Raw genomic sequence first — 144,179 nt, 5'->3', positions numbered from 1 at the left:
GGAACATACAGCAGTTAAAGTGCAGCTATTCAGCATGCTTCATTCTTTCTAATGCCAGTATCTGGCTGCCTAATTCAGGTATCTGAATGAGACATGAGTATTGAATTTAACCTTCTAATCTTAATGTACTGGGTCATTAGTCCCTCTGGGTCTTAGTATGTAAACTGTACCCTGGATTACTTTTGTCCTTTTTGAGTGTATTTCTTTGGCAACAGGCCTTACTGTCTTCATTTATCTTTGGATGATACTCTCTGGTGTAACACCTTGTGGCTGGAGATGTGTGGCAGTCCTCCCTTTCCCAGCTGTGATAAGTCTGTTGACTGATTGGGCCTTCCACTGTTTCCCACAGTGAATCTAACCAAAATCAGTGTTTTTGAAGCAAAATGTTTTAGTCTTTCTTATGCTTACACTGTGAGAGTGTTGCAGAATCACAGTCACAGAATGGTTGAGGTTGTAAGGGACCTCTGGAGGTCATCTTGTCCAATGCCCCTGCTCAAGCAGAGCCACCTAGAGCCTGTTGCTCAAGATGTTGTCCAGACGGCTTTTGAATATCTCCAAGGACGGCAAATCCACAACCTCACTGGGCAACCTGTGCCAGTGCTCCGTCACCTTCACAGTGAGAAAGTGTTTCCTGATGTTCACAGGGAACCTCCTGTGTTTCACTTTGTGTCCATTACCTCTGGTCCTGTCACAGGGCACCACTGAAAAGAGCCTGGCTCTGTCTTCTACATACCCTCCCTTCAGGTATATCTACGCATTAATAAGATGCCCCCTGAGCCTTTTCTAGGCTAAACAGTGCAGCGTGCTCAGACTTTCCTCATATGAGAGATGCTCCAGTCCCTTTGTTGTTTTTATGGCTCTTCTCAAGAATCTCTCCAGTATGTCCATGTCTCTCTTGTACTGGGGAGCCCAGAATTGGTCACAGAACTCAGGTGTGGCCTCACCAGTGCTGAGTAGAGGGGCAGGATCACCTCCTTCAACCTGCTGGCAATGCTCCTCCTAATGCAGCCCAGGATACTGTTAGCCTTTCCTGCCACAAGGACACATTGCTGGCTCATTTTCAACTTGGTTAGTCTTCCTTTACATGCATGCTACATTTTGTGTTGCTCTGCTTTCTCTGTCTCTTGGCTGGGAAAGTAGGCTGTTGGTAACAGTTATTTCAGCCTTGCTGGCATGGCAGTTCTCACTAACAGGCCTTGGACAGCTGTGTCCTTGTTTTCCTTCAGGAGGCTACCAGCTGAGGTGCAAAATCCCTCTTAATCCAGTTCTTCTAGGCTTGAGAGGACTAACCTATAGCTTTGGTTCAACCCAGGAAGAATAGTCCCTTGTGAACAAGACTAGTGTAAGGCAAATCAGTATTTTTATTTGTCTTTACTGTTGTGGCTTCTATAAGAGTGCTCTTAGTTTTTTTGGTTTGTTTGTTTTGTTTGTTTGTTTTTTTCCCTCTGGAGGTTCAGGCTGGAGGATATCACATCTGACCTGACAGCTATTGCTATCAGACATGATATAAGCAAAGCTGTTTGTATGTCACTGTTCTCTTTTGCCTCATCTATGTTTTGCCAGTTGAGAAAATGAAACCCAAGGGAAGATCCAGATCCTTCTGGCTCCTTCTCTTTGTTTTGTGTATAATTATATTAATCAACTCAGATTACTGGAAAAAATACTGTTCAAATCTGCATTTATTGTTCTGCAAGGAGAACTGTTAGAGAGCCCATGGCTGTTTCCAGGATGTCATTATTAGGAGTAGAGGTTATTTATTGTCATTAACGCTAACTGTAGGTAGATGAACTGCATGAAGTCTGCAATTTTACAAACCTCCCCTTAGGAGGTTTGCAGAAATATTGAAAATCAATATAGCTTCCTTTTTACTGTATTTTAAAAATGCACATTTTTCCTCTTCCTTCAGTGTAATTCATCCTTGTTTTCCAGCTCAGAGAAAATCTTCGTGTAGTGGAACTCTCTCATACAAGCGAGCGCTGTAACTACCTCATCTGCTGTATCTTTATTGGATGCCTCATATGAACTCCTGTGTGTGCGCTTCAAAATTGCTACAAGTTTAATTCCTCTAGTGTAAAGAAGTTCTTAAACAGTTGCAGATTCACAGTCTAAATTTTACTTGTATATCTAACTCAGGGAGAATGAATGAAACACACTAGACAAAGGAAATGGTGCAGCTGTTGCCAAAATATCTGGCTAGCCATAAATGGGAACATCTGGGTACTCTCACTCATCACAATGGACAGTACAAACAGCCAGTGCTATATTTAAATCTTAGAGATTTTACTTGTTCCTTTCACTTTCACTACACTGTGCTGAAGATGGTAGAATTCATTCAGTTCACTGTTTTGCCCAAGTCTGGATTTTCAGATGACTGATCACATTATTAATCTACTCATCTATGTCCTTAGGGAAGAGCTGAATGGGAATGACTGAGGATTCCATGCTTTTGAATTTTGAAGAGTGATTCTGATTTACATTTAATTAAAACTTTCCAGCTGCTTGCAGGTGCTTGGACAATTTGCCGATGTCTAAATTTCCTAGTAAGCATAAGTGAAGTCTAAAAAAAATTAGTTAATATAAATGTGCTCTTCCTATCAACATGACAGCAACATAACACTGCTGCGCTTCCAGCATTATTGCTGTATGACTTAACTTGAAGATAAGAAACTTTGAATTGTATGTAATTATAACATTTTTTTGGTACTGCATCTTGATTCTACTTCTAATCACAGAATGGTTGAGGTTGTAAGGGACCTCTAGAGGTCATCTTGTCCAATGCTCCTGCTCAAGCAGGGCTACGTAGATCGAGTTGCCCAGGACCATGTCCAGATGATTTTTGAATATCTCCAAGGAGGGAGACTCCACAACCTCCCTGGGCAACCTGTGCCAGTGCTCAGTCACCCTCACAGTGAAAAAGTGTTTCCTGATGTTCATCTGGAGCCTTCTGTGTTTCAGTCGGTGTCCATTGCCTCTTGTTCTGTTACTGAGCACCACTGAAAAGAGCCTGGCTCCATCCTCTTTGCATCCTCTTTTCAGGTATATCTGTACATAAATAAGATGTCCCCTGAGCCTTCTCTGCTCTAGACTAAACAGTGCAGCTCCCTGACTTTCCTCGTGCTCCGGTCTCTTCATTTTAATGGCTCTTTGCAAGAATCATTCCAGTATTTCCATGTGTCTCCTGCACTGGGGAACCCAGAACTGGACACAGCACTCCAAGTTTGGGCTTACTAGTGGTGGCAAGACTCATCGTAACACAGCCCATGATACTGTTAACCTTCTTTGCAGCAAGGACACATTCCTGATTCATGTTCAACTCGGTGTCCACCGGGACCCCTAGGTCCTTTTCTTTTGAGCTGCTTTCCAGCTGGTCAGTCCTCAGTGAGTACTGGGGAACTGGGATTGTTCCTCCCCAGGTGCAGGACTTGGAACTTCCCTTTTTTTTGAATTTCTTGAGTTTCCTGTCAGCCTATTTTTCCAGCCTGTTAAGGTCTCTGAATGGTGGCATGACCCTCTGATGTATTATCAACTCCCCCCAGTTTTGTGTCATTGGTAAATTTGTTGAGGGTAACTCTACCCCGTCATTCAGGTTGTTAATGAAGATGTTGAACAGTATTGGACCCAGTATTGACCCCTGGGGTACATTGACAGTTACTGGCCTCCCACTAGACTTCATACAGTTGATCGCCATCCTCTGGGACCAGCTGTTCAGCCAGTTTTCAGTCCACTTCACTGTCTGCTTATCCAGCCCATACTTCATCAGCTTCTCTATGAGGACCTTATGGAAACAGGGTCAAAAGCCTTACTGAAGTCAAGGTAGACAATGTCCAGTAGGGGAGAGGAGCCTCATCTAACAAGCCAGTCATTTTATCATAGAAGGTTATCAAGTTGATCAAGCATGACTTCCCCTTTGTGAATCCATGTTGACTAGTTTTACTAACCTTCTTGTCATTCATGTGCCTGGAAATGGTTCCCAGGATTAGCTTCTCCACCACCTTCCCAGGTATTGATGTGAGGGTGACAGGCCTGCAGTCCTTTGGGTCCTCCTTGAAGACAGGAGTGACATTTGCTTCCCTCTAGTCCTGAGACACCTCTCAATTTCTGTGATTATTCAGGGATTATTGAGAGTGGTCTTACAATGACATCAGCTAGCTCCCTCAGGACTTGTGGGTATGTCACATCAGTGCCATTCATTTGACTTATGAATGTCCAGTTTGCATAAGTATTCTCTAATCTGATCCTCTTCCACCAAGGGTAAGTGTTCCTTGCTCCAGACTCTCCCTGTGGTCTCTAGGGCCTGGGATTTCTGAAGGCCAGTCATGCCTTCTGAGACTGAGGAGGAGGTGGCGTTCAGTACCTCAGCCTTCCCCATGTCCTGTGTCACCATGGTCCCTGGTGTACTTATGCACTTATAGAAGTCCTTCTTGTTGCCTCTGACATCCCTTGCCAGAGTCAACTTCAAGTGGACTTTCATTTCATTCAGAGTCTATGAACTTCTGATCCTCTTAAATGAGGGACCTGTCCTGCTTATATCCCTTGTAAGAAAACATCTCTAATAAAACATGTCTATTACTTCCTTGTACTAATACTAAAGCTAACACTTGCTTTATTGCTCCCTGTAGGCATAAGAGCTGTGATTATGAAGAAAAAATGTATTATGAAGAGCTTTTAGTCAAATGAACCCCTTTGACAGATATTGATTTAACGTAATGCATTTATAAATTCTATAGGCTATTAAGAGGATGTCTGTCTTCAAGGAGGGGAGAGAAAAAAAAACAAAACAAAAAAAGATGAAAACTTGTAGAGATGTCATTCATGAAGCTGAAAAAAATCATAATGATTTGCTAGTCAGCAGCATTAAATAATGTAAGTTGCCAAATAAGAAGTTGTGGTTGACAGCCATTTCTGTTACTGTTCTCATAATCTGATTCCCAAAATTTGGAAATAAATGTACTCTTCAGTGATTTAAAGCATGTACTGTTGTTCCCTGGAAACGGAGATGTATTTATCAGCAGCAGTCATATCAGGAACCGCTGTCTACAATAATGAAAGTCTGTTTTAGTGTTCATTATATTCACACTCTGCAAAGCATGTTCTTCCACATAAGAAGCATATGCATGTTCTTGCACATTTTCCTCTCTGGAAAAAACATGTGAAGATATCCTCAGGTAGAAGGTCAGAACTTATCCATGTACTTTTCCCAGTGAATCAAGAAAGGATTTTGGGGGGAAAAAAACGTTGTAGCTGAATGTAACTTTAGACAGAACTGATGATCTTTTAATGCAAACACAAGAGAAGCAAAACCCAATGCATTTCCTCTAAACCACCATTTACAATGTCTCCCAGTCTACTTGTTGGACAGAAAAGTGTAATGTTATGTTTGAGAAATCATTGTCCCCAGAATTAACGTACCACCTCTGCCTCTTGAGATTAAACTTTTGGGAGGTTGCTGATCAGATGCCAAGAGTGATAAAGAGGGAAGAAAACGATCATCTCCTCTGTTGGCTACATATGACAGTTGTTGCAGGTTTCTCTTTTGGTATTGAAGTGTGGTGGCTATTGTGATGAAGTGCAGAATATGGTATTTGGATTTTTAATGACTCTTGACTTTTATCCCATCTGCAAAAGAAAGAATGTCCAGAAAACAATGGTTTTCTAGATTAAAAACCCCACAACATAAGGTTCAAGAGACTTAATACATAATTCTATAATTAAATGAAACATTTAATGGTGCTGAACTTTCTCTTCTTCCCACACTTCTACAAACTACTCAGTCTGGTATTTGGAACTTTCCTATTTTCATTTCTTTAACAGGGCTTTATACAAGAAATGTACTTTTCTTCTGTATTGAAGAATTGCTTGCATAACCTGTAATGTCAGTGTTGTCTCTGTGTAAAATTATATTCCTCAGACTTTTTTACATTAGTTGAGGTGCTAGGATTAATCAATTTATGCTCAGTGATGGATCCATCCCCATGGCAACGTGTAAAATGAGTACGTGTTCATTTAGAGCTCTGACATATAAGCTTGAAGAGAAAAGAAAGGTATGAGTTAGAAAAAGGTTAAATCCAAGAAGGGTCAAAATGCTACAACTGAGCATGTGCACAAACTGAATACAGTGGAAATTTTCAGTGTCATGTATACATATGTTTCTATATATGAAATTGAACGATTCACTCCAGCAGATGCTTGCTGCATCATAAACTTTGTAATATACAGGGCAATTTAGTGCCATTCTGAAGAGGGAGAAGAGTGGAAAATGTGAGGAATAACCATCATAAATTCCAGAAGCTGATCTATAAGGAAGAGTGGTCTTTTTCCTAATGAAAGTGAAACCAGAACAAACCTGGTTATTAGCACTGTTAGTGTGACTACACCTAGAGCAGTAAGAACAGCAGAAAACATACAATAAACACAGATACAAAAAAGAAAAGATAGAGAGAATGTCAGGCCAAGCTACCCTGTGTGTAACTTGTGTTTTCCAGAGCTAAACCACTTTACTGTCCTTTTTCAGATACTAAGCCATTTGCATCTACAGATCAGTAAATTACATATTTTAAGTAAATAAAAACAACTGGCTGACTTACTATGGTGAAACATTAGACTTTCTTTGTGGTGGAAGAGTAGTTTTTTTAATCTGAAATAAGCATGAGGGAGGGTATGTTCTGCTATCAGTGGAAATTCCTTGCAATGGTAAATTTGAATTTGATGGATTTTTTAACAGCCATCCCACATGTCCAGATAAAGAGTTTTTTGGTGATATTTGTTGTTTGAGCTAGATTTTTATATCTTTGAACACCTTAAGCTTTGTATATACATATATGGATAATCAAGGGAGATGTATACACCAAGATATAGAATCTGCAAAATGAATAGTAATTCCTGTCAAATTAGATTGTATTTTACAGTAGCTCAAGCAAAATGTTTTTGTTTATGATGATTGAAAGCATAAGCAGGATTTTAATAGACCCAGACAAGATAAACATTGCTGCACAACTGCTGGGTTTAAAGTTACTAATACTTTGAAAATCAGTATTATGACTAGTACTCCTGATCTAAAAATAACTAATAAGGATTCCCTGAGATTCAACACCGCCTTCCCCCATCATTGTCTAATGAAGATTTCAGTTACTGCAATAATAGTGTTGGGGTATCTTAGTATTTAACTCATTCTTGTTATTCCAATCCTAGAAATATTACCCACCTAGATCAGAATGCTTAGTCTCTTTGGGAAGTAAAACTGCAATTTTTTTCAGGATCAAAACAAACAAACAAACAAAACACCCACTGTGAAAATTTCTTTGAGTACCAGGAGTCTGTTATGATGTTTGCAGGCAGCCTAACACAAGAGCATACTGAGGATGCAATGCCTATATTAAGAATCTGGATGCATATCTAACATAAATACACGCTACTCCTTGCTTTGCACCCCTCACCACTGCTTTATGATCTGGTTTCTACATAAAGGAAGCAGATACATGTGAGGGGGTCATAGTGCACTCAAACGTTATCCCACTTTACCTGGGGAGTTTGAAACACTCCATGAAATGGCTATCCTGTTGGCAGTCCTAGAGCCCAAGTGACATTCAGAGGCCATTGAACTTTTATGCAGCACCCATGAACAGGATCCTTTTCACCGCAGTTTTCTGACAACTTGTATTGAGCCTGGTGTTTGTGCGCCAGAAAAGTGCCTGAAAGCAACGCTTTTGTTACATATGCTTGCTCTGCTTCTGTGCAAGTATAATGTATGTTAATGGGTATATGTGTATACGTGTACATATTTTCAAAAGCAAGCATTTCAAAATGTGTTTGTCTGAATTCCAAGTATTTAAGGAAAATAATGTAGATATGACATGAAAATATATTCTGCTGAGTAGCCATATTAGAGTAATGTAAAAGCAGTAAGCTTCCAGTTGCTAAATAACAGGACTGCCTGCAGTCATACGAAAAAAAGTAATAGCTCTGCTTAAGGCAGGCAATGTCAGATTATAGTGGAAGTGAGATCAGCAGGCACCAGGATGTTGCTAGTAATCGCAAGTGAGATTTCTGTTTCCAATATGATATAAAAACAAGACAAGTATGTACTTTCATAAATATTTCCTCTTACTGCTGTAATATTTCCATGATGTGACCAAGTGCTTTCATGGTGGAATAAGGTGATGTGTCTTGCTTGTGTTTTGACACATCTTCACAAGAGGGTGGGGTGCTTGGGTCAGAGCTCTCAAACTGACTTTGTCTATAGTCTGTAATGCGCTCTCTCTTGCTTTTTGGAGATTCAATTTTGATCATGTTTTGTTTAAATATAAGTTCCAAACTCTGTCTTTAGTGAAGATCACTGCTGGCAGTATGGAGTCACGTTACTTTGAGGCTAGGAAAGTCTCAGCTGAAGTATTTAACTGCTTTGCATAGTGGAAATCTAATGGATATCCATGAGTTCAAAATGGTATGCTAGTGTCCTTGAAAAAATAAATCAACCATTTCACTCTAAAGTATCTTCTGGAGATAAGATATATGCAAAGTTTATTTGGTTGAACCAGCTTAAGTAAATAGGGTGCAATTATTCTATTAGGTCCATGAACCCATCAGAATACAGTGAAGGAATAAATTCCTCCACTTGTATTTATGAAAAGAGATATTTTCTCCATGAGTTGATCTTTCAAAAATATCTGTTGCTGGTATCAAGCAAACTAACTGTGAACTGAAGAAATTACTGGCACTGCTCTTGGAGTAAGTCACTACTGATTATGAAAACATCTAGATTAAAAATGGGGCAATCACAGAGAGGTACTTATATCCCAAAGTAGTTTAAGAAGTACTCTTAATGTATAAGAGGTATTCCCAAGCTCTCATATTTCTGTATGTCATTTGGAAATGGGTGGAAAAAAAAAAATAGCTGAGTACTCACAATTCTAACAGAATTAGAAAAAGAATACAGAGTTCTGGATTTTTTTTTTTTCCCCTGACTGCTAACCCTATGGTAATATCCTAATTACTCTTTGGATTGATATCAAGAATGTTCTGCCACTGAGTGTCTGAAAATGTCCACTTTAACTTGGCCACATGGATGGTTTTCAAGGCCTTTAGGTAATGATGCATACAGTTGAAACTGATGCTTGCTGAACCAGCACTAACACTTCCAGAAATGCTTGTTCTGTCCATGCCCTGAACTGTCTAGAAACAAGTCGGGAAGCCAAAGGGAAATCTGCTATAACAGTGATCCTCAGATAAAAAGCACTCTTTTTCATGATCAGTACCTTGATAATACAGACACAGCTCCAGTATACAAAATGCATCCAGTCAGTTGAAAGTGGGGGGAGCATGGACATGAGAGCCCACACAGGTACACACCTTCCTGCTGTCGTATCAGGATTGCCCTCCTGTGGTGAATATTCAAACACTACCAGTGCATTATAACTGCATTGTGGCCATAACCCCTTTTTTCAGGTTAAGAATTAGCTTGTAAATTAAGCTTGTTGGGTCATTGTGCAAGTCAGATGTTATAATGTAGATGAACATTTTCAAGCTATGAGTAAATGCAATGAACGAGAACAGACCCATTCTCTCAGGGCTAAAGAATTCTGGATGCTTTTCTGTTGTGTACGCTTGCAATGTCTTACATGTGTGTGCAGATTTGTGCAATATATGTATATATATTCTAAAAACAGATTTTACTTCCAGATTGATTCAAAGTAGATTTTCCCAAAGAATCAAAGTGCCGTTCTGACTGTTAAGGTTAAAGTTCATGATACAGGATCATTTATGTAAGAGTTTATTTGTATGACAAAGTTGTGCGTCAATTGTATGGTGTCCTGGAAACCTTAATTAGCTCATTTTGGAGGCTTGGTTTTGAAAGCTAGACGAACAACTGCTGAGCCCACTAGCTTAATGCATCTTTTCATGTTGTTATAGTAAATCTATTGTTCTGCATGTGATTTACGATACCATGGTTTCTTCTTTCATAATCTCTCTCCTACTGTCATTTCCCCCACCTTTCTCCCAACATAAAAATATGTTCATATTAGGGATTGTAATCTGTTTTGTTGTGTTGAAAGGACTTCAGCAAATGTGAATGAGAGCTAAAGGAAAAAAACATACTGAGCCGCAAAATAATGATCATGTTACTATTGCTGTCTATATCACTGTCAAAATAATGATATTACCATATTACCTGATTTGGCATTGAGGAATTAAATGGCCACTAGTTAGAGTTGAACAGAGTGAAGAGGTGGATAATTTTTTAGTCATTTCTATGTGTATTAAAAAAAGTCTAAAAAAAGTCCAAATATTTTGTATTAAAACATTGTGATATTGGCTTTAAGACCCAGAAGGCAGACCCTTGCCTATAGTTCTAGTTGTACTGCTTTAAATTAATGGCCGACTGTGTTGTTGCATATGTGTGTACTTGTGTGCCCACAAACCACTCCCAGAAATTGTTTTAGAAGTAGTGACAGTGAGATATGCAGATAAAATAACAGGTGGTAAGACTTCCAAAATGTGAGAGTAAGAATTTAATGTTGTAGTTGCTTGTACATTGTAATGTCGTATCTTGTTTTAGTGGATCACTAGACCAAATGATTTTTTTCTGTCAATCTCTTCAGCATATTAGTAATTTCTGTTGAATAGTGTGACTCTTACTGTCTAGTTCAGCTGCAAGCAAATCCAGTGCAGTATATAATTGCTTGATGGGCATCTCAGCATTTGTCTTTTTTGTTGGTGGTATTATGAAATGTGGAAAGTAAATGCCCAGGGTTCTGTAGGACCAATGTTGGTATGGTAAGCTGACAGTCAATCTGCAGAAAGTAGATGCTGGAACAGTTATGAACTTCATCTTGTCTTAGATTGAATGAACAGTCTGAATTCTTAAAATCCCAGACAGTCTTGAATTTTTCTGTATCAGCAATGTATTTTGCCTTTAAGCTCCGACATTAATCTTTTAAATAGATAACAGAGTTTTAACCTTACATTTTTATTTTGTTTTTAGTATTTGAATTGAATTTTTTTTAAAGCCATGAGTGATCAGCTACTGATAAATACTGCCTTCACAATCATGTTTATCTGCAAGTGGTTTTGAGCTCTGAAAACTGGAAAACATTCACACTCAATCATCCTGCCTGATGTTTCACAGTCTTTCTTATATCATCACAACCTCACCTAAGTCATAACACAGACATACTAGGGAAGACTGAGGAAGGCTGTGGATCTTCCTGTATTCATTGTTGCTCCTTACCTTCTCATGGTTTTCTTCCTTTCCTTGGCAAATTTCTCTTCAGCAGAGCTGAGTAGTAGGGATATTGCAGAGGTCCAGACATACAATTATTTTCTATGAAGGTTGCACATCTTCCTTGAGCTTGGCAAACTGGAAACTTTTTCTGAAGTTTGCCTAGCTACCACTTCTAGATGTGGTAGAGAGAATGTCCATGGTGAGAGAAAATATATACCCACATTTAAGAATACAGGGTAATAGGAGAACCACATGGTGGAGTTTAAGACACTAGAAAATTTCACTAAGAAATTTCAAGTGAAGAACTACTGAGAAAATACCCCTGCCTTGAAAATAATACAAATGCAAGCCCCTCAGTTCCAAGTTCTCAGTTACTAAAAAAAAAAAAAAAAAAAAAGTAACACTTTAGTTTATCTTCACTTTATGGCAGAAAGCTGAGTTAGAAGGGTCTTAAAGTAGAACAAAAATTCTACAGAAAATCTACCTCGAGTTACAAAAACAAGCTAGTAATAGATGTTCTTTCAATTACTATTTCCAGATTTTTTGCTAAAGTGTAGCACACTTATGATGGCATGCTTTCGAAGATGTTTATTTCAAAGTTGCTTACAATCTATGTCTTGGGGGCATCGGGGTAGAAAATGAATGAGTTCTGTATCTCCAGCATGGGGCAAAAGGTTTAGAATATTAAAGATATTCTTTTTTCCCCAGGGTTTTCTGAGATGTGAGCAGATGGGACTTTGATTTCAAGCATAAGCCCAATGATAAAAGATTGGAAAGCACACCATTAAAAAATTATAAGCAGTAGGTTATAAATTTTTATCACTCGCTATTGTTAATTAACCTTTAAAAGCTGATCATGTAGAGAAAGCCTGGGGTTTGGTTTCTGTGGGAACACTTTTTAGTAGTAATGAGCACCTGAGGATTCTTTTCTCTCCCAGAGTGAACATGACATTTCAGTTCTCAAAGATGTGTGTGTGATGCCAGCACCTTTCAGTGTTTTAAGCATAGCAAGAAAGCTTGGTATTTACCACATAGATGCAGAAAGGGCAGTGATTTTCTTCTGCTCAGGCTGGACGTGGTTCCAGATTTTCCACTCTCACATTCAAGAATTGGTCCCATGAATAGCCCTCATTTTCAGAATTGTTGCTGGGAACCTTTTGCCGACATTTTGCCGTCAGCAGGAGCGAAAATGAAGGCTTGTAATAACTTCTTCACCTTTGCTTATATTTATCCAACTGGATACGCTTGCATTTTTGAAGCCATTTTAAAATACTTTTTTCTTTCAAACAGATTAAATTGCACTAAAATAGACATTAAAAATAATGGCAAAAGAATACTATTTTAGGATCTTGAATCAAGTTGCTTCAGATGGTGCAGAAAGATCATTGGACTATTCCAGTTGTACATGTAGCATGACCTGGATCCTGCAAATGCTTTGCATGAGCTTGACTTTTTTTTTTAAAAAAAAAAAGTCTTCAGAATGAAAGGGACCAGGGGACAATGCCTGTAACTTGTTTATGTACATAGACTTCTCTGTGCAGGTGAGAAGACCCTATGCTAATCTCCTACTGCCACTCACAGCCACAAATCTCGGTTTGACAGTGGGACCAGCTGTTCCAAGGAACACAGATGCTTTAAGTATTTAGCGAATATCTGATGTTGACTGCAAATGTTAAACACGTGAAAATGGAGAGCCATCTTGTGTGTCTATATACATATATATATAAACGCATACCTTGGCTTCTGTTTTTTCCCTTGTTGCTTATTTTTTCTTTTCTAGGCTTATTCATCTTTCATCTAGAACCCCAAGGGTAGACAACACAGGGATTAAAATGTTTGAAAATGATTTTGAAATACATTTTAGTGTAAGAAAGTTGTGGATTTCTGTGTGTGTGTGTGTGTATGAACATAGTGCTCAACAGAAAAGTATAAGGAAAAGGTTGCAAATACCTTCATTAGTGAGAGGGATAAAGTTCTGTATCGTGAACATACAGGTGTTTGGTATTTTTTCATTATGATTAAAATATGTATTTTTTCTTTTCCATGGAAAAACACAATCTAGTATAGGTAATGTATTAAGAATTAGGAGTTGTCTGGAGGTAACTTTAATATCTTCTGAATCTATATGGCTACTCTGTGGTGTCTTTCCTTCTCTTAAACCTCATTTTAGACTGGAGAGAGTTTTCTGACATTTCCAGAGATGTGAATTAAATTTAAAAAAAATCACTATATATATAAGAATTGGAACAATTTTCTGACTTTCTTTTTTTTATTAGCTCTGGCAAATACTGTAGTGTTGCTGTTTGGTTTTAAAAATTTATTATTTCTACCTATTTCAGAATGAAATTAGCTGGAAATAATGGCCTGGCCACTTGTTTCCAGTCCTTCCTTTCTATTAAAAAATCTCATTGGCTTTGGTTTCCTGTATTTGTATGGACAAATGCAAATGGCTGAATATGTATGGCTGTCTATATGGTATAGACATGGGTTTGAGTCTGTCTGGAACATCTGACCTTTTTACAAATATATTAGCAGCATGAGGAAAAGATCTTCCTCAGGCAGGCAATAATCCACTAGTATATGGCCAGCAGTATATATCCCATGTAGGGCAGATGAATGAAATCTGTAATGTCAAACTTGTGGGAAATTCTGATTTTCTACTGTTTGATTTTCATGCCAATTCACAACAAGAGTCTGAAACTTTTTGATTTTTACAGAACGGAATTTCTGGCAGTTTGAGTAGAAAAACTCAAAATATTTTGACTTGAAACTTCTTGGAAGGTAAGCAGAAACTGAAGTGACCCCCTCACAGGGAGGGTCTCAAGAGATGTGATGCCACTAGAAAGGTAGGACAGCAAAACTTAGCAGTAATGTGTGGTGAAAACCAAACTGGATACACAGAATGCTTTTTAGGGAAAAATGAAAGGCTCTGCTAGTCCAGCTGGCCAAGTTTTGCCTCAGCCTTAATGAGGTACTTCAGAGGAAGTGACAAGAAAAAAAGTATAGAAGTGTATTGCATAAGTCTGTAAGAGAACCTTGTCCTTACATGCTATTAATAAAGATTGACCAAAAAAACTTTATCCTGTAAACAAAATCTTAAATAGCTGAATCTGGTTATTAGAGGAAGACATTAAAAGGAAAAGACTTTTTCTTTATTTCTTCTGCCTATGCATTTCCCTATCAAGCTTTGCTTTGCAAATCAGAGCTCTCATTAACTGCTATTTGTATGAAGTAGCTCACAAGATAAAACTTCTGACCCCATCAACAAACAACCACTTCTCATAGACTTCATAACAGAAAAAAAACCCCAAGAGCCTTAGTTTCTGTTTCTGACTTTGAGAGAATAAAAATTGTACCTGAGAAATAGGGAAGAAAAAAATATTAGTGCCTAATTCTATTAGTAGGTTTTTAAACAAAAATACAAATGCTCTCTCTTCAGTGTTTAATATCCTCTTTCATTTTTTTTCTAGGTACTTGCAATTGTGTGCTTCAAAATAAGACAGTGAGGGTTTATATTTTATTTTGTAGATATGGAGGCTTGATACAGCATTTACGTGTAATTCACAAACATCATGTTGTGATTTACGTTCGTATAAATTGTAAGAAATGTGATCCAGAAAAAAAGATAGGTAAACTTAATTTGATTCTATACTAATTTCATCTGGGCTGCTGCCAATATCAATAGCCTTGTCATTAGCTCAGCTCTTGTGGCACTAGCAATGACATTTGCAGAGCATGGCAAGTCTGTTACAATGCCCTGCCAGCTCTCTGTGCCTATTGCAGCTACCCAAGGCACATCTAGTAGTCACCCTCTCCTATTCTTTTATCAGATAGCATTTACAGAAGTAAAGTGAGAAGAGAGGTTTACACCCTCCATCATCATTAACATATATTTTATTTGCTTTTTACTTCAAAATAAATTTGTCTGAGGGACATTCCTCCGTGATTTACCACAAGGTTTCCCTCTTTCAACACTTCTTATAGGAAGTTATCAGAAAACAGATGTAGTTGACAACATTAGAGATGCTTTTTCAGACACCAGAAGCGCTCCAGCCTCTCAGACTCCTTCAGGTTCAGCTTTTGCTGCTGTTAATTTAAAAGCTGAGAAAGAGTAGGTGTTTTTAAACAGTGAAGAAGCCTGGTGCATCAAAAACCTCCTCTGCAGAGAATATTTTGGCTGCTACTCAGAAGCTCCTACCAAAATTTAATTCTTTCAGCTCCCGCTAGGCTTCAGCATTTTGAAAGAAAGCCTGGCACAGTGGGCAGAAGCATGAAGTGCTAGAATCTCAAAACTCAGATCCAAATTACAGAAGGAGAATAAGTCTCCAATAAAATAAAAAGGAGTTTCAGAGCTAATTTCAATAAAGCAAGGTTTTTACAACTCAAACTCTTGCCCTACTTGAAAATTTTTCCAATACCTAAGCCTTTAGAATCTAATAGATCATAGAACAGAGTTAACTTCTGGTTTATACATTCCTTGAGGTTCTGAATTATAATTTCACTTTCATGTTCTGAATTGGGGCCCAGTCAGCATGGGTTTATGAAAGGCAGGTCCTGCTTGACTAACCTGATCTCATTCTATGATGAGATGACCTGCTTAGTGGATGAGGGAAAGGCTGTGGATGTTGTCTACCTGAACTTTAGTAAAGCCTTTGACACTGTTTCCCCCAGCATTCTCCTAGAGAAACTGGCTGCTCATGGCTTAGGCAGGAGCACTCTTTGCTGGGTAAAAAACTGGCTGAATGGCTGGGCCCAAAGAGTTGTGGTGAACACATTTAAGTCCAGTTGGTGGCTGGTGACAAGTGGTGTTCCCCACGGCTCAGTATTGGGGCCAATTCTGTTTAATATCTGTATCAATTATCTGGATGAGGGGATTGAGTGCACCCTCAGTAAGTTTGCAGATGACACCAAGTTGGGTGGAAGTGTTGATCTGCTGGAGGGTAGGAAGGCCCTAGAGAGGGACCTGGACAGGCTGGATCGATGGGCCAGTGCCAACTGTATTAGGTTCAACAAGGCCAAGTGCCGGGTCCTGCACTTCAGTCACAACAACCCCATCCAACGCTACAGGCTTGGGGAAGAGTGGCTGGAGAGCTGCCCACCGGAAATGACCTGGGGGTGCTGGTTGACAGCTGGCTGAATATGAGCCAGCAGCATGCCCAGGAGGCCAAGAAGGCCAGTAGCCTCCTGGCTTGCATCCAGCACGACTAGGGAGGTGATCGTCCCCCTGTATTTGGCACTGGTGAGGCTGCACCTCAAATACTGTGTTCAGTTTTGGGCCCCTCACTACAAGAAGGACATCGAGGTGCTGGAGTGTGTCCAGAGAAGGGCAATGAAGCTGGTGAAGGGTCTAGAGCACAAGTCTTATGGAGGAGTGGTTGAGGGAACTGGGGTGGTTTAGTCTGGAGAAGAGGAGGCTGAGGGGAGACCTTATTGCTCTCTACAACTACCTGAAAGGAGGCTGTAGCGAAGTGGGGGTCAGTCTCTTCTGCCAAGTAACAAGGGATGAGAGGAAATGGCCTCAAGTTGTGCCAGGGGACGTCTAGATTGGATAGTAAGAAAAATTTCTTCACCAAGAGGGTTGTCAGGTACTGGAACAGGCTGCCCAGGGAAGTGGTTGAATCCCCGTCCCTGGAGGTATTTAAAAGACTGGTAGATGTGATGCTTAGGGACATGGTTTAGTGGTGGACTTGGCATTACTAGGTTAATGGTTGGACTCAATGATCTTAAGGGTCTTTTCCAACCTAAATGATTCTATGGTTCTGTGATTCTATCTCAAGAATTGCTGCCTTCTGCTCCAGTGATCCTGTAATAATACTCATACTTATTTTTAGATTGGTCATCATAAGGATTTTTCACAATCTGGAACATTTAATCAACTGAGTAGAAAGAAACAGAGGAAGTATGAATAGATAAATCCTCTAGCTTTTTCTGGCTTAGCTTTATTTCTTATGTATACACTGCACTTCGAAAGCTTTGCTTTTCACAGGATATGTACAATTACTGTAGTCTGAAGATACCTGTAAGAGGCCCTTTTGGTCATGAAAGCAGCTTTTTGTGCAGCATCTCTCTCAGCAATATATGTGTCTGTGCAGCAGCTTATTTAGTATGTTGGCAGGAATGACTTTTTGCATTTGGGGAATTGGGTCACGTGATATAGATGACTTCTGAAGTTTACGTAAAGCAAAGTGTGTGTCTTCTCAGGTCTGTTGTTGTCGTCTTGTGCTGTTTGCATACTGAATCACTTCCTTCAGGTTTCCAAGGGAATTTCTACTTCTAAACGCAAGGCTGTTTTCTCAGGTTAATAAATGCAGAAGACAATCAATTTATCTGACAAACTTTTTGGGCAGCTCATAAGTGAAAAAGTCCAGAAAAGAAACACACCAGACAAGGAACAAAGATTTTTCTTCAGAAACCCTTGAAGACCTTTACAGCACCAAGGAACATCATCATTTGTAACCTTTCTGATGTTGACTTTATCAGTTACTGATTGACAAATGACAGGGGGCCAATAAAAACACTCATTAGTTTTCCATCTGTATGTCTGTGCACCACCCATGACTTGCAGAGTATGCATTTTCTCCACTTAATGCATTTCCATGTCAGAATCTATTTTATACTGTATTTCAGATCCTGCTTAAGTAAGAAGCTGTTGCCTGAAGTTGCCTTGTATATGTTATGGGAAAAGATGATGGTGATGAAGTGATGTACTTTTTCCCTTGTGCTCTATTATATTAATATATCACCTGTAATTATATAGCTGTTTATAGTAGTAGAGCATGCTTGCAAAATTACTGAAGTAAAATACCTGAAAGGAGGTTGTAGCGAGGTGGGGGTTGGTCTCTTCTCCCTAGTAACAAGTGATAGGATGAGAGGAAATGGCCTCAAGCTGCGCCAGGGGAAGTTTAGGTTGGATATTAAGAAAAGCTTCTTCACCGAAAGGGTAGTCAGGGATTGGAACAGGCTGCCCAGGGAAGTGGTTGAGTCTCCATCCCTGGAGATATTTAAAAGACAGATAGATGTGGTGCTTGAGGACATGGTTTAGTGGTGAACTTGGCAGTGCTAGGTTGACGGTTGGACTTGATGATCTTAAGGGTCTTTTCCAACCTTAACGATTCTATGATTCTAATTTTGTGGTCCCCCCCGCAGTTGCAGGGCCATACCTCACTGGTGTTGAAAATGGTACTTTACTTGCGCTCTAGTGTAGACAATAATCTTTCCTTGTCTCTAACTTACAGCAGCCTTGGGTTATACATTTTCTGTTACTGAACTGTCGCTTTCAGTTGGGGGTTGGAAATAGGTAGAAAACCAGAGATACTACAAGTCCTGTTATTGCTTCAAGGTTGTGTCAGGGTGAGTTTCCTGCTTGCTGCCTCAGAAGTGATTAGCTAGGTAGGATTTTTTTTTTTAACCTTATTCTGTTCTAGGGTTTGGTTTTGTTTGATTTCCCCCCCCCCCCAGATTTCCAGGCAATCTTTCTATGTACAGAACAAGATGGAAAGACTGTCCTCCTAAATTGAACAAGACAGTTGTATTTGATCCAGTATGGTGTATTCTCCTATCCACAATATATATACAATATCTTGGAGACTTTTTGTTTCTTTATCCTATTATGCCTGAGTTGGCATATACTTCTGGAAACAGCAGAGGGGAATGAGCTAAAGTTCTGCTCCAGGATATGTAGGTAGCGCCTGCTTTGGGGTGTGTATAAAGTTGCATGAACAATGATGGAAGAAGGTGATCTCCAGCCACCACCCTCTTTTCTGCTTCATGCAGAAAGTGAAATACAAGGGGAGGGATTCTTTTTGTGGCTTGCTGAGATTTGTGTTTCCCTAATTGTAAAGGTATCAAGGATGTTTTTCACTCTTTTCCCTTGGTCTGTCTGGAAACAAAAGGGAAAAGGAGGACTCGGTTCATTCTTCTTTGAATGAGAAGGGAAGGAAAAATCTCATATTACTTCTCTCAGAGTAAGAAAGAGGTTATGTTTTCTTCCAAGTATGCTTCTTGTCTGTCAACTAGTATTTTGTCAGGATGGTACAAGGTTTGTTGGTTTTGAGCTTCTTCTCAATGGTCTTGTGTGATTTTAATTGCGATGCTTGTGTTTTTTTTCAGGTCTTAGCTCTTTACATGTAGCACAGTATTCATTGAAAAAATATTTTTGTGAAAGATGGACTTTACTTTCCAAAAATCTTCTTTTTCCATAACTCAAGGCTTCTGTAATAGGTACAGTAAGAGTTTTAAAATAGTTATATGACACTATCCTTGTTTCTTAAAACTTCATCTTAGTGCATCTGTGGGAGGTGCGCTTGCTTCACACTAACCTTTATTTTCATTCAGCTGGAAAACAGAACTATGTTTAAAAACAGTTTTAGTTAAATATCATTTTCCTTCTTTTAAATACCATTTTCCTTCTTTTAATTAGAGACTGTAGACATCTGAGTTTGGCTTTTATTGTACTGCCAGCTGTAGGAACATAAACAGTCTTGGGCTCCATGACGAATGTTTTACTACAGTGGATAGAGGAGGCGAGGAGAAAAACAAAAAAAAATATGCCAAAACAGTCCCTCCCAAACTGTGCACTCTTGAGTTGGGTAGGTATAACATGACAAATATCAACATGGCTACCTAAAAGTCAGTAAAATTAGTCTGATTATTTGCTGTTTCATGAATAGTTTGAGTGTGAAAAGGGTAGTGTTTGTATTTTGTTCCAGAACACACAATGCATGTATGTACGACACCCAAGTGCAAATGAGCTCTAGGTACATAATCTCCTCTGGGGTTTGGCATTATTTAACAAATTAGCAGGAAGCAGTTCTAGTGAAACTTAATTTTTCATCTTAGAGTTGCAACTAAGGCTGCTCAGGTTCTGCCTTAGGAATACAGAAGTGTCTTTCATCAAGGTGTTCAGGTAAATCATCCATACTGTAATACTCAGTAACATCTTCCTGAAGAGATCTGAGAGCTGCTGAAAGAACTGACTTTCAGTTGCTCTGTAATATTTCAAGACCATTTTTAGAACAAATTTCCACAGAGCTTGGAATTTCTCTCAGTTACATCAAAGAGGTGCAGCTCAAGTCAACTGAATTGCAACAGTACTCAAAAATGAATGAGAGAGAACTGAGCTTTGTGCTCATAAATCCATATTCTGGATTTTTAGGGTTATGCTTGAATTGTGTAGAGCTAGCCATTTCTACTCTAAACACACCCCATTCAGAAGATGATGACACTGATTTAATCAACTTAATAGCAGAAATATTCTGATATTCAATCTGAAAGAAATTGAAGTTCATCAACATCTTACTAGACTGATTATCTTAATAGTTATAAAATGGGTTTAGATATTGAATATTTTTGATTAGCTTGCAATAGTTTCAAACAGTGACATTAATCTGACATAACTACTAGTTTTCATTCTTTACAGTTTGTTAGTCTCAGTAGATTAATGTAGCAAGGAGAAGGTAGAAAATCTGTTTCTTGAATATTTGTATGGTTTCAACAGTAGTGCCAGGGAATTTACTGTATCTGAATAAGGTAGGAGTCACCCCTGAACATATCCCAGGATATATTGACTCCGGATAAATTTTGTTCTTTAACTTTTCATAAAATAATGCATAAGAAAGATTGCTGAAGGTCAGAAGACAAAAGAAATAGAAATCAAGTGACCTAAAAATAAAGATGATGCAAAGGTTTCACTCTCCTCTCTTAAATAAGCAAGCATAGTAGCTGGGCTCAGGTTTTCTCTCTGAAGGTTCACCTTGCATTTCTATCTGTTTTATGTGAGCAGCTTATAAGACTCTTAAATAAAGACATCTTTCATCCCCGTGTCAATGGAAATGGAGAAGATGGGTTCTGTGTTACATTAGGAAAGGAAGAGAATAATTGCAACTGATTCGAGGAAGGCTTAAGGGATCCTGGAGATCCAATTAGCCTTCACGTGATCATCTGGCTTGAGGAGTAGGCCCCCTTTGTCAAGAAGAGTATCAGTCCATCTGACGACAATAAAGGAACGTGAAGCAAGTGCTGAAAGATCCAGCTGGATCTATATTTTGTTCAAGGTGGGTAAAACTGAGGATGGTGAAATTATAGCTATATAGCCAGGGACATTGGAGAAGAAAACCTGTTGTTTGATTTTGTCTTAGTTTTCCTCAGAACATCCAAACAATTGTTCTTCATCAAATGAGCCCTGAATAAAAGAAGCTGTTACATTCTTAACCACTTGATTTTTACAGTGGTCGTTCAACACTCAAAACACAGATGTACTCAACTGTTCTACGGCAGCAAAATTTTGAAATATTTCTGCTTGAGAAAGACGGTAGAGTGCAATACCTTAAGTTGCCTGGTGGAGTTATTTTTTATGTACATTGAGTATTACACATTTAAAACAAATCTCTGAAAGACTTCTTTTTTGAAGTTTCATTGCTTATAATTTTCGTTTAATCACCCCTGGGTCAGCTCAGAGAATTTTTACCCTTTTAATCATGCTGAAGGTGGAAATACACTGAAGAGGTATGTTTTATGTGTATTCACATCACCTGTTTCAGTATTACAGCCTCTTTATTAGCCAAGTCCATTAAATGCTCTTTTCCCAATGGCAATAAGCAGACTTTCCAATAAACCTGTGTAACCTAGTTTACTTCATAGCTCAGAGTGTGATGCTGAGATCTCATGAGGAGAGATGTGCCACTTTCTTGCTATTTTGGGAAGAGTAACTGGAGCATTTACCAGTTTGTAACACAAACATGCTAACATTTATGCTTCTCCTTAAAATTATTCACTTATCCACATTAACAGTGTGGGTGGCCTACTTAGATGGGCTTTTGCCTTTGGTTCTCTAGTCTTAATACATCTTCTTCCATTCTACTTCTTTGCCCTCTGTTATGCTTGCTTTTAATTTTCTCTCTCTTAGGAAATGCGTTTGGATCGCATTGTCTGTTGTATGTCTCTGATCATGTAGGGAATCAAATGAACAGCAGAGAAAGCCTATGTGGGTGAAAAGCCTGCATTAATAGGTCCCAGGGGATTACTAGGATTTATGACTACTTCTATCAACACTAGAATAAGTATTAAATATTAAGCAGTCAAGTAAATGAGAATTCTGTGACTTATCTAGGATGATTCATTTTTTTGACTATAGTCTAAACCTATTTTTTCTGAAGATAAGTACAAATTTTCTCAGTCTTCACACGGTGCCTTTGCACATATGTAAACAGAGGGTTTTCAGATGTATAGCACTGAGTATATAACAAAAGCATTGACAGTTTTGAGCGCTCTTCTCAAAATGTGCTGATATGTTATACTTCAGAGTATAGGCCATTATAAATAGAACACCACAAGAGGCTTACTTGTCCAACTTGCTGGAGCTGCAAAATTATTTCAATTCATTGATAGAGAGATGATTCAAGTACAAGTGTTATAAATCTACTAAATGAACTGGTAGGACCGTGCAACTGAGTACAAAAGGGACTACTGATAAAGTATATAGGGATGTCGTTAATCCTTTATTAGTCTGATGTCAAGTGACTTTTCAGTGACCTTTTTCTGAGTATTCAGAGTTGGGCACATTGTGATGTTGACCTAGTCAGAACACTGCTTGGTGTTGCTATATTATAACAAGACTCTTTGCCATTTGAACATAATGCTTGGGTCAGAGCCAAGAGCAGTGAGTCAGAACATAAACAATGATCAGTCATTTAAACTATTAAAAGGTACTTCCCTAGCTTTTAATAAGTATTTTAATATAGTATTAATATAGTTAATAAATACATTTAATATAGTATAGTATTTTAATAAGTATTCTGAATATTGTTTTTTACCCCCACAATATTGGTGCAAATCAACGCTTTCAGGAGAGCTGGATTCTAGATATTGGGCCAGTTTTCTTCTCCCCAATTTTTAAATGTTGATAAAGCTTTGTTTGAGATTTATCCCAGCAAATTTAAGCTGCCTACAAGCTGAGTGTCTAGTGTAGCTAGATTAGAGACAAGTATTTCCCCTGGAGCCAAGGGGATGAATCTCTTTACTGATACTCTTGTCCAAAATTCTTATTGTACTGCTGTGTTGTGATAACAGCCTCCTTGAGAATGTTGGTTGTGGGGTTTTTTGTTTGCTTTTATTCTTTCTTTCAAACATATGCCCAGGAAATATTGAATGTTCCTGAAAGAGACTGGTATCCTCATAAATCTGAGGCTATTTCAAAAAACTGATACACAGTGGTTAGGGTCATTAGTCTTCCAAGCAGAAGCATCTTCAGAAGAATGCATATTAAATGGATGTAAGAGAAAACAATGAGTGAAGGAGAGGAATTGATAGATAAGTGGCAGACTACTTGAGTGTACTGGGGGGGAGGGCAGGGAGAGAAAAGAAATTAAGAGATGATCTAGTTATGTTCAAATGCAACAGGACTAAGACAGAAATGCAACATGTTACTCCCTGTAGCCAGACTTTTAAATAGGTTGGATGCCCTCCAATAATTTAAATGAATCTTTAGCATGACTCATGACCAGGCTGAGCTTTGCTAGTTTCACTGCAGGGAATTCCTCCTATGTGAAGGTGACACTTTGTGGCCTGTATATTTTTTGATGTTGTGTGTCTTCTTGCCAACTAATCATTTTAATAGAAAGATGTTAGTACTTTAATATCAGTTCTTATGCCTTATGGAAGATTATAGCAATCAACAAAATGATTATGGGATAAAATGGAAAAGTACTGAATTAGTGAAGTTTTTCTGTTGTTATTGTTAAATCATGGTGCAGTATACAGGGGAAAAAGTGAAATGTGAGCTTCTACAATTCAGAAGAAAAATTCCCAATTACAGTTATTCCAGTTTTTGCTATTATTTATTCCTTTTGTGCACTTTTTTGCCTTCATTAGCTATAAGAATTTTGAGACAAGAATTACGTCTCCATTTTTATTCTGTTGCAAATTATATCTCAATCTAGAGTGCCATGTTTTATAACTCCATAATAACAAATAGATGGCTGCGTTTGGACCAACTCTAAGGAAAAACTTTGAATCGCTCTCCTCGGTTTGAAACGTGTTTATCTTTCAAAAAAACTGTTCCAAAAATAAAATTGTCTTAAAAAAAAAAAAAAGAGGGGGGAAAAAACCCAACCAACCAACCAACAAAACCAAACCTAAATAGTTTCCTGAATGTGCTTCTCCTTTTTCTATATGCTGAATATGTACTAGTTATCAGGGTGAATTAGGTTTTGTCTGGTGATACAGTGCGTAGCCAGAAACACACTTCCCTATCTCAAATATTGCCTAGCTTGCAAAGTGAGGGCACAGTTACAATGGCACCAGCTCCTGGTTAAGAAGAGCACAGGTCCACCTTTAACAGGGCCAGTGGGGGGATCAAACCCAGGAGTGCCTTGCAGCGAGTTCCGGGTGGTGGGCTCTCCATGGTGCTGCAAGTCTTTTCCAGATTACAAGGCCCAACAGAGAAAAAGTAGTTTCCAATTTCCCTTTCCTGCCTGTTTGAATCAGGTTAAATAGAACTTCAATAAATTAAAGACTGTAACTTTAATTTGATTTTTTTTTTATAGGTCTAAACTTGTGTAGTTCCCTTACTTTCAGGTATTACTAAAAAGGAAACATTATTGATTGATATGCATGCCCAATCGGAAGCTCTTTCCATGACCTAATCCAGTGGGAGACGCTGGCTAAAATCCACCAGCTATACTACATAATAAAGTGTTTCATTCCTTAGCTAATAAGATTCTCAAATAGTGACATCACCACTTTGTTAGTGGGGGCTGCAATACTTTCAATCTGTTTGGACAATGGGTAGAGTCATTTCATGAACAGCACAAGGATATATCCAGGGTGAGTTAACCTATGTTTCTGAAGCTACATATATACCCTTCTTTTGTAGACAGACTTAAATTTACAGCTGGTCATATTCAGTCAGGTCATCATGAGTCATCCCTCACTTTTGGTAAGAAATATCGTAGCTATGTTACAATAATATTTTGGCTGAGCCAATCAACACTTTTGACAGTGAGCTTATTCAGTCAAGTGAAATATCACAACCATGCAGTCACACAACTTCTATTTTGGAATTGGTTGCCAATGACAACATGGTTTGCAGTCAGGATGAGTATGGATATATCTGCAAAACGCTGTAAAGACAACTTAAGACTTAAAAATGGTAGCCTTTCTTGGTCTGTGGTTACCTCAGTTACTTCAGTTCCATGTACCGTAGGTCTACTTGCTTGGCTGTCAGGTTTTCATTCTGTACATTCAAGTAGGTTTGAATTGCTTGATGTTACATGATCACAATATGTTCTCTGTAGAGTTATGCTTGGTCATCATTCAGAAATTGATGCTAGCACTGAATTTTGTGAACTTCCTAGATTTAATCCCATAAAATGCAACCATTATTTTTAAATTTTGTGATTTTTCCATAGCTGTATGTTGATTTCTAGTTGAAGTTTAGAGCCTCTAGAAACAAGTAGAGGATTCTGGTCACTTACATATATACATAAAGGTATATATACTTTTATATTAGCAGTTGTGGTTACCTGAGCTGGATTTTTGTTACTTTGGGGTTTTTTAAGCATCAAGTTTGCATAAAGATAAATGAATTAGTACCTTGTCATGCTTGGTAATAAATCTTTTGTTCAAGAATTTGCTTAAATTTCTAAATCTAGCATTTAGTGGCATAAAAGATTACCTGAAAAATAAATTACCTGACATTTCATGGATCTTTTGGGTTGAGAAGATTTCATGATGGATGTGTTTTCTTTACACCATGAAATTCTTAAAACATCTGTTCTTTTCAAAGCATACTTTCATATTTTGTTTAAAATTCACACTTTCATGTCCATTATGTCCACTGAACTTTTGCTAATGATTAAAAAAAATCTAAATAAATAACAAATGCATAACAACTGTCTTTAAGATAAATCTAATGAGAGCTAAAAGCTATTATAACATGTCTGGATGAGTATCATTTGACTCACTGCACTAACTAAACTCTCTTCATCTTAGCTGCAGCAAGCAAAGTATAAGGAGCTACATAGAAGGCTTTTTGGAATTAAGCTAGCATTCTAATAGCAGAAGAGTGCCCAAAGTAAGCTTGCCAAAGAATGGGAGAATCAACCATACCCTTCCAGCACTGATGGCCCTAATGTAGCAAGATGTTGATATTAGATGTTTTTAGATCTGATGACTGTTTGACTATATTCTTTTGTAGTAAATTTATAAAATTTAAGAAAAGCATGAAAAGCTAGTTTTTAATTGGTAGATCAAACCAACAGTTGCAAATCAGTTAAAAACCAAAACAAACAACAGGCAATCTTCTGCTTTTGGCAGAATTCTGTAGATTTAGATGAGTATAATTTAATGCTGTATTTTTCCCTGTTAGTATTTGTTTGGGATGGAAGTGGCTTGTTTTGGTTACTTCACACAGCTAATATTACCTTTCTTTTTAGCTAGTTTCTAGGTATTTAGTGTTTAGGAAAACAGTCACAGGAAATTATTCCAAACACATCTTTACCAAGATGATACTATATAGATCTTGCTATGCCTAACTTAGATCAGGCTTGCACATAAGCTTGATCTTATTCTGAAACTGAGCTTGGTATAGTTTCTATACCAGTAACTTTGGTTACAGTTTTGTAACAAAGAAATTGATCTCTACAATTAAAATCCCAGATTTTTTTCCTGAGGTGGCTGGCTGTATTTCACAGTACATTTTATAGTCATCACATGCAGTATTTTGTAATTGCTCTTAGAACAGAAAATATTATATAGTTAGATAAGGGAGACCACTAGGATATCAGGGATTAGAACAACCTGAAATGGGATCAATTATCATACTGACATGACAAAAACTTGCCTTTATGGGTCTCATATGGGATCCTGAGGGTAGATTCATCTTACCTAAAAGTTGGATGAAAGCTATTTAAGCTTCTTCATAGTCATTTGAATCCCTATGTGAAATGATTGGCCTCTGGAGATTTCTTGTTTCAGACAGAATGGATTGATCTTAATACAGGTTTAAAATAAATATTTAGACAGGACAATAATCAGATTGTCCGCTAACTACAGATGAAACCTAGATGATTTGCATAACCTTGATGACTAGCTTCTAGACAGCTGAAGATATGAGTTGAATCCTAATCTTGGACTCTGGAAATCGGACTGGAGTCATAATACTAAGCTTCAGATGGCACTCATTCATCTGTATCCAGTAAAGGAAAAACAATTCTGTCAACATCATCAAAGCTGAACACTCTTCTAGTCCTGAGCAGAAAAGACCTCTCTAAAAGATGTAAGAATATATGCATCATAAGTTTTTATACTTGTTAGATAGTGCTCTGTTTTAAGACAGAAAAAAAATATAGTTTATCCTCTTCAGGTCACTTAAAATACCTTTAACATTCAACACTTCTCAATAAATCTGAGGTTCCTCACTATACAGACAGAAACAAGCAAATTAAGAAAGTAACCTTCTTTTAATAATCTTGCTCAAACATGCAGTCATTTCCTAGGTGAATGTAGAGCAGGCATTTCTACTTGACTATAATTTCTCAGCACTAAACTAATATATATCTTTGTGTCTAACCTGACATAAGGTTACTATCTGAAAGTGTTTAACATTAGATGAGGCACTGAGAGAATTTGTTTGACATATATACAGTACATTTATATCTATGAACTCAAGTGTTCATGCCAAAAGGAATAGACTGATATAGAAAGGTTAGATGGTGTACTTGCAGGAAAATGTAGACTTTCTATGAAAATATTTACATTTAAGTATACATTTAGGCTTAATATGATCTCTTTAAAAGGTCTTTCTAAATTTTATTGAGACCTGATTTAGAGACATACACAAGTCTGTTATTATTACTCAGTGTGTTAACCCAATGCATATGCTATTATTGAAAATACAGCAAGTATACCATGCATCATACTTGGTCCTTAATTCTTTTTACCGGGATGTGTGTTTCTTCCCATAGGCTAAACCAGCAAAATCTCTCAGTGACCACCCAGGCATTTATCAAGTCATCTTGAGACAATAACTTGCTCTTTGGAAAGACCTATGTATCTCTTGGTAGAAGGAAGCCAAAATATTACTTTGATTAATGATTCCCTTCAGCTGCTGAAAGAGGAGGGTTGATTCTTCTTTTAAAAGCTGGGAGATGTTGTCCTATCCTAAGGCATTTTGATATGTCACAGTAATATCCAACAGATGGAAAATGTAAATTATAGAGAAATAAACTACTGAGACTAAATTCCTGATTAACAAGTCCATAATTAAACTCCCACTGTCTTCCTTTGGGGGTGTAATTTTTAATATGCTATTAAAAATATATTCCAGTTACTCATAAAAATATTTGGTATATTTATGAATATTTTCAGTCAGGCTTTACACTAAGCATCTGTTTCTGAGACAAGCTGCTCAGAAGTTGTTTAATATTGCTAAAGAAAGAAAGTAAAATCCCTTTTTAGGTGGAAAATTATATTGAATACAATTTAAAACTCTCTTTTCTTATTGACTATTACATAAAAAGCAGGGTTTCTTAAATACTTCAGTTTTCACAGTGCACAATGTCTGTTTGTCTGTTATATTGACTGACATAATTTTAGACAACACATATAAGATCCATGACAGACCACCTGGAAGTGTCACTCACTATAAACAACAAAATCTTGTGGGCCACTAAAATTTTAAAAATATAGTGATGTATTTTGTTGTCTCAATATGGACTTCTGTGCCTAGTTTTTAGGGTCCACAGTTTGTAGCTATTGGCCTTTGGGCTGTGGAAAGTGCAGGTCTTGACTGCTTGAGGGAAGCCTTTCTCAGCATTCTGTTCAAGACGTCTGTATTTTTCTTCTCAGTTTGCTATAATATTTTTCTTCATTTTTCAAACTCTTCTGTATAAATGCCTACTATAAAACAGATGGCTGCACTTCGGTGGTGGATGAAGTGCTGCCTTATATATCTAATTTGTAACCTTAAATGAACAGAAGCTATTTTTTAAATTGCTGATTTTCATGAAAAACAGACCAAATCAGTTCGCTAACAGACTTTATGTAATGGTACCCTGGCTTGAACTAAAATGGAAAGTCCTTAGTTTTGAAAAAACCCTAATTAGTGTACCATTCATATAGCCTTCTGTTGTATCAAGGGTTGGAGCTATTTGTATCATCTCTCTTCTAAACTTTTGGCCTGATGTTTAGCCTCTACATTCTTCAGAAAGAAATCCCACAATTTCTCCCATTGCTAATGTGAAAAATCACATTATTACACAAATTGTTTAACAGCATAACCCCTGAAGAGAAGTTACCTAAGCATCTCCTACTTTCTAAGAATTGTTGTTCAAACTAGTCACGGCTTGTGTAGTACTGAAAAATCACGGGAGAGAAAAAGGTTAATTTTCTTTAACCTACCTGTCTATTTTTGATAACCCAGATAAGTTCAGTGTAGCCCAGCTTCTGTGGGCAGGGTAAAGTAGATTGCAATGCTGTGAGACTGCAGGTTGATTATAGAGCACCTGCAGCTTTAGGATTCCTGACACAACTAAATGATATAAAACTCTGATCTATTATAACTATATGCTGCCATTTCAGACACCTCCAAAAAATACCAACAGATCAAGTTTATACTGGTGGTCTTTTTGCTGGATGCGTGTTTGCTTATTACACTGCTATGAGCACAGATGATGTAAAAAGTTGAGGTGGTTGTAAGAGTGCTGTACACTCTCGATAACTAGAAATGCAATGTATATTTGTCTGACATGGGTCAAATTTATGCTATGGTGGTGCATGAATCTGGTGTCAAAGACTAAAATTGCAGCTTGAACAGTTCTGTATTTGTCTGTTCTGCTTAAGTAATGAGTAAATGATTAATTGCCACCTATTTATATTTAGAAGCTTAGCTGGATTCTGAAGCTGTTACTGGCTTACCTGCAGATCAGAATACAAATGGTATATGAACATGGTAAATTATTAACTTTTTTTTTTTGTGGTGAGAAATACTGACTACTGGATTTGACAGAAATATTGTGCATTCCCATTCTGTGGATGATTTGCTCCTCTCTCAGCAAGCGGAGGTTTTCTTGTAACTTTCTTGTATTCATAATCAAACAGCTTATAGTTTACATCGCAGTTTATATGTGTATGTACATATACACAGTGCTATATATGTGTATATGTTGCTCCTATATTCTTTTCTCCTCCTTAGAAGACGGGTATTTTTTTTAATATACTCTTGTGGTTTAACCCCAGCTGGCAACTAAGCCCCACATACCTGCTCGCTCGCTCCCCCCTGGTGGGATGGGGGAGAGAATGGGAAGAGTAAAAGTGAGAAAACTGGTGGGTTGAGATAAAGACAGTTTAATAGGTAAGGCAAAAGCTGCGTGCACACAAGCAAAGCAAACCAAGGAATTCATTCACTACTTCCCGTTGGCAGGCAGGTGTTCAGCCATCTCCAGGAAAGCAGGGCTCCATCAGGTGTAACGGTTACTTGGGAAGACAAACATCATAGCTCTGAACGTCCAGTCTTTTCCTTCTTCATCCCTCAGCTTTATATGCTGAGCATGACGTCATATCGTGTGGGATATCCCTTTGGTCAGCTGGGGTCAGCTGTCTCAGCCGTGTCCCCTCCCACCTTCTTGTGCACCCCCAGCCTACTCGCTGGTGGGGTGGGGTGAGGAGCAGAAAAGGCCTTGACCCTGTGTAAGCACTGCTCAGCAATAACAAAAGCATCCCTGTATTATCAACATTGTTTCCAGCACAAATCCAAAACATAGCCTGATATTAGCTACTATGAAGAAAGTTAACTCTATCCTAGCCAAAACCAGGGCATATACCCATTGCTAGTTAAAAAAAACAAAATTCCATCAACGAGAGCTAAGAAATTCTAGTAAAGGTAGTTAAGAAGAATCAAGCAAGGAAAAATAAACATGCCCCCTCAGCATGGCAGTCATGGGTCATGTGGTTATGTCAACAAGGAATTGAATTTAAAGTATGGGGTTACAGAAGTTCATGGCAAAAAATGGATCACAAAACCTCTTCATGTATATACTCCTAATGAATTCAAACTTGGATGCATACATCAGGAGTTAGGTAGAACTGAAGAAGTCAGTTCTCTCTCTTCTTGCTTGCTTTCTTATCCCATCTAAGCTTAAAGGATAATGCATTTGCCCTGGTTTAAGGAAGAGAAAGGGGTTTGCCTGTTTGACCTAAAAGTTGTCAGTATTTTGCATAAGGGTTTAGTCAAAGTGGATACTAATTGAAGTTTTTGGAGTGTGCTAAAACTTCTGTAGATTTTTGGATTCTGCAGAGACTACTGCCTTCTTGCTGTAAAGCCTTGAGAATGGCCTCGGGGGAGTCTACGTGGGTGCAAAATAGATAAGGGGAAACACTTTTATCCTCAGATCAAAATAAAAACAAAACAAAACAAAAAACCAAAAGCCCCTACCTAAAACTTTGGACGTGCTTACAGTCTTTTCTCTTGTTTCTTCTGTTGAATGAATTCTTAATCTGGTAGAGCAGGAAAATTTCCAACAGCCTCAGGGAAGAATTATAACTAGGTAATACCTCTGTTGCAGAAGACAGAAAAGCAGGTGCTTGCATTGCCCTCATAAGTCACTGTTTTTATATGATTTAAAAATAAAAAACAAAACAAAACACAAAAATATATTATAGCTTATTGCTTCATTTATCCCTGAGGAAAGGATACTTCTATTATAGTTACAGACAAAGGTTACAAAAACATGGTTACCACAGAACACTTGTCACTTTAATAACTTCCTAAGTCTCTGTACTGTGAAGAAAATAGTGTTACTTTATAAATAACTTGGCTCAGGTTTTGCATTGCTTCTAACAGTGTATCTCAAAATTACCGGAGTTCTCTAGAATCTCTGTAGAGTAGTGTTATCAGTGGGGTTAGGCTGAAATCTTGGGAACTAAAGATGAGTCTTAAATGTTTTGTATTGTATCATCCTGATAGCTTTCCATCTGCTGATCATAATAAAGCATGGAGTACAAATGAAAGGATTCTCTTGTTTCAACACGGATTATTGGATATGTTCCTTAAGTTCTCATTCTTTGTGTTCCCCACCCAGTAGGACCTCCCTACAGGGAATAAAAAGAGGATTTCAAAGGCTTATTTGCCAGAATGTAAATGAATTTGTTTTTATCTGTTGTTCTAAGGCATTTCTAAATGATACGGTTTAGTATAGCATGCAATTAACTTTTACGAAGTCTTTTTCCAGGAAATAGCTAAAACGGTGCTCTTTATTGTCATCTTCCCTTGCATGTTGGACTGTTCCAAATTTATTATTATTATAAATTTATTATTTATTATTATAAATTTATTATTATTATAAATTTAATGTTATTTATTATAACATTCTTCTTGGCAGGGAATGGAACACATTTGCTATTAATTGCTTATGTCAATGCAAATAGTATCAGAAGATACAGCTGATATGCATGCCTTTTAAAAGTCAAGATCTAATAACAATAAAGTTTTAAAAAAATAATTCTCTTTGGAGAAATATTAGCTTTTTACTGTTATGTGAGCTCCTTAAAATGACAGAAAATACACGCTATTGCTATAGGGATAATTCCTTTGGCAAATTTAAAATTGACTTCTTGAGCTGTTTTAATGTTCTATAAGCGTCTATTCTGATAAGCGTCAAAGAAGGTATGTTGGTAAAGGAAAGACTTTTTCTCTCCTCATGCGGCCTTTCACATGGTCTTTAAGCAGATGAAGGGCTTCCTCAATGAAACATTAGAGCAGAAAATGAGGTTTTGAAATCATTATGGAAAACAAAGAAAGAAAACGTTCTGAAAACTGAGGTTCTGTTGGCTGTAGAATGAATGAAGTGAGGAATTTAGATACATATATTAGGATGAGGGTTCCCTGAAATCACAACAAAACATCATATTAAATCCTGAGCTCCGAGAGACATTGTAAAGACTAATTAGACCAGACTTCAAGAGTATTTGAATTTTTCTTAGAAGTACAAAATAAATGCAGTACAGTCTTCCTGCGGGGAACACATCAATGCAGATGCATCATAGAGGGAACAGTTATCTTGGAAGTCTAGTTTTTGATCTGTCATGTTGTAGCTCTATCACAATCCAGAAACTTAAGCTGGTAGTTTATATCAAGGTAATATTGGAGGTTTACAGAGACAGAAGAATTTTCTGGATTTTTTGTTCATAACAGGAAAGCTGATGTGTGTATGTGTAGGAGACAATGAGGGGAGGAGGAATTCGTGTCCTTTGAGACCGAGGAAGTGAAAGGGGTAGAAGAAGGTGTATACGTTCAGGCAAGCTGGTACAGGCAGAATATTTTACACCTGCTTTTTGTTTGGATCTGGAACATGTGTTACTCCATCTTTGCAAACGCGCCATGTACGTGTTTTCTCCCAAAGCTGGTTGAACCATCTGACCTATAGGGAGACAAAAATGTTGCATAATAAAAATCTAATACATTATTTGTATAAATGATTCATGACAAAATGATGGATTTCATAATTTTACCATAATGCTTGAGGTTATTATTTAAATGTAAGACCTTGTAGACTTGTACTTATATTAAGTTGAACAGTTTCAGAAGCCATTTTGGCAAGCAAGGTGTCCTTACTGTTTAGCGTCCAGCCAGAAAAATAGGTGACTAGTACTTAAGCACAAGTATTAGATTTTTGAGAATGCGTCCTATGTTTTTAAGAAGTAAACAATATTCAGCCTAGACGCTATTTTAAGGGAATAATCAAATCATTAAGCAACTATGGGAAGTCTAGGATCATAAATTTGAAACTTCTATTATTACTAACTCAAATTCTGCTAGTGGTGTTTTCTAAAGGTCTTCTGCCTTTCACAGATGTGAATCTGTAAGGTTTTCTCCCTTCCATGTGTAAGTATTATTCTGCAGCGTCTGAAATAAGCAAGCTGCCAGTTATCCCCAGATATAGACTGAAAACTGTGTTTGAAATTTAAGTTATCTTTGTGTTTTTTTGTTTTCTTTTTTTCCTCAAATGCTTTAAAGGTCATGGCAAATTTGCCTTTTTTACAGAGTAGCTAACATATAGTGTGCTAACATTATCAAGGCTTTGAATGCCTGAGGGTTATTTGAATATGATTCATAACACCTTTCTTTCCTTTTCCTCTCAAGCTGATGCAGGAAGCAAAGGCATGTAGTAGGAACAGAAATATGGATGCAGCCAGAAACAAACAAGAGAGAGAGGGAAAATTCTACTTTCTGTGATTGTTTTGTACTCTCACTATAGCAAAGATGGAACTTAGACTTAAAAACCCTTTTATAATTTTTTTCCACTTGAAAGGATTATTAGCGTAGTATTTTCTTTTTAAAGTCCTGGAAAGATTCTGTGTGTGTATAACTGTGAAAAAGGTTGCACTGAGTTTTTCTTTTAGATATCGTACATTTATCATTATTTCCCAGTGGATCATTCCTTCTAAATGAGTTGTACTTGTTACATAGCAGTGTCAAAGCCAGCAGTGGCCAGGTCTCAAAAGTATATTTCATCTTTATAGCTGTGATCTTTTTATGCAACAGTAAAAGAGTCTGAAAGGATGTAAAACTGCACCAGAGAAAAGAATGGGCCTTGCACTGATTATCATGATTTGATAATCAAGGAACTGGCTGCCTGAAGTCAAGTGGCACATGATGTGTCATAGGGCAATTTCAATTATTCATGCTATTGTGGGAGGCATATTACAATGTCTACTGCTTCTGCTTGTACAGTGTCAAATCTTTGCTCCTGACATAAGGTTATACTTTGTTTCTTGGAAGTAACTTTGAAGATGAAAGTCAAGTCATAGCATACAAAACTAAAATAGTGTGTAACTAGAGGGGTATGTTAATTTTCAGAAAAATACAACAATCTTTGAGGTACCGCCGGAGGACTTCGTTTGAAATGACAGCTCATCACACCAGGGTGTCAGAATCCCATGCACAGTGAGCCAGTGAACAAGATCACTTACTCAGATTGTGCTGTAGCCTGGTAGTTAAAACAGAGCATGGTCATGTGTGGGTGGGCATCTCAAGTCTTGCATCCCCAAGACCACAGTCTCTGTAAGCTGTGCAGATCATCTGAGTAGTCAATCTGTCTTTGTAATAACTCCGCACTCTATCTTCAACAGCCAAGCTGCTGATCCTGCAAAACTTACCAGCAGGCATAAATTGGCAGATACAAATTAGGTGAGACCATTTAAATCTATAAAGGTAAAGCCCTGTTTGAATTTAGCACAGTGTGTATTAGGGAACCTAGGAGCTTGATTGTTCCAGGACAAGGTGTAGATGTCTACCCACCTCTCAGCAGTCTTATTCTCCTCTCCCCTTCACTCTTTCTATTCAAATATGGTGGGGGAAAAAGGGAGCCATGGCGTATTTTGGTAGGTCTCCCAGTTCAGGTAAGCAGGGGACAATGACTAAGAATCATGGTGTGCAGAAAAACTTCCATTCCTTCAAGTTTTGCCTATCTGTCTGTTCTCATTTAACAATGTTACAGTAGGTTTATTGAGTTTCGATGTTTCTCAGAGTTAAAGAAGTTGTCGCTGCCTTGTACATTCTTCCTTCTCTGTTTCATTTAATCTGATTTCTTGCTCTTATCCTCCCTTTAACAGCCCAGTCTCTTAACTTTCTAGTGAATACTCCTTCAGGCTCCCTTGCTTCTTCCCTTTTGTTTGCTTTTCTTCTCCTGCTGGGATGTGCTTTATTTCTGGCTTTTGTGAAATTCTCAGTGGTCTGTGCCAAGAGTTTAAAATACCAAATTTGATTAAATTCAAAATATGCATTTTAAGCTGTTTGGAAAACAGATTGTCTTTTGTGCACAGCTCTCATCCCTGTTTGGAGCTTCTAAATGCTACAGACAAACACATAATAATAGTAAATATTGCACAATAGATAACATGAGATTTTATGATATGTTTTCCTGCCTTAGTTTTAAAAGTAGGATTTTTAGTTGCCATAATCTGGAAGATCTTAGAAGAAATAGTGGTGTATGAAGGCAACTCACTTTAGTAAAAATTGAATGTGTCTTAGTTGTTCAGGTAAATCAGAATGCCAGATAGTAACTCAGTTTCCTCAAAGATCTAGACAAAAGAACTAACTCAGGTTCTATACAATTACAATAATGAAGAAAAAGAAAAATGCCACATCTTGCTACCTTAAAAGAAAAGGCCAGTAAAAACACTTAGCAATTAGAAGTTCCTTTGGGAGAGGAGAAATATTGTAATGTTGTAGGAAAATGGTACTTTGTAATCAAGTGGGTCAGGTAAGTCTAGATGCTTGTAAGCCTGATTACACTATAACCTTGCAGTTTACACTAGGTGATGGTAGGTACATAATTGCGTTGATCACAAGCTAGGGATGATGGCAGTTCTCAAACTTTAGTTTTTAAGAACAAATGCAGGAGTCATGTTTGCTTCTTTAAATTTGGAGAAAACTACAAAAGTAGAAAGCAGCTTGCAAGAGAACTAGTTTTGGTTATTGTTTGACATGCAAGGAGGTATTGGTATTAAAAGATAAAAAGTATAAAATAATTACCGTGGGGAAAAATAGCTGATTTTTTTTTTCTTAGCTTGATTGCTGTGATAATTTTTTAGTAATTTCTTTTATTATGTGGCCCTGATTATTGCATGCTCCATCAAATGAAACCTCTGAAAGCGGAGGATTGGTCCTTTACTATGAGCAAATAGGCACACTGTAATTGCAACTTGGAAAGAGAAACCCAGGGCCTGCTTGTAGCAAGGACAGCAGCAAATCTGACGCGAGATCTTTTGGTATTTTTGGATTGAAGAAGGAAATTATTTAAGGAAACTATGAATGAAGGTCCATCTCAGGATGTCATCAAACCTGTGCTTGCTCTTTTAAAAGTTGCTCTTTCACCCTGAAACATTATTTACCTGCCAGAAAAAAAAATTAGATTTTTCTACTACAGGCTTGCTATTCATTATTTTTAAATTTTATTGAAGATCAGTAAGACAAGGATGTCAGGAAATGAACACCTAGAGAGAAAAGAACAGGACTTCTAGAAGCCTTCAAGTTAGAATGGAAAATATTTATTGAAAAAAAAAAAAAAAGGAAACTGGAAAGAAAAGGCTAATGATTTGTACATGAGATTAGGAATAACCACAACTGCATACAGAAGTATAATTTGGCTTTTGTACTTTCCACATGCAAAATACAAACTTATTTTTAAATATGTTAGGCAGTGGTGAAAAAAACCCCAAAACCTCAAATGATTCAAATGATGCAAATCCAGTGAGAATAACCACTGAAAACTGCACTTTTACCTACGTATTCTGCTTTGCTTGGAACAGCTTCTCTCTCCTCCTAGCTTATGAAGGGGGTTTACTATTTTAAGAACTTGTAAGGATTGGTCTTTCAGAGAATATGGGGGAAAAAAGACAGGGATATTCATACATAGCACTCATGTATTTTTTTCTCATCTTTATTAATACTGTCATGTTCCATTTTGATCTGTTTCATCCTTATGATGTGTTGAAACTATTGTTGTTAGGAGTGTTTGATTTCAGAGCAGCTGAAATCAATACTGAGCATACAGAAGATGCAATTGTGTGAGACTTCTGGGAAAGTAAAGCTTTTCTGGATATTAATAGAAAGGAAGTGCTTTAGCACTGCACAGTAGCTGGTAATTACCTTTTAAAGAGTTGTGATTTTCTCTGTTTGAATCCGAGCTTTTCTTTGGCATAAGGCCTCTTGGCCATCACAATCATTCCTATCCTAGTATAGAAATGATTAATTGACTTAAATTTGGAGGAGCATTTGGAATCGTTTTCTACAAATTACACAAACATCTGGAAGGATTTTACTAGGTGGAGCTGGTTTGTGAACTTAGTTGTCTTTCTAAAATTGTATGTTATGGACTGCTGGCCATTGTAGGCTCTTGGATATGATCATATCTGGCACGTTGCTGTCTGCTGAAGGAAGATTATAAATCAGCAGAAGAGGGGAGTAATAAGAGCGTGCTCTTGTAAAACCAGCTCTTTTCTGGTACCAAGTGAAAATTATTGGAATGTAAATTAACTTTCAAAATCATTGTTCAGCTAAGGCGGAGTAACAGTAGATTGAATGTCCTCCAGATGCCTTTAAGCTTTTTTTCCCCTTGATGATTTTACAAAAAAAAAAAAAAAAAAATTTTTTTTACTAAGTGTCATAGTCTTTAAAAGTGATTTGGTAGACAGTGAAAACTTTTACCCTATTAAAGTCCCAAGTAGCTGAGGAAGTCCATGTACCTGGAACTCCACACATTTTTTAAACCCATGCTATTTTTTTTTAATTTCTTAGGATCGGTGTAATATTTTTCATAATTTTTCTTTCAAACTGACCAGTAAATCTTTTTGTCTTAATCTTTAGAAAGAACTTATACGTAAATCACCTATGATTGGGGAAAATTTTAGTTATCAATCCCATCTATTGTAGAACAGACAAAAATGGCAAAAATAGTGTCAAAAAGCTAATCACACAAAAGAACTAGTAACTGGCAGCTTATCAGTTCAGGTAGATATGAACTGGTATGTTAACATGTGAGCCAGTACTTTAAAATGATGTCAGTTCACTTGTTAGAGGCTGTAAATCAGCTCGTCCTAAATTAATTCATGTGATTAACAAGTATTCACAGAAAAGCAGTACTGTTTTCCTCTAGATAGAGAAGAATGCTCCATGTGTTTGACAGAAGCTGGTTTTTGATCATATAGAAGATGATGGCAGAAAATTGTTATGTCTCTTACAATTTAATAAGAAAAATGTTTCACAGTCAGGTGTTAATGAGAGCAACAGTGTGTTAGAAATTGGTATATTTTATGGAAACAACAGTGTAATTTTATCATAAATAGATAATGGATAAAATGCTTCTGAGATCTCATCTAAAACAGCCATGTATAAAATTTAGACAAATTTCATCTATCTGTTTTGAGAAAATGAGAGGTTGATTTGCATTTTTTAGCAGCTACGTTCTCTAGTAACCCAAATTCCTTTCAAGCTCTTGCATGGTAAATGCTGAACTACTATCTCTTTCTTACTTCTGCAAAAATGAGTGTGTTGGTTTTTCATTGCTTATCACATTAGTGCTGAATAGAAATTTTGCTGACAAATTTGTTTCCTGGTTTTAAAGATGTCTGACACTTTTTTCCTTGATTCATCAAAATAAACATAATTCAGTTACAATTCAGCAAGAAAACAGTGTTATAAAGAGTATTCTAACTGAAATAATATTGCAAGTTACCTCACCTTCCTTTCCATTCTGTTTGCTGGTTTAAAAACGTTATACTCTTTGGGTTTGGTTACTTTTGATTACTTTTGGGTTTTAGGGGGTTTTTTGGCTGCAGTTCTCATGTCTCTTGGGTCACAACAGGTGGAAAGTTAGGGAAATTGTTCTTAAGCTGGGTGTGTTTCTGATGAAATCTGTAATGATATTTGGAATGTGAGAGTATCTGCGTCATTAGGCTACCTGGTTAAAGGACTATAGAGTATAAAAGAAATAAAAAGTAACCAAGGAAGTGATAAACATACAGATACAGAAATCTAACAAACAGATGATAACAGAGAAAATAACAAAGACCAAAACTTTTCAGCTCCTAACTGATAAGCTCTTAAAAAAACTATTCAGATACCGGTGTTTTGTAAGACTGAATTTTGCAAGATGAATCCTACCTTCATGTCAAAGATGAGTACTGGAATCCTGAAAACTTCTTCAATATATTCAAGCAACTCACAAGGAAAATCTAAAGGGTATAAATCAGGACGAAGAGAAATGGAGGGGCAAAACATGCAACAGAATGGCACAAGTCAGTGATGCCATCAAATGCATGGCCACTGATGCCTCCCAAAGGACTATGTGTTCTCCATGCTGGTAACATGGTTAAACTGGATCAACAGGGACTTGTGGTAATATGGAATATTTTGGGTAACCAATACATTTTACAAGGGTGCAATTTTTTCCACCTGTTAACCACAGCTGTAAATGGTGGGGCAAAGAAGTATTGCTTGTCTGTGCAGGTGCTGGTCTGTAGTTTACTGTGAGGGTGACTAAGCACTGGCACAGGTTGCCCAGGGAGGTTGTGGAGTCTCCCTCCTTGGAGGTATTCAAAAGCTGTCTGGACATGGTCCTGGGCAACCGGCTGTAGGTGGCTCTGCTTGAGCAGGGGGGTTTCAACCAGATGACCCTCAGTTGTCTCTTCCAACCTCAGCCATTCACTGATGATTCTGTGGTCTGACTTCTAAATGCACTCGTCTTGAAATGCACTCGTTTTTGGCAAACAGCATTCCTTCTAGCTTAACAACACGCAGAGTTTGAAGCATTGCTGTGTAAATGTTGACAGCAAATGCTGTGTTCGATCCCAACCAAATACTGCCTTTATCACTAGTTATCCAGGCACATTTCAGAAATCTCTTGCTTACTCTTCCTTCTTAGGGGAAAAATGAGGTTTTTATTTAAACTTATTTTATGTTGTTGTTGGTTTATGATTATACTGGCTGTGGCATGTACTAGGCTTAAAGGTGAACCCAAAGGAATGTGTCTTTCATTTTGTCATGGAAAATATTAAGGTTTTTGAACTGAACAACTTTGCTCTAAAGTCAGTGGCTGTGGTTTCTCATCCTTTTTGTCATTCTCTTGAAGCCCTCTTTTCCTTTTCCCCAGTTGTAGGGACAATTTGGTTCCCCCACAAATGAGGTTCATGCTGAAAATTATTTGAGGGCTTACTTTTGAACCTTAACATGTTGCTTTAATTTTAATTTGCCTCCCCTCTTGAATATGGTCTAGTTAAAAAAGAGAAATTAATATGCAGCAGAAATAAATATTATAATTTCAATATAAATGCATTAAATATTCACCTTTTTATTTTTGATTTTTAAAAAATATTTGTTCATATTGTATCTTCATTGTTAACAATGGGATACATGACATTTCTAGATATTGGAAGGAGCGATATTTTGTATTAGCATTCAGAATGTACGAACAAGAGAATTATTTTAAAAAATATTTCTTACATTGAATAGTTTTCCCAGATGTGTTAAATTAAACTTCACTGTTTTCAAAAGACCTTTTTTTACTATTGTAATGCTCAAGTAGCTAATAAACAAAAAATTCCTCTTTTAAATATGCAATTCATAATTTAGAATGCCTTTTGCACATAATTTTCTTAACCTTTGAGTATCAATATATGAAAACGAAATGGAAGAGCTTTTCCAAAGTTTATTTTATAAAGACCAACTAGCTTCTATACACATACAACCACCTATACTTTGACAATCTTAAATTTAGGAAATTAAATGAAATTGTGAAATTAAATGGGTTTTGCTGTATTAAAATATTGCTTATGCAAGTTTTCTAATTAACAGTACTTTGGTAAGATTATGAACCCATACGTTCGCTTTCTCTCTTTACAAGGGTATCTGGTAGTCTTGTCAAGAAAACTTGTGCAGAGTTGGTTCTTCTTACCAGGGGAATTTTCCAAACGTTATTAAGGCTTGTTTCTGGAGCTGCTGACAATGAAATCAGGAGACACCATAAACAGAAAATGTTGTTCACAGGCTGTGGATCTAAGCTAGTTACTGACAGGAAGAAACTACTCAAGAACAAGAAATATGTTAGTGTGTGTCAATCTGAGAGCAGCAGTTATGTCTTTTTCACCTCTGCAGAATGAAAAAAGACAAACCAGGCAGCCAAAGGCTATGTTAACATGAGGGAAAGCCAGAGGTAAAAATAATGCACCTTGTTAAGAAGTAGGGCACGTTATCTTCACCTTAGTGCTGTGTTGGCATGGTTACGTAGCTTCTGGGTTAGAGCTGACTTGTATCTGATGGGCTCAAGGACTGGACAGAAACGATGTAAGTTCTTCTCCAAGTCACCCTGTGGATATGTCCTGTATCATTCAACTGACACTGAGGTTTAAGGATGGTAGAACTTGACAATATTCGACAGACAACTGAATAGTCACTATGGCTGCTGGGGACATTGTTTTTTCTAATCTCAGTCCTACACAGTCCCAGTTGTATATTTTATTGAAATAATTAATCTGTAGCTTGCTTGGATTTGTGTTAGACCTCCTTGTTTACTTAAAAAAAGGAGAGAGGGCTGTAAGAAGAGACTTGGGAGAAAACAAATTATGAATCCAAGTGTCATGGATTAGCATTTGCTGAAATTCTAATTTATATTATAAACAAGGGTTTAAGAAATAAAAACTACCCTCTCCTTTATGTCATTCACTTATGTGTATCATCCAGTTCTCCCAGTTCCTGCTGTTACCAGTTGTGGAAAATAGGAATTATTTTCTATATGGAGGGCAGTTGTTTGCTAACTTGCTTGCTTTTTTTAAACAGTGTGATTTAGAAGAGTATATCCTATTTACCCTAGTAACGTAAAACATGTAGGGGCAGATTAGTTCAGAAATAAGTTCTCAGGGACTCATGCATAAGCTCTGAGTTCAGGGCTCAGATAGCCAGTAGCAGAAGCCCATTTAGAAAGTGGTTTTCATACTTCTACAGGGATATTTTGCCCCCGATCTGTATCTTTTAATGTGACTTAGCATGGTGCATTTGTCTGACTATCTGGTACAACCACCTCTGCAACAGAGTGCTACACATGAGTAGTGTGACTGGACGATGAATCCAGCTGGTCTGGAACGTGGTTGGATCTGTTGTGAGTGCATGGGGTATGCAGGTGGTGGATTAGCACAGATGCACTGGGGTCATAGCATATAAGTAACAGCTTTTGCGCAGTAATCCAATGCATCTTGATTGTGTCAGGTTTCCAGAAATGAGTACGGAAAACTAAAGCAAGTATTCAGAATGGGGTTAGTTGTTCTTCCAGATTTTGTTGGGAAAGTTGGGGGTTGTAGGGCTGATAAGGAAAACTTTACACCTCATCCTTATTGAATGGAGAGATGAACAATTTTATTTTTATTTTTTTTTCTTCACTGCTGCAAAGAAGTTTCTGGTTGGAATTCCTGAAATAGCTTTAACTCTTAAAGTAAAGTGTCAATGGCTCTACTGTGCTCATTATGGAAAGCATTTTAACTCCCTGACAAACCACCTGCATTGTTCTGAGAAGGCAGACAGATATTGATTCGCACATTCAGTAACTCCTCTGAGCTATGCGGTATGTAAGGAGTGCTGTATGTTGCTATGGTCTGTCTTATTTTCTTTAATTAAAATGTGATGCTGGTCGAACGAATCTTTTAAAATGTATTCTGTTCTCTTGCATTTCTTCCTCGTGATGAGTTGGATATGGGATTCTTTTTCTCACAGCTGCTGGTTTCTGTAAAAGTCATTAACATACACGGCAGTAAGCCAGGCAGTGGTTCCTTTTTTGTTAGTTTTCTAGCTCTTTTGTTAATAGGTCCTAAAGCAAATGCTGTCTTTGAGGTAGGCTGAGCCATACCTGTTTCCATTGGCTATACTTGCAGCTATTGTAAGGACAGCAACATGACACTGAGCTTTTTTTGTACATATTTTTCAGTAATTTGCAATTCTTCCTTGTGAAGAGATTCCTACTGGAGGAGAGCATATGTTACCTTCCTGACATATAAGGACTTGCTCCAACCGTTTCTTTCTGTAAACATAGATAACCCTTTTTTCAGTGAACCCTTAGTGGAAAAATTAGAAATCAATACTCTCATCTGATTTAAACCTTTGTAAGTCTATATGCTAACTGAAGAAGTTTGCAGGTTTCACTTAATGGGATTAACACAGGTAACTGAGATTGGAATATTGTACAGGGGATACTGAGCAAGTTCATCGCCCTTCTTAGAAGAGATATGAACTAAAATCCAGTAATCAACACCATAACTCATATGACTTCATTGCTATGCTAGATTTTTGTGTGAATGGTGGTGAAATGTGAATTAAATTCTTACCTTAATTTAGTTGCAGTAGATACTTGCAATATTGTCTTACTCTAATTTAAATTATGTATGTGTAACACAAACACCCTCAGGTCAGAATACATAGAAGTAAAATGATGAAGTAACCTTTGCCACAGCATATTTAGAAGTTCATTTCTCTCATTGTTTTGTCTTTCAGTTTGTAATTGTTGTATTTACACTTCTTAAAAGGACAACCTGTTTATTATTGACAGATCTATTGCTATTCCCTAAGCTCCAGATAAAGATTCTTTTCCAAGCTCATAGTAGGTATAAGATAAGCCTCTTGCATCTCAGTTCTGCAAAGGCTTGCATGTATTTAAGTTCTTGAACTGCTCACATTCAAATACTTGAATGAGTAAAGTTACTTCCATGAGCATACCTAAAGAGATTGCAGTGTAATCTGCAATCACGTTTAGCTATCTGGAAATTTATAGACCTGTGCAATAATAGCGCTGTAATTATAATCTATAATTATTATGAAATTACATGTACCTGTTCTGCTCTACCTCAGCTGCTACCCTATAACCTGAGTTTTTAATATGAGAGCAGAAGGCCTCCACCACTGGCAGTCATTAATATTTCTACAAAAGCAGTTCATGGGGCAAGAGAGAAATTAATCCTACTGATTACCAAATTGATTAGAAGGTCTAATCATTCTCCAAGTGTATCAGTGAACAATAAAAGGAAATAATTAATGTCAGGGGGTGACCTGCTTCTGAGCAGCCATAATTTACAAAATGTTGGCCTTCAAAGTTCCTCAGAAGTTTTATTACGAGAGTTTTGTCATTGTTTACAGTACTTGCTCTTTCTTTCTCTCCTGGATGAAAATAAAAGAAACGGATACCTTAGAGCCGAGTTCAGTGTAATTAAAATTCCTCTCTCTTAGCACATTTTCCTTGTGTCTTTGCCTAATGGTCATGGCTAGTCACAGTGTTATGTACCACAGATCTTCACAGAGCAAAAAAGCTTCTCATACAATGAATGAAATTTTTTCTAAATGCTAACTTTTGATGAGCAACCCAGGTTGGCAACTGCTGTCTTTTCGAACTCTCACATCAATCAGGTCCCAAGCAGTTAATTTAATAAAAAGTAGAATATGTTGCCCAAATGAGCCAAAGCTATTTCTAGAAGAAAATGTAGCAACACTAAGCACTAAGTGTACAGTAAATTACCTTATATTACTTGATGGATTATGATTATAGACTTGGTGCAGCAGCTTAACAGCAGCTGCTAGCAGTGTGGTCTCATTGTTTCCTCCCCCCCCCCCCCCCCCAGTTCAGCTATAATAAACGTTGCAGTGTGGGAAACATAAGTATTAAGATTCTAGAAGTATCCCCTCAATTCCACCTACAGTTTTACATTTATTTTTGTTTTACGTTTTAAGATTTTCCTCTACCATTAGTTATCCAATTTCCCTTTTTCTCCTCTCAGGGTCACCTGCATTGTGAGTAACCAGAGAGATTTTGATGCCCTCGACTGCTCACCAGGCTGAGATACATGCCAACTTACTGGCCTTTTTTATGTCAAATGTGAGCTCTGGTAGTTCATAGTGATGAGATACAGCCCTGCACAAGTCACAGTAATGTTTTTTGGCAGGTTCTCTGAATTGTTTGTTTTTCTTAAGTTTTATTCTTGTCACTATTGCCTAAGGCACTGTGAGCAGAGTGACAAAACAGGCAGTGCAGCTCTGTTAATGAGCTACCTGGGCTGTTCATACAGGAGAGCAATCAGCCTTCTCTTATTCCCCCAGGACATTAAATTAAGGTTGACAATCCATGCATAACTGCTGCTGAGGCCTGATGACTAGGCTTAGTCCATAGTCCACTTAATTGCATCTATACCTGTAAGCTTATAAAATAGCCTGCTTGCACCTGCTGAAGGCATAGCCAGAGCAATTTGGAACCACACAGGTACAAAAGCAATGTTTAGTGTAACTTATATATTTTTCAGAACGTGAATACACAACCTGACACCAAGCTGAGTGGTGCAGTTGATACACTAGAGGGAAGGGATGCCATCCAGAGGGACCTTGACAGGCTGGACATGTGGGCCCATGAGAAAAAAATCATGAAGTTCAACAAGACCAAGTGCAAGGTCCTGCACCTTGGTTGGGGAAATTCCCAGTATCAGTACAGACTGGGTGATGAATGGATTGAGAGCAGCCTGGCAGAGAAGGACCTGGGGATGCTGGTAGATGAAAAATTGGACATGAGCAAGCAATGTGTGTTTGCAGCCCAGAAAACCAATTGTATCCTGGGCTGAATAAAAAGAAGTGTGGCCAGAAGGTCAAGGGAAGCGATTCTCCCTCTCTGCTCTTGTGAGATCCTACATGGAGTAGTGCATCCAGCTCTTGGGCCCCCAGTACAAGACATGGTTAGAGTGAGCTCAGAGGAGAGACACAAAAATGGTCAGAGGGCTGCAATAGCTCTCCTGTGAAGAAAGGCTGAGACAGCTGGGGTTTGTTCAGCCTGGAGAAGAGACCTTATTTCATCCTTTTAATATATAAAAGGGGCTTATAAGAAAGATGTAGCGAGACTTTTTACCAGGGCCTGTAGTGACAAGGACAAGGGGAGACTGGATATAAGGAAGAAATTTTTTACTATGAGGGCGGTGGGACACCGGAACAGGTTGCCCAGAGAAGTTGTGGATGCCCCATCCCTCGAAGTATTCAAGGTCAAGTTGGATGGGGCTTTGAGCAACCTGATCTAGTGGAAGGTGTCGCTGCCCGTGGCAGGGGGGTTTGGACTAGATAATCTTTAAATGTCTCTTCCAACCCAAGCGATTTTATGATTCTATAACGTCTTTCTCCACATTCAAAGAAAGTGTGTTTTTCTGTTCTGTTACTTTCTTTGACTGGGTGTCTTACATAGCTAGTTTTACTTAGCAACTTCCTTGCAGAGGCAGATTTAAGTATTCAGACCCATGAGACAAATTGAAGAAGTGAAGAGGAAGGCATTGGTAAGCTTAGATATGGTGTTCAGGGAAATGAGAGTATTTTGTCTGCATTAAATCAGTGTTTCAAAGAACCCCGTTGTATGAGGCTCTTTGCTTTCATGCAACAAGAAATCATTTGTTCTATGGAGCACATGGAGATAATGCACCGTGGCAAGCGTAGCTGCAGCTGCAGTTGTTCTGCCAGAACCTCCACACAGCAGGCACAGAGCTGCTGGAGGTACCTGGGTGCAAGCCAGTCTAGGTCCACATGCAGTCCACCTGTGTTCCCTGATCCTGCACCTGAGTTAACAAACCGTGATTAGTTATGACTCGTTAGCTGTGAGTTATAAAGCTGAATTAACATGATTAGCCTGTATCCAGAACTGAGCTTCAAATCTTGTGCCATGATGCATTCTGTGAACTCTCCGTTATCTTGCTTATCTCTGTGTTGCTCTCAGTTGGGCAGAGCACTGCACTTTGCAAATGGCTTACTGAGGTCTCTGTATGAAGTTATTAATTTTAAAAAGCCACCTTCCTCTGGAGATTTCTGCACCAATGGTGCATTTTAGTCTTTGAAAAACTTTTTTGTTCATGTGCTGTGTCCCCCTAATTTTTTTGAAAAGGGTTAACATCTTTTAGATGGTATTACATCCTGATGCTGCTGATATTAGAGGATTAGCTCAAGGGGGGAATTTTTCTTTAGGGATAGAAATGTTGGAAATACCATTTCTCAACAAAATCCACAATCTTACCACACTTCCTATTCGTGTGCCTGAAGATACAGATGTTCTCATCTAATCTTAGACTTCCACCTACAAAACTTTCTTTACTGTTTTAGCTTTTCAGTTTTGTGTGTTACCAATTTTGTTTAGTTATGGGATTTTTAGCCTCTCTTTTTTTTTTTTTTATCAGAAAGGTTTCAACCAGAATGGGACACATCTGTGCACATTTAACACATACAGAATGGTATCTGAAATATATATGAAAAAGAGCTTTGCTGGAAGGAGCTAAATTATGCACAGTAAAAACTGGTGTTACTGAATTAGCTGAAGGGCTTTCGTAAGCTCTTCTGTCGTCCCCCCCTTATGTTTCATAAGCTATTAAATTCCAATATTACGGCCTCTTTTTTTTTAATGGCTAAATCTAGATATAGAAATTGCACTTTCCACCCCCATTGTGGAATGTTTCTTTCCTTTGTAAGGAAACAGAAAGAAAATTAATTCAATCTCTGGCTGCGTGAGTCAGACTAAATATCTTCCCCCTTAACAATATATTTGCTTGTTGTAGCACAGAAATGAAAGAGCAAGAGTTATAACTGCAGCAGCAATGTGTAACATTCAGAGGTCTTAAACCTTATCTCAAGTTGACTGTGTGTTAGGGGGGAGGAACCCCAGGACAGAATGGTGAACCCTACTTCTTCTGTTCTCCTCTTGTTGCTTGCCGTCCGTTGTTGCCTGTAGTGGGTGAGGTGGACAGGGCATCTCGGACAGACAGCACAAGCAGTCATCTATGTCCTCTCAGTCCCAATGGAAATCGATTACTTCATGTTATCAGTGGCATCTTTGGAGCTTCTCGGTAGACAAAAAGGGGAAAAGAAGAGAGGATACTCACCATGATGTTTTGTGAAGGAATATTCTCATCTGAGTAGTTTAGCTACTGGCTCCTAGACGTATTTTTTTTCTCTTAGTATAGATGGGATACAAAGATATTTTTAGGAAGTGGTGTTGGTTGGTTGTTAAAGCACTAAGAAGAATAACAGCAACAAATTTTAACAAATTGGATAAAAATCATGATCCATTAAGGGTCCTTTGGGAAGTTGTAAGACTTGTGGTGGTGGGGAAGTAATACAGTCTCAGTCTGGGATTTTGTTTATTTGTTTTTCCCCTTCTGGCAAGAAGCTGGTAGGGCCTGTCTCTGAGAAATTGGTTTGCAGTAGATGTGATGGTGCAGTTCTGCAAATTTTACAGAAATGGGGGTGTGGGGGACATAAAGAGATATTACAATAATTTGTGGCATATTTAAATAAGCTTTCTGAAGAAAATCCACCTTTACCTGTGGAGGATGCTTTTTTGGGGGACTAAGGAGTTGTCTAGGGCAGTCTTAAAGTTGTGTAAGAACCTACATCTTGGGTACTGCCCAAAAAATATTATAATAGCAGAGTAAGAAGGATCTGTCTTTTTGAATATGAGTGGGCATTGCTAGCAGTTGCCACATGTGACGTCTTGAGAGGTGGTCATCCACCAAGAGCACGCTTGGCTTTGTGAAGGTGCCAATGTAACAGCAGTTGCAAATGTGACTGATCATCTGATCTTGGTGTTTTCTGTTTATTTCATTTAAAGTGATGTAGCAGGGAAGCTCAAAGAATTAAATAACAGACCTGCCCTAGCTACAGCTGTAGTGCCTGTTTTTACAGAGAAAACCTTGAGATGCACAGCTATTTGTGCTAGTTTCATCCTTCTTTGACCTCCTTCAAGCATGTACTGTTGCACATTTTCATATCTCTGAAGTAGACAAGGATATTGTGTGGTGGACAGTCTGCTTACTTCCCCACTGCCTCTCTGCAGAAAGCTATGGCTCTGCTTTATCTGCACTGATACTCCAGCACAAGGCAGGAGTGAATTTAAAAAAATGGATAAAATAAACTGTGTGTGTATGTGTAAATAAAAGGTAGTAAACTCACCTGATTGGCTTTTGAAGCATGGGAGTGAAATGTAGATAGACTTTATATTGTGTGGATATAACCTTATACTGTTATTACATTTGCTTATTTTTAGCCTAGCTACGCTGATTATATATTGGCAGAATCATTTACTACCTCTTGTGTAAAATGTAATATTACATTGTACCTAGGATTTACAATCTGACTTTGTACTCAGGTAAGTATAGAGGAAGTAATAGTGTCTAGGGTATAACTTGTATGCTGAACAGTTCTGGAAGAAGCTTTTGTTATTAATCAGCCTTTTCCTTGTCTCAGCTTTCAATGAAGAATATTTTTAGCTGCACACATCCACAGAATGACTCCTTGTAGCCATGGTTCTAGAAAGTACAATTCAAAGTTCGTAGAACTTTTCTTGCTCATAGAATTGTACAATGCATTAGTTTTATTTTGCACTTATATTCATACACTGAGAGAAGATCTGCAAGTTCTCTGTTGAAGAATCAAGCCTGTAGATCCATCTTCTTTGCTGATTATTGATTAAAACTAGGGTTTCCCTACTATAGGAATATTTAAATTATAATTATAATTCTTTCCCCATTATTTTCATACGTATTCAAAAGTCACTGCATCTTCTTTTCTTCTGTGGAAGTTATTACAAAAGCAGTATTCAAAGTAGTTGACTTATTTTAAGTAGCATTTAGAACTATTAGATCATGCTTCCTTAAGAATGTTCTAGCTTCATTAAAAAAAATTACAGTTACTTCTGTATATTTTGTTTTCCTAAAATATCTTTGAATAATTACTTAATAGTACTTCCTCAAAAATTACTAGTGCTCAGGAGAAAATTGCTTCTGTAAATCAGAGTGAACTCTGAGATTTATGAAAAATATGATAATCTGTTTTCCCCTTCCTTTTCACAACTTTGAGAAATTAGGCATATCTGCAGCCACCCAATTTGATGTTGATTGCCAGAGTTTAAAATGCCGTTCACCTGATTACTAATTTGTATTGTCAGGATTTTGGCCATTGGTCATTTTCCTTGGGCGCTTGTATGCTTTCATTAAATAAACTTGGAACAAAAATTGTGGTCAGACAGAACCCATTCACACCAGGAACAACATTAAGAAGTCTCTACAGTACTGTGTGGAAAATCCCCCTTCAGCTTTCCAGTAATTTTGAAGGTGACCTTCACAGAGATTTGACCAGGGACTTAGTAGAACAAAAAACCATACTTAGAAGGAAACTAAAAAACTGACTGAAAAGTGGAGCATGGCCCATCATCTGTAAGAAATACCCTGCTTTGCTTGTCAGAATTGTGCTCTGAGCACTTCTGCAAGAGTCTGATGAGACTTGACAAGTGTAATTCTGGAAGGAGCCTAGAATTTTACTCTTTTTTTTTTTTTTAGTCTGTAAAATATTTTGGATGTTTAAGAAAATTTTTATGAAATCTAGTAGCTAATTTAAATCCTTATGGTTATATGAACTGCCACAGAACTGTATTAATTTAAACCAGCTGAAAGTCAGGGCCTAAAAAGATCCAACACACCTTTTGTGCACTTGATTATTCTCTTGACTTTCATATTTCAGCACAGTGAAACAAAGCTAAGCACTGTACATGTGAGAAATATACTGAGAAAACGATATCACAACAGCTCTAATGTAGCAGAAAAGTCACTGAAAAAGAATAATGGTGTTACCTGATGGATTATGCTGTAGAAAAATAGTAACCAATGAATAGAGAGGAAATAATGGCAGCAATTTAATTAAACATTTTACAATAGAGGAGCTTTAGTTCCAAATATAAGCTGCAAGCATTTAATTCTTTCAACTTTTAAATGACACAAACCAATGCAAATCAAATTCCAGACACATTTTGTGGAGTCCCTTGTGTTGCATATCATGTAAAACACTTAAAATAGACTAAAAGCACCAAAGGCGTAAAATGGCAGTTGCAGCCAGGAATCTGAAGTTTAACTCTTTTTCACTATTACCAGTGGAAGAATTGTCAATAACCTTTATACAGCTGAAGCTTCAGTGCAATTTCCTATATGAAGGTTATGAGAGGCATAATTTCTGATTTTTATTTTTTTTTTCATCAACACAAGTTGGGCTTTATCAAGTTTTAATTCAGCCACGCTTATTTAGTGTCCTGGGCCAAAACCCAATTAGATATTGTCTTGTCTCAAGAAGCAGTTGATAATGCGGGGTGGGGGGGAGATTCTTAACATGTCTTCCCAGACATAAGCAGTTAGTATGTTGGAAATGTATTTATTAACTACTGCTGGACCTTGCGCTAATGCTTTCAGAGAATTATCACCAATGTTTTCTATGTCTCCTTTTTTAGAGATAATAATAGGTATAGTTAGACATATTTCTTTTCCTTGATGTAAGATTTTCTGTGTGCCTTTTCTTATGCAGGTACTCAGGATTGCCAGATGATATTGCAGTTCTTTCCAGGCATCATTATAAAATATATTTTATTATTTGCAAGGTTTTTTAAAATGTTACTCGCTGTCTTTCCCAGATTGTTTACAACTGCTAAAGATCAGATCCTGGAGGTACTTTGTCTAATAAAACAACTATGAGACAGTCAAAAGGCTGTAAGATATTAAGGAATAGTTGGAAGAAAATGGAATGCAAAGGGAAATGTAGTACTAGACACTGGACATATCTGTCTTGCTTCTACCTAGAGTGAACCAGAGGAACTGATTAGAGAAAGAGGCTTTCCTTTCATTGCTATTCAGTGAATCTTCTGTCTATAAAATGAAAGTATATGAATAAGAATTCAGCATATGAATAAGAATTCAGCCCCAAAAAACAGCTGAGGAAAGGCTGATCATCCGTAGTGGAGGTTCCCACTGATGTTTCCAAAATTATTAGACTTTTTTTTTCCTTCAGGAAATTTCAAGTTCTCTGCTTTTTCACCACAAGGTGGCTGACACCCAGTTCTACTGGCATTTGTACGGTGTACATGTTCCCTTATCAGGCAAACTAAAGAGTACATTGGGGCAACAATTTTGACCTTGCGCAGTAGACCCAAGGTACATAGTATTTTGATAGTTAGCAAATTAATTTATTTTCCCTTACTATAATTTTCTCTAATGTCTTTCCCTTCCTTTGTTTCTGTAACAATGGAAATAATGTGTAGAGAAAGCACTGCTTTGTCATCTAATGAGACTGAAGTTTATAATGATAGTGGGTTAAACAATGGAATAGGTTTCTCAGGTTGTGGGTTCTCCATCCTTGAAGGCTTTCAGACCTGAATCAAAAGGTACCTACCAACTTGTGTGTAGGTACAAAGGGCCTGTAGGCAAGGCCTAAACAACCTGATTTTGCTTTGAAGTTAGCCCTACTTTGAGCAGGAAGTTGAACAACTTGACCTCTAGAGCTGTTTTCCAACCTAAACTTTTTCTGTGATGGTGTGATTTGCAACACATTTTGCACCTGCGCTATAAATTTCCTTTGATGTCCAGCAGGAGCTGTTTCTGCTGCAACTGGCAGACAAGTGAAATATATAAAATCTTCTGACTTGTAAACCTCATGAAACTAATGTTACGGTTTTAACAATTAATACAATGAGAATCATTACAGGTCACAGCTGCCAGTTTCTTCATGTCAGTTCTCTGTTCTGTGTCAAAATCTAAAAATTCTCATGTCTTAGACTATGCATGGATATTTGCTAGAAAAAGAGATAAACATTATAGAAGAGGAAAGAGACTAAAATGACATGCTATATACTACCACCTCCCTTACTCCACTTCTTTTGTGTGCTACACCAAAGCAGCAAGAGTGAGAGACAACCTGTATGGGAGCCTCAGCGTTTTCTCCGTGGTGACTGGCTGCAAAAGCACAACGGCCTACTGACTTTGTACTTCTACTACAACACTCTGCTGATGATTTTGCAGTCTGTTAATTCCTTACCGCTTTAATGGTCCTTAGGAGCTATAATTAATGAAAGATGCAGTTAGGACAATTCTTGTTTCTCTAAGTCTTGGTAAAGAATTAAACTGATTCCCAGTAGCCCATGAAGAGATAAAATGAGCACTGTCTCTGTTTCAGTATTTAGCTGGTGCACAGGCCACGGGATGATGCTTCTGGAAATGGAAGATCATCTGTGAACCGCAAGATGAAGCACTATGTGAGAAGATTGCCTGTAGATGAAAAATCTGAAAAGTTATTCTCTTATGGACTGGTTTAAAGCAACACAGCTATGGATTAAGGGGAAAAAAAAGAACTTTGGCTAATGTATGATTTCCTTTGAGGCAGCATGCAAAATTAAGGAAAGTAAATTTAGTCCTCCTGTTTTCAGCTTGTCTCTTTGTGTTGCCTTGAATCCATTGCTTCTTTAACCAAAACTGTGAAAAGTCCATTGCAAAACAAGTTCTAAATATATTCCAAGAAGGTCAGGGATTTATTCCAAGGCAGAGCATGACCCAATGGAGAACACCACAGGAGAATCATTGCAATTTGCTGCCTTATCAAGAAATTGCTATCTGGCCTCTATGAAGCCTTTTAAATGTGCCTACAAATTGCTAAAAGAGACTCAGTTCAGTTTGGGTCATGAGTCCGAGGGACCCATATGCCCTCATCTTCCAGCATTATATATTATGGTAGCTCTGCCTCTAGTGTAAATCAGAGCAGAATCAGCTTTCTAGTGTTCTCATTTTTTTCATATTCCTTTTTACTAAAACTTTCAGAAACCCTGCTTGTCAGGAACAGCTAGAGCTTTTATACAGGTGTATTGAGGATAGGTAGCTACTGGCAACCAGGTCATAGCTGATCTTTTCTTTTTTCCCCACAAAGAATAGTGTAGCAAACTTGAAATAGCAATGAATAGAATAAATGATTTATTTTCATCGTAGATAAAACTCTCACCATCAGGTAGTATCTTTGATGTATTTGTATAAGGAAGGTCAGAAAAGAATGTTTGAATCACCCATCCTGAAGCATTCTAAAGCTAAAAAGTCGAAGGATTCTTACATCTGTCAGAAAACAATCTCCAAAGCTAGAAGGCGACTGCAGGAAACATGCTTAGCCAAACTTGATTTTGACCATTGGGAAGTGCTGAAAATGAGGCAGATAAGGTAAAAGAGAGCAGCCTTCAAATTTGAAGCAGTTGGACGTTTCTTAAGAAAGAGTCATTAAATGGTGACCCCCCAAAAATACAGCCCTGAAAAAACATGAATCCTAATAAGACTTAAATGCAGATAGAGGTAAAATATTCCTGCAGCCTGCATGTTGCCTTTTCTGTGTGCTTCATGAGATGAAAAAGTGATATTAATAAAAGAATGAGTCAAAGGGCTCTTGGGTGAGTCATGGTGACAATTCAGTGTGTCTTTCTGTATTACAACTTAAAATACGAGAGAAAGACGGTGATGGCAGATTTTACATAATAAGAAAGGCAGTCTAAGCTTGCTAGAGTATCTGGGGAAATTATCGTATTTGGAAACAGAAGGTATTTAAGTGATATTTTACTTCATAGCAAACTGTTCTGGAGAATTTTTGTTCCCTGCAAACATTTCTGCCACTGATTCTTTCTCCCTGTCCCCTGCATGTTTTTTACTTACATTTTGCTTCCATGTTCCATGGCATACATCCCTTGCCTTTTCTGAAGACAAAGTTCTCATTTATTTGTAGGGTAATATAATTTTTTTTGCTTTCGTTTCTATGCTGTTTTACTTGAACATGAAAAGTCTTGTGAAAAATATAGATTTTGTCTGTCTTTTCTAAAATGATATGTAAAAGCATCTGACTGAGAACAGGGAAGTTGCTGAGAGAGAAGAAAGAACAATTGTAAAATGAAACTAAGCAGCGAATTGTAGATTTGTGAAAGCCAGCTGCAATTACTGTGATTTAGATTTTCTCTCAAGGGGGGATGGAGTCCTGTTCCAGTGAGGGGTTGGGTAGAGGCACTGGTGCCACCTGGTTGTGTAGCAAAAGAAAGTATAAGCCATGATGGACAGTGATAATGAGCAGGCGGTGACAACTCAGTGGCCTCAGTTCCTTGGTTGCCTCGATATCTCCTCACAATAATACAATTTGTACTACTTATGCTTGCTGATCTGTTATGAACCTTACCCTTCAAGTTTGCTGCAACCTATGTTTCTGTAATTTAAGTTGTAATTTAAATGTACATTCTGAATACTTTGTCTAGGACTCCCCAAAATAGCTTGATTGTTTTATTAGGGGGGGACACATAGGCTGAAGTTTTGGCCATTTATGAAGCCTGAAATTAGGCCCTGAAAATTACTAGTTGCATTTTAAAGTATGGGTTGTTGGAAACGATGAAATCAATAAACTTACAAAAACAACATACTTTAATCCACTCACACATAGATATGTATGCAAAATAAATCTTTTTCCTGTCAAACCAACAGAGGTGCATTACATTCACCTATTTCTCTCTGCCTAGACTTTTAGCTCTACTGTAAGCAATTAATCATGTAGGTGAAATATCAAGTCAAATGGTAATGGTTTGTAATACAAATCTGAATTGGATAGGAAAAATAATAGGAGGTATGAAAAGCATGAAAAGACTTTCACGTAAAAAGAAACCAGGGAGAAAAGTTAGGACTGCTTTTTTTTTTTTTTTTTAGAGGACAGGTTGGATATAGATGAAATAAGATAGGAGTTAGCCATATTTCATGTATTATGAGCTCTAGAGAAAGTAATTAATTAAACTACTTAACGTAGCTGATCAGTCTGTGGGACTTTCTGCAGCTTATTCAAGATCTAAAGAAACAGCCATGCCCATCTTCATCTTTATTTGAATTTGGATGTTTGCAATGCAGACCTCTGCAACTGTATCAGTCGACCTTTTAGAAGCATTTTTACTTTTAGGGCATGATTTTAATCTGTTTCAGTTGTTGGCTTTAGGAAGAAGTTAGTACACGTTGTGGTTTAACCCCAGCTGGCAACTAAGCCCTACACAGCCACTCGCTCACTCCCCCCGCAGTGGGACGGAGCAGAGAATCAGAAAAGTAGAAGTGAGAAAACTCATGGGTTGAGATAAAGATGGTTTAATAAGTAAAGCAAAAGCTGTGCACGCAAGCAAAGGAAAACAAGGAATCCATTCACTGCTTCCCATTGGCAGGCAGGTGTTCAGCCATCTCCAGGAAAGCAGGGTTTCCCCCATGTGTAACGGTTACTTGGGAAGACAAACGCTGTCACGCCGAATGCCCCCCCCTTCCTTCTTTCTTCCCCCAGCTTTATATGCTGAGCATGACGTCATATCGTGTGGGATATCCCTTTGGTCAGTTGGGGTCAGCTGTCCCAGCTCTGTCCCCTCCCACCTTCTTGTGTACCCACAGCCTACTCGCTGGTGGGGTGGGGTGAGAAGCAGAAAAGGCCTTGACTCTGTAAGCACTGCTCAGCAATAATGAAAACACCCCTGTGCTGTCAACACTGTTTCCGGCACAAATCGAAAACATAGCCCACCACTACTACAAATAAGAAAATTAACTCTATCCTAGTGTCGTAGATGGAGTGAGAGAGAAGCAAAAAATATCCTTTATTGATATAAACCAATGAGTCAACAAGGTTCAATGGTAGATGTGACAGTGGTTTAACAAGATTCAATGGTAAGGTACACTTGATAATTTACTGCATAGAGGACAGGGTTAGACAAAACTGTCAGGGAGACCCTCCTGTTGAGTCACGAGCTTCAGAAAGGACCCCCTTGCTTTCTAAACTCCTTCCTCAGAGAGGAGCCTAGGTGCAGCTGGATCCAGTCCTAGTCCCAGACTTTGTCAACAGTTTATGTCTAAAGGATTATGTGTGTGCAATCAATCCTTTATATCACTGTTGAGAATATGATTTTTTACACAGCTTTGGTTTAGCGGCAATTTAGGATTTGTTAATATTTTAGAGATCACAAAATTAAGTTGGATAATTCTTAACAGCACTTAAGTATCAGCCAGTTTAACAGTGGAATTTGTTCAGTGGAGTTTGTTACAATCAAAATAGTGACTTAGTTAAAGATTTGAGAATGGCAAGGGTCACCTGAAACTTACAGCAAGGTTGTACACACAGATGGGGTTTAAATCAAATCACACAGACAAACAGTTCTGAATCAAACTGCACACGTGCACACAGAAGTTAACCTGTGATTAAAATTTCCCTTTCCGTGAGTTTCACGAATTACTTTCTTTTATGTGCTAGCATTAATCGATGGATGGTTGGTGAACCTCGCGAGATTGTTGATGGACGATCTCTCAATCCCTGCGAAATCCACTGTGAGAGGCGTCCCAGCTCAGGGAGAGGTACTGGGTCACACAGCTCGCTGTGGTCCTGGAGAGCTTGAAAGGTCTTACTTTTGCATCGCTATTTATAGAATCTTGAGACGATTGGCTTTGGTCAGTATTTTCTATTCTGGCCGTTCGTGCCGAGTCATTCTGGTATACAATTCAGGCAGCAGATGGCCTAGGTGTGGCCAGAGAGTGCCTTATGCCCAACCGCACTTGTGACCAAGACAACAGAACAATAGGGTTTATCCTGAGATCTCAGGGTGGTCCGGGGGGGGCTGCACCACCACATTCCACCCAGTGACCAAAGTCAATCTATCTCCCCACAAAGTGGTGGTGTGGTCACCTCTTGCCTCTGTGCCTATAAATGGACGATGCCCCACGTTCTAATTATGATTTGAGGAAATTTTTTTGCACGTTTTGTCAATCTTCATAACTATTAAAGCTTCATTAAATGTGGTTAGACAACATTATATATGGGGGGTGTGTCCTTGCAATAGTATAACTTGTTTAGCTGTTCTCCAAACTCTGATGTATAAAACGTTTAACATTAAGCATAATATAGCAAGAGTCAGTAAAATCACCATGGAGTGCAGCATCACGTTCAGTGCTCCAGTTGCCGTTGGAGACCATCTAGGACTTCCCACCATTGATATTTTCCATCCCTTTTAACTCTTTCCAATACTTGATGGATTTTTTCCCCATCATGATGGACTGTAACGAAGAGTTTTTTGTCCCATTTTCTGTGCTTGTTGCAGGAGGTTTATCAAATCAGGATGATGGAGGAGCTGCTTGACTAAAGTCCGTTTCATTCCAATAGATATTGGTTGCAGCTCATGATATAGCTCTGATTAACAGAAAAAGAGATGTTGCGGTACGGGTATATAGCTATTGCTGTCGATATTGACCCTAGCAGATTAATGCAAAGAAGGGGCAAAGGAGTATACACGATGATGTGAAGACACTGATGTCTAGTATAATAGTTGCTGCCATAGTGTCATTAGTGGGATTCAATGTTTTCTGTAAAGAAAAAAAGGAAGAGTGGGGAATGCTGAACAGGTTACCCCTTTTATGATACAGGATAAATCTCTCTAGCACTGATTTTATGTTCTGCTCTACTGTTGTCAATAGCTTCCCACACCATTGTTCCTCATGGTTTTGTCATTGGTACTGTTCTGATAGACGGTAGTTTTACCATGGTGGGTTGTCCTGGTTTCATTGAAGGCTAGATATGCTTGTTATCTGGAGGTTTATCTAAAGGAGACATCAAGAAAGCTTGAGTAACTGGGCTTCCATAGGGACCATATCTATTATTCAGCTGGTGTAGGGTTTTTGAGAGGCAGGCATCCCGTTGTCCTTCATGTGGCTAAAGATATCTTTTCAGTAGCCTATTGGCCTGTTCAGCTATACTATTAGATGGTTGATAGTATGGAGTGTTTATTCCTTCTTGTTTTGCCCATTCTTGTACTCCTTTGTTAGTAAAATGCTAGCCATTATCACTCTGAATAGAGTCAGGAACAGGGAAAATGGAGAACCATGAGGAAAGGCCTCAGATGGTGTTTTGCCCATCAGCCTTTCGGCGCTTTGTGGCCACGAAAACCTGAGAACACCACTTCTACGCCCGTCAAAATATACCTATACCCAGGGGATGATTTTAAAGAACCAATGTAATCGATTTGCCAGGTAGACCATAATGTTTTCCCTTTTTTAATGTGCAGAAGTGGTGCTTTATCAGCATGTTCAGTTTTGCAATCTGAGTTGGCATTGAGGCCACTCAGTAAGTATGGTTTCGCATGCTTTTCTGTCAATGGGCCAGCCTCGGCTTTGTGCCACAAAGTAAAGGGCTTCCTTTCTGCTACGTCCTAACTTGAGATGTAACCATTCTCCTAGCTGGTACCACTTGGGATCTATAGATCAGAGGTGTGTACAGTTCCAAGGGATTGGTATGTCCGCCGTTCATTCATTAAGGTTTTCATAGCTTCGTTATGCTTTTCAGTTCATTCTCGTACCTTTCCTTTCTGTAGAAGGGAGTAGAGGGGTCTGGCTATAATTGAGAATCCAGATATGTGTTTCCTCCAATATCCCAACGTTGCCAATATTTGTTAGAGTTCCTTTTTGGATCAGGGAGGCTGTAAAGCTTCTATCTTTTCCAAGGTATTGGGTGGAATTGAAGCACTACTAGCAATCCACCAGGTTCCTAGAAGCTTCACTTCTTGGGTGGGTCCCTGACACTTGTCTAGTGGTATGGCTACTCCAGCATTATTTAAGGTTTCCCACACAGAGGCAGCTGCTGTTCTTACTGCCTCTGGGGAATCGCCCCCAATTAGAACGTCATCCATGTATTGATAGAGACAGGTTTCTGGTGGAATTGATACTTGCTGTAAAAATTCCACTAGTGCTCCATAAGCAATAGTAGGGGAGAGTTTGTAACCTTGGGGGAGCCTGTTAAAGGTATACTGTACTCCTTCCTAAGTAAATGCAAAAAAGGGTTTATTCCGTTCTTGTAAGGGGATCATAAAGAATGTATCCTTGATATCTAAACCAGCTATCCATTTATGGGTAGCTGCTTGTAGAGTGCCAGTTAAGTTTGCAATATTAGGGACTGCTGCTGTTAAGGGTGCAGTGTTGGCATTAAGTCACCGATAATCAATTGTAAGGCACCATCTACCATCAGGTTTGCAAACAGGCCATACTGGAAAATTATATGGAAAACGCATCCTAAAAATAATTTGCCAAGGCTCCAAGTCCCCAGTAATGGCTGAAATTCCATCTTTGGCGGCAGCCAACACCGAATACTGGGGAACACTAGTGAGACTGGAGTCGGGGAGTGTAGGTGCCACACGCAGAAGGCAGATGTAAGCAGATTCCACCCTGAGACTTCCAGTTCCAAATGACCATATACTATCATTTGGTAGCTGCCAGGTTCATCCCATTAAAACATCAAACCCTAATATGTTTTTGTAGATCATTTACTGCAAAGAGATCTTAGGTTATTTGTTTTTCACCAGGAAGACAAATTTTTACTTTAACAGCGGGGCATAGTTTACTGCCACCATTAATGTCATTTAATTTAACTTTAGATCGGCCTGGTTGTAATCCTAAGGTGATCACATTGGTTTGGGTAAGCATAGATATTTGCGTTCCTGCGTCTATTAGAAATTTAGTTGTTTTTTGGTGAGGACCTACAGGAAGCAAAATATAAGGGCTATCATCTCTTATCCATTGATGAATGTCGATTTTCCAGACAGGCAGACCCAATAACTGTCCAGGGTTTATCTGCTTTTTGATTCCTGTTTCTGCGATTCCTTCAGCTCCCTTCCCAGAGGGGAGAAACGATTAGGAGGTCCCGCAGAAGCTGGTTGTGGGGGGTAGTAGCAGGTGACAGTGCTACGACTGGCTTTTAAAAAGCTTCTATCAAACTTAGAATAACTCTCGCCAGTTGTCTGTGAATAGCAGCTCTGGGAATACTCGGTGCCAGGGCTTGTTTCCGTAATTCATTTCTCTCTTCCTGGGCCCTCGATTGCTGATTAATGGGTCCCAGTTCTTGAGAGTCACTGCAAGGTGTTTGCTTAACCTGTCTAACCTTTTGACCTACGTTTTTTGTTCTACTGGATATACCATCCCATCCCATTCCTTGTCCATGATTTTTGATGTCATACATTAATCCTGTCCAAGTAGGGAGGTTTCTTTGGAGTAAGGTTGCTTCCTGGTCATCTTCATCACTAACAACATTCCTTATGGCTAACAGAACGTTAAAATCTATGTCTCTCTTGATTTCATCTCATTTTGCAATAAGATAAGCTTTGAGCGCGGCAGGGACTCCTTTTATTAACGGCTTTAGCATAGCGTGGTCTACAGTTTCCGAAATGGGAACATCAAGGCAACTATGCTCATGCATGGCCTGAATACAGGCAGCTTTTGTAATAGCTGTGGAGAGATCATCCAAAGATCTAATGGGTATCAACAAAGGCTCTCCTCTCTCCAGTATATCTATTCCACCAGCCTAGTATGCCACCCTACTTGTTATTGAATGGGGATCATTTGGGGGGTCAGGACCAGCATTTAGAAAGACACCAGGGCCCCAGTAGCCATTAGCCTCATCAGCATTCAGTAAAATTCTGTCTCCCCCAGTAAGACATGCTCTCCATGAGTTTTCACTTTCAGTTTTTCCTGGCTTATGGCTGTAATGTTCTTCAAATTAGCCATCTGAATTGAGTCGAACAGGATTGTTTTGCAAGTACTAGGACCTCGCCCTCCCTGTGGATCCATTTGCAGTTCAGTTTTTATAATGGGCCTGGCTGTAAACTGAGGAGGTTCAGGAAGATATAGGGGGTCATCCTCATCTGAGCTAGTATTATCAGAATTATTCCAAATACTACCATCTCAGTTCTCAGGGGATATTATCAGTTTTCTGATTTGAACTATGTCAGGAGGTTTCAGAGCTTGCATTAACATCATTTCAACATGTTCTCCTAATTTTTGTTCTTTCAACTGATCTTCCTTAAGTTGTTTTTGTAGTTCTATTTTTACTGATGGTAGCAGTTTGATAGTTTTACATTCCTCTATTTCATCCTGCAGACCTTGCATTTTACGGGTTGTTTCCCCTCTTTCTCTACATGCAGCTTCTAAGCACGTTGCCAACATTTTGTAGATCATGCTTTTATCTTTCCCATCTATAGTTGAACCCGTTGCATTTAACTGCTTCTCTACTGCTTCCCAATTATACCAATTATCATGGGTTCATTCTCTTGAGAAGCCGGGGTTCAGATTAATATCATGCTCTCTTAAGTAATTGGTGACACTACTTGCCACTTATCCAAAGACTGCAGTTCCTTAGGGGTGTACCTGCTCCAAGCAGAGCCTTATCTATGAGCCACAGTCTCTTCAGGGGTATACCTGCTGTGGCATAGGCTTATCCACAGCCACAGTCACTTTGAGGTGCACCTGTTCCAGTGTGGCCTTCTCCATGGGCCACAATGCCTTCAGAGATATACCTGCTCCAGCGTGGCCTTACCCTTAGCCACAGTCCCTTCAGAAACCTGCTCCAACGTGGCCTTACCCATGCCTGCAGTCCCTCCAGGGATGTACCTGCTGTGGCATGGGCTTATCCATGGCCACACACTTTGAGTTGCTCTAGCATGACCTCATTCACAGCCACTGATGCTTCAAGGTGTACCTGCTGCAGCATGGTCTTATTTACAACCACAGACGCTTTGAGGTGTACCTTCTCCAGCATGGACTTTCCTTGTCTGCAATCTTTTCAGAGTTATACCTGCTGCAGCACAGACATAACCACGACCACAGACGCTTTGAGATGTACCTGCTCTGGTGTGAGCTAATCCACGTCCACAGATGCTTTGTGTTGTCCTGCTCCTGCATGGACTCATCCACAGGTCACAGTCCCTTTGACTCTAGTTCACACTGGAGTTCCAGCCTGTCCAGTACAGCAGTACAGAAACAGCAGCGATGCCCTGGCCATCTGCCAGACCAGGCACATGGCCATTGCTGTTACCAAAATGTTTTAGGCATGGCAGAGTAAGATGATAAGCAGTACAGCAAGCAGCAAAAGCAAAAAGCAGCCACTAATGAGCAGTAGACTCTAATTCACAGTAAGGCAAGCAAGCACAGAGGCCTGCTGATTAATAGGAAACAGCAATAACAGTTATAAATTTGATCTAGCATATTCCAATCAAATTTGTCACTATTTCTAATGCTTTGAGCCAAAAAGGACTGTTGTGGTTTAACCCCAGCCAGCAACTAAACATCACACAGCCGCTCACTTACTGCCTCCCCAGTGGAATGGGGGAGAGAATTGGAAGAGTAAAAGTGAGAAAACTCTTTGATAAAGACAGTTTAATAGGTAAAGTAAAAGCCACATACGCAAGCAAAGCAAAACAAGAAATTCATTTGTTACTTCCCATCGGCAGGCAGGTGTTCAGCCATCTCCTGGAAAGCAGGGCTCCATCAGGTGCAACAGTTACTTGGGAAGACAAACATCATAGTTCTGAATGTCCCCCCCCCTTTCCTTCTTCATCCCCCAGCTTTATATGCTGAGCATGGTGTCATATGATATGGAATGTCCCTTTGGTCAGTTGGGGTCAGGTGTCCCAGCTGCATCCCCTCCCACCTTCTTGTGCATCCCCAGCCTACTTGCTGGTGGGGTGAGGAGCAGAAAAGGCCTTGACTCTGTGTAAGCACTGCTCACCAATAACTGAAACACCCCTGTATTATCAACACTGTTTCCAGCACAAATCCAAAACATAGCCCCATACTAGCTACAATGAAGAAAATTAACTCTACCCCAGCCAAACCCAGCACAGTATGTTACTATAATTACCCTTTTTCTCTGTTGACTATCAAAGAAGTGTAAGTTGATTATATCGGAGATGTGTATCTATTTCTAGCCAAAAAAATCCCACCAATTATTGCAAATATTCCTGCTCATTGTACCAGTGAAGGGAAAAACCCCTAAGGGCAATCGTGCTCGCTCTTTCACATATTCGAAAGGCATTTAGCACCTTACAACTAACAGAAATTTCCCTGTGGTGATCAGCACAGTAGATCTTTGTGAGGCTGGCATGCACCTTTGCAGACAAGTGTTTCCAAACAACGTTCGGCCTCATGTATTTTATCACGCTGACTTTGGCGCTCTGGGCAGACTTGTATTTTTTTCTGTGTTCTCTAAACTCTCAAGGTTTTTCTTACTAGAATGACCAAGACCCTTATCTCATTGGAGGGCAATATGAAAGCCCCTACGTGTTAAAATCACTCCTAAGAGTGGTACTGGCAATATTATTAACTGCAAATATCTGCTTTTTAGAGCACGATTATGAAACGCTGAATCCAGGACCATGCTTGTAAATTATTACAGGCTTGTTAAATTCATATGTTCATGCAAGCAAGACCTTGTTGCAGAAAGCACTAGCAATCTCAAATCAAAGTATTTTTTACTTTGTCTTCTGTTAAGGAAATGAGTTTTGATCAGACTGCTTGGACTTCTGTGGTTTCTTTAAAGTATGTAGTAAAATTAAGCCTTTCTGAAGTCTTGCTCAAGTATCCTAAGTAATACCTAACAGTAAACATGAAGTCATAAATACAAGTTCTTCTACCTTTATAGTTTTATATTTCAAATATATCAAATAAACAATGTTTCTATTGCAAAGTGATCATATAATGTATGTAAATGTGTATATATGTATATACATACACTTAAGAATATTTCTTCTTCCTTTTCCATATTATTAGTAGCATATTAGATTAGCACATTACTATACTTGGGTTCATATTTCTTTTTCTATTTTAGTCTATTTCTGTTTTTTTTAGACCTATTTCCAGACTTTTATTATGGTTTTCTTCTCATTTGTTCATGTTTTTCTTATTTCACTCTCAACTTCTGCATTTCTTTTTCATTCTTTCCTACACTGATAAATATTAACATGGGGAAGGCGGTCAGCTCTGACCTCTTATGTCACCTTACAGACTTTCCAGGGATTTGCCATTCTGTCTCCATCTTTGACGTCTACTTGCAAACCTTTCATGAGTGGTCTTTAGTTATGTGCAGATTCCTTTCATTTCCAGTAGGTTTTTTGCTGATCACTTTATGTATACACTATATGTGTATATCTATATAGATATGTATTATTCTAGTTCACTTCTCCATTGCTTAGGCTTTCTGATTTCATGCTTATTTCAGTTTTTCACTCCATTATTATCTTACCCCCCCCGCCCTTGTTAGCTCATATCTGTCTTTTTCCCCTTTGATTTTTTTCCTCACAGTTATATACATGTATGCATAGTATCTTGTGTTCTTGGAAAACTTATCCATTGCAATTTCCCTTGCTGATTTTTCTGTTTCCACTACTTGTTCTCGTAATGACAAACCATGACATTACCTACATCAGCCTCCGCCTCCTGTCTGTGCTGTACCTTAAAGATACTTAATTATTTAACACACAGTGATGACTTTATCTTTGGCTGCAGATGTTCTATGTAAATAGGCAGCCTTTCACCACATCTGCAAACTGCAGTGTTATGCCTAAATCCTGCACCATCCTGCACTTGAACTTTTGGGGACCCCTGACTTGCTCCTGTGCTGGACCCTGGAAACAGAATTAGATATCTGGCAGAAGCCTCGCTCTAGGGCTGTGGGACCAATGGCTAACTCAAAACAGAATATTAAACAAACTCTGTTTATTCACTCGGAGGTGTTACATCCCAGGGAAACAATGCCCAGTCTCTTCACCTGAGTCCCTTTTAGTCTCTCAAATGTTGGATATGTTTTGCTCGCCCAAATCTCACGGCCTTAGACTGCTCTTTGTGAAAAGTACTTTGAGGACTGAATCACTGTCTTCTCAGAAAATGGTTAGAATCTGTTCAGTCTAAAGCTTTTTTTCTTTTTCCTAAAGATTTAGGAAATCGCCCACAGACTTTCTGAGTGGTAATTACTATTTTAGCCATCATTGTGTTGACACACTTAATTTCTTATCTCTGGCTACTGTTGTGTTTCCTCATTTCTTTTTTCTATAGCTTCAGGCAGACTGAGATACGTGAGTTCTAAAAATGTAGATCCCTCTGCTTGACTGTATAGGAAAGAGCTTTACGTGCCTAGTTCTTGGCAACAGTAGCTCTCAGTAAATGTAATGAGATGGCTTGTGTGTGTTTTTCATAGCAAGAGCAAAGCATCTCAAAGAGCTCTAAATAGAAACGGAGTTACAGAATAATTAGGAAGTGGCTATTACAACTCAAATTGTGCGTGTATCTGGTGAGGAATGATTACAGAGAGCAGGGAGTACTATAATTTCTTTGGTGTGCATGTTCTCGTAAATGCAAAGTGTTTTCAGAAATGCCAGTTGATGCTGAATTCTGGCTGGCAAGTGACAAATGCTCAGTGTATTTTTCTTACTGCTAATGCTTTTTTTCTACCAGATGGAACTTAACCTTATGCAATGAATAAAACTTTAGCATGTTCTTAAGGACTTTTTTTGAATTAGGCTTAACTCGTAGTGTATGCTTCCTTGCAGGGGATAAGGATATTCTATTTCATGGTTTTGAGTTAGTATAGAAATTCGGGGGGGGGGGGAATATTTTTTAACTGATTTTTATTCATTAATTAAAATTCTGCAGAATTTTCAATGTATGTTTTTCTGAGATAAACCAAGAAGCAATTTCTGCTAGTGGGAAGAATTCTGTAAATCTTAAGTCTGCAGTAAAAGCAGCATTTAAACTGTGTCTAACTTAATCTGTAGGAATATGATCCCTGCACACGGATCCTTATACCTAAATCCATTTTTCTGTTTTCAAAAACTGGGCCTCATTTGGTGTCCTGAAATGTTTATCAATACCAATGTTTATTTTATTTTCCTCTCTGAATTTTTAGAAAAAGCATGGTAGTCAGATGCTTTTAGTCAGGTTGCCATACCTGTGGCATATTTGCCTTCTTTTTTGAATTTTGCAGAATAAAAGCACATATTTGTGCTTTGGATCCTTAACAGATGTTAACATTTTGAATCCCCCAGCCAGGATAGAGTTACTGGGTTAAATGAAGCAGGTACTGAAAGGTCATACCAGATAGCTGACATATCTACTGACTATTTGTGTAGCAAAACCTTTTTCTGTGAAGCATTTTTTAATAAATGCAAGCGAACACTTCAACATTTTGAGAAAGATATACAGAATATTTAGAGATTGTCAGAGCTAGAATACTATGACTGTCCTATCTGTAAGCGTAATAATTCATAAAGGACTTAAGAGAAAACACTAATGCATTTTGTGACAAGAATAGCAATTTCTAGTAATGAGAGTTTAATAAAAGTAAAGAGACTGTCAAAATGTACCCATTTACTACTCTAAACACACGAGTTTTACGGAAAGATATAGACACAAATTACAGATAACAAAAATATTTATTCTATTGGCAGCACAAAATTACTTATTATCTGACATATAGATTGCTCAAATTCTCCAAACTGGTTCATGCTGTGCCTCATACCATTGCATACTAACTATCAGGTATTGCTAGCTTCCAGTATATTTGCTCTTACTGCACAGTTTCTCTCCATACAAAATATTTAAAAGAACAAAGTTTTTATCTTGCAGATGGGTCAAAACTGCAAGAAAAAAAGTTATATTCTTCTTGTACTCATTTTTCTGAATAGTTGAAGTCTGCTTGCAGTCATTTTTGTCATATAACAAAGGCTTCTGAGACTGTGTCACTTAATTCTTAAGATTGTGTTAAATATTTCAGAGCTCTTTGTCATATGCAGTAGAAGCCACTCCCACGCAGCACTGCTGGAAATGATAAATCCATTTCTACTAGTGTTTCCATTATGATATTGTCTGAGAATTTTGACAGTCTGACTTAGTTGCAAAGATTTCTGAATAGCTGTTGATAAAAACATTGGTAGACAATACAGAAGGGTAAAACAGGAATCTAAAAAAAGGAAAGATGAGGAATTCTTTCCTCTGGATTTTTGCTGAAATTTGAATAGGAATAAACATTTTGCTGACTGCTATCCCTAGGCAAACAAACATTTATCCCAGTATAGAAGGTTTGTATTAAGCATATGGAATAGAGGTAGAGAACTTGGTTCCTGCATATTTGGTGCAGAATCGCTGACCTTTTAGGACTGCAATGTAGAAGTATGTAGCAACTAATCTGATACAATTTCAGCAAGAGGTAATACAGAAAAGGGAATGGTGTCCAAGATTACCACCATGCTGAGGCAGGGAGCTGAGACATTTGAGTGCAGTCGGCATCCAGTTAGCCTCTGCTCAGTCACCGGGCTGGAGTCATCAGGGTTTTATCAAGACTGTAAAAAGTGGAACCAGAAAATCTTGTGAAGGCAGGAGTGCATCTCTCTCCCCATCTCTTTTACCCCCAAAACAGCATGGATACTTTGAGATTTTTTTGGTTAAATAGTGTGAAAGAGGTGATTAAAAGAGTGAAGAAAGTGTCTTTTTACATGCAGTACAGGAGTGGCTGGAGCAGTTCCTTGGCCAGAGGGGATTTCTACTTCTTTCTTCCTGGCAGCTTTCTAAAGGCCAGGGCTGTATTTTACACTAGGCGGCTGTGTTATGGAGAGCTAGTGAAGGGAGGTAAGGTTCTCTACCTTTCCTCTCCCCTCCAGCTACTCTCCATTTCAGGTTATATGACAGGCAAGCATGGACTGTCTGCCCTGGCTGGGGGAAAGCATCAGCCGGCTATAAACAGCCCTGCAGGCAGTCATTTGAGCACTGTGCAGTGGAGAGAGGAAGCTGAACCCCCTCAGGCTGTGGAGGACAGGGAAGGGCCAAGTCCCAGAGCAGTAAATTTTGGACAGAATGAAGGGAATTTGCTATTGGGATCCACCTTTTACAAGAAATTCATCACCAGCAGTGCAATTTGCATGGTGTGGAGGTCCTCTGGAGCCAGAGATGGTGGAAAGCCCAGGTTTGTGGATATGAGAGGTGCTGTCGTGTAGGGGAGCCATACGCATGCAGTCACATCTGACTAGGGGACATCTGGCCTCGTCCATAACTGAAACTCTCTGTGCCTTTTGGATATCAAAGCAGTTCCTGAATTTAATTTCTTTATGGCCAGACAGTAACGGATTGGGGGTAGGAACAGGGATAATGTTCAGGATCTCACTCCTGGCCTTCAGCAGTTTGTCCTTCCCACTTGCAGATATAGCGCTGTGATTCTCTCTGGTGCCTCACCAAGGGCTGTGCTGGACCTAGGCCAAAATGGCTCTTCCTTGGGTAGCTTTTATTTCTTCAGGGTAAAACCTAGTTGAAGGGTTAGTTTCTTTCAACTGTAAAATAATATAAGTGGCTACTGTGTGAGAGTTATGTATATATTTGTGTTGGGTTTGCATGGCAAGGTTTTGGTAGCAGGGGGGCTTCTGTGAGAAGCTGCTAGAAGCTCCCCCTACGTGCGATAGAGCCAATGCCAGCCGACTCCAAGATGGACCTGCTGCTGGCCAAGGCTGAGCCAATCAGCAACAGTGGTACTGCCTCTGCGATAACATATTTAAGAAGGGGGAAAAAGTTACTGCGCAACAGCAACTGCAGCGGGAGAGAGGAGTGAGAATACGTGAGAGGAACAACTCTGCAGACACCAAGGTCACTGAAGACGGAAAGGGAGGAGGTGCTCCAGGCGCCAGAGCAGAGATTCCCCTGCAGCCCGTGATGAAGACCATGGTGAGGCAGGCTGTCCCCCTGCAGCCTGTGGAGGTTAACGCTGGAGCAGATATCCACCTGCAGCCTGTGGAGCTGGAGCAGGTGGATGCCCGAAGGAGGCTGTGACCCTGCGGGAAGCCCCTGCTGGAGCAGGCTCCTGGCAGGACCTGTCGACCCATGGAGAGAGGAGCCCACACTGGAGCAGGTTTGCTGTCAGCACTTGTGACCCTGTGGGGGACCCATGCTGGAGCAGTTCGTGAAGAACTGCAGCCAGTAGGAAGGACTCACGTTGCAGAAGTTCGTGGAGGACTGTCTCCTGTGGGAGGGACCCCACACTGGAACAGGAGAAGCGTGTGAGGAGTCCTCCCCCTGAGGAGGAAGGAGCGGCAGAGACAACGTGTGATGAACTGATCACACCCCCCATTCCCTGTCCCCCTGTGCTGCTGGCAGGGAGGAGGCAGAGAACTCGGGACTAAAGTTAAACCTGGGAAGAAGGGAAGGGTGGGGGCAAGGTGTTTTAAGATGTAGTTTTTATTTTCTCATTACCTTGCTCTGATTTGATTGACAATAAATTAAATTAATTTTCCCCAAGTTGTGTCTGGTTTTGCCCATGACAGTAATTGGTGAATGATCTCTCCCTGTCCTTATCTCGACCCATGAGCTTTTCGTTATATTTTCTCTCCCCTGTCCAGCTGAGGAGGGGAGTGATAGAGCAGCTTTGGGGATACCTGGTATCCAGCCAGCATCAAAGCACCACAGTATTCCAGTGTATCCTGTTCTACTTACTGACAGAGCATACTGCTGCTTTCTTTCACCAAAACATTTACTGAAGTAGGGCACTCCAGTAGTGTGAAACAGTGCTTGTGAGCTTTCAAGTTCAACTGCTAGCATCCAATCTGTACTCCAAAACTTCTTTTTTCTATTTCTGATGACTGCTGTTTTTCTGTTTAAGTCATATACTATTTCACTGAGACATTAAAAAAATGAGTGTGGTGGATGCACTGAGGCAATAGGCAAAAAATTTCTTAATCCACCTCATACCACTATAGTGGCTTTCCAGGAGGTCTATCTTGAACCTCTTGCACATGATCTTCCTCCACTGAGTCTAAGAAACCTCAGGGGGCATTCAGAAAGTCCGTGATAGGCTGATGAAAATTTTAAAATTAAAACACCAAACCATTCAAAGAATCCTTCAACTTAAATTTAACAAAGGTAAATTAGGTTATTTGTATGACACATACTTTATATTTGTGTCTCAGGTTGCTCCATGTCATATTGGACTATATATAGAACTGAGCATGCTTGTTCCATGTCTTCTACTGTGTGGATTTTCCGCAAAATCGAGGCTTCTGACTACATCTACTAAACTCAGACTTTTACTGTAAGTTCTTATTCTTCTACAGCTTTTAATATCAAAATAGTGGCATTAGTTACTCTTCAGCTAGGTGCCAAGAAAAGCAAACTCGTTTGCCATTTCCTCTTTTGGCAATCCACATGACTTATGTTTTACCAGGTATCTGCCATCGTAGCTATCTCAAACCTCTTGCCAGTAGTGGAAAATATTATGTAATAAAAATAAATTAAGATAAAGAGAGTTGATAATTTAAATGTTTAGAACTGGAAAGTAGTCCAGATTGTGGCACGAGTCTAAATAGCCTGATTGCTCTATAGGAAGTACAGAACTAAAAAACAACTCCCCGCCCCTGCCCCCCAAAAAACCCAACAATAAACAAATCCTGCAACAAATGGTCCTCCTGTCCTCAGAGGATGAAGTTTAAGGTTACTGAGCTAGCTTTACATCCTGTTGTGTTTCCATCTAGGGTGTAGAGAAGGGAGCGCTTTTAAGGACAGATGAAGCAGGAAGACCCAATCCAGTGCCACTTTGGCAAAGGTGACTAACTAGAATGTAACAGGAGTGTAACTAGCAGGGTAAGAAAGTGTTTCATCCCCTTGATTTCATCAGTTGTGAGGCTGCATCTGGAGTACTATCTCCAGTTTTGGATTCCCAGTGTAAGGAAGGTGTTAATGTAGCAGAACGAGTCTACCAGATGGCACCAAGATGAATGGAGTATATAATGTACAAGGGGAAACAGGGAGAGATGGGCTTGTTCAGTCACAAGAAAACTGAACAGGGATCTTGCTGCTGTTGTCAGGTACCTAATGGAAAGCTATAGAGAAGATGGAGCTGGACCCTTCCTGGAGGTGCACAATTAATAGAAAGAAGAGGACACAAGGTGAAACAGAAGAAAATCCAATTGGATATTAAATATTTTTTCACCATGACAGTGATCAAATGTGGGAATATGTTTCCCAGAGAGGCTTCACGTGGAATCTCTCTCCTTGGAGATACTTAAAACTCAAATAGACAAGTCTCTGAAGAAACTGATCTAACTGGAACTGATATGAATCAAGGATTGGAGTAGATGCTCCCCAGAGGCCCATTCTGAGACCCATCTGTGATTCTATGAACAGAGTTATTACAACTGTTGTCTAAGAAAAAGATGCAATAGCTGCTTTGACAGGATGATATTTGTGAATGTTTCTGAATAGTGCTAAGTAGATGTTACCTAAAATGAGTAAGGAAAAATCATCACAAGTGCTGAATCCTGGGGCTTTTCTCTGAAAACAACTGGATTTGCACCTTTTAGATGTTCCAGTGTTCTTTCTGTACGTACTCAAACATGTATGTGGTCATATAACCTTAGTGAGGCAACCAACAATTCTAGTGTTGTAAGTGATGAAGGCCCTGGCATATAAGTCAGGCTAGTTTTTGCAGTGCAGATTTTTCTGCCAGGGGAATCAGAACTACTTCAGAAGTTAGGGTTGCAAATGATTGCAATGATTATTGATTAAATGGGGAACTGCATAATTGCTTCACTACAGAATGTGATTAATTTGATGTTAGTGGTTGAATACAGCTACAGGAGCATAAAAAAGATGCATTTAATATGTGGGATATGACTTCTGGGTTGATTAACACTGGGAATTTTTTGGGGTACTGAAGCTATATACATACACATGCATAATTGTAAATAAAGTAATTTGTTTTAATTCCGTTGTACATATATATATTCATAAGGAGGCTTTTAAAAATTAGAACATAAAAAATAAGCATACAAAAGGTAGAAGCAGGGATAGGTGACCTGGGAAGAATATGGAGACACTGTCCAGGCATGCATGGGGGCAGGGTTAGGAAAGCCAAAGCCCACCTGGAGTCAAACCTAGCAAGGGATGGGAGGAGCAACAAGAAAGGCTTCTACAGGTTTATCAGCAGCAGAAGGAATATCAGGGAAAATGTGGGCCTCCTGTTGAATGTATCTGGGGGCATGGTGACAAAGGATATGGAAAGGGCTGAGGTACTCAATGTCTTCTTTGCCTCGGTCTTTTTCATAGGACTGGCCTTTGGGAATCCCAAGTCCCTGAGATCAGTGAGGAAGTCCAGAGCAAGAAAGACTTACCCTTGGTAGAGGGGGGGGATCAAGTTAGAGAACATTTAAACACATTGGTTGTATATAAGTCTGATGGACTCACTAGTGCTGAGGAAGCTGTCCAATGTCATCAAGAGGCCACTCTTGATTATAATTGAAAGGTTGCAGTTACTGGGAGGGGTTTGTGAGGGCTGGAAGAGAGCAAGTATCAGCCTTCTGTGATGAGAGGACTGGTTTGGTGGATGAAGGGAGTGTAGTGGATATTGTTTGCTTTGACCTTAGCAATGCTTTCCAATATGTTACATCCTCATAGACAAGCTGAAGAAATATGGATTAGATAAGTAGACACTGAGGTGGCTTGAAAAGTGGCTGAACTGCAGGGCTCAAGGGGTTGTGATCAGTGACAAGAAGTCCAGCTGAATGGTGGTATACCCCAGGGTTGATAGTGGGTCCTGTGCTGTTTAACATATTCATTAATGACTTGGATGATGGGTCAGAGCGCACCCTCAACAAGTCTGGAGATGATACAAAACTGGGACAAGCAGTTGATAGATCAGAGGGTCGTGGTGCTGTTTAGATGGATCTCAACAGGCTGGAAAAATGGGCCAATAGGTATTTCACGAAGTTCAGCAAAAGGAGATGCTAAGTCCTGCACCTGGGGAGGAATAACCCCAGGCACCAATACATGTTGAGGACCAAATGGATGGAAAGCACCTTCGCAGAAAAGGACCTGGGGGTCCCGGTCAACAAACTGAATGTGAACCATCAATGTGTTCCAGTGGCAAAGGCGGCCAACAGCCTCCTGGACTGTATTGGGAAGAGCATTGCCAGTGGGTTAAGGGAAATGATCCTTCCTTTCTGTGGTAACGAGCAAAGAAGAAAAGAATGCCATGAAAAAAATTATTTATTACCTAGAGGTCTGATTGTATACCTAAAAGGCAGCTTCTGTAGCATAGTCTTTTATAAATTAATTTATGCAATGCTAATGGAAGACCTTGTTCTGTTTCAGGAGGATTTGGGTTTGGGTAATTTAGGAATGCTGAGCTTTTAGGCACTTGGTTGCTGATGTCCAGATGCTGGAGTGAAGGTGCTGTGCTCAGGCTCCTAAGATAGTGCTTTGGGATGTATGATAAAGTGGTCCTAGAATTCAGTACTCTTGACTAAGAGGGCTGTATAGATTTGGATAAAGGCGAAATGCAGAACAGGATGTCACTAATGTTCCACCACTTTTGAGAGCTTAGGCACCTGCTTGCAGCCCTGAATGAAGCCCATCCAAAAACTGCAGTATGGTACCCCTCCAGTTCGGCTTTCAGGAGGTGATTAGAAGTTACCACTTTCTGTAAATGATGGCAGTACTTGCCTTTTATACAATAGTTCTAAGGTTAGAGCACATCCCTCAGGTTTGAGAAACTTTGTTTCAGCCTCCTCAGTGTATCTTATAAGATGTGATAAAAGCATTGGATAAACCGAAATACAAACACAAAACATTTTTAAAGACAAATTAAAAAAGATGATGTCAAATTCTTTAACTTTTATTTTTTGTTTTTATCACCCTTGAAGTGATTTTGAGGTCCTCTATGGTATGAACAATAATTTAAGTTATGCATTGCCCCTAATTCTTGTCCTCTTAATCTTAAATGTGCATCACCTTTCAAAAAAAGTCTCATTTTATGCTAGACTTGCTCAGATTACAACTCTAATTATGATACCTGTTAATCTATGGTAATTCAGTTGACACTGCATGCATGCTGAAGTATCCTTACAGCCTTAGACATCTTGTTACACAAACCAAATATATTATTAAACTTTGCCCTTTTAAACTCTATATTTAGTTATGAGTTACCAATTAAATATTTCTGTTGCATGATTATAATAGTGCCCTCATGAAATAAAGGGACTGAAATGTCATGCATAAAACACATGGATTAACAATGTTTATCCATAGTTACTTTGATTATAATAAATTTCTTGGCAGTCAACAAGTCTGAACTTGCTTGTTGGCATTTTGTTTCATGACACGACAGTTAAGGATAATTATGTATATGGTTTTCTAGTGTCTCAACTGTTGCAGAATTAAATGACTGTCTGAAAACTTAGCTGGAAGGAAGATTACTGTATTTATTCTTACTATGCTTTGTGTGGTTACTATAACACATGATATAAATATTTAGAAAACTGCTCTGCTGCTTTATACCTGGCTCTTTAGAGTGGCAGAAATCTCTCTTAATCAGGTGCTTTAGTTGTCATATGCCTCCATCATTTCTTATCTTTTGTTTGTTGTCTATCAGCTTCAAGGATGCTGTAAGTTTCTGCAGTTTATTTCAGTCTGCAAGGAAATAGTTAAAGTGTAAACATCATGATTCACATATATTTGACCTGATTTTGTATAAATGTGTTCAGAATATCATATTTGCATACAGTATTTGCAAGCTTCAGCAGCCGTTATAGCAGATAGCCTAGTGAGTACTTTGGGAATTAGTGGAGTTCAGGAATTTCTTTAGCTGAAAATCACCCAACTTCACATGATTCACAGTAAAGATTTCTTATAGGAACTGCTGAAAACTACTCTGCTTTTCTTTTATCTTTGGATAGTGATACTGGGAATCACCAGATAATTTTGCTAGAGATAGTCTAACAATATTGGCTACAACAAACGAACGTGCAGTTACACCTCAGAAGACCTTAGAGTATGTGATACAAGACAGATTTTTGATTCTGCCTCTGAGTTTATTCTAGTATACAGTCTAAAATAACTTACAGCTCTAGATATGTTTGACAATCTCTTTCAGTATACAAAACTACAAAAAGACAGCTTCTACATCTCTAGTATATGCATTATGTCACTGCAACAGAATAAATCCCAGTCATTTAAACTGTCTTGCTGTTATCTCAGAATTTTATTTATGAGAATGAAGCAAAACTGAGATTAACTGATAAAAGGAAAATAGCACATACTGTAGTGTCCCCAGGTGGAAACTATTTCAGGAACTGAAGTTTATTTGTGCAAAGTTGGATGTAATATTATTTTGGAATCTCAGACTCAGGTCTTTTGGACAGCATCAATCTGAAAACGATTAAGTTATGTTTATTTATGAGCATAACTGAACTTCCTAGCATTCTTTCAGTGTATTTCTTTTTGCAAGTGTCACTCTGTCATCAAGATTTTTGTTTCAGAAACATAAATTATGCAAATGGTAACTCCAGAGGTCAGCTTTAATCCATAGTGAGTATGACTTTCTAGAATGCATTTAAAGATTCCTGATAAAAATGTTTGTCTTTTGTGAATTGTGAGAATGTGATCCTACTATAAACAAAGCATTAAACTAAATGGATTTCAAAACCTAAAGGTAAGGCATTATGTTAAGTGTGAGGCAGTTATCAAATTGCAGCTGGGGCTTACAGAGCATGGATGTTGGAACAGAGAATTCTCAAGAAATTATAGTGATTGAAGGGTACGGCCTTTCATGCCGTGCAAGTGCTGGAACAAGTCATTGTGTATAACCCAAAGTTATACCCAATGCAAAATTGCTTTCATATACTGAAATTATTTGGTAGTCATGTAACTGCATGATGAGTTTGAATACTCGTTGCAGATTTTTTGGGGTCCTAGCTAAAACAAAGGGACTTTCGAACTGAACTAATCCTGTTAGTGACGTTTATTATGAATATTAAAAACTTGGAAGAGAAAAAAGAACAGTAATATGCAAAATTTAGTACTGTGCTTGTGAAGCTCAGACTGTACAGTAAACACAGTTTAGTATTTGATAACAGACCAGAGCCATGGATCTTTAAAACCGTCATGTGTGTCAGTAAGTATTTTGCAGCAGGAAGAACTACTGTGCCTATGTCCTGAGCCATCAGAGCCCTGTGACAACACTGAGTAGCACAGAACTGAGCACAGCCGATATGCAAGGCCAAAAAGAGAGGTCTCTGCTGCAGGGCAGTGCAGGAGACAAGGTTTTTCTCCTTTCCAAGGAGCTCAGATTAAGGTGCTGTTTTGAAAGGGTGGAAAATAGGCTCTGAATGTCTTGAGACTGAGCTCGAGTTTCTGTGAAGATCACTGTAGCTGCTGTGTTTTGTGCTGACCATGCTCTGCCCAGCATGATTAAAGAGACTCCCTCTCAGACTGGACCCCTCAGGAGATACAGGCTGGGCAATTGCTGGCTGTGGATAGTATCCTTTAGTCCTCAGCCTTAGATGGGAATCAAGTTTGGCTTTCCTTTGTGGCAGCAGTTGTGGACTTGCCCTGAAGTACAATTCAGATGGCAAAAAAGCGTGTGGTGACAAGCTTGGCAGCAGTTTGAGGACTGCGGTTTTTGGTTTAAGGTCTGGAATCTTTCCTGGGCCCTGGTTATTTGTGAGCATCTGAGCTTCAAATGCTGCAGTCAGATGCATTATTGGAAATCGTATCCGAAGGACAGATAGAATAACTAACTGTGATGTGAGGCAGCTGGAAGCTAGCTTCAGTGTTGGTGAAATTATTTTTTTTTTAAAATGCCATTTTGCTATAGCATATGCACTTGTATAAGCACTGAAGACATTTACTCTGTTACCTACCAGTCAGAAGTTCTGAAGTCAGAATAAAGTCCCCTGTCATTCACTTTGGTGACTTGAGAATTGTAGTATTACACTTTAAAATATTAAATATCCCTTGCTGAGGGTGGGTTAAACCCAGCCAGCAGCTAAGCCCCCATCCAGTTACTTGCTCACTCCCCGCAGTGGGATGCGGAGTCAGAATTGGAAGGGCACAAGCAAGAAATACTCATGGGTCAAGACTAGGACAGTTTAATAAGTAAAGAAAAAAAAACCCTCAAGTGGTGCAAAGGCAATCATTCTTCACCTCGCACCAGCAGACCAACTTATCACTTGTTGTGCGAGGGGAACACCCACCAGAAAAAACCCTCCAGGTGATAGCCTCATTGTGCTCGTGCGTCCTGACAGAACTGAGCCAATGGTTGAGTACCAAGCTGCTTGGTACTTGCAAGATGGAAGTGATTCTGGCCTGCCCATCAGTGAAATTGTAAGCACTGGTGGAAATTTTATGCTGAAATATTAAATGCCTATGGGGGTGGGATGCCTTTGGGGTTAGGAAACAACTGAGATAGTGGAGGACCGTAGTTTTTGTTTCAAGAGTGAGTTCAGCGAGATTTAGACTCCTAAATGTTTTTCTTGCTTTGTCCCCGAGTCCCTAACCCCATTATATACTATGTCTATTTGTGAAAAATGCAACTATTTAATGAATAGCTGTTACGCTGTAAGAAGGGAATTGAAAATCCTAAATTATTCACTGAAGAATTTTAGAACCTGACTAATTCTGAGGTTAAAATCCATTTCTGATCAGGCATGTTATTAAGTGTCTATTGTGGAGTACTGATAAGGTACAAAAGATTACCTTTTAAATTACTGCATCTTAACCTATGAATACAGTTAACACCTGGGGACATCTTCACTTTCTGTGAGAATAAAAAAGCCTTCCAATGAAATTATTGGTATTATGAGCTAAACTATACAGAACTAATGCTTTCAATATAATGAGGGTACGTATATAAAAAGAGTGTTTAAATCATTTCTTGCAGTGCGTGGTTCAAGCTGAAACAATGCTATGGTACTCCTGGAAGCTTTTCTGTTTCTCCTTTTTCTGCGAAAAGGCTGATGACCAGGGCTTGCATTTTTGGCCATTTGCCACTCAGCCTCTGATCCTGCAGGAGAATGTTCCCTGCTCCTAATGAAGCCAGCAGAGTAGCAGTTAGACTCCTTTACACCACACAAAATAGGTGTTAAGGCTGCGTAAGTCATCAGCTACTTCCTAAGGAAAGTCAGTTTCTTCCAAAGCCAGATCCAATCTCAGATATTTTTTTTAATCCTGATTTCAAAAAAAGGTATAGGAACTGTAAAGCTGTTCATCCTTCATACAGAAATTAGGCTTGATTCTTATTTGAGACTGCTGTAAGCACACGTAAGAAAAGGCTGTACTGTGCTATACGCACAGAAGGGGCCTGAACTTTGAATTTTGGCACTTTAATTGTAAAGATGAGTGAGTAAAAGCATTTTCCTAGTTCATGGGAATTTTTATTTTCTTTTAATGAAATCTTGGTTTCAATCCTAACTCGTTTATAGGTCATTTCTACCTACCCACTCACAGAAACTGAAAATTCTAAGTCTCATCAGGGGAATGTGAGGATTTACTCTTTCAAAATAAAATGTCCCACAAAATCCCACAGGTGCTTAGCTGAATTTCAACTTTGTGCTATTAGCACAATTAAAACAGAAAGCAAATCAATTTAACTGATCAGCTGCCTGTGAGTTTCTAGTCTGGTTGGAAAAGACCCTTAAGATTATCGAGTCCAACCGTTAACCTAGCACAGCCAAGTCCACCACTAAACCATGTTCTCAAGCACCATATCTACCTGTCTTTTAAATACCTCCAGGGATGGAGACTCAACCACAGGCAGCCTGTTCCAATGCCCGACTACTCTTTCAGTGAAGAAGTTTTTCCTACTATCCAACCTAAACCTCCACTGGCGCAGCTTGAGGCCGTTTCCTCTCGTCCTATCGCTTGTTACTTGGCAGAAGAGACCAACCCCCACCTCCCTACAACCTCCTTTCAGGTACTTGCAGAGAGCAATAAGGTCTCCCCTCAGCCTCCTTTTCTCCAGACTAAACAACCCCAGCTCCCTCAGACGCTCCTCATAAGACTTGTGCTCTAGACCCTTCACCAACTTTGTTGCCCTTCTTTGGACACGCTGCAGCACCTCAATGTCCTTCTTGTAGTGAAGGGTCCAAAACTGAACACAGCACTCGAGGTGCAGCCTCACCAGTGCCGAGTACAGGGGCACTATCACCTCCCTGCTCCTGCTGGCCACACTATTCCTGATACAAACCAGGATGCTCTCGGCCTTCTTGGCCACCTGAGCACATTGCTGGCTCATGTTCAGGCGGCTGTCAACCAACACCCCTAGGTCCTTTTCTGCCAGGCAGCTCTCCAGCCACTCCTCCCCAAGCCTGTAGCATTGCGTGGGGTTGTTGTGACTGAAGTGCAGGACCCGGCACTTGGCCTTGTTGAACCTCATACAGTTGGCCCTGGCCCAACGATCCAGCCTGTCCAGGTCCCTCTGTAGGGCCTTCCTACCCTCCAGCAGATCAACACTTCCACCCAACTTGGTGTCATCTGCAAACTTACTGAGGGTGCACTCAATTCCCTCATCCAGATCATCAATGAAGATATTGAACAGGACCAGCCCCAACACTGAGCCCTGGGAACACCACTTGTGACCGGTCGCCTACTGGATTTGACTTCATTCACCACCACTCTCTGGGCTCGGCTGTCCAGCCAGTTTTTAACCCAGCACAGAGTGCACCCATCCAAGACGTGAGCAGATGGCTTCTCCAGGAGAATGCTGTGGGAGACTGTGTCAAAGGCCTCACTAAAGTCCAGGCAGACAACATCCACAGCCTTCCCCTCATCCACTAAGCGGGTCCCCTTGTCATAGAAGGAGACCAGGTTAGTGAAACAGGACCTCCCTTTCATAAACCCATGCTGGCTGGGCCTGATCCCTGGGTTGTCCCGCACGTGCCATGTAATGGTACTCAAGATGACCTGCTCCATGACCTTTCCCAGCACTGAGGTCAGGCTGACAGGCCTGTAGTTCCCCGGATCCTCCTTCCGACCCTTCTTGTAGCTGGGTGTCACGTTAGCTAACTTCCAGTCAGCTGGGACCTCCCCAGTTGACCAGGACTGCTGATAAACAATGGAGAGTGGCTTGGCCAGCTCCTCTGCCAGCTCCCTCAGTATCCTCGGGTGGATCCCGTCTGGCCCCATGGACTTGTGAGCATTCAGGTGGAGGAGCAGGTCAGTGACTGCCACCTCTTCGACAACTGGGGCTTCATTCTGCATCCTATCTCCATCTTCCAGCTCAGGGGCCTGAAAACCTTGAGGATGACCAGTCTGACTATTAAAGATTGAGGCAAAGAAGGCATTAAGTACCTCAGCCTTCTCCTCATCCTTTGTGGCAATGTTTCCCTCTGCATCCAACAAAGGGTAGAGATTCTCCTTGGTCCTCCTTTTGTTGCTGATATATTTGTAAAAACTTTTTTTGTTATCTTTAAATGTAGTGGCCAGTTTAAGTTCTAGCTGGATCTTTGCCTTTCTGATTTTCTTCCTGCATAATCTCACAACATCCTTGTAGTCCCCCTGAGTTGCCTGCCCCTTCTTCCAAAGGTGGTAAGCTCTCCTTTTTTTCCCTGAGTTCCAGCCCAAGCTCTCTGTTCAGCCAGTCTGGTCTTCTCCCTCGCCTGCTTGTCTTTCGGCACATGGGGATGGCCTGCTCCTGCGCCTTTAAGACTCCCTTCTTGAATAACATCCAGCCTTCCTGGACTCCTTTGCCCTTTAGGACTGCCTCCCAAGGGACTCTGTTAACCAGACTCCTAAACAATCCAAAGTCCGCCCTTCTAAAGTTCAGGGTAGCAGTTTTGCTGACCCCCTTCCTTACTTCACCAAGAATTAAAAACTCTGTCATTTCATGGTCGCTGAGCCTAAGACAGTCTCCGACCACCACATCGCCCACCAGACCCTCTCTGTTCATAAACAGCAGGTCCAGCGGGGCACCTCCCCGGTTGGCTCGCTTACCAGCTGCATCAGAAAGTTATCTCCCACACACTCCAGGAACCTCCTAGACTGCTTCCTCTCTGCTGTGTTGTATTTCCAGCAGATATCTGGTAAGTTGAAGTCTCCCACGAGAACAAGGGCTAGAGATTGTGAGACTTCAGCGAGCTGCTAGAATATTTCATCTGTTTCCTCATCCTGGTTGGGTGGTCTATAACAGACTCCCACCAGGATATCTGCCTTGTTAGCCACCCCCCGATCTTTACCCATAAGGACTCAACCTTATTAACTTCGTTGAGCTCTAGACAATCAAAACACTTTCTAATGTACAAGGCTACCCCACCACCTCTCCTTCATTGCCTATCCCTTCTGAAGAGCTTGTAGCCGTCCATTGCAGCACTCCAGTTGTGCAAGTCATCCCACCATGTTTCTGTGATGGCGACCACATCCTAGTTTTCCTGCCGTGCAATGGCTTCCAGCTCCTAAACGGTAAAGGATGTTTGGGATGTTTGTGTTTCCTGCATGACTACATAGTAAAAAAAGTTATTTCAATGACTTTCTGTATAGGTCAAACAAGGTGCATCTGTGTTCAGCAGTGTTGTGGATTGACCATAGCCAGCAGCTAAGCACCCACAGAGCCATTTGCTCCTCCCTACCCCACATCCCCAGCAGGACAGTGGAGAGAATAGAAACAGTGAAAGTGAGAAAACCTGTGGGTCAAGATAAGGACAGTTTAATAAAGTGAAGGAAAGAGGAAAATAACCAAAGGATGCAAAGGCAATCACTCACCAGCTCCCATAAAATGAGTCATGCCCTGCTAGTCTCTGAGCAATGGCCACCTTGGAAGCCCAGCCCCTCCACCCCCTTCTTCCTTTACCCCAGTTGAGCATGATGTTACATGGTGTAGAACATCCCTTTGGCCAAATCAGGTGAGCTGTCCTAGCTGTGTCCCTTCCTAACTTCTTGCCCACCTCAGCCTACTTGCTTGTGAAAATTTTCACATATATAAAGCTGATCCTTTGGAGCTGTTATTACATTTATTTTACTCCCTTTCTGAGGCTAAATGCAATTTAATTAAAATGTGCTGGATTTTGGGCTCTCAAATATGAAAAGCATAAATTTAGCAATATGCTCTGAAAGGGTGGATTGATCTCTGCTTACACTAGGGTATCTCTGCAATTTAATCTTGTGTCTTCATCAGTTGTAACTTTTCTTTCTAACTGTTTTCAGAAAAAAACATTTTGACCTTTTATATCTGTCAATATTTTTGTTTACGGATTTTGAATGATGGGTTCTGAAGAAAGTTGTTTTTCTGAAAATCTCTCTCCAAATGATTCTTGAGACATCAACAAAAACATCCAATCTATTGTCTAAAATTTTTATTCTTGTGACTATTTAAGGAAAAATGTTCTTATTTTTTAAATATATTTTAAGTCTATTTATGCACATTGCTATAGTATGCATACTTATTATTACACTAATGATGAGTCTTTTTTATCAACATTAAGATCCTATTTCCATTTACTGTATAAATGCTCAGATAGCAGAGCACCACACTAGATCTCAGTACTCTGAGACCATAGACAGGGCAAGCCCAGAACTTGTTATGGGTGCTGATCCTTACACAAATTTAGCAGAGCGAAAAGAGCAAAGGCTGTAGAAGCAGGTGTTTAAGGTGCATATTAAGGACATTTTACCTGATAAAAAGGATTCTCAGTTTACTGCCTGGCAAGCTATCGTCACACTCCTGAAATGCATCTTCAAATGTTCTTGTTTTGGTAGCCTATAAAGATGCTGTTGTAAGGTAGATGAGTTAAAAATGCATGTGACAAATGTCTACTAGTCGCTCTCTACATCCCACATCAATAGCAGAATAACAAATTAGTGTTTTTTTTTCACTTTTTCCTCAGGTAGATTTTAATGGCTGGGTCTTGCTGATGGTGCAGATCTGTAAAGGTTCTAAGAACAGAAGGGAAGAGAAATGAATCTCAGTATTCAATGTATTATGGCCATTGTAAAATAACTTTTGTCAGTTAGGTCACTGGAGATATTGTTAGTATAGTTAGTATCTCTATAATTCAGTTTGCGAAATATATTCCTGCAACAACTTCTCCCAAATATCACTGGTTTTTAGAAACAAGCTGTCAAGTTATTCAACTGTCCATCTGTATTTCTTTCGGCAGTTTATAGTAGCAGCTGGGGCCAATGCTTATTCTGCATCTTTTCATTGTCATTTTGAATGATTAACTGTCACATGGAAATTTTTAATTGTGGATGCTGTTTATATGTTTTTGTATTTTGGTGGCTAGTAGAAGGTTGCCTGGTTCCCTGAGGTGACCTGGTTGTACTCCAGTACTGACTGGTGTGTACGGTGTGTGTTGCGAAGGGCACTGGGAGGTGAGCTCTCTTCAGCAGTATAATGTTTTGTGGATTATACCCTGTTATAGTGTGCCAATCTAGTTTAGTTTTCATGCTACAGTGCTTGGTACACTGTGTTGTTCTAAACAAGGTACTGGCTTTTATTAGGGAATTATGTAATTAAAATCTGAATCTGCATTAGCTGTTCTATTTATGGGCTGCATTTAAGAAACACTTACATGGTTTTGAGGTATGATGGAGACCTGTGACTACGCAAAGGGCATAGCTAAATTCAGTTTACACTGAAGGTGGAGCGATAGCCTGGATGCTGCTCTGTTACTCTGTTGCAGAGTAGCATTAGGTTGGAGCTGCACCTTGTTCTGCTCTGGAGTATTGCTAACAGACAGGGCTCTCTGCAGTAGATGAAGAAACTTGCTTCCTTTTGTTGGGGGAAAGAAGTCTGAATACACTAACACAAATGACAAAACAGCTGGAATAACAACCACCAAATGCTGATCTTAATGGAAAATGAAGTTGCAGTTTAAGCCCTCTCACTGCCTCTGGGTTTGGCTTTCTGCAGGATGAAAAATATCATTGGCTGCTGAATTCAGACTCTCCCCACAACACTTTGCAGGACAGTTAGTCTCTTAAATGGTTGGATTGCTTGCTGAGTGCCTCGGTTGCCGCTGATATTTTTGTTGTTGTTTTCTAAAGATGGAGCACATCCACTGGCACTAGCAGGGCTCTCAGCAATTATTGTAGCTGAACCAGCACCACTACTGTCTCTCTGCCTCTGAGTCATCATTGTTAAATTCTGTACTTTTCTCTGAGACTCCAAGGAATGGCATGTTTTAGATTAGAATTAGCCAGGCATGTTTAGTAAACCTTGTTACTAGCTGAAAGCAAAACAGCTTTATTCTCCTGATTTGTCCCTGAGCACTGCTTCCAACTATGGAGATCTTTGCCCCATGGTACCAGAAAGAGCAGGAGCCTGAAGAGTACCTCTTGTGTGATATTGTACAAGGAATTTAAAACTCTCATGTTCAGTTTGAATGTGAATTTTATATGCATGGAAATTTTATTATGGCAATGATTTCTTTTTCTGCTATTACAGTATTTTTTCTTTTATTTTTAATTTTGTTTTATTTTGCAGCATACCCTCTAATATTTGAACTGTGCTGCCAGTCACGTTTTAGTTTGTTTTTTATGTCTTTAGCTATTTGACTTTCCACTTTTTTTATTAGAGAGTACATTTATAACATGTAATTTCAGTGGTTTCTTTCTGGCTATATTGTAGATTGGCATGTTATTACTAGTGATGCCATGTTATTACTAGTTATTCAGACAATTCAGTGACATGAAATTCATCTACAAATAGCTTTGGGAGATGCTCTGCAGGTAAGCTGGTAGGCTGATAAATATACCTTGTTGATGTTAAATGATTGTTTAAAGCATTTTGAAAGGATGTTATAACAGTAATGCAACAAAATAAAAGATACTGTATGAAAAACTAGCAAAGAGATCACCAGCCTGAACAGACACAGATTTGAAACTATAAACTATACTAGCTCTGCATTGCAGCTGAAATTGTCTTTCATAAGCAAATTTCTGCCTATACCTGTTACCTGTCTTTTCTAGCTGACTAGATGCTAGGGAAATGGCTGTTACACGTGACCAGATTTTGCTGCCTGGAAACCAGAAGATTGTGATTTAGAAACATAAGCCAACAAAAACCACCATTGGTCTATCAAGCTCAACTGACCTGTCCCTTTGAGTTTTTTCCTAATTAGCCTCAGTGCTGTGCTTAACTTAAATAACTATCTGTTTCAGTCATCCACAGGGATTCTTTCCTACCTTTCATTAATTTGGAGGGCTATCCATAAGACTTTTGATCATGTGTGTAATTGCCCAGCATAGTTCTCTGGGGATTTTGTGTGCTTTATCACAGAGGGAAAATGCTGAGGTCTAAGTATAGACCTGTGGAAGGGAAAGGATATGGCCATCAGCTTCACCGTTCATTTTCTCTTTCACTTGGGAAATGTGCAGTTTCATTCCTCCTTCTGCAACAGATGTCTCCCAGGGCTGGGTCTGATTTTGCTGCAGCACAGTGGAGCCTGCCTAGTGTGGAGCCTGCCTAGTGTCTACCCTGCCATGGACCAGCAGTGATCAAGACCACCCTACTTCCTTTCTGCTACCATTTTCCTCTTGAGATTGGTAACCCTACTTCACTATTCCAGCAGTGTGAATTAGTAGGTAGTTTTTTCATGGTTCCTTCCTTCTACCCAAATAACTTGCATAAGTATTGGCCAATTTTTAAGGTCTGTTTTGCTAATGAAGGAAGAAAAGGGGTCATGAAAGCAGAGTGGGAATATTGACCCACTGAATAGTAAAAATATACAGGATTAGGAATCAAGTACAGCTCTGCTTCCTCTATGCCCTCAGAGGAGAAAAAAAAAAAAAAGAAAAACCAGCAGTTGATATCTTACATTTTTTGTGTAATAATATCTAAGTGTAGTGTAAAAATGATGCGGGGATTTAATCTGCATTGTGAATGAATCTTTTTAATCTGCATCTTAGCTTGAATATTGTAATGACTTCATTCTACAGCACCCTACTGCTTCTACTGCAAGGTTTCATTAGCTTTTTTTAAAGAAACTGAGAGACAAGGCCATATTAGATTTCAGAAATTGAATTTGGATGAACCCAGATTTCAGAAAGCTGAGTATTTAATGCAATTTCCAGACTGCCTGTTTGACTGTGAGCCAAAGACATTGTGCTTTGTGGACCCTAAACAGAAAGTTGAAAAGGAATCTGTAGTCAAATCACGCAGTTCACCTTCATAGACTAAGAAATGACATATGCTACTTATTAAAATCAAAAACTTAAGCAGCCAAACTTTGGAAAATTGCAAGAGAAAATTTGTTTATGCAAACTTCTTTTGGTTTAGTTGCTAAGATGAGCCAAATAAGATTCATTGCAATGTCTTTGCAAAAGCTACTAAATGATGCAGTATTTTTTCCTGCTAGACATAGGTTTTAGGATTTCATCTTTCGGCTGCTTTAAAAATAATGTATGAGGTGGTAGAAAAGAGTAGGGAGAGTCAAAAGGAGAAATATTTCCATGGAATTATATTATGCAAAACAAATTCAGATATTTAGATCCCTGGCACATAGATGTTACTTTCATTTAGAGAAGAACAAAAAAAAGAGCAAGCCCCTAGAGGAGATGTAACATATGCTTCAGCTGTTTACTATCAGTTGACAAATAGGCTTTCTTAGGAATTTCGAATGCAAACCCTGTTAGAAGTTGGAACTGATTATGTAGCTAGAGATGGTTTTACTGTTGTGCGCTCATTTGTCTCATCTTCCTTCTGCTCTTTTGTACATGCCTCATTTTCTCTCTTTTCCTTCTCTCCGAGTTCACAAGTTGCTGTCTCTATAGCCCTTGCTCTTTAATGTCTGCAACTCATAATCCTTCTACGTTCTTCTGTCTCACCCTTTAGACAGACTCCTCTTGTGTGTAGCTTGAGCATCATGAAGGGAAAGTATGGAAGGTGCATCCTTTTTCTGATGTCCAGTGCTAGAGTTCAGTGCTTGGCATCAGCAGAGAGAGACCATTGATTAGGGTCTCCATGGATCCAAGGCAGGCCATTGACAAGGGTCTCTTTGGTCTCCACAATCCTGGGCTGGAACATTCATAAGATGGAGTGGGCACCTCTAGTAATATGTAGAGGAGCTGGAACATACTGTGTAGGAATAAAATCAGAGGTCTCTTAATTTTAAGAAGTGTGTGCTGTGCACATTTGAATGTAAAACTTCTTAAAAGTTGCTTGTAAGTTACTGTCTTATAAGGAGGGATAAAGGCACAAATATATCTCCATTCCCTACTTGCAAAATATCTGGCTTTTTGTCCACTCAGTAGAAGACTAAAATCTTCATAGCAAAGAAGTTAGAAGCTTATTTTATTCAGAGCCTAATTTTAACCCAGTTTCTCAATGTAATAAGGCTTATACTGTCATATTGTCTTCCTGTTATTTTTCTGATAGTCAACAAGATAGAAGAAAGAGGCCCAGTGAAAGAATGGATAGAGACTCAAAAAGAAGAGTTCAAAGTGGAGTATTTCAATCTGAACAGTAAAAAGTTGCCAGAGGTATAGGAAGCTGCAAACCCAGTCTGAAAGTGGAAGTAGACAGGCACTGTGGTGCAAGCACTCTACCTGATGGGCAACATATAAACTGAGCATTTTTTGTGCTACACTACACTACACTACACTGCACAACACCACACTACACTATTCTACTGTCTTGCTGCCTCCTTTATTTGGCATGTTATCTTCTGACTTTCTCTGAAGATTTTTTTAAATGCTTGCTCTCCTTTATATAACTTTCTTGCCAGTTTTCTCCTCCCTGCACTTCCCCGCCCTCCCTGACCCAGCCCCCAGCCTCTTTCAGGATGTATCAAGTTTGGTACATGTCCCGGTTGGTCTGCTCAGAGGAGAATGGCTATTTCTGAAAACTCATTTGCTATGAGGGGTGGAGTTTGCTAAAGTGCCTGTTCAGCTTAAGGGACAAATAGTTGTCTTGCTGCCAGTCCTAAGTACGTACTTAAGCACTTGTCCTAGACAAAGCTAGGATATTGAAAAACTTCATGATGAGCTGAAAGCTGTATATTTCCTCTTTTTATTATGGCTTCAATATCCTAATGATCTCAAGTTGTAGTCTAGTTAGCAACATAAAGCCTAAGTTAGATGGTTATGAAGATAGTATTTGATGTAAGAGACTTATTACAACCCTGTGAAAAAAAGGGCAATTTCTTTTTCTCCTTGAGCATGCTCTTTGCCTCTGTTCATGAGTGAATTAATGACAAATAAATAATCATGGACTTTTCCTTGAATGGAATTCTCTAAATGTCTCTAGGCATTATCATGAATTGCACTATCACAACCTTAAGTTACCATCTCTGTGAATAACAGAAGCAGGCAAATAAAACGCTATCACTACACATAACACAGAAAAAAAAGCCCTACTCATAATGATTACAAGTGACAGATTCTTTCATGCAGCCCGTAAGCTGGGGTTTGAACTTGTAGTAGTGCCACATCTCATTATGCAAAGCGATTGTGGAGAGGAAGAGCAAAACAAACAAAAAATAACATTCACATAACATTGAGGAGCACTCAGTTAAATAGAAATGTTTAATTTCAGCTCAGGAGTGTGTTGTGACAAAGACCACAAATAGGTGTCTGATATAAATCAAAGTTGTGTGAAAAGCTCACCTGACATGAGTGTAGAAGTAGCACACACTTTTAGCCTGTATAGCTTAAGAAATGGCAACTGAAATATTAGGTCAAGAAAGCCTGAACTATACAGTTTCTCAAATAACCAAACAGGAGAAATAATTCCTCAGAAAAATGAATAAAAGAAACTCTATTCTGCAGCTTACTAAGATTCTGAAACCCAGCATCTAACACAGGGATAGTCAAAATTCAAATGTCTTTCAATGAAAATCTTTAGACATTACCTTTTTTGCCTTTCAGTGCTAGTAGAATTTCCTGTAATGTAACCAAGCATACTCAAAGCTAGCTCTGAAATCTGAGTTATGCTTCTTGTGTGCTCTAGCCAGTACAACGGGTTTGTTCTTACTTACTTTCCGTTTGAAATCAAGACTCTCTATCTAGCAGTACTCCAGTTTGATTTCAGGAAAAGTATTCCACCTGTTGACCTTACCTAATATGTGTCACTTGTGACTTCAGTCATTCTCTGGCGGGTTTCAGACTGGCCCTCATGTTTTTGTTATGGGAGGAAAAGTTTTTTGTCCTTTAGATGATCAGGCAGAAGGTCAATCTTTTCCATGTGGAGAAAATGCCTACTTCTTCATCTTCTCAAAGAAATAAAATGATGGATAATTTAGTGCTGTTAAGGACCAAAAGAGAGGGAGGGAAGCATCTCTTGCTTGGGTCTCCATGTGAAGGCCCTCAGAAACACACACTAAGCACCACTGGTTGTAGAGGGAATATGGAGGTTCAAGGTTTTACACAATGCCCTTTGTCAGGAGTCAAGAATTATTGCCTCTATTCATCCATACCAAATATATTTTGACTATTGAAGTAAAAGTGCACCTTAGGAGAATGCATCATGCTATATTCATATATATTTTGTTGCATGCATCAGTTAAAAATACACTTTCATCTGCTGCAGACACCCTAGGAAATTTTGAAAAGTGTCCACGCAACATGTCCAACATTCACATATCACTGTGGATTCCAAAACTCAACACTTATCTGAAGTGTTTATCTGAAGAGCAAGCAGGCAGGCTTTGAGATCCACCTTACTTTTAAAAATATTTTTGGTATCATCTCAGGTGGTCATCAGCAGGAATTGGAGTTTACCGTGAAATCAATGTTTGTCAGGCTAGGCTGTTGACAAAAAGTAAGGAATAAATACCAGTCTCACCATTTGTAAATATTGCAGTTACTCATTCCCTGGTATGTGGCATTGTTTGTTTGAGGTTTTCTGTTTATCCTTCAACACCATAAGGGAGAAATGCACTAGAACTAGCCTTATGATTCTTGGAGTTCTTTTGTTTTGTGAGTATGTGTGTATACATATTTGAAGCGAATCTGTGCATACTTCTTTGGAAAAAAAAAAAAAATAGTGATCCTGCACATTCGCTTGTCAGAAACGGCAGAGAGCATTCTGAAACCCTGATATTACAGAAATTTGGTCTACTTCATAACTGTCTACTTTATAGTAAATAAACTTCACATTCTCTATATACAGAAAATGTTGTAGTTCTGTCTTAGTATATATTTACTCTCATTGTTCATCATCCACAAATAAAAGTGGTTGCTAGAAATCTTTGGAATGTTTTTCATCTATTTTTGAAATTATTGCATAGACCTGAATGAAGACATTTGATATCTATAAGATATGTTAATATATTGCTCTGCTGGAGTGGAAATGAAACATGTTAATGAAATTTTTCCCCTAAGTAAATCTGTATAACTTCAATGCATTTTAAAACAGTGGGGATGAATATTCTGTATATCACAAAGAATAGATTTTCATTGAAACGTGAGGTCCGTTAAGACCATCAAATTTTTAGAGGAGTCCCTCAAGAAAACAAGACCCCTTCCATCCCAGACCCCTAGCTTCATACTGAGACTCAAACTGGAGGCTATCAGACTTAGGATCTCACAAAACAGTCCCATACAGATGGCTCTCAGCATCTTGCAGGTTAAGGAGCAATTCACAATTAATAGCTAGAGTTGACAAATTTGGCATACTGCTGTTGCAATCTTTGCAAATAGTTATTAAATGTTTAATTATCAAGTGCCCTGTGCACATGATTAATTTGCCTTCCCATAATTTGTGTTATTGTGAGTGTCATAGTTAATACATAAAAGTATGTCTAATTAAATAAATAGTCATAGGTTTTCTGATGGATGCTTCTTTAAAGGCACATTTGTTTTCTGATATTAAATATACTTCTTATGTTTCTATATCAAGTGCATATGAATATTGTTCATTAGAAAATATGAGCTAATATGTAATAAGATGTGAAACTATGCGATAAGTCTTCTCATGTAGTTTGTAGGAAATGCTAAAATTTTGCAGAATCCCACAACAAGATAGTTGTGTGGTTTTTTTCAAATACAATGTAATTATGTAAAAATGTGTGGAAGATAAATTTTATGAAAAATGAGTGAAGATACTTGCCTTTGTAGTTTCCATAATGCATCCTACTGCAATGACTAGTGTCGCCTCCTGTGCATGGTGTGAGCAAATGACTGTGACCAAGAGCTATCAACACAAGCTGGCAGAGTGTGATTTGAAGTAACTTATGGGCCAGTTCTCCTTAAGTTTAACTTTTTAGGATGCTCAAATGTCCCTTCAGCTACCCATCAAGAGCGCAAGTTGTGTAAAATAATTACATACAATGTATATCAGTCAGGAGTGATACAGATTTTTCTGTTGAAACTTTTTTTTCCATCTTCAGTGAGGTGGGAATGTTGTAAAGGTATTGTGAGCTGGGATTTTTGTTGTTGTTTGTTTGTTTCAACAGGTTGTTTGACTCAAATATTTTAGCTGTAATCCAAAAATGTTTTGACTAGAAATGTAGTTTTTGCTCCCACACGACCTTTCATCTTTGTTCTTCCTGAAGAGGAGATTGAAAAATTTTATTGAGAAAAGCATAGTTCGTGTAGTAACTACAATTTGTAAAGCTAGAATTACTAAGGTAATTTGGGAACTTCAGATTTCCAGTGGAAAACTTTGGTTTAGCGTTTTAAATGAAACTTCAAAATTTCATATTGAAACAAAATGAAACAAAATTTCATTTTTTAAAAATTCAAAATTTTCATTTTTTAATGAAACAAAAATTTCATATTTGAAGTTTCATTGAAAAATACCTTCAAATTGAATGTAACTTTAAAAATCTTTTGATGTTTATAACCTAATATTTGCCTGTTACTTTAGAGTATATTCTGTACTGGTCTGCAAGGCTTTAAAATGTTTTTCTGATCAATTCTTACATTCAATTCTAGCAGTATATTTTGGCATCATAGATTTTGACAGATGAAGGCTAAGGTAATTCAAGCTTTGCTCAGTAGTTGGGAATTTAATGTTTATATTTAAGCATATGCTTAATTTCTGTCTGTGAAAATTAATAATTAGTTTCAAAGTAAAAGTAGCATTTATTAGCACTGAAAGTGAACCAGTTAATGGTTAAATATGTCCTTGAAGTGTCTGGACATAAAACTCATACTTATTTATATTGTCATTTTATCTGTGTGTGAGATGGCTGTTTGTTTTGTTTTGTTTTCAAATAGATTGGCTATCTCAAGTTGTTTCCTGAATCATCCTATCAATCATTCCAGGATGCAAATTATATGTAAAAAAACTTGTTGTTTGTATCCAATATCTGAAAACCTAGCTGTTGGGATTGCACTCACCAGTCAGTGCATGGGTTTATCTCTTCTTCCCAGGAGAATTCTTTACATCAAAATTTCTTAACATTCAAAACCTATTTGTTGAATATTCACTGCAGTTGAATGCAAAGTGGGTGACAGTGTCAATTTTTTTTTTTGTGAGTAACAAGAAGGGAAATGTACTGGGGAAATCCTGTACTTACAGTTGCTTTTGAACCCACCATTGCAATCTTCTTGACTCAAATATCTTCCTTTACTGGAAGGAGCCATTCCTTGACATCCCGAGTCAGTAACATAGCACTCCTTTCTCCTTTCCTCCTCAAAAATGAGATATATGAGCCCAGTTAGCCTGACTGGCATATTTTGCTTTTGGGAGTAACATCAGTTGAGCAGAGCAAGGAGTTACCTCTCCTGCATACTCTAGGGAAGGAGTCTCTGTCTTTGGGATAGTAGCAGAGAGCAGGGAGGTGGAGGTGGGAACCTCATGGTGTTCCTGCCTGCATCTTCCTCTCCCAGACTCCACCTGCAACCTGCTGCATGTGGCCAACAGAAATCTCTGCTGCCTTCTACCATCTAGTGATACAAAAGAACAGCAAAGAAACCCCTAACAAAGGAGGATGGAAAAAAAACATCTCCAGCTCCTCCCTTTTTGCCTGCCTCTTAATACATGAGGAATAACATTGATCTTTGAGCAAAGAGAGGATGGTAGAAATAATAGAGATGGCTTACGATTTATGTCAGCTCTCGTTTCCTGGAACCACAATTCACAAATGCCTTAATGTACAGCCCCAAATCACACCAGTGAATTGTTATGCAGATTCTCAGTCATTTTACAAATGTTTTACAAAGGCTTTCCTCAGCAAAGGCTTGGTGTAGCTAACTCTGGCTAGCTAGGTGATATACTCCATCATGTGAGTATGTTTGTGCACGTAAGTCAAATTAATAATACAGTTTAAATATTTGAAGAGAGTCAAATTTTAAAGATGAAGAGACAAAAATACTTGGAATGCATTTACTTTGTTCCATACATAAGTGTGATGTTTTAAGGCTTGGGGGAGGGTTCTGTTTGTTTGGTTTGTTTTTTTTTGTATTTTAAATTTCTTATTTAAAATAGTGAATAATGAAAAAGAATGAGCATGAAAAAATGCATATTATGATTAAACAGATTTGAAATAAAAGGTGATTAAGATACACTCAAAAGTTGCAAATTTTTCCTACCAGAATTTTGTTGAAACCGGTGCATAACAGAGCAAATTTATATTTCTTGAATCCAAGTCAGAATTTAGCCTTCAAATGAACAGATTTAGAACTTTTCTAATACACAGATTTTTTTTTCCTATTGTATTTAAAGCACATCTCTCTGTCAAATTAAGAGTCTCTAGAGGAATACAATTATGAATAAAACTGTTATTAGTTATTTCTAATTCCAAGATTTCTTTAAAATTGTTCCCATATGGAAAAATGAAGGATCTAGCTTGCAAGTAAAATTTCCCTCTATTAGCTTATATTGATGATTCACTGCTTCCAAGTGAATTTGATTTTTTGAACTGTTGACTGCAAATAGGTCCATGACTTCATTCAGTTTTCAGGTAGACATGATTATTTAATACCAGGGTGTACAAGTTAAGAGAATCTTGAATAATATTTTTAGTTAATGCTGCATAACTAGAAAGGCTGAAGGTCTTTCCTAACTGTAGCAGACACACAGGTATACCAGCATACAGTGTTCGGAAAGACGAAGACTGAAACAAAAATGTAAAAGAAATCATTCTGTAGAAATTAGTCTGAAATATTTCTATAGTAAGAAGAATTTGTTGATAAATGCCAAAGTTTCTGTAAGTGCCAGTTAGTTACTGGAAAATCCTACTTGTGTTCAGATTAATACACCTATCTCTAATGAAATCTGAAATAAACATGAATATGTAATCATTGTTTATTGGGACTCAACCATTCTTCTTTTGTCACACAATAATTTATCTGAAACATTTTTAGGAGGACATAGGTCACAAGCTAATAACATTTGGGTGAAGGAAAGCTCATGATCGGAAAACCTAAAAACCCCCAAACAAACAGAAGAAATATTAGTAATATGTTGAAATACAAGTCAATCCAAAAGAGAGGCCTTAGGACATACTTTAAACAGAATTTGTGTTCTTGTGCTTAATGAGAGAAAGGTTCCTTGAGTAAGGAGTAAAATTGGCTGCTGCATTATGTGAAGTGAATGTGACTAAAGAAACATTCCTCAGTAGATCAGCCTTGGGATAATACTTTCCACAGAAGTGAATAACCACCTAAATTTCTGCTAAACTTTGGGAGTACAATTCTGTCTTCACCTCTTTAGCTATAATAGTCATTCTTTTTATGTCTGTCTTGTCAGAGAGAAGGTTAAAGAAATTGTGAAATGCCAGGTTAGATTTATGTGGTCTTGCTCAACAGCATGCAAGGTACATCTTTAATACCAATTCTACAACTAACTTCACTGCTGATAGATGCACTTTCAAATGCTGAGAGCATCAAGAATTTCTTGGTGCTTCAGGAAATTAGCACAGTTATCAGAAAAGAGTTGCAAACTGAAATTCTGTATCACAAGTGATGGAAGCTTTTGTGCTAATAATAATGCAGAAACCATGTAGTTCTGCAATGCACATAGGCATATGCTTGGTGTTAGACATGCAGGTGTTAGTGCTGAAAATAAAACTACTTCTTCAGATTACAAGTCTGGACTAAGAAACTTAATTTAGAGAGGTTTTTTTGTTAGATTGGCTTTTTTTTTTTTAAATCATCTTTCAGCTGTTTTGGTAAACATCTCTTCTACTCTGAGACAATTACTATATTAAATTAGAAACCGTTAATAACTTATATGATGAACAAGAAGTTTAATTTTTTCTTGAATTATAGACTCCTTTTTTCCAAATTATGAAGCGTACATGAATGGCAACCTGTGCCAGTGCTCAGTGACACTCATAGTGAAAAAGTGTTTCCTCATGTTCAGAGGGAACCTCCTGTGTTTCACTTGGTGCCCATTGCCTCTCGTCCTGTCACTGGACACCACTGAAAAGAGCCTGGCTCTGTCCTCTTTGCATCCTCCCGTCAGGTTTTTATATACATGGATAAGATTCTCCTGACCCTTCTTTTCTCCATGCTAAACAGTCCCAGCTCTCTCAATCTTTCCTCATATGAGAGATGCTCCAGTGCCTTCATCTTAGTGACCCTTCGCTGGACTCTTTCCAGTAGGTCCGTATCTTGAACTTGTATATTTTTCACTGGACATGTACAGATACCCTACTTTATGATCAAATTCATCCACGATGCTCCTTGAAAACTGCTACCAGGTAAAAAGCTCAGCTGTTGACTAAATTTATTCCTATTGGCCAGCTAAGACTATAATACAAAATAAATCAGTGGATGTATACGTATGTTGCAGAATGAAATACCTGAGTTACCTATGGTATTGAAAGGAAGTTAGCTGTAGTAATATTGAGCTCAGCTTGGGTGCTTAACTTGCATTTCAGCTTTTGCCTTTTCTTCTTTTAATCCTTCTTTCATTATTTTCTTGAGGTTTCCCATCTATTTTAGATCTTAAGCTTGTGGGGACCAGGACTATCCTTTGCCACAGTCTGTGTTCTTTTGTGGCAGAGACGCCTCGTCCTGCTAAGCCTTTTCAGTATCACTGTGACACCTGCTTTTTAGTGTCAGGCAGCATGTTTGAGGGTTTTCCAGCACTAAGATGGCTACTCGAGCTTTCAGATTTTGTGTGCTTACCTGACCTAATCTTCTATTCCTTTGAAGTGTGCCCATTTCTAATATTACTCCAAATTATGAAATATTTCAGTGTCAAGAATTACTAGTAAGAGTGTATTAAATAATGTGAACACATTAAGCTTCTTAACTGGAGGAAGGCTGAAGAATTCTTTTCATATCTTTTCATACTAACTTTTCATACCTCTCCATTAGAATTTGGTCATGGAAGTGCAGAAAGAAATGAGATAGTTTCTCTACATCATCAGTGAAAACTGTGGAAAGTATAGGATGACTTCTTGCTCTTGATTCTAAAGAGAGCTTCAAATGTAGTCCTCTTCTGCAGAAAAAAATTAACCAAAATCATTCTGGGCAGTAAGCATTCCAGTTACATTCCTCACTTGCATGCAGATAAAAATGCATGATGTGGTTTTGTGTGTCATTCAAAATAAAAGTCGCTTACACAAAAATGAATATTAATAAAGTCAGGATTTGAAGAGGCAGTGTCTATTCTGAAATGAAAATATTAGAACAGAGATTGAATGGCCCTAAAATGGTGCTCTTCCTGTGTCACAATATGCTATTAAATTCCCTTTCTCCTTCTAAAGAAGCTGGAAAACAAGCTGGTAACAACTATAATTTCTCCTTTCTTATTAACACAGACTATATTGCTATTCAACCCACAGTTTCACGAGTGTTTAAAGGAAGTAGGAAAATAACACTCACTGTGTTTATTTACATTAATGTTCATTGATCAGTATTATAAAAGCTGCGGTATAATGAGCGTAGTGTGCAAGCTGATTTCTGCAGCAAAACATTGAGGCAAACTAGAAAATTAATTAACCATCTCTATATAATGTATGAAACATGCAAAACATAAGTTATGAAGGTGATGTTTTAACTTGAGTTACATACTCTACAGTTCAGATCATTAATGAATCTACTCTATGTTTTGAAAAGACTAACTTAGCAATTAGAAAGCAATTATAAGCCCATTCAGGTGGAAGACAATTTAAACTGAAATAGGGTTATATTAATTGGGAGCAGTTTAAGAACATTTAATTAGATGCCCCCAAGGCCCCAATTCCGTAATCGGAAGGGAAAGCCATGCTGTTTAAAAAAGAAACCAGTTTATATAGGGAATAAACCTTACTTATAAAACAAATCCCAGGGAAAAGGAAGAAAAAGAGGTGGAAGAGAGGGTAACTTGATAAGAACCAGTATTATCATAAACTGGTAATTTCATTTAGAAGCTAGGAATTAGAGGAAAAATGGCAGAGACAAACTAGAAAAAAATTAGTGACCAGTGAAGCAAAGGCTGATATCTTACTTTCTAAAGCATAATAGCAATCATATCTATCCATTTGATTCTACTGGTAGCTGCAAGTTGTGGAAATCTCCATAGTAGCGACCAAATACAGATTTTTTTCGATAGCTATTACTGTTCAATGTTTGTGGGTGGGGTCCAGATGCTCCTTTAAGTCCTGATGAAGAAGAAACATTTTCTTCTCCACTGAAACTATTGTGAGTGAGAAACGACAGCTAGATACTTTTTAATTAGGAGAATGAGTTTTGCATTGTCTTTTTGTCAGAAGAATGACAAAATTTCTATATGACCTGATCTTTTTGGCTTGCTAAATTAGGGTAAGTGCTAACGATGGCACTTCAATATTAGTTTCTTGGTGCAAACCTTTCCAAATTCCAAAATATGTCACTCTGTCTTAAGGACACAAAGGGCTGCAGTAGAGCGTGACGTATTTTCTGATGTTATTCAGATAATGGTGGAAAACCAAAAGAATTCTGTTTTGTCATGTTTCCAAGCAATTTTCTTGAGAGTTTTAATATAGTTTTTAGTTGCTTGTTTTTATGGGAAATCTTGAGAGACAGAAAGGGCAGTGGAGTTGTTAAATGTTTTAGAAAAGGTAAACAGAAGAGAGGAATGTTAAGTTAGAAAAGGTCACATTTGGACAGATTGAATTTGAGATGATGAGACTGCTTCTAAAATGTGATGTCTGAGAGGAAGAAAGGAAGAACTCAAAGGCAAAGAAATACTCCTGAACATCATTCTTACAAGACTAAATCTGAACTACATAAGTGATGATGAAAGGAAGCCATCTTCATAACCATATTGTAGCTCATGTAGCAGAAGTAAGAATTGTTCTGCAGCTTAAAAATCAGATTTGCCTTTGAAGCCCTAGTGATCCTTTTATTTGCGTGGACGAGTTGGAGGAGCCTTGTATTAAAAAGGCTCCCACACTTCCTTCAAGCCAAATCCAAAGTCTTTTTCTTATCACTGTAAAAAGGTTTAATGAACCACTGCACAGATGCATGTCCTTTGGGTAGCTTTGAAATTCACAGTCATCCTACTCCAAGTTGTCCCAATTCGTATACATTCTCTGAGAAAGTAGTGGGGCATATTGCATTATCCTGGTTACAATCAATTAGTTCTCAAGCTTTCTATAGAGGGTTTTCTATGCCAATAATTTTTCTGCAAGGATTTTCCTGGAGAATAATCCTATCATAATACTAAATCTAGCAATGTGCATGGCATGCTTTCTCTCTTATTGTTGGAATTAAAAGTGATGATTTCTGAGGGGTTGGGTTGAAAACTTTTATCAGAATTTGGCTGATGAAAGCAATCACTAATAGAAGTAAGTGTTTGCTTTGTATACATCGTACCTGATTACCCTATATTACTTATCTCAAACTTCTGAGCTGGCCTAATAGGACTATCTAAAGTGAAGAAGATGGAAGTATTAAGAAGCAGGTATTCAAAAAACACTCAGCTCTGACTAGCCAAAAATCTGCTTTGGGAAAGCTGATGGTTTGACTAAGGAAAGTAATATGACAATTAACATAAGTTTGAGTAAAAGCCTGTTAGCTTCAATTTAAGGTTCTGGCCTGACCTATGTTTGTTTCAGCTTGTGTTATATAAAAACTAGGGAAATTAATATTGAATTGAAAGCATTTTTTTTACTCTCGCTGTTGAATCAAATGGTAGTGCTTTGATTTTCTAGACTTGCTGCATATCAAATCAGATGCAAGAATCTCTGCGTGTGCTTGTACATTTTTTCTATTCAATCTTGACAGCTGATTGTGTTGTAACTTTGTACAGTTGTTGACATAAAATTTAAAATGGTATCTTCTAATTAAACAAACAAACAAACAAACAAACAAACAAAAGTATCTTCTATGTTGTGGTTTCCTGGTAAAGTAACAAGTATGAGGCTGTGGGTGTTGAAGTTCATCCAGGAATTTACAACATCCAGATAAGGCATGTAGCTTTAGCTGTTAGGTGAAGTAGCCCACTGCTTAGAGTCTAAGAGATGTTGCTGGAAATAATTGATTGTTGCCTCTGTTTTAGGCTGGCTGATGCAGAGAGTGCTGAGAGCCCTTGCTACCTATCAGTATGCACATGAGTAGGCAAGTTTAAGTGCTCCTGCCATGGAGGAATAAGTGGGGCTGTGACTTCAGCCCCTAGCCTGGCAGAAGCAAGCATCGTTTTCCAGAACCTTCAAATACCTCCCTGACTTTCTCGACTATTTCTGTTCTCAGGTTGTTCTTCCTCTCCCTCCTCAGATGACAGCAGCCATGGTGTAGGAGGAGGTGTAAGACTGGTGAAAGGAAAGGAAGGTCCTTTATGTGTGGGGAGGGGGAGGAGGAGCTGCAAAATGATGGTAGAGGTAAGGATGGAATTGCCAAGACAGAAAGGGGATAGGAAGGTAGGTAGGAAAGTCCCAGGGTAGGCCAGCTGGACCTAGTCTTTACTGATATTTTTGTTTCTAAACATAACTGTTTATCTGTCCATGTCTTTTTCTTTTTCCTTTTTTTTTTTTTTTTTTTTTTTGGTCTTCTATTGCTTTACAACTTGATTACTTCTATTTGTTGTTTGTATGACATCCTGAATGCTTTTCTCTGGGGAATAGTTCTCACAATACCTTAAGTAGGTTGTTTTTAAAAAACATATTATTTTCAGGCTACGTCTGAGTAACTCCTTCTTGACATATTTACCTTGATAAACAAGCTTTTTTGAGTCCTGCAGAATATTTCCCAGTAGAGCAGGCAAGAGCTCAAGATGATCCCTAAAGATTGCTTTGTTTAATGTCAACTTCTCTTCAGTAATCCTACTTCATTTATGAATTAATCAGGGAGCACATTTTTTATATCCTTACCTACCCCAAATCATGGCTTGGTAATACCAACATTGGGACTTTGGGTATTGTTTCCAGCTGATGAATGTGATAGCTTTAATACTAATGAGCATATTCAACCATACTTTTCATAGGATAAGTAGTCCTGACGGAAGACAGAATATTGCCTCAAATGGAGTCTACTTTAGAATAGCAGTAACTGGTAATAAGCTCCTTAATAACAGTCTAATATCCTTACAGCAAGAAAATGCAGATAGAGCTGATGATTACCTTAAAAGGAGTGAAGCTCACCTATGAAGTGCTCTGTGAAGCGGGCAGGTGCTTTGTTTGGGTTGCTCAGAGAATAAAGAAAACCATAGCATATCACATCTGTGCTGTTCTTTGCTATTCCCTCCTATCTGCCAGGTTGATGCTCAGCTTGCAGGGTTCTCAAACCTGGTGCTATCCAATTCAGGAGCGCAGAAGTGCCAAAATGAATAAGATAACAGTCCTGCCCTGAAGACTTTGTGTCTTCTTGTGTAAGGGACAAGAGTCCTCTGCATATTTTACCCCACAGTGAACCTGGGAAGAAAACCCTGTACGTTTCATATACACAGAGAGATGGCTTTCAACATTAGAATGTCTTGTTTTATTTTTATTATGATATTCTGGACAAGGCCTATTAAGGGAGAAGGACAGCTAGACTGAAAGACAACAGGAAAAGGGCAGTGGAGAAAGGGATAAAGAGAGAGTGGGGTGCTGGAGACCTAAAGCTGGGGTTTTCTGGATATTCTTTTTGGTGGCAGTTTGGAATTTGTTCATTCTGGGTTTGTGTGGTTATTTTAATTCTGGATCTGTTGTGTCTTGCTTATTAGTGGTAATAAAGCAGCTCTGCCTTTTCTGAGAGAGTGATGCAGGAATGAATGGCTGAGGCAGGCAACATGGCAAAGCAATGAAAAGGGAAATGAAAAAGTACTGGCACCGCTAAGGAGAGCAATGTCCATAGCATTCTTGTCTGAGATCTGGGGAAGGAGTATTTAGGACAGACACAGTCAGTACTGAGTAGAGAGCGTCCCCATTGTACGTTGTAGAGAGGGGTATGGTAATATCCAAACAGCATAGCTCCTGAGAAGTGCTGTTGATCCTTTTCTAAATATCAGAAGTTCTCCAGTTTCTGTTCTGCTGACATACTTTCCTTTAAACAAATAAAAACAACTATGGTTGGTTTTGTTTTTTTTATAAGGATGCATACTTGTTTGCTACCAAAAACATTTTATCTTTTCTCTTTCAGATGTTTTCTTTGTGGTCTTCTTTTGAGGGCATTTGGATAATTGATTGAATCCCTGGAAGTGAGCCTCATTGCTTGTTATTAGGTTTGTTTTGCCCATTAGATCATACTTCATGCCAAAATTATTGTTCTCAGAGTGATTAAATCTTTTGTTAACACACAATAAAAGATTTCACAGCTAATGTTTCAGATGTTCTTTGCCTGCTTTTGAACACTGATCAATAGATTAATCAGTTATTTCCAGTATCTCTGTAACTATCCAGGTGTGTCACCATTTACAGAGATACAACAGAAAATAAAGTAATCTCTGTAGACCAAAATGGACAGGCCCTAATTAGTGTCTGTCTTGTGCGTATTGGCATGAAAAGGTGCTGCCACGCAGGCCCAGAGAAGCTGGGAGCTTGGCTGACTGATCCTGAATGGGAGGTTTTGGAGAGGAGGAAGCTTTGCAAACCTGTGTTCAGGAAACTCTGATTTCTCTGTCTTTAATAGATGGGCTTTTAAACTAAATGTTAATTTAAATAGATCATTGTAACTTGTTATGAGTAAGACAATAGAATTGTCAGGCGCACAATATGGTCTTTCATCTCTGTCTTCAACTATTGTGCTTACAGTTGTGCGAGAGGTAAAATGTTGAGCTTTAAACATAGCGTAACAGTGTTGGTATTTTAGCACATATTCTTCTGATCTTTTGTATGAACAAAATTATGACAAGCAATTTGCTTAATAGTTATGCACAAAACATAAGACTATTTTACTTCTTGTTTATTGTTTTGTCTGTGTAAGCCTTTTTCAGTGCTGCTTTTCCACCTACATGTCTTGAATGGGAGACTTGAGACTGGTGAGGAAGAGCAGGGAGGCAAGGCTGAGGAGACGACAGGCATCCCTTCCCTTCCTGCCTTTATCAGTGGAAGAGACAGGGAATCTGAGTTATTCTGTGCCTCTCTTATATTTTTCAGATATTCTGAGCCACTTACATTCCTTGTAGTTTGGAATAAACTTCACATCATTTTGATAAGCCACTGCACCATAATGTGAAGCTTTGCAGCCCCAGGACAGTCATATAAGATAAATAGTTTTTTGTCTGTGAAATTGCCAGAGTAAACGTTAAATGTTGGACTCTCCACTGTTGACCTCTATGAGGACAAACTCCTATGCTGATCATATGGCAGCTGTATAACAGCCAGGGTATTCTGGGCAATCCTTCTGTAATACTTTTAATTCTTCTGCTGCAACAGGATACTCAGCATAGCCCACCCTTGCACAAGGTCCGCTGAAGGAAGAGTACTAGTGCTACTTCTTGTGCTGCAGGACATGCAAAAAACAGGTGTATGTAGCCTGGGTCAGTTTCATATGTCACCACAGCAGCTCTCCCTCTTCCCGCAAGAGCCTGCCTTTGCCTGCCTTCTAGGCTTTGCTTTAAACACTTGTGCCAATGTTTCATAAGCACCCAGATGAGTCAATTATTCAGCTGTTCTCTGAACTGATCCTTTCTGTTTCACATGTGACTTTGACTAAGTGTACTTTGAAACTGCATTTGTTTAAGATTGAGGTAACTTGTGTGATGTAGTAGCACAGGGACTCTGGAGGCAGCTTTGCCTTAACACTTTGAATTAGTTCAGGATTATACATGCCATGCAAAAGAAGCTACTTCACTTTGATACACAGGATGACTTTCCATGGAACAAATTCATAGTCTATACTATGGCACAGTTAATTCCCACCTGGATACAGCACCCAGAGCTGATGGAGGGGGCTTGTACAGTACATGTTGAACTGAGATTGTCTATTACAGAGTTCCATCTTCTAGTAGAACTTGCTATTAAATTGCAATTCTATGGTTAGACTACTATAATGCTGCCATATAAGATCTAAACTTAAGAAAATTACCTTCATGGTAACACCAGGGTAAGTAAAATTATTTTCCTATAATAGATACTGCCTGCATCCAAATGAAAATTTTCTCAGACTTTTACCAACAATGCCAAATAGATTAATTTCAAAAGGGCTATAATATCAGCTAACAGATTCAAAACTGTAAGTTCATGGACAAAAAGAGGAGGCAGACGAACTGTAAGGAAATAAAGGTGTTCTCCACCTGCTGCCTCTGTAAAAACTGTTTGCAATGTGTTCCTTAACATATGTTAATCATGTATGTGGGTACTGCTGCCCTTGGTTTGGCATAATGGCCATTATGGAATTAGATGTTGTTGTTGCAGCGAAAGAATGGTCTCTGTTTCAGCTTCATTCATAATCTGAAAAGAAAGGCATCACCAGTGAAAACAAAAGCAGTTCCATATTTAATTTATAAGTCTTAAATAACTTTTCCATTTCACAGGAGCAACCTGTTGACAGCTAAGGTCCTTGCTCAACAGATTTTGATATTCAAAACACTTCCTATGTGATAAAATTGCCTTATTAAAAAAAAAAAAATAGTTCAGTCATAACAATTATTTTGATCTTGTATTGTTTTCTCTTAACAATTTTTTTCCAAATGCTGAACTGTAAGCTTCAAAAGCTTATACTTATGTATTTTAATAGTTTGAAGAGCTATCACGGGTTCCTTGCACCGCCCTAGGAAAGTTGTTATTGCTGTTGCTTTGATACATGAATACTCAGGCTCTTTCATAATGGCTAAACCAAAATCTTTCTCAGAATAACAGATAGGCAGTTTTGAGGTCCTCTCTTATTTCTTTTGTAATTTTCTCAAGTTATTACTTGCTGCTTCCTGGAAATATAAATGAACAGAGCTTAAAGGGAATATTTGGAAATTCCAGACCATGACAGGATGGTCTGAAAGGGCCTGTTGCCTCCTAATACAAATGCAAATGTATTTTATGAATAATACACTATACTTATTAGTGCCAGCAGGACATAAGTACAATTGAAAGCAAATATGAGGCTGTGGAAGTCTACTGCCTTCGCCTCAAGATCAACCTGTGCAGGCTAGTTAGGGAATAATTAAGGAAAATTATATTCTCCAGTACATTCTCTGGGATGCCTGTTTTCTGTAACTATCTGCTAATGAACCCCAAGAGAATTCCAACAGAGCAGAGAAACAAAATGTGATCCAATTTATTCTCAACAATTTTCACTTCTTTCATAGTAATATACCACATAATTAGCAAACTTGCTGTTTCATAACATTTTGACTGGAAAACTCCAGACTGGTTTTACAGTACCTTTGATGAGATTTTAGTGTAAGATATTGAAAAAATGTTTGATTTCTGTGAAATGTAGGAGAGTGCTACTTTTGGAGGTGGATTACTGTGCTAGTTCAGTGACAAATGATAAATGCTGGCAGTATGAAAATAACACTCCTGTGAATTCCTTCGGTCTCTTGGACAGAGTCTTGAACACAACCTTAATAAATACCCAAAGCCATGTAGAAGCCTAAGGCGCATAGTCCCAAAATTACATTAAAAGCTCCAACCTAGTAATGACAAATCTTTGAAATTATGAACTTTCTTGAATCCACTGAAACATTCCAGAAAAAGCTGAGAATCTGGGGACTAATGCATAAAACCAGTTGTATTTCAAGCAATTAAATTTCTTTAAAGACAAAGTACTTCACTGAAAGCTGTTCATTGTCTAAACTGCAAATAGTTTGATAGGACTGATTTCTATACCTATGCATTACATAAATCTCACTGGCATTAAATTCTCAACTTGCAAAGTCATTGTGTTTTTGATGCTAAACAACTGAGTGAAGAGAAAACCACACACCAAGAGTACTTGATCAAAATTAAATGCTTGTAATGATATGCCTTTGAAGTTTAAACCTGCATAATAAGTATGATGATGAAAAAAATAACCTTTTTGGAGCCTCGGGTTTTTTACAGTTCATAAAATTGTAAGTTGAAAACTAGCTGTATAGATACAGCAACTGTGGTAAAGTAGTAAATGAAGGCATGTTATGTTTTATTTGACACAGTTATCAGAGTAACAAGATAAGTGATCCTTAGGTAAATGCTGTTTGCACTTTCTCTGTATGAACTAATAACTAGTGATATTATTAACATCTCTCATATATATGTCCCGCAGCTCTTCCAAGAACTTTGCTTCTTCTGTTTTTGTCATCTTTAGCTGAAGGCATGATTAGTGTGGTCTGGTGTTTGCAAGCTGTACAACAGTTTAATGCAACTTCCCCTCACAAGAACTATGTTAATTGGTTATTTTTGCCTTATAACTTGCACTGTTTCAGGATTAACAATGTTGTATTAGAGAGACACTGTGAACATCATTTTCTTTCAAAACTGGCTATTTTCTAAATCTACTTCTCTGATAGAATACCCCTTAATTAACATTTTCTAAAGTACATTAAGTGCCATTTATCATTCTATAGCAATGCTGAGTTTTACCCTCAAAACAATAATTCACCACAGTAGTTACATGTAAAGGATACAATGAAGTTACTTTTTGATTCTAGAATGACTTTTCAGAGATTTCACAGATATACTTTCTGAGGGATATTTTTGTTCTTGCTGTACCATCTTGGATGAGCCAAGAGCCACAACAGATCTGCTTATGACTGCCATTTTCTTACCATGACAGACACCAACTTTATTTAGATTCTAGAACTGCTGTTAGAAAAAAAATAAATCTTACTTAAAATATGGATTCTGGATACAGCTTCTGTCATAGGGTCCACAGCTATGTTGCTTGTTTTCATTTTGTTACTGTATGACAAGACTGATGTTGGTATGTGACTTACCAGATATATTAAATTGCTTATTCAGACACTGAAAAGAGAAGTTTCCCTGTCTCACATGTGGAATATCCTTGTCTCAGAGTGGAACAAGCTGTATAGTGGAGATGGCTGCTCAGAAGCATTCTGGTGTCTGCATCGAACACCTCTAACACTCTAAAGTCAGTGTTCCTCTGTTGGCAAAAACTTGGAGGTGTCTAAGTCTTTTAAGTATTTCTATTAAGATGCCTTGCAGAAGCTCAGAAAACCCTAGTTTCAGTTCCCACTGTTTGTATCAAAATCTACCAAACCCCAGCCCCTGGGACTTCCAAATTAAGATTCCTAAATGTGAAACAAATATTACTCAAGGAGAGGGTCTTGAACAGGCAGAGGTGCGTAGCTCTGGTATGTAGCTGCTTTGTCAGACAGGCACATGAGGATTAGGTGCTTAAGCCTCAATCCTTTCTCAGAGTCTGTCTTTGATATTTCATATCTTTCTTGTGTGAAATGATCAGCTTGTGAGCATCTCTGTTTAGCTACTGCTGCTCTCATGATCTCTGTGGGGAGCCGAGTGGCTAGCTCAAGACTTCTGGATTTCATTCGATGATAAGCTGCCAGGCAGTTATTTGCTGTAAATCTGAAAAGTGAATAAAAACTCATTTATTTCCCACGTATAGGTTATATCAAGGAAGTATGGTAGTAATTAAACTAATGTATTGAGGACTGTTGTTTACTGTTGTCATAGTTTTTATCCAGGCATCTGGAATTAGCTAAGAAGTGTATCACAGAAGAGGTAAAGATGTTAAACAGTTTGTAGCTGCCTAAACAAAAGTAATCAGTCTGCCTACATTTCAGATCTTTAGATGTTACACCCAGATATTTTTCTGTATATATGTCTTGTGGATATGAAGGAATTTTCTTGCAGAGTTTTTCAGTAGATGCTCTGCTGCTAGCCAAATTGTAAAGGTATTTCTGCTGGCAATGTTCCCATAAATGGCTTTCTCTGGGCAGGACATTTTATGGAAAAAAAATATTGTGACAGTAGAACTTTGGAAGGAAGTCAGTTCAAAGGGGGAGAGAGTTCATTGATGGTAAGAGTGAAATATATCTACAGATAGGAGAGACTGAAGTAGCTTAATTTTTCATTTTTGTGGTTTTGAGGAGGTTTTTTCAGTATCTATTGTAGGCACCTAAGCTTGGAGGTTAGGTTACCTCATTTCCCCCTGCTGTCAATGAAGAGAGAGAGAAGCTCCTCGAGGCAGCACATTGGAGCAGCAGCCAGACTTGAATATGTCTCTGGGGAACCCTACCACTTGCCACTGACAATAAATGAAGAGTTATGGAGACAGAGTATATAAACTAATAGCCCAAATCGAACACTGGAATGATAGATATCTTTCTCCTTGTCTCAGCTCTGTTGTATACTATTTACTGGAGACTTTTTGTGCCATAACAGGTAATTCAGTCAGCCATTGACCTTTCTCAGTAGCCACTATGCATGCATTGTTTGATCAAGAGGAGCTGATCAGACTTTTGTGTCAGGAGTTGGGCAATGGACCTGCTGATTCAGCAAGAACTCTGGTCTTTTTAATCACAAATGACTTGGCCTGAAGAGAGGCTGGAAATTAAAGGTATTACATTCAAAGTGTAGCATGGGTATTATAAGAGAAAATGTAAAATAACTCTTTATTTTCCCCTCTCTCCTTACTAAAATGCTTTAAAAAATAATTTCCTCTAATCAGAGCTGGCATGTTCAAATATATGCCTTGTAAACTATATAGTATACATATTTGTATCACCAATATTACACAGAATTAGACTAGAGTGTTTTCACACTCAAGTTCTTTGCACCTTGACATTTATTATCATCATGATTGTACATTGAAAGAGTTCAGTATTTCCTTGACTTATGAAACTTGCTTTGACATAATTATAGTATCCATGCTCTCCCCATTTTAACTCAATATTTAATATATCATAGTCTTATGTTGAAAGAAGGAAATTTCTGGATATTTCCATTAGAAATGAGATGGAATCAGACTTTGGAAAGGGAGAATAAGACTTCAGAAATCTCCAGTGGTAGAAACAACTTGTTGATAATCATTCTATGTTATTTCCTCACTATTTTTGTCTTGAAATTACGTGGAATTTAAGTATTAGAATTTGAGTGTTGTTAATTACCTTTTCAGGATGCTGCACCAGTTAAACACATTAAAATTGCTTGATTTCTTCTTGTCTCCTGGTCATATGGGCTTCCTAATAGTTGTTTTTCTTTATTGCACAGAGATATCACTAAAAGCATCTTTCATTAAAAAAAAAAAAAGTGTTTATCTTCTAAATAAAAAAAATCATCTTGAATCTCATGAAGCATTCAGATGATTAGCATGATATACATGCCTGAATTTAATTACAAAAATATATAGCCTTTTATCCTGAAATGATTTACACAGTTACAGGGAAATCTTTGATTAGTTTAATTACAGTTGTTCAAGTAGCTGTCCAGGCAGATTTTGAAAATCTCCAAGGGTTTCTCAACCTGGCACCTTTTTGAGTTGATGAAAAACTGGAAGAAACTGACTGAGGAGACAGAGGAATCTTGAGAGCTAATAGTCTTTAAGAGCAAATTAGAAAAGCATTGGTTAAGGTTCATGTGAGCGTTGTGATCCTGCCACCTAGTGAGGAATGCACTTTGACCTCTTGGTATTTTCTTTAGCCCTATGATTTTATGAAATGCAGCTAGATATTTAAATACCCAGCATCAGATACTAAAGCATATGCCTTTCTGATCATGAACACATAGTATTAGATTTAACAAAGGATATCAAACTGGACATCTAATTCCAGTCACTTCGGAAAAGCTTGGCTTAAGAGCAATGGAAAGCCATATGTAACAGAGGATTACAGCTGTTGCTTTTTCAGAGTGAAAGGTCAAACCTTCAAAAGTTTATTTTTCAGCAACGTCTGCCGCAATACAATGCACCCAATGCAGTTTTTTAGTTTTTTTTTTCCTGTACTAAAAACTTTCTCTTTTCTCTGTACAGATATTTATATTTTATTATAATTCGTGTTGATTAATCATGTTTAAGGGGTTCTTAGAGTATTTCCTCTTCAAGTATTTTACCATAAAGAAAATTCAAGCAGTATCTGCAAAACTGTTGGACTTCATTATTAGGTATGTTAGGAAGTCACTGAAATATGGCATAATAGAGCATAGTAAAATTCTTTTCTAATTCTAGTAGCAAAAAAAGACCAAACTTTTCTCTAACTTTTTAGTCTGTCCTATTTGTATCAAAAGACTTGAAATTGATTTTTTGTGTAATAGTTGCACAGTATGGTCCAAGACAGGGAGGTTTTGGAGGGCAAGAGAGGGAATTAAGCTCCTCGTTCCCACTGACTTTCAGAGGATCGGCAGGGAAATCACTGAACAATCACGTGGCAGCAGAGAAAATACTTCACCCTTTGTTGCCTCAGGTTTGTTTGAAGATGCGAATTTCTAAAATGCTCTCTGTCTTCTTGCTGCCTCTGGCCCCTGATGAATGGAATAGAGCAGGTCTCAGCCGACCTCCTCTGTACGTGGGGCTGGCTGTGAGGGGCTGTGCAGCCATATGACCTCAGCTGTATCTGTGCATCAGAGAGGTCACTGCATCAGCTTTTCTAGTTTCCTCTCTCTCTTCCTGAAAGTCCATTCCTGCAATTCAGACACTCCTGAAGGAGAAGGTCTTATAGTATGTTTTAATTTGCTCAGATTTCTTCTACTATTTTCTTCTGGATTTAATAAAGAATGCTGGAAATTAACTTAAATTTTTTGTAAGTATTGGTTGCATGATGGCAAGATCCCCTTCCTTACACCTCTGAAATTTTAGGACCCTCAACCTGCCTCAGTTTCTCTGACAGTTTTTGGTGTACAGTGGGGATAAACTTCAATGTATTGAGACACTTTGTAGATACCACTACTCAAGGTAGCATGTGACTAGGGAACAAGTGTAGTGACAGATGGGCCCATTAATCTTTCAATAAAGTCTTCAGATACTATTGTCAGCTGTACTTTTCTTGACAAAGGGGACAAAGTGTTGAAAAACAGGATAAAAGAAGCTGCGCTAAGTTCTGTGCTTTTCTAGCTACAATAAGAGTAATAAATGATATTACAATAAAAAATGACCTGAATTAATGTCTTTCAGTAGAAACGTCTAAGGATTTGTAGGAGTGTATTTACAGGCAGTGAAATAAAAGTGAATTGCAGGGGTATGAAGAAATACAAACCAATAAAAGAAGGAGTGCTGCCCTAGCTACTTACACAATTTAAAACCAGAATAAAGTTACAATTTCAACCAGAGAACATAGAAAGAACAAAGTCATGTGTCTCCAACTGTTGAATAGTAGATGCTATTCTGTCTTTACTTGGAAACACTATGTTGAAGAATTTAATTTTTTAGCATAACTGAAACCATTGTCACAGGATGTAAGAGGCATTGTGATTCTCTTATTAGGGTTATTTCTTATGAAGAATCTGACCTCAGAGTCCATCTCACAAAGAACACAGAATATGTATTGGAAGTAGTTTTTCAGATACTCACCATGATCAAACTAGGAGCAGTTAACTTCACAGAGGATGCTCTGCATCGTGTTAGCATTACAATCCCCGGAGCAACTTGATGTTTCTTGGTTTCCTGTGGAGCAGTTGGTTTGCAAATTCTCACACTTTGGAAGAGGTTGTTTATAGTTTCCTAATATAGTCTAAAATAAATTTCTCCAATGCTCTTTATGGTTTCCCTGTACTTCTGCTGTCAGAGGAAAAACAGCATTACCACATAGGACGAGTTTACCTTGTTCTGAATAAAACTGACTGTTTAAGAGATCAGGATTAGAATACATACTATGTTCAAAACTATTGACAAAACTGTACTTGTTAGCAAGCTAATGTTTTCTAGCCTAGTTTAAACAATGTTTGCAGTAATTAAAAATGTATTCTACGTTCACACAGGAAATTACTTCTACCTGATACGAAACAGCAAATGAAAGACGTTAATTTGCACAAAAGAGCCATTAAAGGTAGTACAGATTCAAAAACTGCAAAAGCCCACATATGGGCTCAGGGAATACAGTAGTCCAGCTTGCACGCTTTCTAATGTTCTCCTTGATATGGCTAAGTGTTCTTCTTCCCTACCGAAGCAGGTGCATGCTGTCAATTATTCTTGTCTATATTTCCCCATGGGATGCTTGCTGTCTTGTAAGACTAATTGGTGGGTTGCTGAAAGCAACGGCATGGCTTCAAAATCTTGAGCTAAGATAGTTAACCTTCTGTTTTCTAGACATTTTCATCCATCCCCATGACTTCTTATATACCTGTGTGCTCCATGTTCAGTACAAAATATGGCTTTGTACAGAAACCTCCTGAAGTGGCTCTCCTGTCATTCTGGCTTTCTGAAGGAATGGAAGGAAATTTAACAGAATGAAAATCCTTTTTAGTGTCAGTGTTCTCCTTTAAAAATTCCCTGGAAATTACTGAAGGTGACTTTGCTTTTGAACGTATCATTTCTCACTAAATAATAAAGTCTGTGAGAATAAACTTTAAATTGGATTAACACTTCATGCAGTGCTACAAATATAAATGCATTTATTTTCAGTAATCTCGAAGTTCTCTTGACTTCAGAAAGAATAAACTTTTTTAATATTTCTGCTTCGAAAAGTGCTCACACAAATGTTTCATTAAAGGTATAATTTCTTTTAAAAGTTTTGTTTGACCTTGTCCACCTAACATATATGTACAGACACAAATTTTCAATGCAAAAATTTAATTTTCTTTTTCACGTTCTCCCTGGTGCTAGGGAATTTCTGCCCATGAGGTCAACAGCAAAATTCTGATCAAGTTTCTGGTATTTTGTTGGTGTATTACCCTGCTATTGGCGTGTTCATATCTCGCTCATTAATTTATTTTTTCCATGTTTGAGATTCAAGGTTCCTGTTTATAGAGCCCTCCCTGTTAAAGGATCTGTGATGAATCTGAAACAGTATTGTGACAGTGTGCTATGATGGCAGAGAGAAAAAAGGAAGTTAATGGCAGTTTTTTTCGTTTACTTGGTAAGCGAGGTGATAGGAATATGGACAGGAACACTCTTTATGCCATACTGTCCTTGAATGCAGCTAAAATGCAGGCAGGAAGAAATATCTACTCAGTACCACTCTTCTTTCCTTTTCTTTGCTATTAAGGTAGTCTAGACAATTATCACAGTACACTTAGTTTCTTTTAGATGGTTGCACTTAGGAGAATTGAATCTTTCTGTAAGTATTGCCATTTTTATTTTCTCTAGATATTTAGGACTTTATTTTCAAGTGCATTATGGATTTTTTTAGATGATTTTGTTAGACATGGCAAAAGGTTCCCAAAAGAGGCTGTGAAATCTCTGTTCTTGCAGATGTTCAAAACTCAACAGGAGAAGGCCCTGGGCAGCCTGCTTGAGTTGGTACTGTTTGAGCAGGAGGCTGGACAGGATGATCTCCAGAGGCCCCTTCCAACCTAAATTACTCTGTGATTCTATTAGCCAAGCAGAATCTATTCCCCATGGTATTTGCACTATTACAGGTACTTGCTACTGAGATTTTACTAGGTGTTTTCCTATATAGAAGTAGGTATAACTTTTGAAGACTATAGGACTTAGAAAAGAGACTTAAAGACATGAAAAGAATGAAAAATGATTCTCAATATCATTCAGTGTTGAAAGGTTTTAATTTTTTTTTTATTTTCTTGGTTTTGTGTCATTAAACTAGAAACAAACAAAGAGGGTATTACCATTGCTCTAGTGTCATTGAAAAGAGGTGGGTGTGTTACTGTTTTGCACTCAGGCTCATCATACTGGACTCCGATATGATAACAGATGTGCATCCACCCAGGAAATTACCATTTTCAATAAGAAGCAGAGCAGCAAATGGATTTTCATGCATGGAAAAATAATGTAATAAACGGAACAAGGCCCTGGCTTGATAAATTACATGGTCATAGAAGGGAAAAAATACAATTTGTTTAAATTTCTGAACCTTCAATAGAGCTATAAAGCAGGAACGCTTTCTACTCCCAGTAATAAAATAACAAGCAGAGGCTTACCTGATAAATACATTTACAAGCCTGAGGCTCCACACAGTTTTTATGAATTTCCCTATAGACAATTTTATATTTAGTGTCAAGGAATATTAGGAATATTAGGAAATATTAGGTGTGCTTATTTATTCATTTATTTTTATAGTACAATTCTCTTTCTCAAGAGACTTAAAATGGTGGGAAGAAGGAATATCACTTTCAACCTTTTATAAATCTTTCTATCCCCTAATTCCTTACTGAAGTAAATGAAGAACGCTTCACTGAAGTCTAAGGATGTCATATGGACCTTAAGGACTGAAAAAACCAAAGAGCACGGTAAGTGAAAAGTCATCTAAGTCTGAACAAAGAAAACATCAGAAAGACTTTTCATCCAACCTAAAAATTATTTTAAATGCTTTAAAATGAATGTAAAGGGACAAATGATTATTCAGAGAAGGATATGAGTTAGAATCCTATTAAAATCAAATAGAATAGAATATTCTATATTAGAATATTAGAATGTTATAATTAATTCAAGTGATATTAACAACAATTAGAATAATTATTATTCTAGAATATATTATCTGTAATATATATGAAATATATTCATGTTCATTATTTTCTTCTAGAAAACTAGTTTCTAGCCTACTTGTGTAGCTTGTACTATCACTTTTGCTATGGCAGTTCCCTGTTCTTTCTTTGGTCCCTTGCCAAATTCTGTTGAAAAAATACTAGTGATTGTACATAGCTCCATCTTAAACCTTGAGTCTCCACTGGCTCTTAAATAAGGAATTTTTTTCTTGATTGCTTTAAGAATCCACAAAGCACCCCTCACCTATGTGCCAGCTGTGCTATTATCTTTCCTCCTAAAACCTTGTTTACTTGCATCCAAGGGGATCTCTTCTCCTATATCAATCTCAAAACTCACATGCATTGTTGTCCTTAGGCATGGATCTCCTTTCTTGGTTCTCTTCTCCTCTACTTCCTTTTGAAAGACAAAGCAAAAAGCTTACAAAGAAAAAGCATCCAATATAAAGCTTTTAAAAAATGCTTTAAAATCTAGTTCCTAATCTAACATTTTCCTTGCATCCCCTTTGCTGAAATTTTCTCTCGTTTATTTAAGTTCAATCATTACATTGACAGTGTATGGAATCCCATCCTTTCCTCTACCACAGTGCCATGCACATCGATGTTTCTGCACTGGTTGATGCCAACAATCATATTAACCATTTGCAAGTGTTCCCACCTTTAGAATCACATGTTTCAATGCTGTGGCAGGATTTAGCCCACCGTTTCAGGTGTGCTATCCTGACCTAACATAAAACCACTCCTCCATGCTTTTGCTTTGGTTGAGGAAGTTTAGGTAATGATAACATTGACCATTACTTTTATATCAAAATAAACAGTGAGATACTTTAAACTGCTGTCATAACAGTGTAATAATTACACTGTCTGCAAGTACTACTGGCTGCTTTCACACAATTAAGATCCTTTCCTATCTTTGTCATAGTGTGTAACACATCTTGTGTGGCAAATAAAGGGATTTTAAAAATTCAAATTTGATGTAAATAGACTCAAGCCAAGTCTAGGTAGGGTTTCCTGAAAGTCTAACTTAAACTAGATTCACACCTTATATCATTTTAAACTCTTCTCTGATTTTCTATACCATTTTAATACTGTAGTTTGCTCTTTGAATTACATTAACTATTCCAGCTTGAACTTTGTCTCAATTTGTTTGCTCTCATTTAATGTTCTGTCCATTGCATCGTGTTAGGATCTAATGTTGAATGCCATCAGTGAATAGCCAGAATGCCACAAGTTCACCACTAAATATAGCTATTTAAATTTTACCTGCAAAATATCTGGCATGATTGCTGTTACTCATTTTCAATTTGGAATCAATTGAGTATATATGACATTCTTATGTCCATTAAAAAAAAAAAAAAAAAAAAAGCTGATTTGGCTATTGTGTTATTTCAGGCTTTTGTGAATTTATTTTTTTTTTTTACGGGCAAATCCTGGTCTTTCTTTTCCTTGAGGAATGACAAAGTAGCAGATATTTTCAGAGAGCAATGTCTGTAAGTAAAGGAAGTTTCCTGTGGAGGCACCTAGCTTGAACCTTGCCCTGGCCCTAAGACTTTAGTTCACCTCACTGACTAGCAACCTTCTTTTTCAAACCTTCCACTCTTCCAGAACCAACCATTGGTAAATGAAGTATTCCAGTGTCTTGTTTCCCCTTTCATTTTCTCCCTGTGAATAAAATGAGATGGGATGTAATCCTTGTGATGTAACAGGATGAGAGCTCCTTTAAGCTTGTTATGTTTGCAAAGCCTAGACAGCAACCATGTGGCCACCTTGGGCACACTTAACAATTTCTATGCATGGTGTAATGTATTTCAGTATCATTGATGAGGACAGTACAGAAAAGGGACTGACTTTCAAGCATCAAGGTATTTGCCAGAGAGACTGCACAAGCTAAAAATGGGTTGAATTTATTTTTCAGTGGTGACCTTGGTTACTTAAGTCTGGGAAAGACTTGCCAATAAGGTGTGTCAGGTGTACAGCAACAGATGTCTTCTGGGCAGTGCTGAGTGAGATGTCTGAAGCATTTCTCATCAGATGGAAAACAGGTTTCTTGTACCATACTTCTGTTCTGACCACACAGTTTATTCTAGGGTCAGCCATTTCCTAATTTTCCCAAACCTATTCCAGGCACACTGCACAACTTACAGTAACTACGACCATGAATTAGGTCACGTTTCTTGTTTATTATTGATATACTGACAAAAATGTGCTAGTTGCTTCACAGTCTGTAAAACAGGGCTTCTGGTTCAGGGATTTTATAGTCTGTTCTATAGTTGGCCTTTTGCAGGGGAGCGCAGGAAAGGCACTGAAAAATTTTTCTCACCTTGTGTTTCTAAACAAAGTACAATATCATTCCTTCGTTGTTCAGTGAGTGACCCAACACGTTGTCTGATGCTAGTCCTCACAGCTGATGGCAGAGTGATTGCTTAGGGGAGGTGGTATGATCCCAATACGGGCAAAATGGCAGAATCAGACTCTGTCTTCCGGTCACTGAGCTGACCTACGTTGTGGTTCTCAGCCAAGCAGCGGACAGTACATTAAGAAAAATGTGTTAAACTTCACAAAGCAAACAGAATAAGTAATTATTTTTAAAAACCCTTGCATTACTGTTTTAGCGTCTTATAATCAATAGGAGTCCTGAATAAGCTGAGTCATGCAGACAATCCATTATGCAGAGTATATTTATTAGAAGCTGCTACACCTAAACTGATCACTCTGATGCCTTTGCAATCATTTAAAACCAAGTATTTAAAGCAAAATGCATTAAAACCATCTATCATACTGCTTAATCAGTCATACTTTGGAGCTGTTGACGGGATACCAATTCATGCATTTGGGGCACTACTAAAAATTAATTGCAAGATAGAGCACACATTTTACAAACACACCTTTTAATGTGTTTGCCAAAGTAATAACAGTAATGGAAGTCAGAAGCTTGGACATTGCTTTAAAAACTTGATCTCTATTTACATTCACTTAATTTGAATGAAACATTGAATGACCTAATGGGTATCACAAACTGCATAAAGAAAAAAGAAATTAAACATAATTTATCTCCCAGAAATTGCTCAGCAATTTGCAGAATTTATAACTATCATATGGCTAGAGGGAGAAAAAAGGCTAATAAACTTCAATAGAAAAAAATAGAAAAACTAATGGAAAAAAAAAAGCTAGTTAATTTAAACTCCAAAAAAGGTACGCATAGCACATTCGTAACTTTTAAAAAATTGGCACAGAGAAAAAAGAAATTAAAGCAAGTATCTTAAAAATTATTAATTATAGAAGTCCTCTTCATATATATTGAAGAAAAAATCTTAGCCATTCTAAACAAATTATTCATTAAACTTAACCACAGAAAAAAGACAGAGAAAAAAAGTGTTAGCATGAAATATAAATGCATGGTGCAGCACAGCAGGCACAAATGAATGAATCATTGACAGATAGCAATCTGTGTGCGATGAAGATGCTGAAAAATTAAGAAATGTCATACCAACATTCAACTTGAAACAAATAAGAAAGCCATTACATTGGCTTGTATCAGAGAAAGTGTGGCCAGCAGGACTTAGAGAAGTGATTGTCCCCCTGTACTCTGCACTGGTGAGGCCACACCTCAAATACTGCGTTCAGTTTTGGGACCCTCACTACAAGAAAAACATTGAGGTGCGGGAGATGCCTGTCCAAAGAAGGTCAACGAAGCTGGTGAAGGGTCTAGAGCACAAGAAGCAGCTGAGGGAACTGGAGTTGTTTAGCCTGGAGAAAAGGAGGCTAAGGAGAGACCTTACCACCCTCTACACCTACCTGAAAGGAGGTTGTAGTGAGGTGGGGGTTGGTCTCTTCTCCCTAGTAACAAGTTATAGGACAAGAGGAAACGGCCTCAAGCTGAGCCAGGGGAGGTTTAGATTGGATATTAGGAAAAACTTCTTCACCGAAAGGGTAGTCAGCCATTGGAACAGGCTGCCCAGGGAAGTGGTTGAGTCTCCATCCTGGAGGTATTTAAAAGATGTGTAGATATGGCTCTCAGGGCCATAGTTTAGTGGTGGACTTGGCAGTGCTAGGTTAACAGTTGGACTTGATGATCTTAAAGGTCTTTTCGAACCTAAATGATTCTATGATTCTATAATTTAAATTCAGCAATTCTCTGCTGAAAATCCTTACAAGATAATGTCTGTGCTGTATTCTGCTTCAGAAAAGCAAGATTTACAAAAGATAGAATCTAAAGTTGAGTGTCTCCAAAATGTCATCTTTTTAATACTATCTTATTTCCCATAATGTGAACGTTTCCAAAGAGGAATTTTGAACTCAGGTCAAAATCAACTTAATGGATATCAAAATTCCAATGAATTTTGTTTGTCATCCTTTGTAACTTTGTATCATTCTATTTGCTTTCCTATCTTTTGCAATTTTTGTATGAGCCACTTCTCTCTGTTTTCACAGTTATCACTTCGTCCTTTCATCAGTCTTAAATGGGTCAGAGCTAAATAATTTCTGTGTATTTCTACTTACAATATTGGTTTTAATGCAAATATGTGCACCAAAAGATAAGTGTAAAACATACTCCAGAACGTAGTTTGTTACTCGCATGACTGGACAGTCTCTCCTCAAAAAAACATCTTGCTGTTCACATGAAATGAAATCTTTGGGTGATTTGGTCTTTCTGTAACTCCTTGAGGAGGGATAGCTGTGCAAATAAAAACAAAAGTTTTAAAGGAATTTTTTTTTACATGAACATATGTATTTAAACAGGCCTTTCTTAGACCTGTATTACAAAGACACAGTGTGTGCCTTCCTTGAAGTCACTTTTATGGACACTTCAAATAGACTCTCCATCCCTATCTTACAGAATGCCAGCAGCTGTGTTGCCGTGGTGATTGAATATTGCTTATTACTTAAAAGAAAATCATTTAAAGTGATCCAAAATCCATTGGATTTTATTGGAGGTGCTCTAAAACATACAGTAAAGACCTAGAGAGGTGAAAGATACAGACATGAGGCATGGGCATCTGCTTGCTCTTTGTCTAGTTTATTCCAGGGAGCAAAAGAAGGAAGGTTGCACACTGAAGAAATGTTTCAAACTGTGATGTTTCTCCTGCTGTATGAAAGGTCCAGGAGGCACACTCACAGCACTGCCCTTTATGTCCAAAAAGAGAAGGGAGTCCACTGCCTTTCACCTGCCTTCCCACGTGTGCTGCTTTGGGGTGCTGTGTTTATCAGCATCAGTTCTGGGCAGGGGGATCCCAGGCAAGTGGTGTTGAACCTGCTTTTTCATGCACTCTCTACAGTTACTGTGTTTCAGGCTACAAAAGAATTCTAACTTAAAATTTTCGTATGTCTGATGAGTCAGTTTTTCTGTTGACACCAGGGATCAATTCAAACCCTGGTGTTGTGTGTATCTTGACAGCTAGCCTACGTTGTGCACAGATTGCTAGGTGACACCTGGCAATGTCTCTAATTATAACATCTAGCTGGTGTTTCACACAGGCTGTATGCTTTCATTTTTGAAGTGCAGGGCTGCTTTTTTTCCATACTTAATTTCAAATGGCAGCATATTAATAATGAGGTGTTGAAAGAACGGCAACAGATCCTGCCAATAAATGCCAATAAATGATGTCACTTGAGTTGGTGCTGTTTCTGCCCCCAAATCTGCTAGATTGATCCCTACCCGTATTAGCTCTGGGAACAGGTGCTGGCTTTACATGCTTGACTTTAGATATAATCAGTTTCTGTTGTCCTTAATCTGTTTTGAGGAGTGCCTTAATTTTATCCTGAATTCTTCATAATAGAGAGCTTTACGTAAACTCTCAGCAACAAATTATAAGAGTATAGGTAGGTCCATCTTATTTGAACTCTACCCTTTCTACCTTGATCTTTTTCTGGTGTTAAAAGGGTGAGCGAAAGCATTTCGCACTGAAGTGCCTATTGCTATGCTACCATGGTGTAGCATGGAGTGTCGTTAGGAAAAGCCACTTAAAACTGGTGAACTGTAGGTGAGGTTTTATGCTTGTTTAAATGTTTTCTGAATTTTGTAAAACAAATTGGTGATTAATACCAGCTCAGCTTTCCGCTTGGGAGGCTAAATTTGATACCTTTTTCACAGCCTTCCTATTCTCCCTATTCCTCATTTTTTGTGGTAGAGAAGAATCTTTTTTCTATCAATTCTGAACTTATCTGTGTGTTCACACACACCTTTCAGCAATCTTTTATCTGGTCAATATTTTGGATAAAGACTAATGGAAATGCACACAGGAGAGCAGTTTCATTTTTATACTCTAACTAGAAACACATTTGAACTGGGTCATGTCAATTCGCTCCACCTGAGCCCAGGCACAATGCAACAAGCATAGTGAAATGGGTGAAATATTTAAGTTAAAAAGACCCATGAAATAAAGGATGCCTCAACTTATAAATGCAAATAATGATTTTGGTGGTGTGGAAATTGATCCCTGAAAGCAGGTGTGTTGTTTCTTTTCACAGTTTTCAAAAGGTCTTTTCTGTAGATGTGATTACTGCTAGAACATTTGTTGGACTCAGGAAGATCCAATACAGACTTAAATTTAAGTCCTGAGATAGAATCTGGGAAAGGAAAGAATATGCTTATTTACATGAATGACAAGGGACATTGAATACTGAAATCACCAGCTGTCGGGGATGAGAAGAGTTTATAGGATGGGGTCTAAATGAGTGACTGTTTTTTTAAATTAGCCTGAATGCAAATTAAAATTATTTTTTATTGAGATTTCTGGAATATATTTAACCCAAAAGTAATCATTATAATTTTGCTCCACTCTAACTGAGTCAATCTGGCAGGACCATGCAGGTTTCAATGATTTTTTTTTTTTTTAAAATATATGGGACTTTACTGTGCATTAAGTAAAACAGTAAAAGTAAAATTCAAATTTCAGAAGCTCTACTCACCAGTTATCCTACTTTGCACCTTCTTCAAGTGAAAATGAGCTGTTCGTTTTCTTCTTGCACTGCAAAACTTAGGAAGTGATAAGCCAAGAAAAGGTGTAAGCAGATCACCTAAGTTCAGGAAAAACATGCTCATGGTGGAATCTAACTTAAATGAATGGTTAAATCCATATATGTCTTTACCTTTCCAGTTAAAACTACACAGTTTCACAAACTCCTCTGCTATCCACTACATGAATGATAAGGAAATTGTATGTTTATATCTGAAAAAAAAATAATTCTTTAAAATTTAAGGGAAGTGTAATTTATTTAAGTGAATTTTATTTAAGGGACACTTATTTAAGGGAAGTGCAAAGTCCTGCACCTGGGGATGAACAGCCCCCATGCACCAGAACATGCTGGGGGCCAAGTGGCTGGGAAGCAGTTTTGCAAAAAAGGACATGGTGGTCCTAGAAGTTGAACCGTTAATGTGCCCTTGTGACAAGGAAGGCATCTTGGGCTGTGTTAGGAGGAGAGTTGCCAGCAGGTTGAGGGAGGTGACACCTCTCCTCTACTCAGCACTGGTGAGACCACACCTGGAGTACTGTCCCTAGTGCTGGGCTACCAAGTACAAGAGAGACATGGACATACTGGGGAGAGTGTCCAGTGAAGAGCCACTAAGACCATGAAGGGCTTGGAGCATCTCTTGTATGAGGAACGTCTGAGAGAAAAGAGCCTAGAAAAGAGAAGGCTCTGGGGAGATCTCGTCAATATCTACAAATATCTGAAGGGAGGGTGCAAAGAGGATGGAGCCAGGCTCTTTTCAGTGGTGCCCAGTGATGGGACCAGAGGTAATGGGCACAAACTGAAACACAGGAGGTTCCCTCTGAACATCAGGAAACACTTGTTCGCTGTGACAGTGACTGAGCACTGGCACAGGTTGCCCAGGGAGGTTGTGGAATCTCCCTCCTTGGAGATATTCAGGAGCTGTCTGGACATGGTCCTGGGCAACTGGCTCTAGGTGGCCCTGCTTGAGCAGGTGCATTGGACTAGATGACCTCCAGGCATGCCTTCCAACTCTCAACCATTCTGTGATTCTGTGAAAATAATTGTAAAAATTAATGTCATAGTAAAAGAAATGAGACAGAATATCTATCAGATGCAATGTACACAGACTGGCCCTAGTCCTTTCTCTTGCTCTTTTTTTTTTTTTTCCTAATTTCTGTAAGCAAGCAAGCAAAATATATTATGTTTTTGTTTCTGGTGGAGACTTCAAATTGTTTATGTTTCTAGAAGGCAAAATAAAGTTACATTCAAAGACATTTTGTTGGTATATTCCCAACATCTGGTCATTAAAAGTATAGCCATCTAAGGCTGCTTCTGAAGATGTTTATTAAGTTGTTACTTTTCTCTCTATAAAACACAAAACAAGATTACCACAGTGCCTTTTGAATGCTTAAGATGTCAAATTTTGGCAATGTTCCCTGTACTTAAAATGGATCACCACAGCTGCAACAAGCATTCTAGGACTTGTATGGTCTTTCTGGAAGAGCTGACTGAGCTGCTTCTCTAAGTTTGGAAAAAAGAACAGTGCATATCTGGAATCAAATTTGAGAACTGATTTTGATGAGAAATACCCACATACAGAGTAGTTTTTCTGTCACTAACCATCGAGCAGTTGGTAATCTTGATTACTGTAGCATAGCTTAATACATTTCTTAAGGGCAAAAATGACCTCTCTTCTGCTTTCTTGAGCAAGCTGCCATTTTAATTGCCTCTTTCAGCCCTCCAATTTTTTTCTTGCTTAGTCTATGTCTATGATTTTAATCAACCATCTGTCACCAGTGGTGCTTTACTCCGTATTTTAGCTATGAACCTTATTGTAACTGAAGAGGAGAGGACTAAAAAAAGTATCTGAGTAAAATGAAGTAATGAATAACAGTGAAATAAATAAGCACATACAGTTCTGTAGAATACCTGAATAGGTTCATTTTGTAGAAATTATAGTTGTTTATTGAGGATTGAACTTAACTGCTAAAATTCTTCATAATCAGCATTCATTTCTGCTTTTATAAAACACTGAGGAAGACATTATGGAGGTAAACAATTCCATTTTAAGTGGATGGGGATTTGTGTAATCAGGATGGTATCCTTTAGAATCCAGTGTCTGAGAATATTTTAGCAGAAGATTCAGAGCCAGAGTGTGTTTGTATTTATTAGTGCACTTAGAGCAATGAAAGTAAATATTTTCTAAGGCCTGCTAAGAGTGGCACTCAACATCTCATGCTTTTTAGTTTACACAGGGGAAGCTCTAGCATCTTGTGTACTATTGTGTGTATAATTTCTGGCAAGCGCTGACACTAGCTATAAGGGCTATTGCTGCATCCAGTCATGTTCTAATTACAACACAAGTCTTAGTGCTCCCAGGTAGTACTGTTTTCTAAGCTTAAAAATGTATTTTATCATGTGAATAAGAGAATGATGCAATATAGAAATCCATACTCTATGGAATAGTGTCTGATAAGGTTAGTGTAACAGTTTAGGTGATGCTAGAGGTTCAGATTCTAAAATGTTTTTTTGTCAATGGACAAATCCAAAGAGGAAAACATAAAATAGCATTTTTATCTTTATTGTTTTATTCCTTTTTCAGATATGCACTTTGAAACTTCTTAAAATGTATAAAGACAAGATAGCATAAAATACTGACAGTTTGTTCCTGTTTCTACAATCCAAAGATTCAAATGCTGTGATGACAATCTCAGTTGCTGATTGAATAAATGTTTACTGCGGCTATTAAAAAACAACTGGACAAATCTAAGCATAATTACAGATAGCTGCATATATGAGACCTAAACCAGACTTTACTTAACATCACTACTACCAAACAACACAAAATGCTTCTCTTGAACTAAAGAAAGAAATGATTTTTTCATTTTTGACAGAATAAAGCTGCAATTCTTTTTTTTATCTAGGTGAAGTCAAAGAATAGTGATAATATAAGTGGCTTGATCTGAAGGTGAACTGATTGGTTATAATAACACAGGATTAAATGACTTTGATATATGCAATAATGGGGTTTATGTAATTGATATTGTTACATGAATTACAAGATACTTTTTTGATTTAGGGTTAAAGATGGATTCATCAGCTTAAATTCTCCAGGTCTGAGGTGACTGATCAATGTAATTAATCTGTGTGACGATTGCCTCAGAGGATAGAGCCTGAAAATGTTTCTGGATCCACCAGGTAACGATAATGAAGAGTGTCTGGGAAACAGCCAACTGCAGAATCAGTAAATTCTGCAGGAGCTGAGAAACCACAGAATAGCTTAGAGCAGAGCATTGTACATCTGCCAAGTGATGGACTGATACGAGAGCAGACTTAACTAATTAGTAAAGCCTCCATCCTTCCCATCTGGAGATTTAACTCTGGTTTGTGTGCACAAGCTGAACATTATTAATGAGGAATTGAACTAGGATGCCTATGACTCCTAAGCAGCATTTCTACGAGGTGAGCCAAAACAGTTTCCTTTTGGCTAGACAGAGTAACAACGCTGTACAGTGACTCAGAGTTGTTTTTGTCTATTCTATATATGGTGACGTTTACCGTCAAACGTTGAAACATTCATCATGCCAAGGAGAAAGAATAAGGCAAAGTGCTGAAACTATCCACCTGATAAAAAAAGCTTAAGCTTCAAGCCTTGAAGCTTATCTATTTCCATATATAGGTCTATATACACAGTCCCTTAGACTAGCCTCAGGCTTGTTGATTAGAGCAGTCCCCATCAAGATGAGACATGTTTGAATCCAGAAAGCAGGAAGAGAAATACGATTATTTCCACAAATGTATAGGTAACACAAACCAATAATTCACATGTGGTCTGTATAACAGCTTCTAATGTTGCTATATATTTCAGAGTCTTGCAGAGGTCTTCTTAAATTAAGCTTTCTAGTGATACAAAAATAGGTGGAGATAACAAAGGATGAAGGATACTAGGAGAGGACAGAGTAAGAGTTTAAGGTGTGATCATTTGAGAGAGAAAATGCTGGGCTCTTTAAATCTTCCATGTCAAGAAAATTGTGTGTTATAATCTGAAAACTTAGGGTTTTCCCATTTTTCTAATTTTCAGTTGTTGAACTTTCAAAAGTAGAAGCGTTGTTGTTGCTAAAGGATAAAACTGGAAGATAAGGGTGATATTTTAGATCTCTGTTTTCCACATGAAGAATAAATACAAATTCAACATCTCACTAATGGGTTTCCTTTTAAGTGCTTGGCCAGAACAATGTGAACACTTCGTATTGATAGGCTGGTAATAAAAATGACAAAAATCAAATCGAAGCACAGAAAATGACATTTCTAGATCAAAGCTAAAAAAAAAGTAAAAGCAGAGTTTAAAAGCTCAACATCATACAAGCCAATGAAAGATGTAATTATGCACAGAGATTGCATTATTGAAACCTTATATTGTAAAGTTACAGAATACTGTTTCTCATTTTGACATTGTATTTTCTGAATATAGTACTTTTTGTTTGATGAAGATAAACTTTTGAATTTTATGAGGGCAGTCTTTGACTTGGATACTGAAGTCTGGTGTTTAAAAGTAGCGTATTACTGCCTAGTCTTTTTTGGTATCCTGTGAAGGAACATATTTTTACTCTTGGATCATTTATATAGTTCTGCTCATAGTTCATCAAGTAATACTCTTACCTCATACCTTATAAACCTTTATAAAATGATTTATAAAATCTTACCTTTATAAAATGGAATTCCCTATTTTCCTCTTGAACACTTTGTCATGCCTTATTCCAGAATAGGCAACATAAGAAGCCTTTCTCATTCACTTGAGTCTGTGACTTGTATTCCACATGTCTATCATCTTCTCTACTTTTGTGCTGTTCAAACCATGTCTAAATTTGTTTTACTTGCTTCTGCTCATCACTTTATTCTTGCCATCATGGGTATTGCATATGCTTATTTCTCCCTGAATTCAGTTCTTTCCCTCTGACTTTACTTCCCTTCAGATCCCAAAGTCAAAACTTTCTAATTCCAGGTGAATTCTGCTAACATAGTGAACAGAATCACAGTTCTCTCCCCACTTTTACTCATCCTAGAATAACGTTTATCCTGGAAAGTAGGACATTGTTCTTGGGGGTAAAAGGTGAGTTGAATCTTTCATGCGAAGGACTGTTGTTTTTACAGATTGTATTCACATTGATAGGCATTTATTCATGCAAAGATTCATGGATCATCTCCCCATACAACCTGATTGACTATATTTTTTTTTCCTGCACCTTCCCTTCCCCTTTCTCACACTGCAGAAAATGCTATCCTTTGTTAATCTTTCTTCCCAGTAGTCTTGCATAACTTTGCACCCCCAATTTTCTACCTAGATCTTTTTCTTCATATTGCTACTGTGCATCATTTGCAAATGATGTCTTTCTCATCAATTCATTCTTTGTTCCTGGTAGAGTCATCTCCATGCATTCTTCTGTCTCTATGTTTCAAATCCTTTTGATTTGCCATAAGGCCACTCCCTATTCAGGAATTTTACAACACATCTCTGACTCTCAGAAACAGAGATCAACTCTTGTACTCTTTGATCAACTTGTACTCTTTTCTCCAGCTCACTTGTTCAGGATACATGCTGTTTAGAGACATAAGCTGGTCTTTAATATTTAGAAAGTACACTCTAAACATGTGTAGCACAGTCTTAAATAATCATTACATTCTGTCCCATGGAAAGTAGCATTTTATTCATGATATGTAATTCTTTGTACATCAGTTATCCATGGAAACATTTGTTAGAAAAAAGAATGAAGTCTCATGCAAAGAAAAAAATTAAAAGAAATAAGAAAAACAAAAGAAATATATTAGGCTCAGATTTCAACTGACCTCAGCTCAGCAAATTTAGGGTGTGAAAGAACAAGTCATCTGAGATTTAGCCAGGACACAGGGCTCTTAACTGCTTCCTTGCAGAAAGGTCCTTTGAGCGTTTGACCATTTACTTAGAGGCTAGGAAGTGATTGACCTGTTTAAGGAATGATGTGTTCAGTCAGGCAAATTACTCCTCTGGGTCTCTTTGTCTTGCCACCTTTTATCTGTCTTGTTTTTGCCTTTGTAAAGTCTTTTGGACAGTGTTTGTCTTGTAGTATGTGCATGTGCAGGGCTTTGCCAATGCTGTTTCTACTCAGCTGTAATTTTGTCATAGGAGATACCATGAGCTGTGAGAACTATATGTACTGTTGCAAGTCACTCATGTTCACCAGATCCTGAAACCCCTTCACCTATGCAAACTAGAAAAATCTCTGCTTTGGCATGGTTTATTGGGTGTTCCCTGTCCTGTTTCTTCTTCCTCTGTTCAGTTTGAAAGCCATGGCAGATAATTTATTAATAAGAAACTTTCAAGTCTTCTAATATATGTTCAAATGATGAGACTTTGCATGAAATCCAAGAATGGCATATGCTGACAGTTGTCAATTTAACTGTGGTTAGTAGTAAAGTAAGAAACAAGCAGGGTGTATTAAAAACCTAGATGTACTGGTTGTCAGCATGAAAATAAACTTGTAATGTGTTTCGTCCATTTAATGTAAGGCAATTACTTTATAAGTCTTGGGATAGATTCTAGGATATTAGCTGATTGTTGTTTTGTTTATCATTTGCTACAAATCTGTCTCCTGTGTTACTGACAAGAGATCTGGTATATGACTCATTTATTTCTGGAAATGTTTCTTCAGTGTACACAGATGGTGTTTATAGATTCAATGTAAAGGGTGAGCTATTCAAGAACAGGAGATCTGCAATGTCAAAGACTTGTCATAGATATTGTTCTCTTTTCTGAACAGAAGAAATATCCTTTCTAGTCTGGTTCTGAGGTGTTTGTATTCATGAAGCTCAGAAGACAGAGGCCATTTACTACTCTTTTGTCTGTTCTAACACATAACTCATCCTTTATGTGGAATTCAGAATTCTCTTTTGTCGATACCTCTTGCCTCAGCTGTTGTCATGGCAACAAGTGGCATCTTTGCTGAAATTCAACTGAAGGATAATTTGGACATGGAGTGAAGCAATACATTGCTGAAATTTTAACTGGCCCTACCATCCTTTTTAGTCCAAGTTTTTTCTTAAAAACGAGTGTATTCTGTTCTTGCATCTAAGCAGCCCATGGAAACTACTAAGGCGTACATTGCTTGTACAGATGTTAATTAAAGGAGACCAGTTATTCCAAATGCACAGCAGTGTTTTTCTAAAGCTTGATATCCATATTTTACTGTATTCAGTGGATGTGATTCAGTGCATAAAATCTTCCAAGTCTTTTCTCTGTCATGCATTATTCTGCTTTTTAGCCATGGCACCATCAATCTATTCTTTTCTCTCATATATATATAATGCTGATATACTTAATGTCCAGGTTACAGAAAAATGATGTAGAGTTTTAAAACTGAGAATGTGCAATATAACACACTTTCCTCAGACTTTAGAAATTAAAATGTGTTGTTTAATTCATGATTCTTTGCTGCTTGTGCATTTTTTACTGTGCAGGCTTTCTGACAGAGCATTGTTTACAAGCAGACATAAATTCCAGATAAATATTTGTCGTCCTGAAAATCAACCTCAGGAGATATTAGAGAACAGTAATAATGTCATTGGTGAATTTGGGGGTTTTTTTTTGATTGTTTGAGAGATCATAAAAAGGTTCTGCTATTTCAAGGTTCACTCCATTTAATTTAGAATTGTGAAAATGCAGCTATAGTTTGCAATAGACATTGCCTTGATCACTGCAAATATAAATTTTTGAAAATTTAAAGTGAAATGAAAGGAAAAAGTTACATGTTTATGAAGTTCTTGTGGCTTTTGCTAGTGTTGTTTTTCTGATATAAAGGACCTGTAAGTTGATCAGATTGTGAGTTCATGCCATTTTATAGTCGTCTTTACTGCCTTTCTAAATGGAATGATATGAAAGCTAGGACAGATTAAGTCAGGATTTCAGGAAACAGAGCAGCAACTGCCCACTGTGCCCCATTCAATATGGTCCAAGCAAAATAACTTTTGTTGTTTTAGGACAAAGTTACCCAACATAACTTCATGGTATAGGCTGAGTTAACAGCTCAAGAGAATTTTCAGTCTTCTTTCCCTTCCTGTCTCCTCTTCCTCTCCCACTTCCAGGTGGGAAGCATTCCCCTGCTTCTCTTGTGCTGATTGCATGGTAAATCAGCTAAGCTATTCAATTTCTGTTTTTAACTGCCAGGTTAGTTTGTTAGTTTTCTACCATGTTCCTGAAACTGATCTAGAAGCAAGAGTATGTGAGGAGGGCGAAGGGAGAGGAGCAGAACCTCCTCTTTCAGAGGCAGCAGACTGTTAGCTAAGCTGAAATGTCTGATGCTATCTCTAATAAGCCCAGCTACCTCTTAGCACATAGGAAGTGAAACAAACATGTTTAGAAGATGCCTTGGAGGAGTATTTCATTGCTGCTGAGAAGGACTTATTGATTTAGAGATTCTTCCTGAGTGTAAGATAATAAAAATTAACTAATCCACAAATAGAGAGAGCTACTGTCTTCCTGGGCAAAATTGTGCAGAACTTCCTGCTGTAGACTGTGAAGCTCAGGCCTGTACCTAATAGAGCTAAAACCATTAGTGACATTTATTTTTGAGCAGCAGCCAAAGAGGGAGATGTCCAGGATATTATTAAGATGCAGACAGATCTGGATGTGACCCCAAGCAAGTTTATTAAAAAATTTGCACAAGAATCAAGGGTACAGAATGTTCAGAGAAATGGATTAGACTGAGAGAAAACATTCAAGTGAGAGCAGGAAGAGAATAAGGGAATGGTTAAACTCTGCTTTGCCTAGTTATTATTTTGGTGAAACCACAGCCAAATCCCCACAAATTTCAGAGAAAGATTTGTGCAAATGGAATAATATCAAATATCTACCTACTGAAGACAAAGAGTTCCCTTAAGAATGTGGAGGACATTCAGGGCTAACGGACAAGGTGATAGAAGTAGTTGGGCTGCTGGAAAAACTGATCAGATATCCTCAAGCTATAGAATGCAGATGTGAGAGTGAAGTCACTTTCAACTTTTAGGATTTTTCTTCAATAAGGATAATCTTATACTTGGCCATAACTGGTCTTTGAAACACTGGTTTTTTGTTTATGTTGTATAGTTGCTGGTTACAACATTAGTGGTTAACATTGAAAGAGCAATTATTTCTCAGTTATGATGGGGGATGTTTCATAGTCCACTCTGAGCAGTTGTAAGTATTCTGTGAGAAGGCAATAATAATGATATTTTTCTCTAACACTATTATAATTGCCCATTTCAAACCACAGAGGCCATGGTTGAAATGATTATCTCTGCCAGGAAGAAAATACTGATCTTTTATTCTTTTAATTTCTTTTCTGTTTCCTGTTCTGAAGTTTTCTACTGCAATTAAACAACTTGAGTTTTCACGTTAAAAACCAATTTTTTACTCTAACTGTAATTATGTTCTTGAAATTCTTTAGAGTAAGAAGCTGAATTTCTCCTTGGCGATGGTTTGTGACTGGAACGTATTGAATCATACCAAAAGGCACTCTGTGCAATGATGGCTTGCAGGTTGCGCCCTTTAGCATTGTTTAGATTTCTATTACTCAAAGCAAGTGGTGACAAGTGACAAGAAAGGAAAGGAAGACCACATATTCCTCATAGCCCTTACAACGCTGTTGCTAGAAAGAATATGCATTTTTTAAAAAAACTGTTTACAATTTTTTTTTTAAAAAGAATGAGTTGTTATCCTGGTAAACCAGCTATATTTTCAGAATTTTGCAGTTTCTGAACTGCTGATGTAGATAGTACATTAGAAACCTAGTTCTCTGTGTTGTTGCTACAGAAGTGGACATCAGAAGACCTTATCTGTTGTATCTCCTGCTCTTTCTGCCCATGCATCTATGAGAAAGCAGATCTGATATCTTTCAGTCCACTTTCACTAACTGGTGCATCAGCCCAATGCTATGTCCAGGCTGAGAAATCCCACCAAGAAACGTGATCTAGTGACTATGGAAATCTCCCAGAAATCCCAGCGAGCCAGATAACCCTGTCTCCCATCAATCCTCCTCATCTCAGGAACTACAGGTGATGTGCTGATGATATAACATTCAATGACTATGGCGTAGTGGAGTGGGGAAGAGAGAGAAAGAGAGAGAAACCAGTCATGCAGTTGTGTCTTCTATGTCTTCATGTCTGCTTGTGTCTTCATCAGCAATGGAACAAACAAGGTGTAGTTTGCTAAAGATGTGTGTCTTTCAGTCAGACTCTTAGCAGTCTGTTACAGTTGATCAAAGCTCTCCTTGTGTTTGGGACACTCGGAACGTCTGCCCCCGTACAGATGTTATGTGATGTAACAGAAGGGGATTTCATGCTGTGCTTATCTGCCCCACCCCCTGAGGCGCGCTCTCTTCCACTGTGTTGCTGATTGTGAAATTCCAATAACTGTTCAGTCTATTACTGTTTGCCCAGGTTGGTTAAAGTTTCCAACAGGTTTGAAAGAGGTTATGAGGGGACCAACAGACAAACAGACAAATATTGCCACTTGCTTGTGCATATGCATAGGGATGAAATAGAAACCTTGCTTCCTTAAGAAGATGGTGAAAAAAAAAAGAAAATATTTAAATTATTTGTGAAATGGCAACCATGGCAACTCCTTAGTTACTACTTTCAACAGAATATATATTTTTTTCTTGATTAAAATTATTGGATTTTCTTTGTCAATTAACCTAGAAGCTATGCAGAAAGCAAGGCTATTACCGTTGTTAAGCAATGGGACTTCAGCCAAGATATTTTTACAGTAACTGATTAGTAAGCCTGACTGCAATATATCCCTCCATTTCTTTAATTAAATGGAAAGGTAACATCCTCTAATGGAATATGCAATAGTGCTGCCTACCACTATGTGATCTGATTGTGCCTCGAGCTTACACACAGTGGTAAAAAGTGAAGAAAGAATAGAATCATAGAATAGAATCATAGAATCATTTAGGTTGGAAAAGACCTTTAAGATCATCAAGTCCAAACATTAAACTAGTAGTGCCAAGCCCACCACTAAACCATGTCCCTAAGCACTACATCTACCAGTCTTTTAAATACCTCCAGGGATGGAGACTCAACCACTTCCCTGGGCGGCCTGTTCCAGTGCCTCACTACCCTTTCAGTGAAGAAGTTTTTCCTACTATCCAACCTAAACCCCCCCTGGCGCAGCTTGAGGCCGTTTCCTCTCGTCCTATCGCTTGTTACTTGGCAGAAGAGACCAACCCCCACCTCCCTACAACCTCCTTTCAGGTAGCTGTAGAGAGCGATAAGGTCTTCCCCAAGCTTCCTTTTCTCCAGACTAAACAACCCCAGCTCCCTCAGCCACTCCTCATAAGACTTGTTCTCTAGATCCTTCACCAGCTTCATTGCCCTTCTTTGGACATGCTCCAGCATCTCAATGTCTTTCTTGAAGTGCAGGTCCCAAAACTGAACACAGTACTCGAGGTGCGGCCTCACCAGTGCCAAGTACAGGAGGACGATCACTTCCCTAGTACTGCTGGCCACATTATTTCTGATGCAAGTCAGGATGCTATTGGCCTTCTTGGCCACCTGGGCACACTGCTGGCTTATATTCAGCCAGCTGTCAACCAACACCCCCAGGTCCTTTTCTGCTGGGCAGCTTTCCAGGTACTCTTCCCCAAGCCTGTAGCATTGGGTGGGGTTGTGGTGACCCAAGTGCAGGACCCAGCACTTGGCCTTGTTGAATCTCATACAGTTAGCCTTGGCCCATCAATCCAGCCTGTCCAGGTCCCTCTGTAGGGCCTTCCTACCCTCCAGCAGATCAACACTTCCGCCCAGCTTGGTGTCATCTGCAAACTTACTGAGGTTGCACTTGATCCCTTCGTCCAGATCATTGATAAAACTATTAAACAGGACTGGCCCCAACACTGAGCCCTGCGGAACACCACTTGTGACCATCTGCCAACCACAACTCTTTGGGCCTGGCCATCCAGCCAGTTTTTTTACTCAGCGAAGAGTACACTTGTCCAAGCCATGAGCAGCCAGTTTCTCCAGGAGAATGCTGTGGGAAACGGTGTCAGACATGCTGTTTTTGAGTCTGGCTCTGCTGAAACCTTTCAGTGATTGATCTGGATGCTGGTTCAGCCTTAGTAATGTGAACAGAGCACAGCACTGGAATAATGCAACTTTCCCAAACTGAGCAATGTCTGAGGAGCTCAGGCTGCAGCCAAAGCTCCCTTCTGTCCACCCATGTAGGCAGATTCTCAGGCTTCTCAGAATGGGACCCAGTGGAGTTAGTACTAGGATGCGTAACAATCATGAGTAGCTGGTGAGACAAGCTTACTATCCTGATGGGTCCCAGATCTTGCTTTTGTTCTCAGATACACTACGCAGGGTTGCAGATTGAGGCCTCTACTCATTTTTCAAATAACTGACCAGAGCTCACTTTTTACTTTTAGCCCCATAATTGCTACAAGTGTGGAAGATGAATATTCAGTGCCTTCTCTGACTGAGGTAAACCTCACATTTTCTCTTTCAGGAGAGTAACCTAACCCGGAAAGTTGAGCTATCCAGGTTGCACTGAGCCTTTTGCAACAAATAATTTGATATTTCAGAGGCAGGGAACATGACACTCAAGCCTAGTGATCAGCCCAATTTCTAGAGAGAAAGGCAGACGTAGCTTCTGACCCTTTCTCCAGCTCACATGACGGAAACAAGTTTCTGATGTCTGCTATGATTGCATGCTAAGCATTGGTCACATTCATGAACAGGCTTAAGAGCCTTCTGCTGAAACTGTGCTTCAAGCAGCTAAACTTTTTAGATACCCAGGTGTGATGGGTGACATTCCAGCAGCCCTGATGCAAAGGTCAGCTTTTGTGCAGTGTCTGTGCTGCCCATAGCTGACTCTGGCCAGAAGGAAGCTGATGGAGGCACGCTGACTGAACTGGCACCACCTCCCTTGCTCTGTGTGGCATTGAGCCATCTAGAAAGGCCTTTCAAAATAAAGTAGTCAATTCAGTAAAGCAGATCTTAAGGAACTGCAATTTGAGAAATGCTGGATTGTTCTTCATTTGTAATTGCTTTTTGTTTTCCTTTCAAGTTCTTTTGTGAATTATTGTAGTAAAGGCTAGATCTTTTCCACTGTAATTTGGAGTATAATTTCTAATTAATACATTGCATTCCTTAGCAACCAAAACATTGCTAGACACGAAGGAGACCAACACTAATGGCACCATCCAAAAAGACAATGATTCGGAGTCCTCACTTAGGATGATTACTGCAACAGATTTTATTTACTATTGCATAAAACAAAAAGAATTACAATGCTGTCAGGTATGAATATTATCAAGAAGATGAAAAAAGTAGTCAAATATACCTAGTGTCTGATCTTTCTTACTCTCTCACCCCCCAGAAGGTTTTAGCTTCTCTAACTTTCCCATGTTTTTTTATGTTGTCTTATAGGTAGTATGCTATTAACGACTTCAGAATTCAACACAGTATTCCCTGGAGTTTCATTTGACACTTCTATACATGTTTGTCCTGTGCTATTTGAAGGCTCACTATTTGCTGTTTCACATTTTTTACTCTGTACTATCTGGTACTTCCTGCTGTCTCCAGTAATGGCATATCAGCCTTTTCTCAGTGAGAAGTGAAATTGTAAAACTGTATGTTCTAGAACAGTTTGAAACATGTTCTTGATTTTAACAGAATTCTCAGCTGCTGTAATATGATACTTTTAATTTTATAAACTTCTGATACGGTTTAAACTTTAACTTCTTTGATTCCAAAGAGAAGAGCTATGCGAGAACATTATTTACAGGTCAATGAAACAACGGTATCATGAGGAAAACAAATTTGGGGTTGCTAAAAGCAGTATCTTGATCTAGTTTGGCTAGTAAACATAAAATTTGGGAAATAGATAAAGATGTCTCTTGGGACTTGGGAGAAAGCTCACAAAAATAATTTTATTATAGAAAAAATGAAACCTCTAATTTAATACAATCAATTAAGACACAATATCATCAAAGCAATAGCTAGCAGTATTATAAGTAACTCTGTTGGGCTTTTCTGAGTTTGGGGTTGCAGAGCTCAGTGCACCATTAGGTATATACCATGGCTCAGTCTAAATAGAAAAACATGGAATAAAAGCAGTGATGTATTATGCCCATCTTGGGATTTTCAGCACGGAAAGCTGACACGTTCACAAATAAACTGTGTTTTAGAAAACTAAGGACTTTGGAGAATTTTTCCAACAGAAAATAAGTATGGAAATAAACTCATGCTGCTTGTACTTTGCACTAGCAAATAGTGTCAGGAGATGTCACCTGGGTCTGCTATATGGTTTTCCACACAGTTCAGTTGTTAGAAATTTAATGTGGTCCTGGCCTTAGTGTGGTCCTAGCCTCCGACCACCAGCACTTGCATGAACTCCTCAAGTGTAACTGGGAGCTTTGACCTGTGGGGTATTGTAGGGATGGATGGATGGGAAGATGTCTAGTAGGAGATGCTGTGTTTTATGTATCTTGACAATACTCTCTCTGCTGTGTTTAATTTGCAGGACCAAGAGGAATGATACATGGCTCTAGATGACCTTTGCTGTTATGGGTAAGGATGTCTTCTTCCTTTTTCTCATTGTGAAAAGAGGTTGTTTATTTTGTAAAACAAAAGTTACTAACAGTTTGTGTTTATACCCACACCTAAGGAGCATGGGAATAGCTGGCTGGTGTAACAAGAGTTGTAGCCAGAGGTCTTTAAGTTCCTGGTGAGCATAGAAGCCACAGTAGTATGTAGGTGCATGCAAAGTAAACAGCCTGAGTAGCGCAGGTGGCTTGACCATGGGGCAGCTATGACAGTCCTCCATGGTCTGGTCCTCCAGGTATGGCACATATGTTATGTTTCCATACTTATTTCCACTGACAAAGTACCCTGGTGTTAAGTAAGTTATCCTGTGTCCTATATATCTCTTTTTCCATTTGTGAAACAAGGGCAACAATGATCATATTTAGTGATGGCACTCACTATCTCAGTGAAGCATGCTGAGATTGATAGATGCTATGGAAGAATAATATTAATAACAAGAGGGAGTTACTGCCACAGCTGTAAATCTGGATGAAAAGTATCACACTGAACAATTTTGACAAAAGTGCGTTTTTCTAAAGAAAACTGAACCATCTTGTGGGACTGCATCAATTCTAACACTGTTTTTGACAAGAAAGTGTCAAAATGAATTGTTTTACCTTTTTATTTCATTTCAGTGGTGTCAAAATATTTCATGTCAAATCATTCATTTTTCAGTCTTTTTGCTAAGACTGCTTATGGGTAAATTGTAGCTGTGAGCTCTCTCCTAGATTCTGTCCTGTGGGTTCTCTTACCAGGGTTAGCTTTCTAACCCAGGTAGATGACCTGATGATAACACTGCTTGTCCTCACAGTCTGATTAGGGGTGAAAAGGGCTTTGTACTCTTTCTTTGTGGTTTGTTAAGAGAAGTAACAATCTGTAGATATCAGTCTTTGCTATATTCAAATCTTTCTGTGTGGATCCTCACAAATCTTTCAGTCTTAATATGGAGCTCTTTCATGTGTTTGAAATGCTATGATTGAAAGATAGTGCAATGCAGTTAGTGTTAGAAGACACTTTTCTTCAGGAGCCCTAGGCATGTGACTAATTACAGAGACATAGAATATCATCTTTTAAAGTGATGTACTGTATATTCGTCCAAAGTACATAAGATGCATACAGCCTGGGGCTCACCTATTGCAACACTTATTTGAGATCTGAAGTCTTGGGAAATGACCTTAGCTCCATACCACAGCATTGCAACAGCTTCTGTCTAACTTGGCACAGAGAGGCAGAGTTTCCTCCTCCTGAATACCGCAACATTTTCAGCTGCGCATTCCCCTCAATTTTCCTCCAGGCCAAGGTCCTTAACAGTTCAGTGGTCTTTCTAACCTTGAGAAATGGGCTGGTGAAAGATATTTCTTACTGACTGGTTCACCAATCATTTCCCCTGAGGACTTCTAGTATTCTGACTGAAGAGATTCTAATGATGACATTACTTTGTTTTCTGCTTGCTATGGCTAGCAGCTCTCTTTGATTTAACTTCACACAGCCAACCAAAAATGTCAAACAGGTAAAAGGAGATACATCAAACCCTCAGACATAAAATAAGGAGAAAAAAACACTTCCAAAAAACGAACGGCATAGCATATTGATGAAGCTTATAAGAACATATTTTCACACCTCAAACTTATTCATGAAATCACATTTCAGCTAGGCTAGGTAAAATGAGAATTTGATATGCAAGGAAGCATTTGTGTTAGATTTTTGTTTTTGCTTTTATACTGTCTTTGCTTAATTTTCATTATCTTCCTTCTCCACTTGTTTCCAATGAAGTCCTTCAAGGCTAGATCAGAATTGTACAATGGCCAAAGGCAGAGGTACAGAAGACCATCTTCTCTGTTGGGACAATCAAGAATCACAGCATAATTCTAGTCACTTAGCAATGTCCCCATTCTACTGTTGCAGTAGCCAGAACTGGGAATGCACGAAAACGAAGAAAACACAAGGATGAGTTTTAAAACAATCACTTCTTTCTGTAGTTCATTGATCTGTTGTGTTGGAAGGAGCTATTCCCATGTATTTATTTGGGAGGTTGAAAGGTCAGCTTGTCAGGTGGTATAACTAACTTTGGAAGAAAAACACTTAAAGAAACAGGGAACTGGAAAAAGAGATATGATAGAATATCTAACACCATCACTTTCTTTGGTGAGGACGGCTAGGCAGAGTTTATGTGGTAGGTAGTATTATGTCTGAGTAGTAACATATATACTGTAATGACGCATGAGGAAATTACTCTGAAGCTAGAGAAAGTAGTAGCTAAAAAATGATTAAATGAGTAAGGAGCTGAATAAGGAATAGATGGTAATAGACAGATAAAGGAAATGCTGAAATAGGGAAAACGGTTGCACGGTTTTCCTGAAGGTACAGCTTTGAACAGATAATTTTTAATATTTTAATTAATGGTGTAGATATGAAAACAGGGGACAGGAGCTTTAAAACCCTCATATGCGCTGTTTCCAAAGCATCCTTCTTTATTGGCTTCTTCTCCAGCTCCATACCTTTCCTATTTCAAGTAAAATGCCTGTAAAGTCCATTGTATGATACAGCAGGAAATAAACCCCTCAGTATTCACAGTTCTGTAAGCCTCTTGGAGATTTCTTGCACAAAATATTTCTTTTTGTGATGCCTCCAACACTCCATCTTCTCATAAATCGATCAAACCACCTATCTCCATTATCAATCAACTCCGTGTTTATTTAGCTGAACTCTGTCATTTCTGTTCCTATCACCCACTGAAGGCCAAATGATGGATCTGGGCTACTAAGGAGTAGTCTTTGTAAAAGTTGTGTAATGTTAAAGGTTAAAAAAGCATTCAATGATTTATTTGGTTAAGCAGGTGTTTCACTGCTGGGATTTCTTTGATGTTCATGTCTGTTTCCCCTGGGGCAAAGCCTGTGGTAAAGCAGTACATAGAAACACTTTATAGCTAGGCAAAGATACAAATCTCTCCTGCTTCACTTCAGATTGTGAGACAAATAAAAGAGTATGATAGTTTTCTGAAAAGACAAGCATACCCTAATTCTTAGATGTAGTTGTAGTTTCTTGATTTTCTGGGAGGAAAGGGAAGTTATTTTCAGTGATTTAAGACAGAATTTAGTAACCGAAGAAGAATCTGCTGCTGAGATGAATTGTCTACCTACCATGACTGATTAATTTTTCCCCTATAACTTCCAAAATGTAATGTAATTTTGGCATTTGGATAGTCAAATTACAATTTAAAGACTAACTTCTCTGGTAACCAACACATCCGGTTTTTATTTCAAACACAATTAGTGAACTGCCCAAACAGGAGTCTTACCAGGCTAATATGTATTTTGCATGCTATAATTCAGGAAGGAAATATTTTCACATAATTATGTTTTTGAATTAGAGTGCAAAAAGTAAATAAATATAAGGGGTTTCATTTTTAGTATTAATTGCACTGAAGAATCACAAATTTCCATGAAAATAGTAATGAAAATTTTCATTAAATTTCATTAAGAATCCACACAATAATGTGTGATATATTTTTAAAATAATATGCTAGATACTGATTCTTCCATTCTGTACTTATTGTCAGTCAGGAATTGATAGGTAATAATAATTTTCAAATTATTACAACCATAATTGACTTGACACCTCTATTTTATTGTGTGATTTCCAATTAGATGTCCTGATGTTAAAGAAGGTGTCTTTTTCTGGGTTCTATTACATTTTATTACTATTGTCTATTAACTTCACTCATTTTTTTACCAGGAATAAATTTTGATACTTCCTTAAGCAGTCTGACATGGAAGGCAGAAAAACATAAGTTTATATTTCTTTGTGCAAAAAGCTGTAACTCACAGGTGTCCCATTCATATATCTGTGTCTTGTTATGACAGGTGGTAGTGAATATGTAAGTACTGGTACATGAAGTGGGACTGAAAATTGTCTTATGCTTTGTAGGTAAATGAGTCTTAATCTGCTGATGGTATATGCAAGCTTTTACATTGGTGGAAAAGGCATCTCACAATTGAAGGATGTTTGATTCAAGTTTAGTGTACTCACTATATAGGTTAATTCTGGAAGATAAAGAAAGTATCCCACACATCACTGCCAACAAGTTTTGAGGAAGGCAAAATGACCACAGATTTTACAAGACTGAGATCATCTTTTATCACTGTAAATTCTATAATGGCCATTGGAACTAGTCTTTCACAGTCAAGAAAATTTAAAAGGGCTGAAAACCTAAGAATAACCTCCATATTTCATAATTTACATATCTCTTAGAATTAAACTCATTTAAATTTAGATATTGCTGAGAGGGAGTGCTCTCAATTTTTAGGAACCCAACCCAGGGGGAAATCAGATAGACAAATTTAGCACAATGACTTTTTTTTCAGGCACATATATATCTGTATTTCAAGTCCCATGGAATAGCCTAAAGCTGAAAATTCAGCATTCCCATTTTAACAGTTGCTAGACAAAGGGAACAAAAAATTGTGACTAGATGAAGATTGTTAGAAAATGTCCATATTTTTTAAGTTTCCTTTAAAAAAATAGATGTCAGGTGGGAATAGCACTGTATAATTTTCTAAAGTCCTTCACAGATTGTCTGTTAGTAGGTGTTGCATTGTACACTACAAACAGTTGTTTCTGTTCAATATTATAGCAGCATCTGGTGGACCTGAACATGTCTGTGTTTTGTTAGGTACCCTGTAAACATTGAAAGAAGGAAAAGTATCTTTGGATTCAACCCTATGTCTGCATTGCGTTAACTTTTCTAGCAGTTTTCCTGGGAATACTGATACAAAAGAATTGAAGGATGTAGGTGCTACAGAATGTCTTGTCTCTGCTTGGCAGAACTGAAACTTCCTGATTTTGCTGTAATTCCTTGTTCCTTCTTTCACATATGTGTAGGCACACATGTACATGATATTCCATATTGTAAAGAGATAGAAGTTGCACAGTAAAAGCAAAAAGTCATATATTTCATTCTTCCATATTTCTGTTTTGTTTCCTTGCAGGTATCTATTTATGCATACATAACAAACAATAAAGAGTAAGGATGAAGTACAAAAACTTTTTGCTTTTACCTGTGCATACAAAAAATTATATTTCTTTTTCTGGAGCTACCAAAATTGTCAGAATTGTTTCTTTCAATGGGCTGCGATACTGAGAAGACAATACTCAGAACGGCATGTCAAAGTGTTCTCCAAGACAGCAGTGGTGTTAGACACCTGCATACTGAGGAGAAACTATTGAATATAAGAACTGAAAAAGTGATGAACAGAAAATAGAAATGAAACTAAATTTTATTTTTTTTTCCTTGAGTCCCACACTGGTTGTTTCAGATATTTTCTATCTTTGTGTAACATAAATAACCTCTTTCTTTTATAAAACTAATTCTTTTCCCCTTTGAGGTATTCATGATGGAAAGCAAATCTTGAGGTCTTTCCACTGGTGATTTATTTTCTATTTTCAGCACATATTTTAGATGACCCATCACATCTATCTGACTTCATTATATTTAGCAGTACAGGAAATACATTAGTAAATCTAGCATGGTCACTCATGTTTTTGGGACTCCTGAGACGTTTATACTTCAAGATGGACAAAAAAGTCAAGAGCCAGATATATGAGAACTCTGAATTTAACCTTTTTGAAAGTATGTAGGAAATTAATATTAACTTAATATTACTACAAAAAAAAATTACAATAAATTAGAATAGCCACTCTGTCAAGTGTCACTTTGTAACTGTTTTACAGAATAAGATTAAAAATAAGAGATATTTGATGCAATGCCAAAGATTATATTGAACTATAAGGATATGTTCAAAAGCAAGTGTTGAAGTGCTTTTCCAAATCATAATCAAACTGAGCACACTCAAAATGGCAGGTACATAAACAAAACCCCTTTTCATTAAGCACAATTGATTAACATAATTATGAACTATCAAAGGAACAAATAACTAGTTCAGTCTTGGGTAGAATAGCTAGTTACTTCATTGGACATTCTGATAATAAAAGTGTTTAAAGGTTGGATATTTAAGGGATACTATCAATAATGTTTTTGTCCATAACAACTGATATTTTTCTTCCCCAAAATTATACTTAACATTCCTTTGGGTTTTTTTCAAAATAGCCTTAGGGCATCACTTTCTTCATGGGCTGAAACTTAACAACAGTGATAACAAATGTTCTGTCAAATGAGTTGAACAACAGATTATTATTATAAGTCTATGTCAAATAGACTTGTGGAGCACTGAAGCAGAAGTGAGGAGAAATTATTGTCCCAAATGCCGGGTCGTTAGCCTGATGTGCAGATGCCAATTAACACACAGGGTTCTTTCCTTTGTTCTTTCTGCTGTGTGATATGCCTACACAGTATATGAAGAGCAGATTTCCAAAGCTTTCCAGGAAATGTATCTGTCTCTAGAGATTAGAAAGTTGTATCTTCCCATAAAAATTGCCAGCACTATAATGACTAGTACAGGTAAGTATTTGGCAGTGAAGCATCAATGTTGGCTTTACAGCACTAACCACTTAGAATGTATACTTCCAGAAGTTAAATGATCCATTTTGCCCATTTAGTGCAGGTCCCGTACAAATGTTCTTGAACTAGAGGAACATAAGAAAATGTGAAATTGAAATATTGTAGAAAATTTCACAGAATCCTGCCATTACAAACCAGCCAATGGAACATCTGGTAGAGATCAGATTGCTGCAGCTGGCATAAAGAAATTGAGAGGGACCTTTAAACTACAGAAGGATTTGTATCATCTCTAGGCTCATCTATATAAATTTTACATTGAACCACATTCTCACTAATCATAGGATTCTAGAAAGAACATAGATCAGTCAGAGGACCTTTCTGTTACCACCTTTAGAATCACTAACAAATTAAATTTAGGAAAAAAAACATATTTTCCAGTAAAGATCTAAATGTCTCACATGGGAAAGACTGATTAATATGAAATACGTTAAGCATTTAGGCTGTAGAAAATTCATGGAAATACAAGCTCCAAGGGAATTTCTACAGTTAACTCCCCTAGGTTTCTTAAAAAATCCCAGCCTGTCTTGAATACTATGTTATACAGAGAAATAGCTGTTCTCCAGCAATAATGTTTAATGCATTTCCATTTGTTTCAAAAAGCAGTAAATAATTTTCCAGGAGCAAATTTTAATACATATCAACTTCCTTTTATTATTCCCAAAGACTAGACAAAATAACTTATAATTCCATGGTAAATTGTAATTATATGAGATATTCCTTTTGCACTTGATGTCATTGATAAAATAGATCATTCTGATTTCATAACTTAATTTTTGTAATAATCATAAGCTAATATTCCCTACTTGAAGAAAGCAAGGAGATAGTTTTCTGCTTATGACATCATGATTTTTTATGAACCAAGACTAGGCTAAATAATATTCTCTAGTTTATAAAAGCAAAGTAGGAACTACCATGTTGGTTGAACTATAAGTTGTATAGTTTCAAAAAGTGGGCTGCTTTTCTCCTCTGTTCAACAAGGTCTTGGGAGGGAAATGATCCGGTAAATCGGTCGGACAGCTTCCTTCAGGCTCCATCAATAGTGCACTAATCAAATTTTAAAGCTGCCATCTTTTCAACATCTATTGAAAAAAACAAGAAGATATGAAGTTGGGGGTAGCGAGATCTTGCCTATGTACAAGCAGGTAATAAAAATCAACTTTAATAACTGAATGAGTATACCAGAGTGGTATTTATGTATCACATTATGTATCATGTTACTTACGGCAAATGAAAA

The sequence above is a fragment of the Nipponia nippon genome, unplaced genomic scaffold (genome assembly GCF_047370975.1).
Source record: "Nipponia nippon isolate SJK-2023a ecotype South Korea unplaced genomic scaffold, ASM4737097v1 scaffold_6, whole genome shotgun sequence".
Taxonomy (NCBI): domain Eukaryota; kingdom Metazoa; phylum Chordata; class Aves; order Pelecaniformes; family Threskiornithidae; genus Nipponia; species Nipponia nippon.
The sequence above is the reverse complement of the archived record's forward strand: the minus strand, read 5'-3'. Positions refer to the sequence as shown.